This window comes from Nyctereutes procyonoides, unplaced genomic scaffold (assembly GCF_905146905.1).
Source record: "Nyctereutes procyonoides isolate TBG_1078 unplaced genomic scaffold, NYPRO_anot_genome, whole genome shotgun sequence".
Lineage (NCBI taxonomy): Eukaryota > Metazoa > Chordata > Mammalia > Carnivora > Canidae > Nyctereutes > Nyctereutes procyonoides.
Window position 1 is genome coordinate 70211900 of NW_026575049.1, and position 130500 is coordinate 70342399.

A 130500-nucleotide genomic window follows, 5' to 3' on the forward strand; every position below is an offset into this window, starting at 1 on the left:
AAAAATGACTCCCCCTTTTTATTTATTTTTTTAAAGATTTTATTTATTTATTCACAAGAGACACACAGAGAGAGAGAGAGGCAGAGACAGAGGCAGAAGGAGAAGCAGGCTCCATGCAGGGAGCCCGACGTGGGACTCGATCCCAGGACCCCGGGGTCACACCCTGGGCCAAAGGCAGGCGCTAAACTGCTGAGCCCCCCAGGGATCCCCTGACTCCCCCTTTTAACCCCAACATTGCGCAACCCGAGGCTGCGCAGTCCCCTCCAACTTGCTTCTTCAGCTTTATCAACAGGGCTCTCTTTCTGAGTATTTTGATTCTGCCCTTTTTCAGCAAGTAATGAGATAGCTGCTCTCAGCCACATTGCTACGCTTTTAGTTTATTTTCCCATCGTACTACGTATAAACTTCTGTCCCCGACGTAAGCTCTCCAGCCGGCCCTTCACCTGGGTCAGTCTCCCTAACTGGAACCTTAAGCTTCCTTTCCTCCTGCTGCTCCCTAAAGATGTCCCTGCTCCCTGCAACTGCAGCTTTCATCCAGGCCCCTTAGGGTGAATATCTGCCCCGCCTCGTCTCTACTGGGATCATCCCCCGGAAATGCATGGTATTGCCTCTCCTTCATTCACGCCAGCATCCACTTATCCAGCCACGGACCTAGCAAGTGCTCCCCGTGTGCCAAGCTCTACGTCTAGATGTTGGGAGTTCCGCCTTGAACACAACAGCCCTGTCCCCGCCCAGAAGCGGAGGGCAATTCTCTCTGCATGATTCTTGGCATCCCACCTGTCTTCTTGCAAGGAAAATAAAGTGTACCTATGATTAAGCCTAAAGTAACAACAACAAAAAAAAAACCTTGTCATTAAAATGGTATAAAATATGACATTTCCCCAAAATACTGATTTTTGAAGCACAATACAGAGGTACAGGGGCTCCTGGGTGACTCACTCAGTTGAGTGTCCGACTCTTCGATTAGCTCAGCTCATAATCTCATGGGTCATGGGATCAAGCCCCGTGTTAGTCTCTGTGCTCAGTGGAGAGTCTTCTAGAAGATTCTCTTCTTCTGCCCCTCCACTCATTTGCTGGTTCTCTCAAATAAACAAAAAAATAAAAATAAACGCAGCACAGAGATATAGGTCCACGCTTTCATTCCCCGCAACAAACCTGTTTCTCTGATATATCTGCCTCTCAACTACATGAGAACTCTATGCTCACAGAGCCCCCTTCTCTGGGTGGGGTGGTAGAGAAGGAGGGCCACGTGTCTAGGACCCAGGGCAGTCGTCCTCGACCCCTGGGACACATTGTTAAAATGCCAGTTTCATGCCCCCGAAATTCTGACACTTGCTGTCAGTTGGGGCTCAGGCATCCGCATCTTTCATGAGTCTTGAGTGAGTCCTACATACAGTCAAGGTTGAAAACCATCGATCCAGTGGAAAAACCTGAGTCTTGGCAGGGAATCCCGGCTCTCCCATACACTGGTTGGGTAGACGAATTATTTAGAGGAATGTATGTCGCCTGTGTAAGTTCAAGTGACATGAAATAACTTTATAGGGAAACACCTTAGCGCTGCATAAAAAGAGTTGCTCCGGGGTGGCCCTGGGGGCTCAGTGGTCTAGCACTGCCTTCAGCCCAGGGTGTGCTCCTGGAGTCCCGGGATCGAGTCCCACGTCGGGCTCCCTGCATGGAGCCTCCTTCTCCCTCTGCCTGTGTCTCTGCCTCTCCCTCTCTCTCTCTCTCTCATGAATAAATAAATAAAATCTTAAAAAAAGAGTTGCTCTGTCTAGATGATTGGTGAATGAAAATGTCTGGCAGCGCTTGTCTTGAGTTAATGATCTTGAACGAGAAAGGGAAGAAAGGGGCGAGCCATCTTGTGGCCCAAAAACCCAAACCTCAAGACCCCATAGCTTAACTGCTCTAGGCCTGCAAGCGTGTATTCGTGGGGCCTTGAAAGAGTAACCTACTGCCCTGTCAGTCACTCAAGTAAAACACAAACACATTCACAGAGAATCAAGAACACACCCGAAACCTTCCTCGCCAAAGTCACCCGGCAGGTGTTCATTGCATGCCTTCCGTGTGCAGGCCTGCGCCGGGTGGTGCGCGGTAAGTACTGGGCTGACGAGAAGAACGTGGAGCGCTCAGGGGATGTGACGGAGAAGACCTCGTCTGTGGGGATTAGAGAAGGCTTCCCTGGAAAGTGATACTTGAGCTGAAATCTGAAGGAAAAGTAGGAAGAAGTAGGCCGAGAAAGAGGCATCCCCGCAAGGGCACCCCCGAGGGAGGGTGGTAACTGCAAGAAAGACCGAAGGTCTGAGCCTGCAACGAAGGGAGGCTACGGCCTGGTGTTTCAGAACAAATGTCTCAAGTACCAGGTCTCCAGAGACAGACCAGCCACGTTCGAACCTGAGCGACCCCCTTCAATGTGTGACCCGGGCAAGTCACTTAACCTCTCTGTGCTGCAGCCGCCTCACCTGTACACTGGGCATGACAGTGGCATCTGCCTCAGGGGGTTTTGATGGAGATTCAGTGAGTTCGTGCAAAAGCAAGTGAAAAGTAAGCACTTAATACATGTTATTACTATAATCATTATTCATAACAACAATACTCCTGCTTCTACACACGCAGGGGTGGGGGCACTCGTGTACCTAGTAACGTATTGATTATGTTGGACCCTTTCCATCAGGAGTAGGATAATAAATTGGTCCAGCGTGTGAGAATATTTTTGTCCACATCAATACTGCCATAGAGCCCCCAAAGGAAGACACTGTCAATAACCATAAACTAAATGACCCTGGGGTGTAAGAGAGTCAGCCTCTTTGCCCAGCCTCTTCTGTGATTACTCCATGGATCCATGTTCAAAGTATGTAGTTGTCTGTGCATGAGCTCAACAGCTTGGACTTCTCCTCACCAATGCTGTCGCTGCTGCATACCCAACCTTCCAGCACAGCAGCTAACTCTGAACCCTCAAAATGGTTGTCTTTCCCTGAGGGATCAGAGTGCTACCCAATAGCAGGCGGACCGCCATGGAGGGGGCAGTGCTCTGTCTTCACAGCCAAAGAAACTTATTTTGCATTTAGGTTTGTTCTCACTGATTGCCATGCTTCTGCCTGCAACACCGTCTATAGCCCCTTATTGAATGCCATGACATCCCGTCCAACGTAGTCCTTCTAAGGAACTCCCTTTAGAGTCAAAGAAGAAAGGCGATGGGCTGGTGCCCTGAGATTCCCTAGATTTGTCATGTAGTCCATCCCCCAGAAATAGCTGGCCTTCTAGAACAGTGGACTTGAGGGCTCCAGAGTCTGCTGTGGTGCCAACCAGGACACATGCCTTGAAACACCGGGAGCTGCTCTGCGGCATGTGGCATCTGCTTTAAAATAGGGCTGTTTCTCCCTGCCCTCCCCAAATACAGGGACCTAGGGTATTTATACCAGGGAGCAAGGTCGGTAGTATCGCTCACATTGACATATAAGGATGCACCCTCAGTGGTCTTGCTCCACTTCTGAAAGTCTGGATCTGCTGACTTACAGGATCCACAAGAGCAATATTTCCACCAGAGAACACAACAATGATTCTCCTGAATTAGGAGCTGAGATTGCTATCAGGCTCTTTCAAACATTTCATGCCACTGGAAAAACAGGTTTAAAAAGAAATAAGTAAATTCCCAATAATTTCTTTTAAAAAAACAAATTCCCAATAATTTCTTTAAAAAAATAAATAAATTCCCAATGATTTCTTTTATGCTTCCCAATAAATTTCTTTTATGCTTAAGTTATGCCAATATCTCAGACTGGGTTTTCCAAAAGCAGACACTGAGATGGAGTTTGGTGTCTAGGATTTTTCAGGAAGGACCAATATCTGTGGAAGGGAGTAGGAGGAGACAGGATTGGGCAGAGAGATAAGTGGAACTGTTGAACTTTAGTACTTCTGTCAGCCCCATGAGGAGCTCTGGAGCATAAATGACCTGCCAGACTTGTCCTGTGTTAGGTTAAAATGTCCATGCCTGATTGACCCTGCCTTAATCATTTGTTGGGTGTAAGCCACCCAGGGAAGGACATGCCCTTGGGTGAGGGTATCTCTGTAACTGAGGCTCCCTGAAAGGAGTTGATGGCTGGACACCATCTGCTGACTGAGCAGCCCCCAACAGTTCAGGCAACAAGTTCTTCTTTGAAGGGGGATCTTGGAACTAAATCTCCATGTCTACCATGTAGGGATGGTTGATCCTGATAATCAAGGGAAGAAGATTCACTGACACACAAATGGGATGTGGTAGGTATCCTCCAAGACGGTCCCCAATGATCTCTGCTTCCTGGTATTCATGTCCTTGTGATCTTGAGAGAAGGACCCTCCTCCACCAGTTGTGTCTTCGGATGAGACCACAACTGTAGCCAACAGCCTGAATGCAACCTCATGAGAGACACTGAGTCAGAGGAGCCCAGCTAAGCCTCACCTGGATTCCTGGCCCACAGACATTGAGGTAATTTAGGTCTGTTGTTAAAGCCACTGAGTTTGCAGGTAACTTGTTAGGCAGCAATAGATGAGTAGTGCAGCAATTATGAGTAGAACTGAAGCAATAGCTACTCTGGGGTATCTTCTAGTTCAACCTGTAAAGTTTGGAATTCTTAATGAACAGGAGGATGACCAAATCTTTTTTTAATTTTATGTTTTTTTATTTTATTTTTAAGTAATCTGCACACCCAACTCACACACCCAAGGTCAAGAGTTGCATGCTCTACCAAGTGAGCCAGCAAGGTGCCCCGTCTGTTTGTTTGTTTTAATTTAATATAATTTTTCCTTCATTTTCCTCTCACTTAGCATTGGATGCAACCCAGATGGGGTCATGACAGAACAAAGAGGACAACCCATCACTCAGTGATGCTGGCCGCGGGGCTGGCTGCCGAGGTACCTCGGCAGTACCTTGGGGCTGTCTACTCTTAGAAAGACGCATCTGGAAAGCATGGAGCTGCCCAAGGTCGGGTGATAGCAGCTTGGGGAAGTGTCAGGATAAGGAAAGGGGTGTATATGGGTGTCGGGCTGTGAAGATACTTGGCTCCCTGTCCAGGATATCAGTTCCTTTCTTAATAACGAGAAATCTCAGTATCAGTGAGATTGGACCACAGCTCTGAGTCCAAAGACCAAAAGAGTTGGACATTTCATTTTCCCAGCTCCCTGGCAGCTGAACCTCGGGCACATTACCCAGACTCGGGCAATCAGATGCCCCCCGTCTGCACGACTCAGACAACAATGTGCTGCCTCAGAGATATCTGAGAGTCTCCAAGGGACACCTTGGGAGTCCTCTCTGATGTCTTCCTTTCCTTGATCCTGCCCCATTTCCCAAGCCTTCACATGGAGGCTGAGAACAAGTGGTTACCTTCCCAATAAATTTCTTTTGTGCTTAAATTATGCAGACATGGGCCTGTTGTTTCCATCAAGAACCCTAACTGATATACCCACGGGGTATCTCCTTTCCTATTGATCCAGTTTTCCCACAGGGTGTTAAATGGAACACTAGCCCAGAAGTATGCTCCGAATGGGCTCAAAAGTTAAATAAGTTTGGTAAACAGTCCATCCTGTATGCCCTTCTTGAAGATTGATGGCAACTGTGGTTATATTAAAGGTCCTGAGAAGTCCTGTGTTGAGCAAATCTGTTTCACGTTGTTTATAACAGGTTTCCATTACTACTTTTTCTTTCATGCTTAATGGATGACACTTCTCACTCTGAGAATCAGTGTCCTGACACCAAAAAAAAGAGGAATATTCAGAGAGAGAGACTGCAGTTCCCTCAGATTTCTAAGTTCCAGTTTGTTTGCTGTGGGAGGTCTTGCCACTTCCCCAGTTGAATCACACGAGGAATCATCACCCTCTTCCTAGGAGGCCACGCTACCCACAGAACATCAGCCCCTTCTGTTGAGCAATAGGTACCTTCCCCATTAATTTCACTTACGTTCTTTGACGTGGTTTTCTTCTCAGTCTGTTAAAGGCCTCTCTTCTGTTCTGTTGACCTCAGAATTATTTTAATCTTACCAAATTAATAATTGCTTTACCAAACATCTTAAAATATGGCAGATCCTCCCTCTTAACCATTTGTTAAATTAAAATTTTCTTAGCCATTCTTTTTTTTTTTTTTTTTTTAAATTTTTTTTTATTTATGATAGTCACAGAGAGAGAGAGAGAGAGGCAGAGACACAGGCAGAGGGAGAAGCAGGCTCCATGCACCGGAGCCCGACGTGGGATTCGATCCCGGTCTCCAGGATCGCGCCCTGGGCCAAAGGCAGGCGCCAAACCGCTGCGCCACCCAGGATCCCTTTCTTAGCCATTCTTAACTTGTTCTTTCGAGTTACCTTTTGGCAAGTTACAACAAAATCCTACTGCAACCTTACGTAAAGGTTAATCTTAGTGAATTTAGTAAGTTTTAGTAAAGCGATAAAATAATTTAGGAAGATCTGACATCCTTAGAAGAGTCTTTACATCTAGATCCACGTGATGTCTATTTCTGTTTCATCTGTCAGTCCACATTTTTTAGTGTCCTTCATGCAGGTCCCAACCTTTTTCTTGTCAAAGGAAGAAGACAAGGCTATTGTTATTTGCAGATGGTATGATTTTTTTTAACCTATGAAATCTGAAAGAACCATCTGGAAGAGTTATTTAAATTGATGAGAGTTCAATAATCATATGGACAAAGCAACCCACATGAATAACTTTCCTGTGTACACAAAACCCATGAAAACTATGAATATATGGAGACTTTGGGACGATTCCAGATATATTAAGGATCAGAATTAACAGGAGCTGGTCACCGGTTCTCCAGAAAGAACCATGTCGGGTTGTACAATCTCATTTCAGGTTTAGAGTCCAGATTTTCATGTCTAAAGGACACTTTTCAAAACTTCGGCATTCCTGGCTGTAGCACGGCCGGTGAGGTCTTTGCTACGTTTATTCCTTTTGTTCTTTTCATTCCAGCCAGGTGGAAGCGGCTTGGTTAGCTGGTCAGATCCCACCCCACCATTTTTCTCAGAAATCTGTCTGGAAGCTTCTCTGTGTCTATTTCCCTCTTGTTCCTTCCTGATTGTTTGATGAAGCAGGAGAGAAAGATCTGCTGGAGTGGTGCCAGGAAACCGAAGAGCGCCGATTTAGAATAGAAGCAGCAAGAGTGGGGGATGCCTGGGTGGCTCAGCGGTTTGGTGTCTGCCTTTGGCCCAGGGCGTGATCCCAGAGTCCTGGGATCGAGTCCCGCATCGGGCTCCCTGCATGGAGCCCTCTTCTACCTCTGCCTGTGTCTCTGCCTCTCTCTCTCTCTCTCTCTGTGTGTCCCTCATGAATAAATAAATAAAATCTTTAAAAAAGAAGAGAAGAAAAAGAAGAAGAAGAAGAAGAAGAAGAAGAAGAAGAAGAAGAAGAAGAAGAAGAAGAAGAAGAAGAAGAAGAAGAGGAGAATAGGAGAGAGGAAACTCCCCCGGGCTAGGAAACGCCAGGCGACCCTGAGGCCACACACTCCCAGCGGCCCTGTCATTCAGAGTGGCCCTGCCCATTTCAAACGTTCTCAGACCCTTTGAAAAAGCAATAATCTACCGTGCTTGGAGGTTGGCAAGGGACATGCCAAAGCCTCTTTTCTGGACTAACTCGAAATCTTGCAAGTTATACATTCGGGGAAAAAAATATATCAATGTAAATATTGTTATCAGGGCATTGAAATATTGAGTGACATCCAATTGGAATTGTGGACTTTCAAGAATCAAAGGGCACATTTCACAGCACATAACCATCTCTGCCATCCAGACATCCTAAGAGATTCCTTTGTTATGTGAAAACAGAATAGGATTTTACCCTTTCAATGAGTCTTCCCACTGGCAAGAGAGTAAAACTGATGCGTGTTGTGGATTTTCTCTATACACCTCTTCATCAGAACTCACTTTAAATAGGCCCATTTCCCTATAGTTTTGTGGGAGGGGATATTTTCTCCTACAGTTTCTAAGATCTTTTTCATGAGCATCATGCTCAAGGGTAAACCTGCTCTCAAGATTAAGTCCTTTAGTCCAGGAGAAGAGTCCTGAGAAACTTGTTTTTTAATTTATTTATTTATTCCTGAGAGATACAGAGAGAGGAAGAGACCCAGGCAGAGGGAGGAGCAGGCTCCATGCAGGGAGCCCGATGCAGGACTTGATCCCAGGACCCTGGGATCACACCCTGAGCTGAAGGCAGACGTTCAACAGCTGAGCCACCCAGGTGCCCCGAAGAAACTTTAATATGGAAAAAAGGTAAAAGAGAATTCAAAACAAATGGAATATGCGGTAGTATGCTCAGACTTTAACAACTGGCTCTCTCCTTCTAGAAGGGAAACCCTGATTTGTATTACGTGCCCATTGTCACTGTGTAAATATTTCCACAATGGCCATTAAGGAACCAACATAATGTCACTGAAAGCAGAGTTGAGGACAGAAGCACACGATAGGCCTACGAGGCTGTAGGGGCCGGTCCTGGCACACCACTAAGGGCAGGTGGCCCCATCTGTCCAGGTATGTGGTGGTTTCCCGACCTTCCACGCTAGGAAGGAGAGGAGGTGATGCAGCTGTAGGGCTGCGAGACAGGACAGGACAGGGATACTGGTAAGTGCCATCAGGGAGACCCAGAGAGGGGAAAAGAGGCAAAAGAGCGTAAAATAGAAGGAATGAGTGCCCATCCCTCCTGGGATCCTCCATTCTGAGCATTTATTTGTCCACTTCCCCCCACAACGTGCTTTTGCTTGCTTTAAGTTGTCTCTGTAAATCCTAGAATGAACTGTTCCTCTTCCCTGGCCACAAGAGGCCTGGCTGCTCCCCGTGACCACAACTCTCTGATGTGGGCTTGGCTCCCTTTCCGGGGTGTGGCCTGTAGTCACCTTCTTGGGACTGGGCAACTCGACCAGGGAATCCCCTGGTTTCTGGGTACTTTCCCTGGAGTGAGAACCAGAAGGGACACAAAGGCCCAGTGTGTAGCCACCAGGGAAACGGATGCGAGAAAGGGTACGTGTCTACAAAGAACAGAAACACTTTGCGTGGACACAGTAGCTCCAGGCACCTGAGGGCATTTCCCAGGTATGGGAAGAAATGAGATCGTACCGGGGCTAGGCGTCCCGGGCTCCCTTGCTTCAAGGATCCTCATTGCCCTGGAAAGAGAATTAAAAATCTACCATCTTTGGGGTCCCTGGGTGGCTCAGCGGTTGAGCGTCTGCCTTCGGCTCCGGGCGTGATCCCCAGGTCCTCGTCCCCGCAGGGAGCCTGCTTCTCCCTCCGCCTGTGTCTCTGCCTCTCTCTCTGTGTGTGTCTTTCATGAATATATAAATAAAATCTTTAAAAAAAAAAACCAAATAAACAAGAGGCGGGACACCTGGCTGGCCAGGTGTTGGTAGAATGTGCAAGTCTTCATCTCAGGACCGTGGGTTCGAGCCCCACCTTGGGCACAGGGCCTACTAAAACAGAAATAACAAAGAGACAAAGAAAGAAACAAAGAAAGAAGCCAGGAAGCCACACCCAGAAGGCTTTGTCACAGAGGCCTCTGACAGGACTAAGAGGAAGCCCCACAAAGCAGAAAGACTGTTTCCTGCCAGCCCCGGCACTCAGTGGGTATCCCGGGGCCCAGGACGCGCCACACACCTGGATTCCAGCCACACTCACCGGGGCGGGGAGGAAGGGTGTCGCTGAGACGCCGGCCTCCTCTAGTGGCGGCCCTGAAGCCATCTGTCCCTGGGCTTGACGGAGCTCAAAACTGAGGTGGTTGAATGAAGACGTGTGCTTCTGGCCAAGATGGACTGACGGGAAGAAGACAACGCTCAGGAAACAAGGCCGTTAAGTCACCGCACGTGCGATGGCGCCCTGCAGCTCGAGCTCCGCCGCACCCGGAGCCTCGGGGCCCAGCGCGGCCCACTCGCCGCCGACACGGAGGCCTCGGGGCCCGGGTAGCTCAGCGCACCGGACGGAGCAACCGGGGGGCCGCACAGGGGCTCAGGCCGGGAGCTGCAGCGGGTCCCCTCGGGTCCCCACCGGGTCACGGTCCGGCCCACGCCTCCCTAATCAGCGGGAGCTCCGTTCCCAACTACCGGCCTCTGGCTTTGTCCCCCACTGACCCCCAGGCTTTGTCCTCGGGCCCGCAGGTGGCGCCCCTACCCTTGGGGGGACACCGTTCCTCCGCCACTCCGGGGAGAAACGCTTCCACAGCTGCGTGAGTCTGGTGCTCCTGAAGATGCTGGGGACCTCAAGATAGTGAGAATCCCGGCCTTCCAGGGGCCGCAGGCAAGGGCAGCGAGCGCTACGAGGAATCCCCCCAACCCTCACTGCCGGCCGGAGGCTGCAGGAAGTGGATCGAGGGGCCCGATGGTTTGAGCAGAGACGCGGTGATGTCTTTATGGAGAACACAGCTGCGGCCGAGCGGCAACGCGGACGCTCAGTCTTGGTCTTCAGGAGCAGGCGGACCGGAGCTGGGGCCAGCCTCCCCCTGGCTGGGACTGTGAAACGCAGCAAGAGTCCTGATGGAGTCAGTCCCAGGAGACCAGAACACTTAGAACTGCCAGGGTTCCTATCGTGAGGGGACCCCTTGCAAACAGCAGGCGGGTGGCCCGGGGACGCCGCACGCCTGCTCCGCCAAAGCCGTGGTTGCCAAGGGCAGGAAGGCCTCCACCAGGGAAGAAAGACACCTGGGCAGCCAGTACCACCCCCGAGGTTCTAGTGTCCAAAACAGGAAGGGAAAAAAAAGGAAAATCAACCCAGAATCTGATAAGGCCTCTAACCCTAACTGCAGGGAACAGAGCAACATGGTTAGAGACACGGGGGGGGGGGGGGGGAGGAAATCCAGAGCCAACAACTGTAAGGATATATGGTCTGGTTTTCACACGCACCTGCCTTACAGAGCTTAAAGCCCAAAAGAGTGTGTCAGACACACACGAGGTATATACGGAGTTTGGACACTGACGAGTAAGCCACCCACCCGTACACGACACGTGACAGGATACAGAAGGTGGAGAAAACGACCAGAGGTTTGGCAATGTAAGAGTTCCTAGTGACTTACAGGTGTGACTATTGTGGTTTTCTGAAGAGTTCTTCCTCTTTTTTTTTTAAAGATGTTATTTATTTATTCATAGAGACACAGAGAGAGAGGCAGAGACACAGGCAGAGGGAGAAGCAGGCCCCATGCAGGGAGCCCGACGTGGGACTCGATCCCGGGTCTCCAGGATCACGCCCTGGGCTGCAGGCGGCGCTAAACCGCTGCGCCACCGGGGCTGCCCTCTTCCTCTTTTTTGAGAGTTCTTACTTCTCAGGTACTCACAGTAAAAATGATAGAATATCTGGGATTTGCTTTAAGACAAGTTGGGGGAGAACAACAGGGATGTGGATCAAATAGTGCTGAAGCTGGACGACGGGTATATGGCGATCATCAGACTAGCCTCGCGCTTGCTTCAAAACGCACACTAACAAGCTGAGAGAGACAGAGACAGAGACACAGAGACACAGAGAGAGACAGAGACAGAGAGAGACAGAGACAGAGAGACAGATAGACAGAGACAGAGAGAGACAGAGACAGAGAGACAGAGAAAGAGAGAGAGACAGAGAGACAGACAGAAAGACAGAGAGACAGAGACACAGAGACAGAGAGAGACAGAGACAGAGACACAGAGAGACAGAGACAGAGAGACAGAGAAAGACAGAGACAGAGAGACAGAGAGAGAGAGCTCCTTGGCAAAGCGCATGGGGCGACCACAGTCCACTGATCAGAGCTGAGATTAGGGACCAGGCTTCTCTGCTCAACTCTGGGCAGGAGCGTGCTAATCCCAGACAGAGGCCGTGACTCGGGAAAGAACCACGGCCCCTTCTCAGAGGGGTGAAGCCTGGTCCCTAGAACCTGGCTGTTTTTACGGAATGCTTCTTGCTTGCTTGCTTTCCTTCTTTACGTGTATGTGTGTGTCTCTGTGTGTGTCCTTCTGTTGTTATTGTTCTCCCTCAATCTTTGATAAAATTCTTTTAGAAAAATTTCAGCTTCCTTCAGATGTATTTAGAGGGACCGAGGGTCTCCCCACTGGGTCACCTGCCCAGCCCTCCTCTCCCACTCGCCCCAACCCGCTAGCAACCTGGCCTTTCCCTCCAAGCAGGGGACTAGGAGAAGCTTCTCCGGGGCGTCTGACCAGCCCAGGAGACGCATCTTCAGGCCCGTGAAATCGATAGAGGCCTGGCCAGAGCATCCTCCCTCAGGGACCTCCAACTACCAGCCCCATCAGAGGCCATACCTCTAGGGCAAACGACAGGGTTCCAAAGTAAGCATTGGTTGGCCTACGTGCAGTTTGGAGTGAGCTACATCTCCGTGTTATCCTGTTTTTATACTTAAGGAGCCTGGGCTGTGCTGTTTGCCTCCTCTCCTGGATGCCCAGCCTGGCGCAGGAGCGGCTGTGAGGCAAGACTGTAGCTCTTGGCGTCCAGAAGACAGGGGCCGCTTTGGGCCTGGGACTCGATCCCGGGACTCCAGGATCACGGCCTGAGCGGAGCGCAGACACTCAACGCTCAGCCACCCGGGCGTCCCTCCGTTTCCGTTTCTATTAGGTTTCTATAATAATAATAAAGTTTTCTTTCCTTGTCAAAACTGAAACACAGCTTTGTGAATCTTTTGTTCGGAACACTTCTGCATATTTAATTTTCTCTTTCTAGGACTCCTGTAATATGGATCCTGGCACTTACCCTTCTACTGTCATACCTCTTAACTTTTGTTCTCAATTTCCTAATTATTTATTCTTCACGTCTTCCTTCTGTGAGATATTTGATCTTCCAACTCACTGTTTATTAAGTGTGCCCATTCTATTATTTATCCCATCTGTTGTGTTCTTTATTTCAAATATTATATTGGTCACATTTAATATTTCCTCTCACTTCTTTTTATGATTCTTTGTTCTTGTGTTTATATTATTAACACGTTCCCTGTCTCCTTAAGTATATTTATTGAATATATTCTAAATTATTGGTCCATCTATGCTAATACTTCCAAAGATAAACATTGTCTCATTTGTTACTTTCTTTTGAGATACTTGTTCTCAGATGTCTAGTTATTTTAGCTTATGGGGTCATATTCCCAACAAAATTCCAACCATTCTTAAAATGGGTATGTTCTCTTGCAATATGCTGTCATTTGTGTAAAGAGGGTGGCACACATGGGTGTGTGCACGTACTTGTATATGTGCAGGACATCCTGGAAGGTCACAAAAGAAACTAACACTAGGGGCCCCTGGGGGCTCAGGGGTTGAGCATCTGCCTTCGGCTCAGGGCGTGACCCCGGGGTCCTGGGATCGAGTCCCGCATCGGGCTCCCCACATGGAGCCTGCTTCTCCCTCTGCCTGTGTCTCTGCCTCTCTCTGTGTGTCTCTCAGGAATAAATAAATAAAATCTTTAAAAAAAAAAGAAAAAGAAAGGAACACCATTGAAGGCCTCTGAGAACGGTACCTGAGTGACTAGAGCCTGGGGTAGGGAATTTGAGCTGTTAGGCCTCCTCATCTCAGGAGGATCCATCTTCCCCAGCACACTGGGCGTTGTCTGCTTCACCTCTTCGGTCAGATAACGACTGTCCTCTTGCTGCAGGTGGCAGACGCGGCTAAAAACTGTCGCCCTGGGGTCTTGAACGATCCAATCTCCTGCAACCTGAGGAGATACGGGATTGACGCTCAGGAAAGAGGCAGCGCGGCCTGCAACAAGGCAGACACGACGGCACATGCAGAAGGGCCCCCAACCTCTCCTTCCAGGCCCTCTGCACAGGGACCTTCGCCCGGCGGGCTCCTATGGAGTCTCCCCTGCTTGCCCCTAGGCGACCTCCTGGTGACCCTGACTTCCCTGGTACTGGCTCCACCCTCACACTCACAGCCCCTGCACGCTGATATCCGCTGCACCCTGGTATCCGCTGCACCCACACCCACAGCCCCTGCCCCCTGGTCCCGGCTGCACCCACACCCACAGCCCCTGCCCCCCTGTCCCGGCTGCACCCACACCCACAGCCCCTGACCCCCCTGTCCCCGGCTGCACCCACACCCACAGCCCTGCCCCCTGTCCCCGCTGCACCCACACCCACAGCCCTGCCCCCTGTCCCACCTGCACCCACACCCACAGCCCCTGCCCCCTGTTCCGGCTGCACCCACACCCACAGCCCCTGCCCCCTGTCCCGGCTGCACCCACACCCACAGCCCTGCCCCCCTGTCCCGGCTGCACCCACACCCACAGCCCCTGCCCCCTGTCCCCGCTGCACCCACACCCACAGCCCCTGTCCCCTGTCCCGGCTGCACCCACACCCACAGCCCCTGCCCCTGTCCCGGCTGCACCCACACCCACAGCCCCTGCCCCCTGTCCCCGCTGCACCCACACCCACAGCCCTGCCCCCTGTCCCCGCTGCACCCACACCCACAGCCCTGCCCCCTGTCCCAGCTGCACCCACACCCACAGCCCCTGCCCCTGTCCTGGCTGCACCCACAGCCCACAGCCCCTGACCCCCTGTCCCGGCTGCACCCACACCCACAGCCCCTGCCCCCCTGTCCCGGCTGCACCCACACCCACAGCCCTGCCCCCTGTCCCCGCTGCACCCACACCCACAGCCCCTGCCCCCCTGTCCCGGCTGCACCCACACCCACAGCCCTGCCCCCTGTCCCCGCTGCACCCACACCCACAGCCCTGTCCCCTCTCCCGGCTGCACCCACACCCCGGCGCTGCTCCTGCTGCCGCCCTGTGCCCTCTGCCCCTCGGCCCGGCGGGACACGGAGGCAGGAGTCCGGGATGTCGAGCCCCAGGCACTGCGCTGGGTCCCACGGGCGCCGCTGCCATCGCCCGGGGCTGGATCTCCGCAAGGCCTCCAGGGCCCCAGGCGGGACCCCCCGGACCCCCCGCCCCCTACCGGGGGGGGACCGGTCACGGAGCCCGGCCGCTACCGCACGGACCGAGACCCGAGACCCGAGACCCGAGACCCGCCCCGCGCTGCAGCCGGGCCTCCGCGGGAGACGCTCCGCCCACCGCCTCCCGGCCGCGTCCGCGCGAGGCAGGAGCAGCCGCGGCGCATGCGCAGCTTCCTCGGCGGCGGCTCGGCCCCGCGGGCGCTCGAGCTCGCGACCAGCAGGGGGCGACTCGAGCCCGCTTCCCCTCCCCGCTCGCCCGGAGCCGCGTCCGCAGGCGGGAGGGGGGGGAGGGAGAGAGGGAGGGAGGGGAGAGAGAGGGAGGGAGAAACAGAGGGGAGGAGGGGAGGAGGGGAGGAGGGAGAGACGGAGGGGAGAGGCGGGGGAGGTGGGAGGGAGAGATGGAGGGACGGAGGGGAGGAGGGAGGGAGAGATGGAGGGACGGAGGGGAGGAGGGAGGGAGGAAGAGGGGAGAGACGGGGGAGGAGGGAGGGTGAGTTGTAGGGAGGGAGGAGGGAGGGAAGGAGGGAGGGCCGGCACCCGACCCAGCAGAAATGAGGGCGGGAGGGACGGAGGAGAAGCGCCAGGCTCCGGGAGAAAGCAGCGCAGACACGGCCCCTGCGCGACTCCGGCCGCCCCCCGCCCCCCCACCCCCTCCTGCCCCCACCCTGGCCCCAGGGCTTCCGCGGGTGGAGGGAGCAGCGCTGGGCTGTGTGACCCCGGGCGGGGTCCCGGCCGGTCTGCGCCCCAGCCCCTCCCCCCCCCGCCCCCCGCGTATTAACGGGGCCGCAGCCCCCCGCGGTCGCCGGGTCGCTCGCAGCTCACCCGCGGGCGCCCAAGGAAGGTGCGCCCCGCCGGCCCCCCTATTACCGGACGGACCCCGCCCCCCAGGCCGGCCCGCGCCCCCCGGGACAGAAGGCAGCCGGGTGCTGGGAAGAGCCGGGGCCCAGCTGCGGGGATCCCGAGATGCCGAGGGCCCCCTCCCCCCGGGTCCCCGGAGCCCTGCTCAGCCCTCAGGACCCCCCAGCACCCCAAGCGCTCCGCCCCTCGGAGCCCCAGTCCCTCGGCCCCTGGGTGTGTGGGGCGCGAGTGCCGAGCCCCCAGCCAGCCTGCGCCTCCGGCTCTGCGGCCTCGGCCGGGCCTGCTGCTGAGGCTGCAGATCCCGAAGGGAGAAGAGGGGAGGCCGCCTCCGGGTTCTCCTGCCCCGACGGGTGGACCTTGGCCCCTACCATCAGCCCCTCAGCTCTCTCCCCAGGAGCTCCCCGGAGGCGCAGCACCGACCTCCACCTGCAGCCTGCGGAAATCCTGCGCTTCTATTCACAGCACAGCCCCTGGGGCTCAGCCCAAAGGGACGCGGAGTGGGGTCTTCCCAGAAGGCCTGCGCCGCCCTCTCTGAGGGATCCCGGGGAGGAGGGGGCGGCTGCTGAGAGGTCCTGGGGACCCCCCACGGCACGGTTTCCCTCCTGCGCCTGAGGCCAGGGAGCCCTGGGCACTGTCTTCTCCCCTGTGGCCCAAAGGCAAGTCCGCCTCTAGCCCACGCAGCGCCCTTGTGAGAATTAGCTCAGGCTGGGTTTCAGTCCCCATTGGCCTTCAGGGCCAGGGGGCCTGGTATAGGGCACAACCTGCCCAAACTGCATCCTGCTAGTCCCCATGGAGAGTAGAAACTCAGACTGTCTCTGATCAGTCAGACGTCCGCTCGTCCACCTCTACACTCCAGGACAGCAACTGTCCCTACAAGAACATAACGCTTCTTACTCCATCAGGCGACCCACAACTCCTGTGCCTCCCTCTAAAGCCTCTGGCCCTGCAACTGATGGAGTGTACAGGGCAGCTTCAGAAAGCCGGTGGCCCTTCCCCCACTGTCTGGCACGTCCCCGCCAGGATGGTTGACCTCCCTGTGTTCAGCTCCTGGGGACAGTCCTCACTGCCTACTACGCCTGCAATGCTCTTTTTATATCTCTAAAACCAGGAGCAGCTCTCCAGGATGCCTTCTTTCTTCCCAAACTCTTGCCTCTGGCTGAGCCCCTGGTCTTCATGACCTTTGACTTGCCAGTGGTTTCTTAGATATAATACTGAAAGTACAAGCAACCACAAAAATTAGGTAAGTTGGACTTCATCAAAAGTAAATATTTTTGTGCTTCAAAGAACACTATCAGGAAAGTGACAAGACAACCCACAGAATGGGACAATATATTTGCAGATCATGTATCTGAACATTTCAAAAAATATTTATTTATTTATTTATTTATTTATTTATTTATTTATTTAAGAGAGAGCGAGCACCAGTGGGAAGGAGGGGCAGAGGGAGAGGGAGAAGCAGACTCCCCACTAAGCAAGGAGCCCAAGACGTGGGAGTCACATTGATCCCAGGACCCCAGGATCATGATCTGAGCTGAAGGCAGACACTTAACTGACTGAGCCACCCAGGTGCCCCACAAATCATATATCTGATAAGGGACTTGTATCTAGAATATACAAATAACCCTTACAACTCAATAATATGAAGACAAGTAACCCAATTAAAAATGGGCAAAGGATCCGAACAGGCATTTCTCCAAAGATATACAAATAGCCAATAGACACATGAAAAGATAGCCAACATCACTAATCAGAGAAATGCAAGTCAAAACCATAGTAAGATACCACTTCTCACCTCCTAGGATGGCTATAATCAAAAAGACAGGGATCCCTGGGTGGCGCAGCGGTTTGGCGCCTGCCTTTGGCCCAGGGCTCCATCCTGGAGACCCGGGATCGAATCCCACGTCGGGCTCCCGGTGCGTGGAGCCTGCTTCTCCCTCTGCCTGTGTCTCTGCCCCTCTCTCTCTCTCTCTCTGTGACTATCATAATTAAATAAAAATTTTAAAAAAGACAGATAATGACAAGTGGCAACAAAAATGTAGGAGAAACTGGAATCCTTACTGCTGATAAGAACATAAAATGGTGCAGCCGCCTGGGAAAACAGTGTCGCAGTTTCTCAGAAAATTAAACACAAAGTTAACTCTTTTTTTTTTAATTTTTTTAATTTTTTTTTTAAAGTTAACTCTTCAACCCAGTAATTTCCCTCCTAGGTATGTACCCAAGAGAAAGGAAAACATAAAACCACACAAAAACCTTTACAAGAACATTCACAACAGCGTTATTAATAATAGTAAAAAAGTGGAAACAACCCAAACGTCCATCAACTGATGAATGGGGATACAAAATGTGGTACGTCCATACAATGGAACATGCTCTGGCATTAGTGTGGAATGAAGGCCTGCTACATGCTCCAAGGTGGATGAATCTTGAAAACATCATGCTAAGTGAGAAAAGCCAGTCACAAAAGGCTGCGTGTTGTACAATTCCACTTACATGAAATGTCCAGGATAGGCAGAGCTATAGACACAGAAAGTGGATTAATAATTGTCCAGGGTCTTGAGGCTTCGGAGGATTGAGAGCAGAATAGCTAAAGGCTTCTCTCTGGAGTGATGAGAGTGTTCTGAGACTGATTGGAGGGGAGGTTACACAACTCTGTGAACATACTAAAAACCATTTAATTGTATGGTTAGATAGACTTCAACTTAAATAGGTGAATTTAAATTGGCATGTGAATCTCAACAAAGCTGTCACAAAAAAAAAAAAGGATTCAGAGGCCAGCTGAAGGCAGTTCCACTGACTACATTTGGGATAATTTGCAAATTAAGTAATAATAATAGTAATGTGTTATAACCCATTGAGTAAAATATGAATCTGTTGCACTTAATGATATAAGAAGGCAGAAAAAATTTGATGAGTAGCAGGATATATACGTAGTCTCACAGCTCCTCCCTGAAAAATATTTATTACTTACAAAGGGAAAAATATTCACTTTACAGAAAGAAACTTAGCAGACATCACCTCACTCAAATGATCAAAGTTAACGTCACCAATAATGGGATGAATAAAAATCATGCCCCATCCCAGCAGGATGCAATAAGAGAATTGAGCACCCTCCGTGGTGTTCCTGCCAAAGGTGCATAATCTGAATTGAACCAGGAGAAAATAACAGACAAACCCATACTGACGGACATCATACATAGTAACTGGCCATGGAAGTCAAGAAAAGCCTGGAACTGCTATGGATTGAAGAGGAATAAGGAGACAATGCGGCATGTGATCTTGGCTGAGTCTTTGTGTTACAGAGATATCGTCAGGACAGCTGGCAAACATCAATGAGATCTGAGTAGTCCGTGGTGATAATGTTGATTTTATTATTTTGACGATTGCATTATGATTGTGGGGAGATTGTCCTTGTTTGTTGGAAATACAAAATAAAGCATATGTCAGGAATTTATACTCAAATGGGTCCAGGATAGGTGAGTTCTTTATATCTGACCACTTTTCTGTAAGTTTCTGATTGCTTAAAAGAAAGCAAGAAACCATAATGCGTATAAAATATCTGGCCCATACTTTTCAAAAAATGTCTATATTACAAAAACATAAAAGAAATCGAACTGTTTCCAGCTAATGGAAACTGATAACTCAAAAACTAAATGCAACAAGTGATACTGAATTAGATCCTGGACCAGAAAAATATAATAAAGAACATTTTGGGGGCACCTGGATGGCTCAGTGGTTGAGCATCTGCCTTCATCCTAGGTCTTGACCCCAGGGTCCTGAGTTCAAGCCCACTTTGGGCTCCCTGCATGGAGCCTGCTCCTCCCTCTGCCTGTGTGTCTGCCTCTCTCTGTGTCTCTGATGAATAAATAAACTCTTTTTACAAATTAATAAAGGACATTATTGGCACAAGTGGCAAATTTTGAATAAGGTCTGAAGAGTATATGATAGCATGTTAAACGTCCTGATTTTCATCATTGCACTGTGCTCAGGTAGGAAAGGACTTCCTTCTTCGGAAATATAAGGGGGCATGGTATCTGCCATTTACTCTGTAATACTTCAATAACAATAATTTTAAAAATATATAGGGGAAGAGAAAGATAAAGCAAATGCAGCTTTATTGGAGTTTACTGGAGTTCTTTGTACTATTCTTGTAACTTTTAAAATTATTTGAAACTAAAGCTTTTAAAATAATGTTTAAAAATAAGATGAGGGGATCCCTGGGTGGCTCAGAGGTTTAGCACCTGCCTTTGTCCCAGGGCACAATCCTGGAGACCCGGGATCAAGTCCCACATCAGGCTCCCTGCACGGAGCCTGCTTCTCCCTCTGCCTGTGTCTCTGCCTCTCTCCGTGTCTCTCATGAATAAATAAATAAAATCTTTTTTAAAAAAGATGAAATATAAAACCGATGCATAAGAATGAAAAGCACACGCACAAAAAACAATGTGTATTCTGTGAGGAAGTGTAACAACAGAAACACACACACCACACACAATTCAATGGTTCCTTATTGAGTAGGGGGTGGTGCGGGGAGGGAAATGGGAGTGCGTCCGCTCAAGAGAACAAATAAAAGTCTTTTAAAGACTGGAGGTGGGGGATCCCTGGGTGGCGCAGCGGTTTGGCGCCTGCCTTTGGCCCAGGGCGCGATCCTGGAAACCAGGGATCGAATCCCACGTCGGGCTCCCGGTGCATGGAGCCTGCTTCTCCTTCTGCCTGTGTCTCTGCCTCTCTCTCTCTCTGTGACTATCATAAATAAATAAAAAATTAAAAAAAAATAAAATAAAGACTGGAGGCGGGGTGTCCAGAGGGACAAAAGCCAAATTTCTGACCTCAAACTTCTGAGGAATAAGGCGGAATAAGAGGGGAGGCAAGCATGAAGAAGGGAATCATACAAACACACACTGTTTTGTGTTTTATCTTTATGTTTAGGGATTGTTTGAATTGTTTTGTGATACAAAATACGTTCATCTATTATTTATATAATCTTCGATATAGAGGAAAGATGGAACATCCACATAATGTGATCTAGGTAGCTGTTAAAAGTGAGATAAAGGGGTGCCTGGGTAGCTCAGTCTGTTAAGTGGCTGCCTTCTGCTGGGGTCAGGATGGGGTCCTAGGAGCAGCCCCTCCTGAGGCTCCTGGCCCCGCCAGGAGTCTGCTTCTCCCTTTCCCTCATTCCCGTGCACCTACTCTCTCTCTCAAATAAATTTTAAAGATATTTTTAAAAAACTGAGATAGAGTTACATCCACTGATATATAAGAATGTCATGAAAAAAAAAAGAATGTCATGGCCTATTCTTAGTTTTTTTTTTCTTTCAATGGGAACGAACTTGCACAGTGGCATCAATAGTATAAAATGTTGATGAGGGATCCCTGGGTGGCGCAGCAGTTTGGCGCCTGCCTTTGGCCCAGGGCGCGATCCTGGAGACCCGGGATCGAATCCCACGTCGGGCTCCCGGTGCATGGAGCCTGCTTCTCCCTCTGCCTGTGTCTCTGCCTCTCTCTCTCTCTCTCTCTCTCTCTGTGACTATCATAAATAAATAAAAATTAAAAAAATAAAATAAAATGTTGATGAAAAACACACAGTTTGCACACGCACCGTTGTACCTATCAGCTGTGCGACTTGTGGAAGGAGGATTAAGGAGGAGGACTCAGAGACGTTTCAGCCTGGTTATTTTACAATGAGTTTCTGTTAACAAAAATGTTAACCACGTAATGCATGAATATAGTCTCATTATGGGAAAAAATCAAGTAATATATGTATGGTTTTAAGATACATATCACTGTAGCTGAGGTAAGGAATTGTTTCTTAAAGGACAACTGATTTTTTAAAAGGAAATGTAAGTTCCTTTTTAACCAAACACTACTTAAAACACTAACGATTATGTAGTCAAGTCCTTATTAATCCTGCAACAGCTTAAAATAGTGCTTCTGCTCAAAGAGGAGGTCGTGGTTTTCAACTCCGTTAAATGGAAGGTAAGAGTCTCACCTGCCCGGACTTTCCCACCGACTGCCCCTCCAAACCCCCAAAGCCCTCCAGCTACCCGGCCTGTGAACCCGAAGGTCCCTGTGTCCTCCCTTAGCTTCTACCTGACAAACTCCTGCCTGAGGCTGTCAGGGCATCACGTCCCCTGGAAAGTCTTACCTTTCTCCAGGCAGGAAAAGGAACCTTCAGTCCTTTTCTGCCCCAGCCTCACCACTCTACCCCACCATCCCCACACCCTCTCCACCCTCCCCACGTTTCCCCAGTCTCATCTCCCTTCTACCTAAAGGGCTCAGCACTTTGCGGAGTAGCTGCTCTGGGGCCCGCTCCGCAGAGGCTTGTGGTATGGGGAAAAGCTTCAAGGCGGTGCGGCGTTGTATTCAGAGCAGTGAAACCGTCCCTACCCTGCTGGCCTATAAGGATCCTAAGGAAATAATCCCCCTAAAGGAGAAAAGTATCTATTTGAGGGTTTTGGTTTGAGCATCACTTTGATGCTCAACAGCTGGACACACCAGAATATTTAACAGTTGAATGGTTAAAGTAAAATGCAGAGTCACAGAATATCTCTCGGCCCTGAGGACCCTAGCACGTGGCAGGTATTCAGGTGAGACCTCAAGTAGAAAATGCAAAATACAGGACGTCTGGTGGCTCAGTGGTTGGGCTCAGGCGGTGATCCAGGGGTCCCGGATCAAGTCCGCATCGGGCTCCCCGCAGGGAGCCTGCTGCTCCCTCTGCCGTTCTCTGCCTCTCTCTCTGGGTCTCTCATGAATAAATAAAAAAAGATGCAAGAAAGAAGGTGATGGATTCTAGGATTGGGCACTAGGATTTTTCTCCCCCCCCCCCTTTTAATTCTATTAGTGTTGTTCTAACTGACTAGTGTGCAGAGGCTGGAAGCGGCGTTTAAAGGAGGCTCAACATTGGCCATTCGATTTAAAAACAGGTATTTCCAGCCAGAGGCCAGCCTTTCAGTCCTGAGATGCAGCGACTGCGGCCGAGAGCGGCCAGCGGGGGCGGCACCGGGGTTCCAGGGTCTTTTGTTGGGGAGCCGGGACCTCCGAGTGCACCTGGACGGGAGCGCAGGCCAGGACCCCTCGCCACGTCCCCGGAGACTACCTCCCGCCCGCGACGCGCACGTCCGCGCGAGCCCAGGAGGCGAGAACCCGGAGGGTGGTCCCGGCCGGACCCGCGGCGCCCCGGCCCGCGCGCAGCCTCCCCGCTCCCCGCCCTCCCGGCGGCCTCCCTCCTCCTCCCTCCCGCTCCACGGCCCGGTCGGCCACCGCCCCCCACGCGCACACGGACGCCCACACGCGGACACGCACACACGGGCGTGCACACGGACACACAGATGCGCGCACACGCACACCACAGATGCACACAGATGCGCACAGGGACACAGATGCGCACACACACAGAAGCACTCTCACACGGACGCACACACAGATGCACACACAGAGGCTCACACACACTCACAGATGCACACACACAGATGCACTCTCACACGGACGCACACACAGATGCACACACAGAGGCTCACACACACTCACAGATGCGCACACACACAGGCGCACGCACATAGATGCACACACACAGAGACGCGCACACTCACACCTCTCCCCCAGCGGGACCCCCAGCACTGCCTTCCCAACCACCATTTCCCAAAGGATTCGCAATTATTGCAATTTTTGCCCCAGAGGAGCGACCCTAAAGGAGGAGCCTCCTCCGGAAAATCAGTAGGACCCAACCCGGGCCCGGCTTTCGTGGAGGTGGAGGTGGGGACGTCGGCCCGAGCATCTCCCGCTCAGCATCTCCGCTCCATCGCCCCAGACGGCGCGGGCCTCGCGGAAAGGAGGGGCAGGTCCCTGGAGAAGGAATGATGCAACGTGAGGCCACTAGAGATGGCGAGGAGGGTGGCGCCACCTGCACTTAGTGACGCGGAGCGCTATCCTTCGTCTGTCCGTCTGTTTCCTGGGGTTTGGGGATCATCTGCCAAGACCAGGATTCCAAATTTTTAAAAAGATTCATTTATTTATTCATGAAAGACCCAGAGAGAGAGAGAGAGAGAGAGAGGCAGAGACGCAGGCAGAGGGAGAAGCAGGCTCCACGCAGGGAGCCCGACGGGGGACTCGATCCCAGGACCCCGGGGTCACGCCCTGGGCCCAAGGCAGGCGATCGACCGCCGAGCCCCCGGGGCGCCCCAGGACTTCGGGGTGGAGAGCCCACTTGGCATCCCTCGCTACCCCCAGGAGTATCGGGGGAGGCGAGGAAAGGGGCTCAAGTGGCAGATCCACGCGCCTTCTCCCCAGGCCGCAGGTCGGGGGCTCCGGGAGGGCGCGCGCTGCGCCAACACCGCTGCCCTGGGGAAGCGCTGGCTCCGGGCCGCCCTCCCGGCTCTCCCCCCGCGCGCCCAGGCTCCGAGAGCGCGCGGCGCGGGTCGTGATTAGTTTTGCACCAACGGTGCGACGGTCCCGCCGCGGAGGCCGCAGGTGTGTGCCTCGGGGAAGGACAGACTGGAGCTCTCGGCACGAAGGTGCGGCCCGTGGAGCTGTGCGCTCGCCCGAGAGCTCTCCTACCTGGCCGGACGGGAAAGTCGTTACAGATAAAAGGACCCGAGATGGAAACCCAGAAGTCGGTTCCCCAGACACGCCTGCGCCCGCGCGCACCTGCAGCCCCGGCGCGTTTTGCGGGGCGCTCGCGGACGGTGCACCGGACCCCTCGGGGCTCCCCGGCCGCCCCCTCGTTTCCAGGCCGAGGCGGGAAGCCGAGCGCATCCCCGCGCTCTGCAGAGGCCGGGTCCAGCCCCCGAGGCCGCAAGGTCCCCGCTGCAGCCCCGCGCCCGGCCCGCGGTACCGAGGCCCTGACCTCGCCGGACCTCGTCGCCCCCTTGAGCTCCCCTGACCTGCCGTTGAACCCGCTAATCCGCCGAACCTCGCCCCGCGGGCTCCTCGGGCGGCCGCGCGCTAATTCCCACTGACCCCGCGCCCCCGCACCCCCACCCCCACCCCCACCCCTGCGCTGCGGCCTCCAGGCCCGCCCGGTGCCGCCCACCTGTGCGCCCGGCCCGCGCTGCCCTCCCCCTCCTTTCCCCTGGACTTGATTCGTTTGAGAATCCCCTCTGTGTCTCATGAATAAATACATAAAATATTTTTTTAAAAAAAGAATCCTGGGCAGCCCGGGTGGCTCAGTGGTTTAGTGCCACCTTCCGCCCAGGGCATGCTCCTGGGGCCCCTTGATCAAGTCCCGCGTCAGGCTCCTGCATGGAGCCTGCTCCTCCCTCTGCCTGGGTCTCTGCCTCTCTCTCTGTGTCTCTTATGAATAAATAAATAAAATCTTAAAAAAAAAAGAATCCTATCACACTCACAGAGATCCGAATTTTAGGTGACACACTGGCGTGGTGAGGCTGTGGGGAAGCGGACTCTCCGGGTCACCCGGGGCGCAGGCGGGCGAGGGCAGCAGGGAGGGCAGAGGACAGGTGGCTTCGGTCCTGCTTTTCCATGCCGTTGGGGATGTGCGAGATGGGGCAAGAATTCGGGGCTTCCAGGATGGGGCTGAGGCTCTGGAGAGACACCTGCTTGTCATTTTATAACCCTTTGTGCCAGTTAGAGGGTTTTGTTTTTTTTCCTCAGACAAATGTTGTCCTTCTTTTTAAAAAAAACTGTTTAAAAGTTAATGAAATTGGTGCACAACAAACATACGTGAACAAAATCCCCACCCTGGATGCCCAAGGCATGGGACTGCATGTCTGTTTGGGAGCTTTTGTTTGTATGTTTGTTTTATTTTGTTTTGTCTTAGCCAACTCAACAAGAGAAATATGTGTTCCCCTTCTGGGATTTTCCTTTATTACAGAACCACTGAGGCTGCAGGAGAGCACCTCTTCAACAGGAGTTATTTTCAGAGGCCAGTTTCTAGTCCCCAAAACACACCTGGGCTTAGTCACTGACTGGTCTGTGCATCTCTGCAAACTGCTGAGCAGGTGGGCGGGACCTTCTAGATCAACTTCGGAGCCGTCCTGCCATGACTCCCCTTTGAACTTCACTATCCAAGGGAAGGTTAGCTGTCTCCAATAAAATAGGCTTCCTGACTGTGGGGATTTAGGTCTGTTTGGCTCAAAAATGTCCCGTAGTGTCCGGCCTCCTGTCCAGAAATAGTAATAGCTCAATAAACATTTGTCAGAGGAGGGATAGTCCAAAGAGTGTGCAGCAGCTTCTAGAGTATGGTTCCCAGTGGATATAAATTCTTAGCAACATTTGGGCAGGCGTGGGTAATAGGACAGGTGCCCTAAGGGACTATCTGGAGGGGGCCTTGGCTAGTGGTCAGGGCGTTCCCAAGATTGCAACAAAGGCCCAGCAGTCGCCCAACATAGGCTGCAATGCAGCTCCTTGCCCTTCCACTTCTTTTTTTTTTTTTTTAAAGATTTTATTTATCCAATCATGAGACACACACAGAGAGAGAGGCAGAGACACAGGCAGAGGGAGAAGCAGGCTCCATGCAGGGAGCCGGATGTGGGACTCAGTCCTGGGACTCCAGGATCACGGCCTGAGTCAGAGGCAGGCACCAAAACGCTGCGCCACCCAGGCGTCCCTGCCCTTCCACTTCTGAAGTCAGGAGCTGGAGAATACTTCCAGGGCCACCTGATGCTCATCCCCAGTTAACTCCCTTTTTGCGTGGCAGCCGGTGCCAGGCCATGCTGGTGGAGGGACCTGCCTGACCCAGAGAGCAAGGAAGCTTGGGAGGGGGGTGGGCGGAGAGGTAGAGTAGTCCCCAGAGCCAGGGAACTGCTGAAAGGGTGCCACACATCATGCCTCTGCAGCTTCCCTTTCCCCAACTTAGCTGTGATGCTGATGGCAAATGATCCTTCTTGGGACAAGGTCCAAGACGAGTGGGTTCCCGTGCTGGGGACTTGGGACCGACCCGGATGGTTGGTGACCGTGAATGTGCAGTGCGGCAGCAGGCACAGCAGAGACAAAAAGAACCGTGTCTCTGGGGCAAGTCACTGCAGGCAAGCTCTCAGGCACAAAGTAGGGGAGGGACAAAGGAGCAGCTGTCCTTGATGGAGACGTCAAAACAAACTCCTAGGGGACCTGGGTGGCTGAGACGGTTGGGTCTCTGGCTTCAGCTCAGGTCAGGATCCCAGGATCTGGGATCCAGCCCCAAGTCGGGCTCTCTGCTTGGCGAGGAGCCTGCTTCTCCTTCTGCCTGCGGACCCCCCTGCTTGCCTCTCTCTCTTTCTCTCTCTCCTCCCCCACCCCCGTCAAATTAAAAAACAAAACAAAACAACATGCCTCTTCAAACCTGTTCTAGCAACATTTTTAAAAAATTGTTTCACTAGATTGATTTGAATTGAACCCCACACATCCAAAGGTGTAAAATGATATAAAAGCCACCATTGGTGGCCTCCAGGCTGCTCCGCAAAGAGCCCAAGGAGCCACTCCTGGTCTGTCCGCACCAGGCCTGGTGGGAAATGCGGGAAGGGTGGGGGGGGCAGGACACTGCCTGTGGGGACCCCCCCTGCCTCTAGGCTGCAGGACTCAAAACCCATCTGGGGCTCCCTTTGCTTCCTTCCTTCCTGGGCTGAGCCACCGGAGCTGGCTGGGGTTCTCCACCAGGGAAGGGGAGAATCTAGTTTGATGGCAGAGGCAAGGGTAGCACTTTCAACACCAAGAGCTCAGCAGTGCTGCGGCTGGATAACTGAAAGCAGGGTTCTGGTCGGGGGCCACACCGCCCACGGTCTTCTCTGAGCTCAATGTTTGCTTTTGAGAAACGTGAGGTTGGCTGAAAACCACAGCTTTGCTATCCAGGGGCCCTGGCAGCGAGACAGTTTCTCGGGCACCCCCATCCTGACTCCACCTAGGCGGCTGGGGCTGAAGACCTGGAATCTGGGCTCCCTGCCCCCAGGTCAGACCACCTCCCCCTCCCTTTAGGCACAGGCTAACCTCTTTGTTCGTTTACCCATCCGGGCGGGAGGAAGAGAAAGCGGGTCCAACTTGTGCTCCTGTGAGCTCTGGCTCTACGCCCTAAATGATGAAAGCTTACATTTGTCTTCCTCCGGCATCGGCACCCGCTGAGTGCCAGGTACCAGATCAAGTGCTCTACACAGATTAACTCACCCTCAGAACAACTCCAGGAGTTCGGCAGTAACATGATCCCTATTTAATGGATGAGGACGCTGAGGGACAGAAGTTAAACTGTCAGCAACTAGGTAGCGGTAGAACCAGGATTCCAGGGACGCCTGGGTGGCTCAGCGGTTGAGCTTCTGCCTTTGGCTCAGGTCGTGATCCTGGGGTCCTGCTTCTCCCTCTCCCTACGTCTCTGCTTCTCCCTGTGTGTCTCTTATGAATAAATAAATAAAATCTTAAAAAAAAAAAAAGAACCAGGATTCTAACCCAATCTAGTCAAGAGTCAAGGCTCTGAATCTTTACTCCAGAGCCTAGAATTCCTACAAGTCTCTCAGTCCAGCTGTCCCCTCTCACTGGGCAGGAGTGAAAGGAGGCTTGGAAGGTGACCCATCAGCCAGTGTATGGCCCATCGTGAGCCTCGCCGTGCGCCTCCAGCTGCTCTTCTGAGCTGCCAGTGGAACACCCCCAGCTAGGGGGGGGACCCACACTCTCACAGGCAAGGTGGGAACCATCCAAATGTCTACCAATAATGAGTGGGTGAGCACATGTAGGATAGCCATACAGGGGGATGTTACTCAGCCGTAAAAGGAGTAAAGCACTCATACATGCTACAGCGTGAATGAACCTTGAAACATTATGCTAAGTGAAAGAAGCCAGATATCAGTTATTATATGATTCCACTTATATGAAAAATCTAGAATAGGCAAATGCATATTTGGTGGCTGCTTAGGGCTGGGAGGGGGCGGTGTGGGCAGCTGGAGTGACGGCTAAAGGGGACAGGTTTCCTTCTGAGGCAATGAAAATGACCTAACATTGACGGTGGTGACAGCTGCACTGGACATCTGGACATACACTGCGCACGTGAGTATTATCTGTGAAAATACTAAAAACTATTGAAGCGCAGTGTGAGAGTGTGTGAGTCGGTACGTAGGCCTATCTCAGGGAAGCCCACACCCGAACAGGAACAAAGCCGCACACGGTAAAGCCAGCCGCAGGCGACTCAGCTTCTGCTCCTCGGAGTCTGACACCCCGGGACTCTTTTGGTCTCCGGAGAGGCCACAGCCGCCCTGGAAGGGGCCCACCGGCTGCCGTGCTGGGAGCCGCCACGTAGTGCCTGCCTGAGTCCCGCGACAGTCTGGGGGAGCCCCGTTCTCAGAGCGAAGTGAGAGACAAAGGAAGGGTTTTTTGCCGCGGCAGTGCCCTCATCCCGCACCTGGGTTGAAGCCACACAACCTAGGGTTGTGACCTCGGTCTGGTCCATTTCCTTCTCTGCAGAAGGGAGAAACCCAGTCCCACCCTAAGGGGTGTCGTGTCCCATCGATGACAGTGTCCGCGTTGCACAGTGTGGGGCACTTTGCCCTGTATCTCTTGCTAGATTGATTTAGAGAATGATCCAGATAAAATCAGAGTGTGGCAGGAGTGAGTGAATTTTGTTTATTAAGAAAGAATGAAATTTTTCAGAAGATTCTCTCAAGTCTCAAGTGTTTTCACGCGTTTAAATTCCTCACCCAGCTGGGATGGTAATTTCCTAAGAAACACAAGTAAACGTGGGTGCTTCTGCCCCTGCGAGGAGAGGGCTGATGGAAAGTGGGGAATTTGGGAGCCACGAAGGGGAAGAGGAGGGAGAGGGGAGGGAGAGAAACGCCGGGAAGGGAGGAAGACTAGAGAACCGGAAGGAGAAAGGAAGCAGGAGGATGAAGTAGCAAACCATCAGAGAACGGGCAAGGAAGGAAATTCAGAGTATCCCAGGGAAGAGGAACAGGACGCCAAGGAAGCTTCGGGGTGATCTGTCTAGAGAAAGCAGATGAGAAGATCAGCAACCAGGAGTCCCCCACCCCGCCAAGCCCCTGCCCCAGACCCTGGGGACACCCACTCTGCTCCACTGGCTGAGTCTACGTCCAGTGGCTGGCCGGCCAGTCGCCTCCGCTCTTGCCCTTAGGTGGCCTCTCAACAGAGTCCTGTGGGTGGGGGAGCTTTCCAGATCAGATTGGACACCTGCGTGTTGGGCCCAGTTGTTCACCCTCTGATCCTCCTACCCCCAGACTGCCCCTACCTCCCAGACCTCTGCTGACTTCCCTCCTCCCCCACCCACCCGAAGTCCTGACTGAAATAACCCTTTCTCATGCCCAGGATTACTGCACACTGACCACCGAGACCTTGGCTCCTGGCTTTCATCCAGCAATGCCTGCTTCCCCCGCCCTAGCCCAATGCAAGGGTTCCCAGCCAGGTTTCCCCTGGAAGCCCTTGAAATATCAGGAACCCACTGGGGACCTGATCTGAAGTCACTGGACCTGAATTGAAGCCATTTGGTCAGCAGCCCAGCACTAGTGATTTTTTTCCTAAGTGACTTAATACATGGGAAGTCGAGAAATCCTTGGCCTCCTCCCTTTAAGCTTTCCTGGTGCTGGTCCAACGCCAGAGTCCAGGCAGGAGTTGCCTCCTGGTAGCCACTGGGTGGTAAGTACCGGGAGAGGTTATCAACCCTGCCATTGTCACTCCAGTGTGGTCCTCTTTACAAACTGGCCTAGACCCACAGCCTCCCCCGGGCAGCTCTCCCCATGGGCCTCAGGACCCACCCCCAGGATCAGGAAAGGCACCAGCGGGTGTACCAGACCTGGCATCGGCAGATCTTGACAGCCCTAGAGCTGTCCCACCGCCTCCCTGGGATTCCTGCCTACACGGAAGAGGGGACAAAGCAAAGCAGGGGGGTGTTGCCTTGAGAGGCAAAGAAATGAGAAATTGGGCAGTAGCTGGCCCTTCCCCACCTCACCCTGCACCAGCCCACCCCAGCACAGCTAACTTGGGTTCCCTGCTTCCCAGCCCCCCTCCATCCCCCCTCCACCTTGGCACATATAGGGTATAGGGCCCGGAGGGTCTGCTCCCTGTCACTGACTGAGCCCTGTCTGAGCCTGCAGGCGGCTGGCTATCGAGAGGAGCCTCACTCTGCCCCCAGCACCTGTCCCACCAACCCAGGAACACGGCGTCTCATCAGTAGAGCAGCCCTCCTTGGGCTGCAGCACTGCTACTCTTCTCAGAAATGAACACATTTTATTGTTTTTTACAAAAATAACAATGTCCATTGTAAAAAAAAAAAAAAACTCCAGCAGCACCCCATCTACTTAATTTTTTTTTGACAGGGGAGGGAGCGCACAAGCAGGGGAAGCGGCAGGCAGAGGCAGAGGGAGAAGTAGGCTTCCCCCGAGCAGGGAGCCTGATGGCGCTCCATCCATCCCAGGACCCCGGGATCATGACCTGAGCCCAAGGCAGATGCTTAACCCACGGAGTTACCCAGGCGCCCCAGCACCTCATCTACTTTTAAAATGTCAATCCCTTCCTACCAGAGAGTGGGGCCAGGGTCCCTCTCTGATGTTCCAGTATGGAGGTCTGGCTCCCAGGCATGTAGGGTGGGGTATAGGCAGGGTCAGGGAAGGAAGAGAAGCCGGATTTTTTTTTCTGCCCCCTGGGTCTTGTGCTCCCCAGCTGAATCTGCAAGGAGTGGTCTTCCCTATTCACTCAAACCCCGAGGTCCTTGTCCCAGCAGGAATAGCTGGGGGCCAGAAGAATGCCACCCAGGATCTCCCAGGGACCTCTGTATGGGGCCCCAAAACCCGTAAGAAGAAAGATGGACAGGAGTCCCAGACAAAAAGGGGATGAGACAGGACAGAGATACCTAGACCTCCCAAGCCTCTAGGCCTCAGGGAAAGGACCAAGGAGAAGCACTGGCCCAGAGAGGGAAGCAGGGAGGTAAAGAGGCTGAGGAATGCAGGGAGGAAGCCAGCTGGGGAAGGCACCGGAAGGGGCTGCAGGCTTGGCCCAGGCACCAGACGGAGCCGGGCTGAGCTGGGTCGGGGGTCCAGGCCTGGAGAGCTGGCCTGACGTGCTTGTCAGAGCACCCTAGGGATACAGAAGGACGAGGAACCAGACACAGGATGACGCTTCTGACTTTCCAGGATCTGAGCAGCAAAGGGGATGCTGAAGGTTCCAGCCAGAGCCGCAGGACCACTGTTTGCGGAGGACTCACCTGCTTGGGTGCGAAATACAGGGAGCTTCTGGGAGAACCTGGACTCCAACTCCCGCCCAAACACATGCCCATCTTGGCTCCCCTAGAACCCAGGACAGGTGACACACTTCTGATGCTAGAGGGCCTGCTGCCCAGCAGGGTAGGCATGGGGCGGGGGTGCCCAGCTGTCAGAAGGACAGAGGCTCAGGACATCTCACTAGTCTCACGTCTCACTCGTTACGTCACCCTGCTAGAAGGCCTGGTGAAGGTGGATGGGGAGGGCCTAAAGGGTCCCTGGAAAAAGACTGGATCAAGCCCACACCGGGAGAAAAATCAGCAAGAATTGGAGATGGCAGTTAAGCAAGGCGGGAAACAAGGTGAGACTGGAGGGAGGACTTTCCCCAACTCAGGCTGTTTTGGAGAAATCTTCTGGAGACCGAATCCTAAGGAGCATCTGAAGGGAGCTGGGTTGCTGGAGCCCTTTGCTGCCTGGCTGCCTCTCCATTCCTACAGCCGAGGGAGGACCACCCCCACCACCATGGCCAGGGAGCTCCTTGTGGCAGAGGTCGCCACAGGACACACAGGACACAGGGAGCCAGCCCAGGACGCAGCAGTTCAATGTAACCAGAGCAGCTCATCCTGCGAAGCAGAAGCCCACTGACCCGGTGGGACCAGCAGAGGCCAGGACAGAGCTGGTAACAGGAACGGATCCTGGCTGTGAGCTGTGGAGGCTCGGTGGGACCCAGAAAGGGCCAGAGCAACACCTAGAGTCTGCGGCCCTGGCAGCCTGGCAGGGTCAGAGCCTCTGGGCAAGCAGTTTGGGCCATGGCCCCGCCCCTGCGCGCTGGGACTCCCTCTGCTCTCCCCCACCCGCGTGCCTCCCACTAAGGCCCCTGAATTGCTTTACAGAAAGGGAGTGGGTGTGTAGAGAGACAGGATTTTTCAGATCGTTAGGATCTCAACCCAGCTGAGATGACTGGGAGACCGCCAGTGTAGACTGGCAGTGAGAGCCTAAGACACTGGCCACATAGGCCACCTGTCCCGCTGCAGAGGCAGGAACCCCAGATCTCAGAGAATTCGCGCCAGGCGGGTCAACACCAGCGCTCTGCCCACTGCCCACCCTGGCAGGAGGGCCTCCTGGAACCCACGGGCACCCCAACAAATGAGTGTGTGCAGTCAGCAAGGCCAACCCCGCACGGCCCTACCGGGGGCCCCTGCCCGGTACAGACTCCCCAGCTTTCCGCACCCCGCAAGCTCAGGAGCCAGGCGGCAGGTCAGGGCCTCCAGAGAGGACAGGGTGTGGGTGGGAGCCCGCTGGCCCCACACAGCCCACCTCCTGGGCCAGGCACGGGCTCAGGCTCCGCAGGGCCCGCGGGCACCCTGGCTGGGCTGCAGCCGCTGAGGGAGGAGATCCAGCAGATCCAGCAGATCCAGCACGGCCCCCACATCCACACCCACACCCACACGCGTGCACAACGCACACTCTCCACCTCTGTGTGCAGAAGCCCTGAGCTCCCCCGCTGGCCCCGAAGGGTGCAATCCCAGGGTGGGGGCCCCACCTCCAGGCCCGGGAGCCCAGAGAGCCTGATGCCCTCCGGAAGCCAAATCCCACCCCGAAAAGAGGCGGCGGGAGGGAAAGGAAAAATCGAGGGCGGGAGACAGCGGAAGCACGGGACCTCCCAAGAACTAGCCCTCCTCCCTGCTCCGGGCGGGTCCTGGCCCCTGGGGTTCGCCTCTCCCGCAGGCCCGCCTGGGTCCCCAGGGGTGTGGGTGCCCGTGCGCCCATCGTGGACCTCGGGACAGTTTGCCCCATGGAGACCGGAGTTGTTGGCCCTGAGAGACAGTGTTTGTGGGACGAAAATGTAAAGGGTGAAAACAAACAAAACCCGGCAGGGCTCAGCCGGGGCTGTTCCGTTTTTCTCTGAATTGAAATTCAGCCGCTGCGCCCGAGAAAAGCCAGGGCTTGCCTCCCCCCCACACCACCCAAGGTTGGAGCCGGAGTATTTACTTTCTGCTTCTTGCTTGAATAATAAAGATAAGTCAGCTTGAGAGAGTTGGCGCGGAGAAAGACCGAAGTGCAGAGCGAAGGGGACAGGCTGGATCAGGCGACTGGCCTCCGGGAGTCCAGGCCCCTGTGGGGGTCACCGCGGAGCCTGGGCCCTGCAGACGGGCCACTTGGGTCCTTCCCGCCAGCTCGGTCCTGCAGGGTCGGGTCCCACTGCCCAGGTCCTCCAGCGGCTACAAGCTTCCCTCCTCCCAGGTCCCCAGGTGCCACCAGCTGTCATCTCTCCTGTGCGCGCTGCCCGAGCACCGGACAGCCTGGGGCTCCCTGGCCCGAGAAAGTTTCTTTCTTTACTATCCTCCCCCCACTTTCTATCAGAACGGAGCAGCCGTCCTCCTCCCCTGCACCCTTTTCCCTCCCCTCTTCCCACATCTCAAACCTTTCACCGAGGCACTGTTTGTCACCCAATTAAGTAATTGGGGCGTCCAGCCCACCTCGCCTTCTGCCGCGGGCATCTGAGCTCGGACACAAACACGGGCACCCTGGGCACGCGCTAAGGCACCGGCTGGCCCGTCCGCGCGCTCCCCGGGTCACCGGGCTGCAGGGGCCACGGGCGCGGCCCCCAGCGCACCCCAACAGCCACTGGCGCCCACACTCTCGGCCCGACATCCCGGAGCCGGGGAGGGGAGCGAAGTCGGCGGTCCCGGTGCTTTGGGAAGGGGGGGTCCGGCCTCGGTGCGGGCGCGCCCGGGGCACCGGCCTCCCGGGCCCAGCGTCTCCTCCAGCCCCTCCCGGGGTCGCGCGGAGGGAACGCGGGGCCGGGCCCGTCCTGGGGCCGTCGGAGGAGACGCTGGGCCCGGGGCGCAGGCCCCTCTGAGCGCGGGAGGCCGAGCGCTCGCCCCGGGGCCCGCCCCCCGCTTCTCTGCGCCCCGCGGGGGCCGTTCCGGGGCCGGGGCTGGGCCGGGGCTGGGCCGGGGCGCGGCGCACGGGGTCACCCACCTGCTGCCCGTCGGGATCGGGATCGGGGCGCCGGGCGCTCTCCGCGGAGCAAGGGGCCTGCCTGCGGCCAGCGGCCCGGGAGCGGGCGTTGGGGTCTGGGGGCGGCGGAGCGCGGAGGCCCGACCCCGCCGGCCGAGGCCCAGCGCTTTCTGCTGCTTTCGGCAGGGTCTCGGGGTCGCCTTCCCGGAGCCCCGGGGCTGCTGGCCCGGCTGAGAGCGCGGGAGCGCGGGGCCTGCCCTCCCCGGGCCGACGGGGCGGGGGGCGAGGGCGCGGGGAGGGGGCGGGGGGCGAGGCGGAGGGGGTGGGGGGCGAGGGCCAGGGGCGCGGGGAGGGGTGAGGCTGGCGAACTTGAGCGCAGGGCGCGCAGCGAGCACAGCCCCAGGGCCGCCCCGGCCTCCCTCCTCCAGGCCGGACCCGGGCTGGAGCGGGGGGTGGTGGAGGGGGGAAGGGGGCGCCTCGCCCCGCCCCGCCCCGTCCCGCCTCCCCCTCCGCCCCCTCCGCCCGCCCCGCCCCCTCGCAGCTCCGCGACTCGAGGACCCGGCCCCGGCCCGGTGGGCAGCGAGGGGTGGAGCCGCGGGCGGGGCGGGGCGGGGCGGGGCGCGCGGAGGGGGAGGCGCGGCGCGGCGGGGCGGGGGCGCGGGCGGCGGGCATGGGCGCTGGGGCGCCGAGCGCGGCTGCGGACCCGCCCGCGGGGAGCCGGGCGGCGGGGCCGAGGCGCGGCGGAGCACGCAGGCGCCGGTGCGGGCCGCCGCGGCCCGAGGGCGATGGCCGGGACCTCGGCTCCCAGCCCCGCGGGCCCCCGGGGCGGCGACGGCGACGGGCCTCCGGGGCTCGGGGAGCCGGGCCACTGCCGCCGCATCCTGGTGCGAGGTAAGCGGCCGCGTCCCGGGGCGCAGCGCGGGCAGCCGGCGTCCGCCATCGGTGCGCGCGCCCTTCCCCGCGGCGGGTGGGCCCCTGCGCGCCGGGCGCAGAGCGGGGCGCGGCCGACAAAGCGGCGGCCCGGGCAGGAGGCTTCCCGCGCGCGGCCGCGGGCCTGGGGCTCCGCTCGGGCTCCCCTCGGGCTCCGCTCGGGCGCTCGGGCCCGCGCCCTAGGCCGCTCCCAGCCGGCGGCGGCGCAGATGCGGGCGCGGAGCCGGGGAGCCTCCCCGCGGCGGAGCGCACACCGCGTCCCGGGCGCTCGGCTGCGTCGGGGCCGGGAAGGGTCGGCGCCGGCGCCGGGGCGCTGCGCTCGGGCCCGCCCGCCCGCCCGCCCGCCTCGGCGCCCGCCTCGGCGCCCCTCGCGCCCCACCCCGCCCCCCCCGCCCCGCCTCGGCGCCCTCGCGCCCCACCCCGCGCCCCCCCGCGCCCCGCGCCCGCCCCGGCCTCCCCTCCCCGGCCTCGGCCCCCAGCGTTCGCCGGACCCGGGCTCGGCCGGAGCGACGGGAGGGGCGCGGGGACCCCGGGGTCCTGCCCTCCCTGCCCAGGCCGCAGCCCGAGCCCAGGTCGGCGGCCCCAGGCGGCGGCGGCTGCCGGCCTCCCCCCAGCTCCCGGCCCGGCCTCCCCCAGCTCCCCGCCCGGCCTCCCCCAGCTCCCCGACCGGCCTCCCCCAGCTCCCCGCCCGGCCTCCCCCCAGCCCCCCGACCGGCCTCCCCCCAGCTCCCGGCCCGGCCTCCCCCAGCCCCCCGCCCGGCCTCCCCCAGTTCCCCGACCGGCCTCCCCCAGCTCCCGGCCCGGCCTCCCCCAGCTCCCCGCCCGGCCTCCCCCAGCTCCAGGCCCGGCCTCCCCCCAGCCCCCCCAGCCCCCCGCCCGGCCTCCCCCAGCTCCCCGCCCGGCCTCCCCCAGCTCCAGGCCCGGCCTCCCCCCAGCCCCCCCCCCAGCCCCCCGCCCGGCCTCCCCCAGCTCCCCGCCCGGCCTCCCCCAGCTCCCCGCCCGGCCTCCCCCAGCTCCCCGCCCGGCCTCCCCCCAGCCACCCCCCAGCCCCCCGCCCGGCCTCCCCCAGCTCCCCGCTCGGCCTCCCCAGCCCAGCCCGCCTCCCCCCAGCCCCCCCAGCCCCCGCCGGCCTCCCCAGCCCCCGCCGGCCTCCCGCTCTGCCCTTCCTCCGCTTCTCCTTCGCCGGCCGCGAGGCCTCGGAGTCCCCGGGCCAGAGCCGGCGCCCGGCCACCGCGGCCTGGACAGGGCCACCAGCCCCACGCGGGCCGCAGGACGCCGGGCGCCGGGACCCCGCCTCTGTCCGTCCGACCTGGGCCTCCCGCACACAGACCGGGGCACCTGGGCTGCTGCGCAGAGCGTCCCCGCGGCCCCTGGGCTCGGCGGCCCGGAATGGGGGCAGGGCCAGTGTGCAGCCTGGAGGCAGCCCGGTGGGAAGGGTCCGTCTTGGACACAGACCCAAGGACCCCGGTCTTCTGGGAGCATTCCCGGTGTCAGGTGTGTCCTAGAGGTGAGGCAGTAAGCGATGTGCGGAGGGCAGGCTTGGGATGGGACGGTTATGGGACTGAATGGGACGGCAGTCCCCACCTCGCAGCAATTCCAGCAGGTGTGTGGACCTGTTGGGCACCAGAGATTAGATTAGATCCCTTCTCATCGTGTGTGTGTGTGTGTGTGTGTGTGTGTGTGTGTGTCCCAAATACAAGATGTCAACAGCTAGCTTGGGGTTTCATTGAGAAAACGTGCAAGGCTTTCAGAAATGGAGAAATCAGCCCCTTAAACCCACACTCCCAAAGACCCTCAAGTCCCTGCCCGTGACACTCACCACCTCATACCCACTCACCTGTGGGTATTGGTGAGTTCTGGACAATTGTGAGTTTTATGCCCACGTACCATCACTTCTGCTGTACAGATGGCCAGTTGCATGACTCCCAGGTGTAGACTCATAGAAGGAAGAGTCAAAAGTGACTAGGAGCAATCCACAGCTGGACAGAGAAGGACACCCCCCCCCCACACACACACACACGCACTGTATGTGGGGCAGCTTGTACGCACTGTCAGGAGATGCACGCTTATGAATGCAAGTATGCATATAGAACAAGGCCACTATATTTGTACAATATGGGAATATAGCATAGCGGGTGCATTTACACACCTAAAAAAAAAAAGTACACGAGGCCCTCTTAAGTCCCTCTGCCATTTCTCATTTAATGGAAAGGAGGTTATTTAAGGCCCAAGATACCAGGCGCATCATTTAGCTCTAATCCCTCCTAGCCAGGGTCACCTGTGTCACTCCTGGCCCCACAGTGGGTAGAGGCTCCGACAGCTGAAAGGCCTGGCACTGCTGAGGGGAAGTCTGCAGCGCCTTGTCTGGGGATGAATGCCTCTCCAGTGTGCTTTAGCCAAGGTGCATGCTGCCCTTGACCTCCCAGGGCACATCTTCCCAAAGCACTTTCAGAGGAAGCAATAAAAAGGTGGAAGGGAGGTGTTTGCCATCACAGCCCATTAGATTGGTGATGGGGTGAGAATTCTGGGAAAGAATCCCACTTTCTCTGCACTCCTGTCTCTTTTGCGCGCTGAACTTGCTACCTGAGGGCCCCACCCCAGGGTAGCAGATCTGTTGTGTGTGTGGGGGGGGTAGTTTTGAGAGACAGGGGAATAAAAGGAAACCATATGTACTGGAATTAAATGAAGTTGCTTTGGAATACTGGTCTTAGAGCCGTTTAAATTTGAGCCAGTGTCTTTGCCTCTCTGTGCCTCAGTTTCCTTATACATAGAAACTCATAGCTGTCACCTTGAGAGTCAGTGGTGATGTCTATAACATCGCAAACACCCAGGAGGATCTCCATAAATATTCTCTTGAATGAAAGGGGGCTGCTCTGAGGTGACCCACAAACCACTCGGGGCATGGGCCTACTTCCTCAGAAGCCTCCCCCAGCTCATCCCCCTGTAGGGGACTTGCTGTCCTTTGGCCTTGGCAAAACTGCTGCGCCTGCGTTGGGAGGTGAGTAGCCAAGGGGTTGAGAAGTGGCTGATGAAAGGAGGATTAGTGCCACCTTACAGACCACGAGGTGTGGCCTTCCCCAATCCCCTTCGAGGAACACTCACTCCACCAATCGTTCAAGTTTCCGGCTGCCTCTGCGAAATGCGGGTCAGGGAGCCAGGAGGCCGAACTTGCTGCATCCCCACCTCAAAATGGAGGCCGCCCCAAGCCACACACGGGGGCACAAACAAGGCCACAAGGGTGACAGGCCTGGATGCACACCAGGCACGCCAGCACCCGCAGCCGGGCTTCTGCGGCCAGCGAGCCACATAGGCCACTGCGCACCTCTGCGTGCACAGCCCGTAGGCCCCTGAGGAGTGTGGAGGGGGGGGTCCTTTTGTTTTACATTTGGAAGGGGCGCGCCTGCCCCGGGCAGGAAGCGCCCGAGCAGACCCCTCCCGGCCGTGGCTCTAACGCTCTGCCGGACGTGCAAAGGCCTCTTCGGTGGAGCCGGGACGGGCACTTAGAAGAGGCGGACCAGCTTTCACCCAGAACTTGCAGCAACCTCCCCATCTGCGCTCGCTCGCACCGCGCACTAGAGGCGCCCGCGGGATTCCCAGGTTAATCCGGATGCAGAGTCAACAACCCTCTGGATAGAGCCGGGACGCCAGAGCCGCCTGCTAGCGTCACCGACTTTGAGGAACGACGCTCAGCGCAGCCACCGCTCACCCGGATTGGTCTCTCTGGGGACGGCGGACGGGTGTCAGAACCCCATTCGGGCTCCATCCTCTGGCCCCAACGCGCCGCCGCCGCCACCACCGCCACGCCACCGTGTAGCCACCTTGGCCCCCAGAGCGCTCCCCTGCTTTGAGGCCTGGGGAGCGCCCCTCCTCACGTCCACACTTCTCTCTCTGGGAGCAGGAGGGCAGGAATGCTGAGGGATCCCTTGACTTCGCGAACAGCTGGCTCCACACCACCCCCACTAGCTGATATGCTTTCACTTGGGAGCTTGAGGGATGCACGAGTGGCTAAACCCAGGAAGACCAGGGCCTCCGACTCCTGCGGGCAGTTCTCCCCGGGAAGGCAGACATTGAATTTAGGCCCGACCCCACCCCCAATCTGGGGGCAGTGCAGGTGTGGCCCAGAACCAGCACCTCTGAACGCTTACAGACTGCACAATCCTGTCACCAGGCAGGACGCTGCCTGCCAGACTCATGGAAGACGCTGGGCAAGGGGCCAAGGCATAGGGTCTTGCGCTGAGAGCGGCTTGGGGGTGCAGATTCCCCGCCCCCTCCAGCAGCCAGATCTGGGCTCAGGTTCACTCCGAATCTGCTCGCTTTCTACTTGGAGTTACAGAAACCACTGGACCTACGGCGGCTCAGCCCTGACCTCACAGACCTCACCCTACAAGTCACAGCTGCTCCGCAGGGGCACATCTGCCTTCTTGTCCAGCATTTTGGCAACAGGGAGGGTGGGGCAGACGGGTCTACCTAACTGAGCACGGGGTTCTGCGTCTCAGCTCCTGGACCTGGGGACCTCGGACCGTGGCTTCTATACTAGTCTGTTACTAGATGCGATTACCCAGGACCAGGCCCCAGGCAGCAGTGGGAAGGTTTGAATCCTTCATGCAGAGGACTGCACGTTGCAATTTTGTGTTTATTTTAATTTTTAGTTTGGGGGCTTTTGGGGGAGGTGTATTAGGTTTCTCTTTTTTATTTCCCTGGGATTGTTTTGCTTTGTAATGTTTTTCCTTTTGCTTTGTTTTGGCAGAAAGACCCACGTTCTCAACAAGGGTCTAGGCTGGGTGCTACCACGTTGGTTCTTTATTTTCCCTTTATCTACTTGCACCACCCCCACCCCCACCCCCACCCCACCCAACGCTTGCACAGAAGCTGCCCAGCAACCAAATGTGTCTTCCTGTTGATGTGTCTTGTGTGCACTGTTTTCATTTCGGGGAACTGTGCAAGGCTCCTGTGTTCTCATGCTATTTGTGTTGTTCTGGGTGGTGGCTTGGAGTCCGTGCCCATGAACCTGCTACCACATCTTCGTGTGGGCGCCCATGGCCATGTGCAAACACGCACATACACACACCTGCAGGGTCAGAACGTCTGGGTGTCCCCCTACCCCCTCCATCTCCACCTGCACCTCTACCCCCTTCATCCTACAGGGCAAGGAGTCTGTGTTCCAAGGCTGGGACAGTGAGTGAGCACTTGCAGGGCAGGGAGGGGACCCCGGGGTGTGTGTCCTCGGACTGATATAGGTGGATGGATGGCATCAGTTTGGGGCGTTGGCCCATTGTGCACCAGGGAGAGAGAGCCTCCAAGGGTTCTGTTGGCTCTAAGCCATTTCCTCAATTACCCTGATGGAGCCTGGGGCCATAGGGGCCCTGAGCTCCCGCCCTATATCTCTTTGATTTGTATTTGGTGTGGGGGTGGGGGGTATTAACATGTTAATTTTGCTTCTATTTCCTGTTTGCTTAATATGAAATAAAACTTGGCCTGGGGCGCCTGGTGAGGAAGTTGGTTAAGCATCCCCCCCTTAGTTTCTGCTCAGGTCCTGATCTGATCTTAGGGTCATGAGATTGAGCCCCACTTTGGGCTCTGGCTCACAGCAAAGTCTACTTGAAACTCTGTGTCCCTCTTCTCCTCTCCCCACTGCACTCTCTCAATAAATAATTTATTTAAAAAAGAGAGAGAGAAAAAGAAAAAGGATTGGCCTTACACCTTGTAAAGCAGGTAGCCAGTTAGGGAGCAGTGTATCCTGCTGAGTTCCCTACCCTCGTTGGAGGACCTCGATAGAGAACACCGAGGCACACCGAGGCGGAGTGGGCCTACCCAGGAATCCCTGGGAGCTGGGTGCCCTGAGCTCCTGGTTGTCTGCCGCCCCATCCAGGCGGGCAGGAGGCTGGAGCAGCTGAGGGTGCCAGGGTGGCATCAAACAATGCAGAAGGAAGTGGCGCCGCCAGGACCGCATCTGGGCCACAGAGCAGGGGAGTGAGGGCTGTGGAAGCCGGGGCAGGGAGCGCCGGGATGGGGGTGGAGTGGGGTCGGGTGCTTAGGTGCTGGCTCCTGGGGCCGCTGCGGTGTCGGAACCATCCCTCTCTCCCCGCTGCTCCCTCCGTCTCGCCCTTCACTTGTGGGTTCTTTCCACACACTCAGTGAATGTGTGCCCGCCCGGCTGTCGGGGGCTGCTGGTGCTCAGCTTCCCAGCCAGGACCCCCTCTGAACCCCGGGAAGTGCAGGGCTCCCGACCCGCCCGTGGTGGCCCCCCCCCCCCCCGTGGGGCCGGTGGGAGGCAGGGCCGGAGCCCAGTTCCTTTGTCGCGGCACCGGGAGCGGGAAGAGGTCACCGCGCCCGGAGTCCGGATCTCCGCAGCCCTCTAAGGCATCTGTCCCCGCGCAGGGTACACGGTAGAGCCGCGACAGATGGAAGGAGGCAAAACTGCCAGCGTCGAAGACTCCCCGGAACAAGGCCGCGCTGAGAGGAGAGGGTCCTCGTTTTCTGACCTTACAGTATTTTTCCTTCCATGACCCGGTGATGGTGCCACAAGGATAATTGTTAAAATATAAAATCGCCAGCGCCGGCCGTGCTTTTGGAATCTTGTGCAGCCCTCGACTTTGGGAATCACCGAAATGAAAAACTTGGAAAACCTCAAATATGTTTCTTTGACTCGTAGCTGGGTCCCCAGGGCCGGGCAGCGGCCTAATGCCATCCAGCCGGGACAGGGGGTCCTGCGGGGTCTCGGGGGTCCCTGAGGTCAGGGGGTCCTGCGGGGTTTCGGGGGTCCCCACTGGGGCAGGGGGTCCTGCGAGGCGCAGGGCGGCAGGATGGGTAATGGTGAGATGGAAACCGCTGGGCAAGTCGACCCCCCTCCCGTGCCCCCCACCCCAGCCCAGTGGCCTCCAGCCCCAGGGCTCGGGTGTGCTCGCCGTTTTGCTCCTGCTGCGACCGCGTCCACTCCCGCTCGTGGGGCTCGGGGACCCAGGCCCTCGGAGCCGGGCTCGCGTGGTAGACAGGGCGGTGGGAGGACTGACTTCCAAAGGCGAGACGCGTGCATCGACAGAGAACAAAACCAAGCCCAACCGAGCGGCAGGGGGCTGCGGGGGGGACGCGGTGCCCAGTCTCAGGTGCGTGCCCGGGGGACGCAGTCCCCAGTGTCAGGTGCATGCTCCAGGACGTGGTCCCCAGCCTCAGGTGTGTGCCTGGGGACGCAGTCCCCAGTGTCAGGTGCGTGCTCCAGGGCGCGGTCCCCAGCCTCAGGTGTGTGCTCCAGGAGCTTTCCCCACTCTCACACACATTAGCAAAAGCGGGATCCTATTAGTACGTGAGCTGTTTTGCAACTTACCTTATAAACAAATTCAGTCCGCAGGGGTCATCTTTGGGGTCAGCCGTTTCTGCTGTTCTGGGACTGATCTTTCGGTTGGGGAAAGCCGAATTCTCCAGCCTCTGGGGAGACGGTCCAGGTGTTTTATCCTCAATATAACACTGGGGATAAATTCCCGAGGCGTGGGCCTTTGCGCCCTTGAGGGTTTCCACGAGATGATTCCCCTCAGTGCCTCAAAAGTTTTACACGCACTACAACATTTAAAAACAGGTTTTGTTGGATTCGAAAACAGTAATTAGCTCCTATGATTCGAGCATCAAGACGTTGTGTTGCTATTTTACGTATACAGTGAAAAATCTCCCATCCCTGCCGGCGGTCTTCCAGTTCCCACCGGGCTCTAAGGCACCGCTTTTTACTTTCTAATTTGTCCTTACAAAACCGGTTCCTGCTTCTGCAAGTCAGGGCTGCTATATTACTTTTTCTTGCTGTTATTTTGCTTTACTCCTATGGTGACATCTCTATATTTTTCTGCACCTTGCTATTTTCACTTCCCAATATATTTTGGGGATGTAAGGAATTTCTTGTTTGGTTTTTCACGGATGCATAGTATTCCATTTACACTGGACCATGATGTTTGTTGTGTAACCCACGTCCCATTGGTGGACATTTAGCCTTTTCCTAAGATGTTGCTATTATATACAATGATGCAATAAATAAACTCCTTCTTGGTCATTTCCACATGTGCCAGAGAAGTTCTTGAAGGCAGGTCACTGGGTATGTTTGTAATTTAGAAGATAATGCCAAATTGCCTTCTGGATGGTACACCTCCCTACTCCCACCCACCCCGACCCCTACCCTAGTCCCAGCAGCAATGCCTGAAAGTGCTTGTACCTCCAGATCTTGCCATCACAGCTTATACTTTCTATCTTGATAGATACCATCAAATTATTCTTTGGAGGGAAAAGTTTGCTACTTTTACCTTCACCCTTTCCCTTTGCCCATATTGGGCATTACATATCTTTATTACCTTTGTTAAATCATGGTAAGTACCAATTTGTGTCACTTATACTTATCAATAGGTGATAAGGGGTACATCATTGGCATTCTAATTTTTATTTCATTGATTATTAGTGAAGTTGATGATCTTTCCGTATTTATTGGCCAGTGTGTTTCTTCTGGTGTTACTAACTCATTTCCTTGATCACTTCCAATTTTTAAATATTCCTTTATTTATTGATTTGTAGAAGTTCTGTTAAGGATAGTAGCTTAGTGCTTTCCATATGTGTTGCAGTTTTTTTTTTAATTTTTTTTTAATTTTTATTTATTTATGATAGTCACAGAGAGAGAGAGAGAGAGAGAGAGGCAGAGACATAGGCAGAGGGAGAAGCAGGCTCCATGCACAGGGAGCCCGATGTGGGATTCGATCCTGGGTCTCCAGGATCGCGCCCTGGGCCAAAGGCAGGCGCCAGACCGCTGCGCCACCCAGGGATCCCTGTCTTTTATTTTCTGACCTATAAAATAACTTTCTAATTACAGAACCAACCATGCTGTTCTGCTATATCATGTATAAATTAAAACATCTTCATCCCCCCCCCCATAAAGCATGTACACTCCCAGGATGTAACTTCCCAAACTTTCTCCAGTAATTGAAAAGTATAAATATGTAAGTTCTATATTACAAAAGTGGGAATTCTTTTGCAAACTTTTTTTCATTTAATAAACATTTGTAGAAAGATTGCTGTCTAGCATGCCTTGTTCTTTGTAACAACTGCATGATATTCTGTTCTGCAGATAAAATTAATTTAACCAGTCCCCCCCAAAATAAATAAATAAATAATAATTTAACCAGTCCCCTATTGCTGGGTACTTAGGTTGTTCTACTTTTTCACTACTGCAAACAGTGCATCAGTGAACATCTTTATATCCTAATTTGGACAGATGGTTTCTAAAAGTCTCCTTTATAAATAAATAAATAAATAAATAAATAAATAAATAAATAAAGTCTCATTTATGAGACAATCTGAAAAAATGTGTAAACAAGTAGGACTTTTTATATTAAGGAATGATTGTCAATGTTTTTGGTTGTGACAGTATTGTGGTTGTTTTTTAAAGGAAGTTTTTTTTTTAGAGATACATATAGAAATATTTCTGGGTGAGATGATATGATATCTTAAAATTATGAGGCTAGAGAGAAACAGGATTGTTCCTGAATTTATAGTTGCTGAAGTTAGGGAATAGGTATATCAGAGCTCATTACACTATTCTCATTTTGTATATGTATGAAATTTCTCATAATAAAATGTTTAAAATAATAAGCATTATTTCACATATATTTTTTTCTTAGCTGTTTTTAAAATTTGTATGTAAATTCAACTTGCCAACATATAGTATAACACCCAGGGCTCATCCCATCAAGTGCCCTCCTCAGTGCCCCATCCCCCGCCCACCTTCCCTCTACAACCCTTTGTTTCCCAGATCAGGAGTCTCTTGTGGTTTGTCTTCCTCTCTAATTTTTCCCACTTGGTTCCCCCCTTCCCTTATGGTCCCTTTCACTATTTCTTATATTCCACGTATGAGTGAGACCATAAGATGTTTGTCCTTCTCCCACTGACTTAACGTCACTCAGCATCATACCCTCCAGTTCCATCCACGTCGAAGCAAATGGTGGGTGTTCATCCTTTCTGATGGCTGAGTTCACATATATCATATTAAAGTTATGATAGATATTTCATGCCCAAAAATCTGGCAATTGTGTATAAATGTGCCATTTCCCTCATCCTTCCAACCCAGAGTATGCTGAATCTTTTAGAGTGAGATCTTTCCAAGTGAAAAAAATTATTTTTGTTAGCATTTTTAATTACTAATGAGGTTAAGCATATATTCGTGTACTTATTGATTTTACTTTCTTCTGGAATTTTTTATTCATGTGTTTAGCTATTTCTCTGTTGGTTTATTGTTTCCTTATAGCTGTGATTGCTCTTTTTATACTAAAGAAATAATCCTTTTTTCTGTGACACGTGTTGCAAATATGCCTAAATCATTTTATTTTTTAAAACTTTGCTGTAAGTTTTTTTTCTGAATTTAAATTTAAATTGTAATCATATCTAATGGCCATTTCTTTTGGGGCTTTTAGTTCTTTGTTAGAAAGCTCTTCACAGGCTTTGCAACAAACCAAACAAAAATGTACACAGGTACATTTTTCCACTGATAAACATTCAATTTTTCCCTATATTTTTCTAAAAAAAAATTAAGTATATCAAAGTGTATCAATATTTCTCTGGAGTAGAAACCTCCATAAAATTTCTAGGACAATGAAATTATGCAGTGTTTAATTTGGCTAGGTGTTGTGAAATTGTCCCCTATAAGTATTCTTAACAATGGTACTTGAGAGAACCCATATTTTCCCTCATCTTTGCCAGCACATTTTCCACAGTCTGATAGGCAAAATATGGCATCTGGAAAAAGAAAAAACTATCTCATTTGCTGTTCTAACTCATTTTTCCTGGATTCCCTCTGAGCTTGAGTACTTTTTCATAGTTATTAGACACTTGCATTTCTTCTTCTCTGAATAACCCTTTCATATAATTTGCTTAGTTTCCCAGTGCTTGACTTTACTCATCAGTCTCTAGAGACTTTTGTGAGTACCAGACTTTAGGACTCCGCTCTGCATGTAATTTGAATATTTTCTCCTAATCTATCATTTGTCTTTTAACTTTCTCTTATCCTGCATAAATAAGCTTTTATTACTAGGGCCTCAAATCTGTCATTTATTTTCCTTTTAAAATTTTGTCTGGTTTTCTTCAATTTTTAGAGCTTTTTAAAAAAGATTTTATTTATTTATTTATTTGAGAGAGAGAGCAAGAGAAAGAGATGGATCACAAGCAGGGAGGGGGAGAGGGCAGAGGGAGAAGCAGACTCCCCGCTGAGCAGCAAGCCTGACATGGGGGCTCCATCCCAGGACCCTGGGATCCTGGCCTAAGGTGGAAGGCAGAGGCTTAACGAACTGAGCCACCCAGGTACCCTAGAGCTTATTTTTATGTGAAAAATGCTCATGTATCTTTTTTTTTAAAGATTTTATTTATTTATTCATGAGATACACAGACTGAGAGAGAGAGAGGCAGAGACACAGGCAGAGGGAGAAGCAGGCTCCATCCATGCAGGGAGCCCGATGTGGGACTCGATCCCAGGACTCCAGGATCACGCCCTGGGCGGAAGGCAGGCACCAAACCGCTGAGCCACCCAGGGATCCCCAGTGCTCATGTATCTTATGTTTGTTTTTGCATGCAGTGAGAGATAAGTTACTTTATTCCAAATAATGAGCAAATTGTCCAAAAGCCAGGTCTTTAACAATCCTTTCTTCCTGCTAATTTGAAATGTCTTCTTTATAGAAATTCTCATGTATGCATGGATTGCTTCCAGACTCTTGTGCTAGCATCATACCATTTTAGTTGCTGTAAATTTCTAATATGTTCTGCTGGGTGTAATGCAAGCATTTTCTCTTCATTTTTTCACCTTGTTTCTTCACTATTCTTCCATTTTCAATTTTTCCCAATAAACTTGATGAATCTTCCATAAGGAATTTTTTAAAATATTTTATTTATTTATTCATGATAGACATAGAGAGAGAGAGAAGCAGAGACACAGGCAGAGGGAGAAGCAGGCTCCACACCAGGAGCCCAAAGCAGGACTCGATCCCAGGACCCCAGGATCACGCCCTGGGCCGAAGGCAGGCGCTAAACCACTGAGCCACCCAGGGATCCCCCATAAGGAATTTTTATAATAATCACATTATAGATTAAGGCAGGAAGGACCTTGTCACACTTAAAAATCAGTATATTACCAGCTTGTTGTGTAAAGGAACTCCCCAGGAGCTAGGAGATGAAATCAGGTAGGGCTTTGTGGGTGTCTCCTAGGAGAAGGACCAGGAGGGGATAATATTTGGTTCTAGAGGTCAGGGGCATTGGCTCACTATTATCAGACAGAGATGACCACCACGCTCAAGCCAAAGGCTCCTCGGACAGAATCACCCTCTCCCCTTCTTCTAGGACTCACTCTTCTTTGAGGAGACCAGAAAGGCAACAAGACTCAGGCAGGAGACATTCCCTTTAGACGCATGCATTTTCACGCTAACAACTGTGCCCACAAAGAGGCCCTGCAATTAAAGCTGTCCCTCCTTCTTGGGATCCCTGGGTGGCGCAGCGGTTTGGCGCCTGCCTTTGGCCCGGGGCGCGATCCTGGAGACCCGGGGTCGAATCCCACGTCAGGCTCCCTGCGTGGAGCCTGCTTCTCCCTCTGCGTGTGTCTCTGCCTCTCTGTCTCTCTCTGTGTGACTATCATGAATAAATAAATAGAATCTTTAAAAAAAAAAAAAAGGTGTCCCTCCTTCTTGATGCTTCCTCCCTCAAACTCCACCCAGAAAAGGAACAATTTGGGTAAGGAGGCTGTGTCAACAAGGATGAGCTACAGACAACCCTAAATCTTAGAGTTTTAATAAAGCACACGTGTACCTCTCACTCACATGATAAGGGCATCACCCGTGGGCACAGGCTCACCTTGGTACTCAGAAATCCAGGCTGATGATGCTCCATCCTGACTCCTGCTTCCAGGACCATGACAATGAGAGGAAAGAGGTGTGGCAAATTATGAACCGGTTCTTAAAGGTTCATCTGAAGGTGAACTCTTCTTTTTGGCTAAAGTAAGTCATATGGTCATATCTAATTTCAAAGGGGAGAAAATTACTGCAACCCTACCATGGGCTTTGGGTGGAGTTGGAAACACTGGTGAACAGCATTCATGATTTCTCCACTAAACTTTGATGAGTGGCCTTCTCTGACCATTATAGCTAGAATAGCCCCCCCACACACACACACACTGTAGTGGTTGGTTTCAGTTATTTGGAGAAGGTCAGTAATATCCTCTTACCTTGTTTTATTGTCTTCCCAGCAGTTGTCATTACATACACATTCATTTTTTAAATTTATTGTTTTTCTCTGTCCGCAGTACAAGGTCAATGGAAGCAAGGACCTTGCTTATTTTGCTCATTTCTCTATCCCTAGACCCTGGAATAGTATTTAGCACTTAGTAGGTGCTCATTAAATATATGTTGAATGGTTGAATATGTATAGTTGTTTAATTTACAACTAGTAGGATAGGATTTTACTGCATATATTATTCTATCACTTTCTTTCACTTAATGTAAGTTCCTATAGACACTTGGTCATTCTTTTAAATTGCTGCACTCTGTTTTGTAGTATGAATTACCATAATTTGTTGAGCCGTTTCCTTTGTGGGAACCTTGAGGTTGCTTTCAGATTTTCAATATTTTGAACACCGCTGCAGCAAATGTCCTTATATATACTTTGGAGCACATGAGCGTGTGCTTTTCTGGATAAGTACCTACTAAAATAAAATTGCTAGGGCAAAAGTTATGTGCATCTTTAATCTTGACAAATACAGGCTTAAAAGGTGGTGACAACTTACAGTCCTACCAACACTGAGTGCGAGTGTGGAATCCCCTACAGTTAATTATTGATTTATTAACCATTCACTAATGTCTTTCCAGTCCTATAGGAGATGAATGATTTTTCATTGTTGTGTGAGTTGGTATCATCCTAATTTCTGTGGAGCTGTGCTCATTTTTCATGTTTATTGGTCATTTGGCATTTTTTTCTGTAAACAGGCCAGATAAATTATTTGACCATTCTTTTCTACTGGACTATTTCCCTTTTAAAAAATATTTATCATTGCATTGTATAATTTCTTTTTACCATTTAAAGAAGTTTTCTCTTCAATTTTTTTTTAATTACCTTGGTCTTGGTGCTTTTATCATACAAAAGGGGTTGGCTTTAATATAGTATGGTTGTAATATAGTTGTTTGTCTTTCCTTTGCAGATCTAGTTTTATATCTTGCTCTTCCCAAGTTTAGGATTATAAAAATAGTATCCTACATTTCCTTTTAGTGCTTTTATCATTTTATAGTCTATGATTTTCTCTGTAATCCATTTGAAAATGATTGTCTCTTATGATGAAAGACAGGAATTTAACTTTTATTTCAAATAGATAAGTTATGGTCACCAATCTGCTTAATTCCATTTATCGACTAGACTGACCTTTTTCCATTGAGAATGCTCCCATTATCACAAACTATCAATATATATGTGTGGGGGGATCCCTGGGTGGCTCAGTGGCTTAGCGCCTGCCTTGGGCCCAGGGCATGATCCTGGAGTCCCGGGATCGAGTCCCACATCAGGCTCCCTGCATGGAGCCTGCTTCTTCCTCTGCCTGTGTCTCTGCCTCTCTCTCCGTGTCTCTCATGAATAAATAAATAAAATCTTAAAATATATATATATATGTGTGTGTATATATATATGCATGGGTCCAATTGTGCACCTCGATTCCATTGTTCTCTTTCAGTCATTTGAATATCATCTTCACCATTTCTGTTATATATATGTCCCATTTATTTACTTAATATTTTAGCATAATACATTTTAAGATTACCTACTTCTGCCTCATTCTAAGCACATAAAATCATAGGGTTAAATTTGTTCCTAGTAAACATTAAGTGCATAACTTTTGATTGGATAAATGTTTATTTATGTACCATTTTAAGTCACCTTGAAAATTACAGGAGGCACTTTGGAGAAGCTCTTTTTTTTTTTTAAGATTTTATTTATTTATTCATGAGAGACACAGAGATCCCAAAGTAGGGCTAGATCCCAGGACCCCGGGATCACGACCTGAGCTGAAGGCAGATGCTCAACCACTGAGCCACCAGGCATGCAGGGAAACTCTATTATATTTTTCCCACAGATGGATTTGTCCATCTCTGGAACAACCTCATTGTAGCTTCATGTTTTGTTCTTGTTGTTAAATGTCTCATTCTGAAATAATTTTGGACTCACAAGAAGTTGTAAAAATAGTAGAGAGAGGTCCTGACAGAGAAGCCCTGTGTATCCATGACCTGCCTTGTCCCAAAAGTGACATTTTACATATCCATAAAACATTATCAAAAGCAAGAAATTGACATCAATATGATGTAATTGACTAGACCACAGATCTTTGGATTTCACCCGTCTGTACACGCACTCATCTTTTAGCCTTTATATATAGTTCTGTGACGCTTTACCTTTATAGATCGGCATATCCACCGCCACGAATCAAGAGCTGGTCTGTCACCATCAAGGACCTTCCTCATGCTACTCCTTGATGGTTGTACCTCCCTTACCTCACCTGCCTCTGTTCTCTTCCTCTATGGCTCCGACCTCGCGGTAGCGTCGTGCACATGGGCTCATGCAGTATGTGATCTTGGGAACCAACTCTGGTTTTCTTCACTCAGTAGAATTTCCTGGAGATTCGTCCAGTTTGTTATGTCTGTCAGGAGTCATTCCTTTTATTGCTGAGTAATATCCCATGTGTTGCCGGACCCAGTTTGCTTAACCGCTCGCCTCCTAGAGGACACTTGGCCTGTTTCCACGGGGGCCTGTTATAAATACAGCAGCAGCTACGAACATTCACGCACAGGTTTGGGTGTGAACCCAAGATTTGCTCCTCTAGGACAAATGCCCGGGAGTATGGGCACCGAGGGCCATGCTAAGTGTAGGCTTCAGTCTTTCAGGAACTGCCAGGTCATTTTCTGGAGCGGCCGCACCTCCGCATTCCCACCGGCGGTGGATGAGGCCTCGTTTCTCGCATCCTCATCAGCCTTTGACACTCACAGTATTTTTTTGTTTTTAGCTGTGCTAATAGGTGTCCCTCCTGGTTTAGATTTGCCTTTCCCTAATGGCTAGCGATGTTGGATATCTTTTCCTGTGCTTACTTTTATGGCGTGTCTTGCTATCTGGTCGGCAGGCTGCCTTCCTGACCCCTGGGGAGAGCTGCGCTCGCCTGCTCCCTGAGTCTTAGCTCTTCTACAGGAGGAGAGGGCAGGGGCCACGTATGACGTGACCTCAGCGGTCAGGAACCCCGGCTCGGAGCTTGGTGGGTTCGAGGAGGCCCCCTGAGAGAGTGAAGCCGAGCGGAGCAGTGGGCACCACCAGGACGCCCACACCTCCCTCCACTCTGCGCCTCCGACACACTTTTCACAAAGCAATGCCTCGGAGCCGTGGGTGTCGTGCGAAGTCCTGAGACTGTGTCACGATTGGAAATAATAGGGCCTGAGGAGAGGACACCCAGTCAGTGGGGTCGCAAACACTCCCCCACCTCTCCGGCACGTAGGAAGTGTCAGACAGGGAAGGCCTGGGTCGCCCCTAAGGCCTGTGGTCCCACCTGCACTTCAGGAGCAGGCCCGCCGGTCTCAAGCTCTGCCCTGTGTGGGGGGACCAGCTCTGAGCACCGCTGCGTCCCTGACCCAGACCCACCTTCTCCCCAGGGTCCACCCAGCACGAAGGTGCCGGAAGGAGCTGCGAGACCCCGGAGGAGCAGAGGTTAGCCGGCTCTGGTAGGAGCCGGGCAGAACCAAGCTCATCAATCACGTGGAGGAGGCTTTGGAGGGAGAGGCGTCAGGCTCACCCTCTAGAGCAGGAATTCTAATTTAAAAATTTTTTTTTACTTTTTGCATTTTTTAATTTAAATTCAATTTGCCAACGTCTAGCACAAGACCCCGAGCTCACCCCGTCAAGTGCCCTCCTCAGTGCCTGTCACCCTAGAGCAGGGATTCCAAAGTAGAGTCTCCAGCGGTGAGGCTCCCCGGAGCCCCCGGATGGACAGCCCTTCCCAGAGGCAGGTCCTGCTGTGTCTTCCAGGGCCCTGACGGACCTGTCCAGAAGATTCCATTTCTTTACCCGTGCCCAGAGTTTCTCTTCATCATAGCCTAAGCACTGAATCATTAAGTATTACTACAAGAGGGTTTCAATAAAGTAAAGCGAGGGTGTTTACACGGATGATGGAGCACGGTCAGTGTGACCTCGGGTAAGTTACTTAACATGCCTTCCTCTGTTTCCCTACCTGCAGAATGGGCTTCATAATCGTTCCGGCTTCACTGAGACTTTGAGAGGGTTCAAGCACATAAAACAGTGCCTGGCCCGGGGCAAACACGTCTAAAACATAGCAGCCTCGCCTTGCATTTCTGGCCACACTGCCAGCTCCAATTGTGCACGCGTCCCGGGGAGGGTTCGAACCCCTGCGACTTGCTCTGTTACCTGTGCGTGCCCAGCACCACCTGTGTTGATCAGGGTTGCCTTGAGCAGGCGGGTTTTCCAGAGACACTAGTCTTTCTCTGTAATGTCAGTTCAGCTGCATTCAGCAATGTCGTAAGCTGGGAATGGTTTAGTAAATTCTACAGAATGTGATGCTGCACATTTCCACCTCCCAATTTTTGACACAGACTTTCCTAATAACTGGATTTCTAGCTATCAGAGTGTGTGTTTGAATCTCACTTTTGCCAAACGTTTTATTGTTACTTCTCAGTTTTTTTTGAGTGGGAATATCTGGTGAGTGTAGGCTGCAAGATTTTAAGCTCTCTTAAGTAGCCTTCAAAATATTGGTTATGCATGGATGGCAGTGGTTTAGGACCCAAGAGGGTGGTCCTATTGTTCAGAACTAAATACGTGGGAAGTGGCAGTCTCCCCCCTAGGAGGCACCCCAGCACGTGGGGTCCGTGGCAGTGGTCTTTGGGCTCTTTCCGGGGAATCCCAGCTCCCCAGGCTGCAATCCACCCCTAACGGGCCGGCCTCTTCACGGACCCCAGGAGGGTCTGTGGACTGAGTGCTCACCCCTGTGTGCACACCCATACACAGGGCTCAGGACCTGGCTCTGGGCACCTCCAGTAAGCCTCATCAGACCAATTCTAACCCATCCTATCCTTTACACTTGAGGATTTGGTATATCTCTTTCTGTTTGTCCTTTCACTCTGCTGAGGGAACAGAATCCTGGCCGGGTCAGAGTGAATCCTTTCTTCCCAGGCTCTGGTAGTGGACTTGAAATTTGTAACGAGGCCCATTCACATACAGAGGCCCAATAGGTACAACCTACTGCATTGGATGATTAAGGAAGCTAGGCCCAGAGACGGTACGCAACTTGTCAGAGGTCACAGAGCCAGCCGCAGGCCCAAAGAGCTCCAGTTAGATCACACTGGCTCTTGTGAAGATGATTGTTGGTGGTTTGGCTACTTATTTTATTTTTTTTTATAAGCATACAGATTTTTTTAAATTTTTTTTATTTATTTATATTAGTCACACAGAGAGAGAGAGAGAGAGAGAGAGAGAGAGAGAGGCAGGCTCCATGCACCGGGAGCCCAACGTGGGATTCAACCCTGGGTCTCCAGGATCATGCCCTGGGCCAAAGGCAGGCGCTAAACCGCTGCGCCACCCGGGGATCCCTGGTCTGGCTACTTAACTAGTGAACTAAACAGCCTCTTTTCATGGCCCCTGCAGATGCCAAAGGGACCATCCGGGAAATTGTCCTGCCTAAGGGCTTGGACCTGGACAGACCCAAGCGGACCCGCACGTCCTTCACAGCTGAGCAGCTATACCGCCTGGAAATGGAGTTCCAGCGCTGCCAGTACGTGGTGGGCCGTGAGCGCACTGAGCTGGCCCGCCAGCTGAACCTCTCCGAGACCCAGGTAAGAGGGCAGGGCTAGGCCCCTCCACCCTTGCCCTGCAGCCCGGGAACTTTGTGGGGTACGAGGCCTGTGGGCTGCTACAGGCAGACCCAGCTTTGGAGTTCACACGTGCATCAGGGAAAAGCTTAGAGTTATAGGTAAATCAGAGCAGTAAATATAGCGCGGACAAGAGAGAGCTGGCGTATGCCAACAGAGGGCCTTCTGAATGCATCAGGCCCTTTGGGTGGAATATGGGGAAAGGCCAGAGAAATAGGAAGGAGGGGCATCCAGGATGCAGGCAGTGACTCGGGGGGGGGGGTGTTGGCACATGAGGGACCCTGCAGGAGAGGGTGGTGAAGTGTTGGCTCCAGTAGGGAGCAGAGATTCCAGAGAAGAGAAGAAACATTCCAAAATTGGGTTGGGTATTTCTCATTTCCCCATTCTGGGCGTCTCCCCATCCTCCATACGTACCCTTTATCCCACTGTACCTCAGAAGTTCTTGCTGGAGAGAAGGGGTCCGAATACCTCCTCCACCCAGGAAGGGCTTAGGATTTTAACGTAATAAGCTTAGCCCAAAGGAAAAACTTTTGTGAAGTGAGCACCCACTCTGTGTGAATGGAGGTGTTTGAGTCTGGTACCAGAGATACAAGAAAACAATAATGATAGTAATGCTGCTGGGTGCCCACTGTGCCCCGGAGCAGCTCCAAGTGCCCTGCATACGGGATTTCACCGAGGCCTCCCCACAACCCCACAACCCGACAGCCCGACAGCCCGACAGCCCGACGGTGCAGTTACCAGAGCTAGGATTTGGGCAGGCAGTCTGGCATCTTTATGCTATCTCTAAAGTGGCGGCCATCCTAGAGCTTGTAAAGAATGATCCTGAGACCCTTACTGAGCAACAGCTCTAGAAAATCCCTTCTCCTTTCCTAGGCCGGGGGCTGGCAGAGACTATAAGGCACAGCTAACGGTTACTGAGACCTTCCTCTGTCCCAGGCTCTGGTACTCGACGTGTCCCAACTCATTTAGTCCTCGCTGTGACGGTGTGGGGAGAGCGTGAGGTTTCTCTTCAGACAACACTCCTGACACCAGCTGTGTGGGGTGTTTTCCAACACCAAGAGCAACCAGACCGCCCATTCCCTAGCCCCAAGCGAGTGTCCAGCTACTCGATTCAATTCTGCCCCGGACTCCTGGGGTGAGCACAGATGATGCAGGCTAAGGCTCAGTCTCACCAGGCATCTACATCAGATGCCACGTGCAAGGCCCCGGGGCCACCGGTACCTCTCTGACAGAGGAACTATAAAGTTGGGGGTTCCCACCTCTCCCTCCTCAGGTTTGGCAATTTGTTGGAATGGCTTGCAGAGCTCAGGAAAGCACTTTACTTTCATTTACGGGCTTATGGTAAAGGATACAATTCAGAAATAGCCACATTTGGTGGAAGGGGGAGATAGAGCCAAATGGAAGAGATGCATAGAGCAAGATGTTGGGGTGAGGTGTTCAGGGAGCTTCTATACCATTTCTGGGTGCCACCCACCAGCACCGCCACATGATCCCCAACCCAGAAGCTCTCTGAATCTTACTGTTCAAGAGTTTTTGTAACCCAGCCTCTCCCCACTCTCCAGAGGGCAAGTGTGGGGGGCCCAACCCCCTAATCACAGGTGCAGTCTCTGGGACCACTGCTGCACCCTGAACCCAGGCAGAGCCCACCCTGAGTCACCTTGTTAGCATGAACTCAGGTGCGGTTTGTTTATTTTTAAAAAAATAATTTACTTATTTATTCATGAGAGACACAGAGAGAGGCAGAGACGCGGGCAGAGGGAGAAGCAGGCTCCTTGCAGGGAGCCCGATGTGGGACTCGATCCCGGGTTTCCAGGATCAGGCCCTGGGCTGAAGGCGGCGCTAAACCGCTGAGCCACCCGGGCTGCCCTCACCTGGTCTTTATAAAAAGATGGCTTTATGGGTAATATTATCTCCATTTCGGGGAACTGAGAGAGGCAAGTAACTTGTCCTAGGTTCTAGAGCTAAGATTCTGTGGAATCTTCCTTATATACACCCATAGCTTTGTTAAAAATATTGCTGAATACCTCCTGTGTACCAGGCCCTGTTCTAGGCACCGGAGACGTAGCAGAGAACAACGCAGACCAGGCACCGTGCAGCGTACGCCCTGAGTGAGAAAGATGGCATTTACAGGAGTTAGTGGGTGCTAGGAAGCAGATAAAACCTGGTATGCTGGGGCCTGGAAATCTTTCCCTGGGGTGGTCAGGGGAGGCCTCTTTGAGGAGGTGAATGACAGTGGCCGGGGTGTGAATGACAGGGAAGAGGCAGAGGAAGAGCTAGGAGAGGAGGAGTCAAGACTCAGGGTAACTGTGAAGTCCTGGAAGTGAGAACTAGCCCAGAATGTTCTGAAGTGTCCGAAGGCCAGTGTGGCTGGAGTCGGAGTGTAATAGGGAAGGCAGGTGGGACACAGCAGGTGGTGTTTAGAGACCATGGTGAGGTGTTGAGGGGAGAGTGACACGAGGGGACTGGCATTACAGAGGCCACTCTGTCACCTGGAGAAGGGGGACGAGAGGCCGAGGTGGGGCTCTGAGCGCCGGTGGAGGAGTGAACTGGTCTAATCCAAATCTCTAATTTGGAGGTGGCATCTGTTAGGACTTGCTCATCAGGAATTATGTGAACGGGGCAAAGGAAAAAGAAGTGGTTTGGGGGGGTACGGGCGAATGATGGGAACTGGCCAACGAGCCCATGGAACGGGTTGAGAAAGCTGGGGAGGAGCAGGACACTGGAGAGCAATCTAGCGTTTTGTTTGGGATCGGTTCAGTTTGAGATCCAGGTGGAGACGTCGGGAAGACATGTCAGATTTTTCTCAGGGGGCTGCTGTTTCTCTGATTTACCTGCAGCTCTTTTAGGGGAAACGATAAGAGACTCCTTCACCTCTGCTCAAATAACAGATGGACCCCCGAGGGATGAACCAGGAGGCACAATCTTGTGTCAGCCCAGGAACAGGAAGCATGCTGTAGCCACGCCTGGTAGGGAACGGAAGCTGAGGTTCATTTGGGGCCTGGGGGCTTCAACGCCTCGTGCCGCCTCCCCCCCCACCCCGGGGTTCCCCGGAGTCCGCCCGCACCTGCTCTCAAGGGGTTGCCGCTGTCCACGGCTCCTCCTCCTGCCAACCAGCATCTTTACCCCCTTCCTGGGTAGCAGGAGGGCCCTAATTTAGGTGGAGAAAATGTGGGCTGACTCAGGACCCCCTTCTCGTTCCCTCTCTCTGTCTTAGCTTCTATGTGCCCGGTTACATCGTGGGCACCCCTGGTGAGAATCCCCCTTGCGGGACCTGGGGTGACCGTGAAGCCTTCCCTCCCCACTGCCTGCAGCGCTCTCAGAGGAGGCCCGTGAGCCCCTGGCCCACCCGGAGCGCACGTGCCCTTCTCCACGTCGGAGAACTGGGATGGGCCCCTTGGTACAGTTGTCCCGGTGTTTAGGAACTCCCGACACACTTGGTCGCCTTGCCTTGTTTCAAGGAGAGTGTGGTGCTCGGTTAAGCCAGGGCTTCTCAAAGTGTGGTCCGCAGACCACCTTACGAGGAACCCCTGAGATTCTCATTAAAATACAGATTCCTGGCTCAGGTCCCGCGTGCAGCCCACAGGTTCCGAGTCAGAATTTCTGGGGAGGACCTGACGACCTCTCTGTTTTTCAGCTGATGTGGGACCACATTGCTTGACAGACTTCAGTGTCCGCCAGACGCTTTACTAAATCCGCTATTACTAGCTCATTGAGTTGTCATGCAAACCTATGAGGAAGCATTGGTACAATCCCGTTTTACAGATAAGGAAACTGAGGCACAGAAAGGTCAAGTAACTTGCCCCATGCCATTCTAAGGAATTAAGGAGAGAACCAGAACTGAATCCTGTCTGACCTCAGGATCTGCTTCACTGTCTTGCTTGCTACTCCCGCCGAAGCAGTTACCGTCTTGTAACACCCGCGGGCCTGTCCACTTCCCCCCGCTGGGGTCTGAGAGCTCAGTGGGTGCCGATAGAGTCCTGCGGATTCCTGTGTTCTCAGCACCTGACAATGCTGACGTGGATTGTTGTATGAATGAATGATAGAGTCAGAGCAGGAAACGAGAAAAGAGGACATGGCTATGGAGGGAGACAAGGTGGGAGGCTGCCCCAGAACCCCCGGTGCTCGGCTGCCTGTATTTTTGGGATTCTTTGACACTTGGTGGTACTGCATTCTTGCCAGGCATACCTCCTGTTTGAGTAGGAAGGAGCCTTGTAAGATCCTTCACAGGCAGTGCATGTGAAGCATGCTTTGCTGCTATGAAAAAGAACATCAGAAAGTATATATCATGTTATTTTATATTTTTGCTTTTGGTGTAGAGTGAAGCAATTTCTATCAAAATCTAGCCAGAGCCCTTCACTGCCATGATAGCTGGGGCTTTACCAGTCTGTCTACTGTGATGATTTGTAGACTTCTGGTTGTATTTCTATATTTATTTTTAAATATATTATGTGGGATATTTAGTGGTTTATGTCTCTTTAAGTTTGAATTAGCGTTTCTAAAATGGTGGTTACTTTGAATGTTACAAACGGATCAAGGCATTAAAATGTATGAGATTTATCTTTCCTCAGAAACAAGTACTGATGCTATTGTAAAACAAGTGTGTATAGTGCCTAAAAATTGTAATGAAAATCCTTTTAACCATTTCAATCCAAATGTTTAACAAATCTAATCTCTTATTCTAATAAATATACTATCAAGTTAAAAAAAAAAAAAAAAAAAAGACCCGGGGGACTTTTTCCAGGTCAGGGCCCCAGGCTCTAGGCTAAGGCCAAACTGCCAAGTCCCAATCCTGACGCGCAACATCACTTAGCTTGGATAAGAGCAGCTCCGGCTCTCTGACAACTATCTTCAGCCCCATACCTGGGGCTCTGCCTCCATGACTTCTTCCAGAACAGCAGAATAGCTGGTACCTTCCAGGTCACAAAAACCAGGGCCATCCCAGATCCACAAGTACCGGTCATGGGAATGTGCCCAGTCACGGGAAGTAGCCCCTTAAAGATTAAGGCCATTTCCAAATAGATCATGAGGCTTGGGATTGAGCACCGCCAGGAGCCTCGAGAGGGTGACAGATGATCTCCCAGAAAATACCTCCGGGGCCCTGGCAGGCAGCTGGGAATCACGGCCCTCCCCTGTGTGCAGCGGCTCACAGTGCGGTCCAGCGGAGGATGCGGGTGGGGAGGGTGGAGAGGGTGGGGGGGGTGGAGAGGGTGGGGAGGGGGAAGTGAAGGCACCCAGGGTGTTGGTGGGGGGGAGCGGGAGGGGGAGGAGGCGAGATGCGGCCTGCAGGGAGACCGCAGCAGGGCAGCCAGAAGGCAAGGGGGAGCCCAGCGCCTCAGGAAGTATGCTTCTGCACAGGAACCAGGCCTCCCCGAAGACCCGTACCCAGATATAACCCTGAGAGAGGGGGTCCCCTGCGGCGGAACTGAAGGCTTCCTGGAGGAAGGAGGGACGAGCCCAGAGGCTCTGAACCTGCCTCTCACTCAGTTTGGCCCTTGTTTGCTGAGCCTTACGAGTCAGCCCTTTGGGGACCATGGGACTGCTGGTAGGAAGTAGTCAGGCGGGGCGCCTCTCCCCCACCTTTGCAGCTCCAGCTCCTTCTACCTCAGTTCACAGGCTAGATTCACACACAGAAAAAAAATTTTTTTAAGATTTTATTTATTTATTCATGAGAGACACAGAGAGGCAGAGGGAGAAGCAGGCTCCATGCAGGGAGCCCGATGCGGGACTCGATCCCAGGACCCCAGGATCACACGCCCTGGGCTGGAGGCAGATGCTCAACCACTGAGCCACCCAGGCGTCCCACACACAGAAATTTTTCTGAAAATATGGATGCGTGAGCCCCACCGGGTGTGGGCATCAGGATTTAGAAGAAAATGACTCCGGGGAATCTCAAAGTGCAGCCCAGACTGACAACCGCCGACGTGGCCCATAAGGGCCCAAGAAATGGACATGCCAGCCCCCAGCCCCGGCCTCCTCTCCTCCCCTCCCCTCCCCAGGGACTCCCCAACCCGGGGAGCCCACGCCTCTCTCTTCCTGCTGCCCCAGAGCTGCAGGACAGGACGCCCGTAAAACCTTGGTCATTCCTTAGGGCTCACCCCCCTTGTTAGTGCCACCCCCTTTGTTGCTGGGAGTGGGTCGGTGCCACCCTCCCCCTAGACCCTCAGCTTCTCCAGGACAGGAATCCTGACTTCTGAGTCTGTCCTCTCCCGCTGGTTCGGTGCTAGGATAGGCCAGGCACCATGTGAAGTCCTCTGCGTGGACGTCTGTATCTGATCCCTGCAACAGCCCACGTATTTTTGTCCCGGTTTCTGAGATGAGAAGCTGAGGCTGGGACAGTCTTGGGGTGGTATCTAGGTCCTAAAAGGGTGCCTGCTTAGCAAGGCAGAAGCCAGGAGGCTTCCCAGCAGGGGAGAGGAAGGCAGAGACCCACAGAGCCGCTTCCCCAGGTGTCTGACTGGATCCTTTCCTGGAGCAATCGAGATCCCAGGAGTGACAAACTAACATTTTCTTCTTTCCAGTCGCTTCCTTCAGCCACATTTGGTCGAATGTCCCTTGGCCTTCCCTGACTGATATCCCCTTCATATGTCAACTCTTGGGCGCCCGTGAGGCTCGGTTAAGCATCTGCCTTCAGCTCGGGTCATGATCTTGGGATCCGGGGGTCGAGCCCCCCATCGGGCTCTTTGCTCCGTGGGGAGCCTGCTTCTCCCTCTCTCTACCTGCCACTCCCCCTACATGTGCTCTTTCTGTCAAAGAAGTAAATAAAATCTTAAAAAAATAAAAAATAAATGTCACCTCTTCAGAGAGGCTGTGTTTGCCACCCAGTAGTAAGCCAGCCCTTCCCCCTTAATCCTTCAGCCTTTTCCCAAAGCAGCGCCTCTCAAAGTGCGGCTCTGGGGCGGGTGTCCCCCTCAAACTGTTACCTGCCCAGGAAGGTTAGGTGCAGAAACGGAGAGTAAGTGCAATTCATTTTAATTGTATTTGACAAAATCATTGGTTCACAACACACTGGAAACTATAAAGTGGTTCCTTAGCATGAATAATTCGAGAGACCCTGCTCCAGGCACTGAGCGCCCCGACAGTCGCTGCCGTTCTCTCTGCCGTTCTTCATCCGTGTCCCCTCCACACGGAGGGTTTGCTCTGCTCTCATCACTGCCGATGCCCTGAGTCCGGGGCGGCGCCTGGCAGGTAGAGGGCACCCAGTGCACCTCTGCAGGATGAATGATTGAGGGAATGAATGATGCGTCCAATCACAAGTGGATCCCGCAACCTTCCAGTTAATTTCCATCATTGAAACTCAGTCCAAACCCATTTATTTACTTATTTTTTATTTTTTAAAGATTTTATTTATCTATTCATGAGAGACACGGAGAGAGAGAGGCAGAGACACAGGCAGAGGGAGAAGCAGGCTCCATGCAGGGAGCCCGACGCGGGACTCGATCCCGGGACCCCGGGGTCATGCCCTGGGCCGAAGGCAGAGGCTCCACTGCTGAGCCCCCCGGGCCTCCCAAGTCCAGTCCCATTCAAAACACCAAACCCACACCTGTTTCAGATCTCGTCCTCCCCTTCCCCACTCGGAACAGGTTGACTCACTGTTGGCGCCCGGGGCGTGGTGGCTCCTAGGAGGTGGTGTCGTGAGGCCTTGCCCCAGGAGGCTTCTCCCGGCCTTCATCCGCACCCAGGCAGCCCTCCCACTCTGGCCTCCGCCTCCTCCCGGCCTCTGGGCTCCTTCACCGGAGCCATAGGAGTTGCCGGCCCCCCTTATGCTCTCCCAAAGCTGGAGGCCACTAGCAAGGCCTCCCCACCCTTTCCTGGGCAAGCCCTCCACCCTGTGCCCCCATTTGTCCTGCTGGCACACCCTGCCCCAGCCAGCTGCCAGCCTCCTCGAACCTCCCGGACGAGTCTGTGCTCCCAGGACACCAGTGTGGGTGCAGGGGGGGGATTGGGGGGGGTGGGCCTACAGATGCTGTGCAAGTGCTCCAGCTGGGCCACGAGCGTCAGACTCTCTCTCCGCCCGCACCTCTAGGGCCTATGTAAGATTCTTCTGGAGCCTGCTCCTTGCCTTCCGTGAGGGGTTGCCCTCGCCTTCTCCCAGGGGGAGGGGATCCCAGCACCATGGGGGCTGACCACTGAGCTTCCCTCCCAGCCTATGGTTTCTTCCATACACGAGGAGGACAGGCCTTGGAGCCCCGGGTGCTGGGCAGTGGGGGCGGCTGGATCGGCCTCCTCTCATAGACCTTGACAAAGGGCCCCCCTACCCTGTTGTTGGTGGAGGACTTGGCACCTGGTTGTCCCCAAGCTTGCGTCTCTAGGTTTGGCCTTTGCCAGTGGCCTTCAACCTCCTGCCACACTGGGTGTCCTGTTGAGGAGCCTGGCCTCTGCAGCTGAAGGGCTCACGCAGATTGGGACGGAGAGCTCACCTGGGAGGGGGTGTGGGGGTCCCAGGACAGCCGAGGTGGGCCGGTCCCCAGGCCGGCAGCCCACCCCCGCCCACTTTGGGCCTCCCTACCAGTGAGCGCTCTGCAAGGCTGAGGGACGTCGCCACCAGGAGTCTGTGCCCACCTTCTAGATCACACCCTGCGGCCAGGATCTGGGGCCAGGGTCCCTTACTGGCTGGCGCAGAGCGGCCGAGCAGGGAAGACCTAACGACACTCTGAATGCTCTTCTTCCCCCTTTCACTCCACCCTTGCTGCCCTGCTCCCCCCTCCCTGGCCCTCCACGACCTCCTCTCCTTTGTTCCTCCCACCTGCCACACTTTGCCTGTCTCCTGTCCCTTCCTGACACCCCTCCCCACCCTCCGCCCCAAGGTCAAGGTCTGGTTCCAGAATCGCCGCACCAAGCAGAAGAAAGACCAGAGCAGGGACCTGGAGAAGCGGACGTCCTCCTCGGCCTCCGAGGCCTTTGCCACCTCCAACATCCTGCGGCTGCTGGAGCAGGGCCGGCTGCTGTCCGTGCCCAGGGCGCCCGGCCTCGTGGCGCTGAGCCCTGGCCCTCTGGGCCTGCCTGCCGGCCACCAGGGCACCTCGCCGGGAGACCCCAGGAAGTCCTCCCCGTGCCTCAACCCCCTGACCTCGGCCTCCGCGTCCCCGCCGCTGCCACCGCCTCCGCCAGCCCTCTGCTTCTCCTCTGCCCCCCTCCTGGACCTCCCTGCCTGCTGTGAACTCGGTTCCTCGGCCTTCGAGCCCTACAGCCGGCTAGAACGGAGAGTGGGCAGCCCTGGTGGTGGCAAAAAAGCCAACGTTTAGGCCTCCACCGCCCCCCGTGGCCCCGAGTCCCCGAGCACGGCACTGCCCCTGACTCCCCTGCCCCATGGACTGCCCTGAGCAGGCACCAGACGGGGGCAGCCACACACCTGGCCCTGCCCCCCCAGACTGTGGACCAGGAGGCCTGGGTCCCGCGGCTCGTGTGTGTGACTGCAGTGTGCGTGCGTGTGCCTCTCACTGAAATAAAGGAAAACAATGACAAGAAGGGAAACAGAGTCCCCGCAGCACCACCCCTGCCCCTCAGTCCCCCCTCTCCTTCTCCTCACTGGGGAGGAAAATGGGCTGAGCCAGGGGAGCTCGAGGGGAGGGGCAGAGCCAAAGCCCTGTTCACGGTTCGGGGGCGGGGGTACCCCGTGTGGCTGACGGGCACCCCTCTCCGGCTCCCAACTAGAGCCCCCCCTCGGGCACCGCAAAGCCGTGGTGGCATCGCCAACGCTTTTGTTGGTTAAACATTGCTCTGTGCCAGCAAGCTCCTCTTTGAAACGAGGACCCTTGAGAGGTAGGAATGGGAAATCCTTGGAGGGGGGACAGCGAAGGTGAGAGCCAGAGCCGCGGTCGGTGCAGAGCTCCCCGAGCCTGGGCGAGCAGGCCGTCACCCTCGCCAGGCCCCGAAGCACTTCTCAAAGGTGTTCTGTTGTTGTTGTTGTTGTTGTTCAAGTAAGACACTTGCATTTAACTGTTTGCGAGGACTGTGGATCCAGGAGGTTGCAAAGATGCCTCAGAGAATTCCTCCTACCCTCCACGCAGTTCCCCCAGGGGCTGCTTTCTCCATAACCCAGGTTGACGGCAGGACTGGTGCTGCGTGCGTAGCTCCCCGTGAGGTGTGTGGGGCCCCGCACTGCAGCCGGGGTGCGGCACTGCCATGAGCGCAGGGCCCCCGCCTTCCCAAACCCCCCACCCACGAGCCGTCTTCCAAAGAATGGGAATCATGAGAGAGGGACAAGGGACCAGAAATGGGTTCTCAGGCCAGAGGATGGAGGTGAGAGTTCAACCCGGGGGGGCGGGTGTACAAAGACGAGCAGGGTCTGTTCCAGGCTGCTCTGGGACACACATCCTTGGTTTCAGATCGGCTGTCCTGGGTCACCCAGCCGACCAGGCCCTGGCGACCGTGCTTCCTCCCTTCCCTCTGCGCGGGCGTACGGTTTGGGCAGGTGCTTCGACGTCCCTGGACGCCCTGAGTCTGGAACGAAACAGGGGGGTGCCCGGGGCAGGCCTTGGGCTCAGGGGGCCGAGCTACCACCTAGTGTCCACCTTGCCTGTCCAGCCGCCCGTGCCACGGACTGCGTCAGCCACTTGACACCAGGAGGGCTCCTCCATTTGTCCTTTCTGCTCTGAGCTGAGGAGTGTCAGGGCAGCCCTCCTGCATGAGCCCCGGGGAGGGGGGGGCGTATGGAAAGGTGAGGCAGGGTCCTGTGATAGGGTGGAGGGACACCTTCCCTGTTCCTGCAAAGTTCTCAATACTATGAGACAGAAAGGCTTAAAGAGACCCAAGTCTGACGGAGGAGACATAAGCTCAGCTCTTTGGGGGCCCAGAGTCTAGGGCAGCGACAAGAGAGAATTGTCCAAAGGGCGCGACCAAGGAAAGACACCAGCTGTGTGCTGGGCCCAGAGTGCTGGAGGAGGCAGGGAGGGCTTCCTGCGGGAGGCGGCCCTGGAGCTGGCACAAGAATGATCCTCTAGATGTTCCAAAAAAGATGCCAGTGGAATTGTGCGGGGGGAGAAGTGCCCAGGTACTTCTGTACCCGGTAAGGGCAGGGGGTGCAGGGTGAGGACCGGCGGAGACGCTGAGGCAGACACGCGAGGGAGAGCAGCCTGCCAGAAAGGGCCGTGGTGGGGAGCCTGGAAGGGGCCCTCAGGTCCCACGGGGAGGAGCCGCGGGGGGGCCAGAGCCGCCAGCCCTGCCCCTCCCCACCACCTGCTGAGGTGGTTAGGGCACCGCCCCACCTGGAGGAGCTCGGCAGGGGGCAGGGCAGCGGGCGGGGGCGGGGGCAGGGGAGGGGCGGCAGCGGCTGGTCACCCTCTCCAGCTCCAGCCCGGTGCAGGCTCGGGTACTCCGCTCCCGCCTGCCGCCTCGCCATGGCCTTGAAGGTAGACAGTAGGCCCGGGGGGCTCCCCGGCAGTGGCTGTGACCTGGGCCCCGCCCGAGAACACATGCAGGCCGTCACCCGGAACTACATCACCCACCCCCGAGTCAGTGAGTACAGCCCCCGCGGTGGGTGGGGGTGGGTGGGCTGCTGGTGGCTCTGCTTCTCAGGCTCAGGGCACCAGACGATCTGAGACAGAGGAAGATCTGGGGGGGGGGGGGTGTCTCCATCCAGCAGGTGACTCGATGGACCTCCTGGACAAGGGGCCCCTCTGTAGATGGAGGGATGGGGTCCCCACCCAGGCTAGCCCGCGTTCTCAGGATGGGGAAGCACATGCCACTGCGAGTGCCGTCAACGGGTCCGTGTCATCTGGGCCTTCTCGGGGCAGGTGTCTGTGTATAAGCCATGTGCCTGCGTCTGCTCGCGCTCCCACCCTCACCTGGGTGAGGATATGTGTAAATCTGTGTGGCAGCTTGCATGTGTGTATGACCAGAGTGAGGAAATGTGTGACAGTACCTGTGCACGCTTTTACACTCAGGGTGAGTGTGTGTGTCCACGCATGAGCGTGTGGCTCACGGGGAGAACGTGGGTACGTGGCCAGGGGATGTCGTGTGTCTGTGTCTGTACAGCTGGGCGACGGAGAGTGTGTGCCGTGGCCTTGGGTGCCGAGGGCTCGGAGGGGGCGATCCCGAGGTGCGCCGGTATCAAGGGCCCAGACACCAGTAGGGCTCTGAGGGCCGAGGGAGCACCCCCTCCTCTCTCCTTGCCAAGGTCACTCTCCAGTTCTCAGGCAGCCCAGCTCACTGGAGTAAACCGGCCTGTCCAGCCCCAGCCAGGCAGGGCCTGAGGCTCCTGACAGGGTGTGTGTGGGGAGAAGCTGGCCTAGCACCCCCCGCCCCCCCCCAGTTACCCAGGCCATAGGGGGAGGGGCCACCTGCCAGGGCAGCCCGAGAGCTGGGTCTGCATTGAATGGGGCTGGCATCCACCCAGAAGGGACCAAGTGCCCAGTGGGCAGGCCCGGGGTGTGGAGGCACCTCCGGAGGCTGGAGGCAGGCACCGGGTGGGGCACATTCCAGCAGAGAAGAAACTGAATGGGACCAGATCTACCCTGGAGGCCCTGCAGGCCCTGCAGGCCCTGCCCTGTGTAGGAATGGGGGAAGAGGGAAGCCCAGATCCTCCCCCTGGGGCCAAGCAGAGGTCAAGGCGGCCCAGAAATACCCAGCGACTGCCCCCCCCCTTGGGTCCCGAGCCCAGGCCCAGTGGGGACCTGAGCCCAGTTGTCCAGCCCAGCCCTGCAGGCTCCCCCCATCACCCCTGCAGCGTGCTGTCTGGGAGCCCTGCGGGGTGCAACCTCACCCCAGGGCCTCCTCCAAGCCAGTTCTCTCCAGCTGGCACCTTGTTTAGAGTCAACAAGCCCAGGTACAGGGAAACATCCAGGAGTCCTGACCCAGGCTGGGTCCCAGGGGTGGCAGCGTCCCTGTGTTTGCTTGTGTGTCACTTCACGTGGCCCCCACCCAGGCGAATGCGTCACAGCCCACAGCTGACCCACAGTCAAGCTGCGTGTGGGGGAGCCCCTGCACCCCGACTCTGCTCCCCACCTGCAGAAACATAAAACATTAAAGATGTTTCTGCACTGACGAAGGCTCCCGCCTCTGCTTGGGCTGCATACCAGGGTCCCCGCAGGGAACCGGCGCCCCAACCCCATGGAGAGCCTCCCCCCACCCAGGAGCTGACCCGATTCCTCAGGGTGCTTGGGCCCCTACAGCTTTCTCCGCTTCCCGCCCCCTTCCTCCTCTGGGGCCTGAGGGGTTTTGTCTGTGAGGGGTGAGGATGGGGGTGCAAACCCTAGCCGGCTGCCCTGTTTGCTAGAGGCAGGACCCCTGTAGCTCTCCCAGCTGCCTCCTACCCCAGGACTCTGGGGACACTACCTGCTTGTGAGCAGGAGAACTTTATGTAGAGACAGAAAGAGCGTAGGGCGAGAGCTGGGGGTCCAGAGGGACAGGGATGGGGCAGCTGGCTCCCAGCCCCAGAGCGATTCCAGCAGAAGGCCTCCTGGAGGAGGTGCCCTCAACAGGCCTGAGACCTTAAGGGTGATTTCACTGCAGAGGCAGAGGGAATGGGCCAGAAAGGAGGGAGCAGGGTACGGGGGAGGGAGGGGACGGGACTGAATCCCAGCAACATCCTCCCGAAAAGGAGGGACCCGTCTGCCACCCTCAGAGCTAGAGCTCTTTTCCCAGGGGAGGGGGTGGCATGGAGCTTTACGTGTTGTGTGGGGCAGAAGGTGCCAGGCTGGGGCAGGGGCAGGGGCAGCGGGGAGGGGACAGGGCCCAGGGCGAGCAAAGGTCGGGCCCACAGGCTGTCAGCCCAGCTAGAGAGGTAGAGCCGGTCAGGTCACCCAGAGGCTGGGGTGCCAAACCTCGGTTTCCCCCGCTGAGAGGCCGAGGAGGTCACACCTGGCAGGTCTTTGGCTGCTTCTCAGAAGCCTGGGCTTCCAGCCCCTGCCCTCCCTCCCCTAATCCCTCAGAGGGGATCGGGGAGGAGGTGCGGGACCTGCTGCCCCGGGCTTGCCCCCACCCGGCCTCCTCACGCCTGGGCGCCCGGCTGAGCCCTCTCCGGACGTTGCAGGTGTGGCCGGGCAGGCCCTAATTAGTGGGCTGCTGGAGCCCCCGCTGGGCCTTTGACGGGAAGCCGAGGGGAGTGGGGGCAGGGGGGGTCCACCTTCGGCCCCAAGTGCAACCCGAAATGTCAGCGAGGACAAAGGAGCAGGGGAGGGGCGGAGCGGAGGGAGGGAGGGTCTGGGAGTCTCCGGAAGGCAGAAGGCCTACGGACTACTGACCATCCGAGAGCCCCTCCAGGTCTTCGGGGCCAGCCCCCCCCCCCAGCGCTGTCCCGGCCTTGCACCTCACCAGGGTGGAAGGGCCGGGCTGAGGCTGCTGGGTGAGCTGGGGGCTTGCAGACCACACTGGGCACCCAGCCCAAGGGCCCTGGTGCCCTCCCGCCCCCCTCACCACGGCTCCCCCCACCTCAGGGGTCCTCCCCAAGGTAGTGCTGTGACGGTGAAATGGGGGGAGCCAGCTGTGAAGGAAGGGAGGAAGTTGAAAGATTGGACTCTGAGGCAGAATTAGAAAGAGTCCCCCAGGGCTTTGTGGACCTTGGGCCCTACCCACCCCCAGCTCCCTCTCCCCCGCGCCCCAGCCCACCGGCTCTGTGTCTTGCTTCTGCCTTCACAGCCCACGGCTGGCCTGGTATTTTCTCTATAGGGCCACCAGAGGCCAGCTCTTCCCAGGGCTGGATCTGCTGTGCCTGGTCCCTTGGGGTGGCCTAGAGAGACGCCCGCTTGGAGAGCTCAAGGAGAAGGTGGAAGGTGGGCAAAGGAAGTGAGCAATCAGCCCTACTTGCCAGAAGTTGGGCTGCAAAGGGCAGCAGCCGTGCAAGGACTGGGGCCCAGGGAGTGGTTTTTAAGATGGGAGATACCAGGGGCATCTGGGGGGCTCAGGAATGAGCACCTCCCCTTGGCTCTGGTCCCGCGGGTCCTGGGATGGAGGCACTGAGTAGCTCAGCAGGGGAGCCTGTTTCTCCCTCTCCTCCACCCCTGCTCTCTCTCTCAAATAAATAAAATCTTTTTTTTTTTTTAAAGAAACATAATGGAAAATACCAGAGCTTGCTTAGTGGGAGGGCCACCAGAGAGGGGGGGCGCTGGGCCATTGCCCTCAGGAGCAGCCATCTCTGGGGCCGGGCCCCGGGGCCAGGGAAGGTTGGCTGCGTCCCCCATGGAACCCGAGGAAGCTGAAGGAGTTCCTCTGCTCCGGGTGCAAGCCCCATAGAGCGGGTCTTCTTGTGCCCTCGTTCTTGAGTTTTCCCAGCAGTCCTAAGCTCAGAAGAGCCTTGCAAACATCCCCACGAGGATCACCCTGCCAGTTGGTCTTTCTAGCCCAAGTCCCAGTGAAAGGAGCGTAGATCAGACAAAAATGAGGAGTTTGAGCACGAAGGCCCAGACTGGGGAAGACGTGAGCAGGCGCGTTTAGTTTCTCTTGGAGAGGGGTGACTGGGCACCAGGCTTGCATGAGAGCAAGTGGCTGGGAGCCTCTGTGTCTGATGGGAAGGAAGCACAGGGCGGGAACCCAGCCCCAGCTCTGCCTCAAGCGCACTGGGGGACCCTGCGCTAGGTTTTTCACCTCCATTCTCCTCTCCTTTTGAAAAGAGGGTTAGACCACCCTCCCCTCTGATGACCTTCAATCTGTGAGTGACCCAGTGATCCTCAGGCGCTCTGGTCCTCCTGCCTCGTCAGGGTCCCTCATCCCAGCTGTCCTACTGGTGCTTCACAGGGACCGCAGGGAAGAGCTTTGTATTCCAGGGTCGTGGGGGGGCGGGGGGAGTCCCAGGGTCTCCCAGCTAGGCCCTAGCAGAACCAAGATAGGCTTCCTGTCGGCCAGTCAGTCCATGGCTTTCCTATTGGGGTCCCTAACACTGGGGTTCAGGGCTCCTCAACACTGAGCTTAGAGGCTCCCTGTAAGCTGAGCTCATTTCCCCATTTGTGGATCTCTCCAGCCACAGGGACTGGCACATTCTTCTTCCCCCTTCCTTGTCATTCTTTCCTTTCCAGGACCCTCCCTGGCAAGGCCTCAGGGCGAAGCAGGGACCCTGGCTGGTTTTCCTCACAGGTGTCTGCACCACCCACCACCTGGTGTGCACTCACATGCACACAGGTACATAGGCACCCGTGCACACAGGCCCACAGGTGCATGCATGCACCCAGGTGCACAACACACAGGCACACAGGCATACAGGTGCACACACACAGGTGCACAGGCGCACACACAGGCACACACACACACAGTTGTACACACACAGGCGCACACACAGGCACACAGGTGTACACACACACACAGGTGCACGCACGCACACAGGCAGTGCCCAGTCAGTGCCGGATGCTCCCAGACAGACACAGAGGGTAGTTCTCTTCTCATCTCTATCTGGGGGCCAGAAGCTTTTGGAAAATGTTGTGGGTCAGAGAGGAAGGAGTGGGTAAGATGGGGGCTGAGGCCAGAGGGGAAGCCGGCTCAAGATAAGAAAGACCTCTGCTGGCTGAGGGGGAGGAGAGGACTCCGAGGGGCCTCTGCCCTTGCCCTGGCCCTCCCCCCAGCCTCCTGCAGGTGTCCAAGCCAGCGGGGGGCCCTGCGGGCAGGGGCATGACCCTTACAGCAATGGTGGCTGGCCCTGTCACAGCTAATGACCCTGACAGCCCAGATTGGGAAAAGGGTGGGGGTGGTGCATCCAGGGACAGAAAGCAGAGGATGCCTGTGTGTGTGTGTGTGTGTGTGTGTGTGTGTGTGTGTGTGTGTGTGTTTCTGGGTGTCTGGGTATGACACCCTCACCGGCCTGCACTCCTCTCCAGCCTACAGGACTGTGTGCAGCGTCAATGGGCCCCTGGTGGTGCTGGACCAGGTCAAGGTAAGACTCTTCCACCTCTTGCCAGGCCCCAAGGCCAAATCCCAGGACTCTCTAGCCGGCCCTGTAGGATTTCTTCTAAATTGCCCTGTCCCTGGCTGTCCCCCATGGGCCCACCTGTCCCTTCTAATTCCCTGTCACCCCTCCCCACCCTCTTCCCCCCTAGCTGTCTCCTCAGCCACCCCCTTCCCCTTCCCGCCTTTTCAGTGTCCACCTCGCCCCCTCTGGGCCTTCAGGGACCCACACCTACTGCCCAGGATTGGGGGATTTGGGCGATTGTGCCTCTTTCCTCATCAGTAGAATGGTTGTATTGAGCTTGTTCACAAGCTGGACTCCTCCATCTGCTTCTTTTAAGAGGAAGAGAAGGCCGAAGAACAATGCCACCTAGCTCTTCTCCCCAGCTCAAGGTTCTCAGAGGCTTTCGGAGTATCTCAGCCTGGGAGCCAGCAGCGTGGGTGGTTCACAGAAAGAAGTGGGAAGTGGGCTCCCGTGTGTCCCCCGGGGAACTGCAGGGCCCCGGCACAGACTGGTAGCATTTTCAGTTTGGGGTTGGGGATTCTTAAGGCATAAGGGGCCCTGCAAAGGTACTAGATCACTCTGCTGTCCCTCTTCCACCAAACAGTTCCACCCGTCAGGCTCCCACCCCACACAGGAAAACTGGTGCTACCTTTGAGTCATCCCTTCCTGGCCCCAGTCTATTAGTGCCAACGATCCATCTGTCAGCAGTCGCCCACCCCACTGCTCCCTGATTATGGCCATGGCCTCTAGGCCCCCCGCCGGGCGCCCCCTGCAACCTGACCCGTTCACTTCCCTGCTTCAGACTCACCCAGTACGCCCAGCGTCTTCACTCAGGCTCTACATCCCACAGGTTCCTGCCTACCTTCCCATTCTCCCCTCCCTCCTTGGAAGTCCACCCTGTCCCTGCATGGAGCTGCCATTTGCTGTCTTTGCTCCTATTTTCCCTCTGCCTCTCCTACTACCTTTCCCCCATGCCTTCCTCTGACTCATCCCCAGGGCTAGCTGAGAGGTCACTTCTAGAAGTTTCACCCAGGCCCCTGGGCCATGAGCCTGTCCCTCCTCTCCCTCTTCTGTGCTGCCCCGTTGGCAGCTCCTTTAAGCCATTTGGCCACATGTCCCCTCGCTGTAATATCCCTCCTATTACTCACTGCTCCTGAGTACTCATACCGCACAGCCCCACACCGCACTTTAACTGAACACCCAGTCCATTGTGGGTACTCAGTTAGTCAAAGGAAGGGTGAGTAAATGAATGAGATGCATGAATGAATAAATGTCAGAATGACTAAATCTGACCCTCTCATTCCTGGAAACCAGATCCTGAGTTCATCCCATTTGACCCACTAGCGTTGGGGGGACCCTGGGAGGAAGTGTGATGGAGTGTTTACGCGGGTATGCACAGGTGTCACGCACGCAGCCTGACTCCGACTCCTCCACCCCATAGTTCCTACCAGCTACCCGTCAGTTGGAGATGGGCTGCGTCAGTGCTGCCTGAGAACTTGTTACAGATACAGATCCAGGGGCTCCCACCCAAGACCAACAGAATCAGAAACTTTGGGGGGGGGGATGCAGAGAAGCCAGTCTTTATTTTTTTTCTTCTATTTTATTTTTTTTTGTAAATTTATTTTTTATTGGTGTTCAATTTGCCAACACACAGAATAACACCCAGTGCTCATCCCATCAAGTGCCCCCCTCAGTGCCCGTCACCCAATCACCCCCACCCCCCGCCCTCCTCCCCTTCCACCACCCCTAGTTCGTTTCCCAGAGTTAGGAGTCTCTCATGTCCTGTCTCCCTTTCTGATATTTCCCACTCATGTTTTCTCCTTTCCCCTTTATTCCCTTTCACTATTTTTTATATTCCCCAAATGAATGAGACCATATAATGTTTGTCCTTCTCTGATTGAGAAGTCAGTCTTTACAAGCCCTCCAGGTGACGTGATGCTCCCTGAAGTTTGAGAAGCATCAATCCAGGCGTGCAAATCCGAGTGTCCTCATCTAGTAAATGACAGGAGCGTTGTGGTGAGGATCAAATCAGATAAATGTATTTTTATTTTTCCTCCTTGAGAACAGCTAGCACTAGCTCTGCCTGGAATGCAGAAGTGCTAACGTGCCTGAGGGAACAGTTGCTGCCACCTGCTGCCCCGGCTGGGGTTTGGAGGCTCAGTACCTTTCCAGACATCCACTCTCCCAACTATTAAATGGGGCTAGACGACGAGGAAACAAGCCAGACCCCCAGACCTACGGAGCCGCCGTGCTTAGTGCTTAGTAGTAGATGCGTCTGTCACTTTCTAAGAGCGGGAAGAATGACAGGGTGTTGGAGAACCCCAGAGAACCCTGGACTTGCAGAAGGAAGGAAAAGCAGCAGTGGTGTGTAGTCTCCTAAGTTCAGGAGGTGGAGAAGACAGACCCGTCCGGCCCCACAACCCCTGCCCTCCTCCTGGGTTACTTGGGCAAGATGCCACAGTTCCCCTTCTCCAGCGCCACCTCCTGCCCAAATCGAATCACACCCGCAATTATGCTTCCGGCTTCCCTCCTCCTCAAATGGAAAAATTTGGGGGGGAAGAATTTTATGTTGATTGAAAGTCCTTAGCCCGGGGAATAAGGGCCTCGAAATTGTAGCAAACCTCTGATACTGTGTATCCATGTTCCTGCTCTTTTTTCTAGAGGTAATTTCCATGGTTTCCTCTGATTTTTGGAGATCTGGGTGTAGACTGTAAAAGGCTAAACCCCTGAGTGTAGACTGTAAAAATGACCCCTCGAGACTATTAAACTTCCACACTCTCAGCCCTGATCTCACAGTCACACCCAGTTTGTGCAAGCATTACAGAGGAGTCCCGTTAGCTGGCAGCCACCTGCCTGGGGTGCTTAGGGGCTCACTAGGGCAGTGGTGTTTGAACTTGAGCACGCGGGAGGATCCCCCGAAGGATTCTTGGGTCCCCACCCAAAGTTCTGATTCAGGACAAGTTCCCAGGTGCTGCGGCTGCGCTGGGGACCACATCTGCCAACTGCTGTAGTCTGAGGTAGACCGGTCCTTGCTGAGGCTTGGAGAAAGCGCTTGGTTCCCAGCGTCTGTGGCTGCTTCCAAACTTTTAAAGGAAAAAAGCTTCAGCCCTGAAGACGATTTCCAAAGAGGGGTTCCCAAACCGCCCTGGGCATCGTCAGGAGGGGAGGACTCGGAGGGGAGGCCGGCGCTTCCTCCAACCAGCCCTGCGGGGCTTGCAGAGAAGTCCCAGCCGTCGGAGCGCGGTGTGGGCTGCAGCTCCCGTCTGCCTGACCCCAGGCTGGCTGCGGACTCGGCTGGCCCCCAGCAGAGGCGGTGGGTGGCACAACCCCCCCCCCCCGCAGTCCTCCTAGAGCCCAAGGGTGGGCGTTGGGAGAACCAGGCTCCGAACGGGCTCCTCGACGTCAGGCGCAGGGCCGCGGCCTGGGATTCCAGCCTCCGTCCCTCTGCACTGCGCGTTCCGGCGTGAGCGCCCCCGCCCCATAACCCGGGTACCCGGGTGCACACGCGCAGGGCAGGGCCGGGTACTGTCCTCCGAGGGGCCCCAATACCGCTCCACGGGGGGGGGGCAGGCCTCACAGCCCCCCCCCCCCCGCACCTGGCTGAAAGCTGCGCCGCGCACTCGCCTTCCTCCCGCCGCGGCCGCCTCCGCTCCCTCCCCTCCTCCGCCCTCTGTCCTGCGCGGCTGTCGCGGCCTTCTGCCACCCGGTCCTCGCCGGCCCCCGCCGCCCGCCTTCTGTGGGGCCCCCGCCGCCCGCCTTCTGCGGGGCCCCCTCTGCCCGCCCGCCTTCTGCAGGGCCGCAGCCCGCCTTCTGCAGGGCCGCAGCCCGCCTTCTGTGGGGCCCCTCCGCCGCCCCGCCTTCTGCGGGGCCCCTCTGCCTGCCGCCCGCCTTCTGCAGGGCCGCAGCCCGCCTTCTGCAGGGCCGCAGCCCGCCTTCTGTGGGGCCCCTCCGCCGCCCGCCTTCTGCTGGGCCGCAGCCCGCCTTCTGCAGAGCTGCCGCCGCCTTCTGCGGGCCCCGCCCCGGCCTGCGCTCCGCCGCGCGCTTCCCGGGTTCCCGGCGCCCAGGCCCCGAGGCCAGGCTCCTGAGGCCGCGCAGCCCTCGCTCCCGGGCGCCCTCTCGTGGTCGGCGAGCCCCGCCGCGCGGTCCGCACCCCTGGCCGAGCCCTGCGCCCCAGGCGACCCCGCTGCGGGGGGGCGGGGGGTGCGGGGAGCGAGGAGGTGCGCTCCTGGCGTCCTCGGCGCGGGGCGTCCCCGTGGGCCCTGCAGGGTGCCCGGGGTGCCGGGGTGCGCCCCGCCCCGCCCCGCCCCGCCCCGCCGGGAGCTCGAGCCGCCCCCGCCGCCCAGGCCTCTAAGGTCACTCTTAGGCAGAGGCGGGATTTGATGGAGAACTTGGACATCCCACGTTTTTATTACGTTTTAATCACCAAAAAATTAAAAGCTTGCTCCTTGGAACGAGTGAAACAAGAAAAGGCGCGCGCGTGAGCGTCCCTGACGTCCTTGTCCCCGGCCTCGCGCCCAGCCAGGGGCTGCGGCCTCCTGGAGCCTGGGGGCCTGCGTGTCCCTCGGGGCTCACGATGCACGGACGCTCCGCGGGCTTCCAGGCTTTGCTAAAATACCCCTTTGCGGCTGGGCCCCTCGCTGCGGGAAGGTGGATCCCCCGAATGAAGTTGCAGGTTCAAAACCTGCAGCCTGGAAGAGGCACTGAGGTGGGCCCAGCCCGGCAGCCCGCGGCAGCCTGCGTGGGGACCACGACCCAGCACCCCCGCGGGCCTGAGCATCTCTCCCGGTGATGAAAACTGTCCTGCCCCCGCTTCTCCTTATATTTCCGTACCTTCTTATCGGTTTGGATTTCACTTTCTGCAGCGTGACATCTTCCTACACCTTGAGGTGCACACTTTGAGCTGTGGGAGCTCTTTTTTTTTAATTTTTATTTATTTATCCATGATGGTCACACACAGAGAGAGAGAGAGGCAGAGACACAGGCGGAGGGAGAAGCAGGCTCCATGCACCGGGAGCCCGACGTGGGATTCGATCCCGGGTCTCCAGGATCGCGCCTTGGGCCAAAGGCAGGCGCCAAACCGCTGCGCCACCCAGGGATCCCTGTGGGAGCTCTTTGTTCATTGTTCACATTTGCTTACGGGCTCTGCCATACAGAAATGTCCAACGTTTATACAATCAAACCTCTCTGTTTTTTCCTTGATGGCTTCTGGATTTCTTTTCTTTTTTTCTTTTTGGCTTCTGGATTCCTCATCTTACTTAAGACATCTCTCTTCTCCAGCTTTTCTAGAAAAGCGGAGGAAACGAAACAAGAAAAGCTCTTCTAGTATTTTTATAAAACCTTTATATTTAAAGGTCGTAAATGCCTGGACCGTGTTTGTGTTTACGATGGGGTATCTTCTACCTAGATAGCTGGATAGGTTAGCACCATTTATTCAATAAGTTCTATTTTTCCCCCGTGAAGTAATTTGCCACATTTGTTCTACAACAGTCTCCTAAAATCTGATCTGTCTCTGGACTCCGGCCTGCCCCACGGATCCATTTGTCTGCTACGCACCATCACTTAACCATTTGACTTCAGCAGCTTTAGAGCACATTTCAATGTCTGATAAGGCAGGTCCTCCACTCCGATCTTTTCCATAACTATTTCTGGATATTGTCAGACACTTAATATGAATTTTAAGATGATTTTGTTAAGTTCCAGAAGAAACAATAATCCAATGGGAAGGCATTTAATTTATATGCTTTCAAAAAGGATTTATTTACATTTTTATGACAGTAGGTTGTTCTGGCTTGGAAAATAGTATTGTTCTGCATCTGCTCAGGGCTTGTTTTATGTCCTTCAGTAAGGTTTTATTATTTTCTTGCACCTCTCTTGTCAAAATTATTTCCAGATATTGTATGAGTTTGGGCCCTATTATAAATAGAACATTTTTCTCCATTTCCTTGTCTATTTATGGCTGGAATAGAAAAAAAGAGATTCTTTTTTAGTTTTTTTTTTCATTTTATTTTTACTAAACTATGGTTGACACACAGTGATGCAAGAGATTGATTTTTACATATTTACCTTGTATACAGTTGCCAATCTCTTTTACTAATTCTGTTTTTTTTTTTAACTAGAGCCTCTTGAGTTTTTCTATATATACATTATCATCTGCAAACAAAGGGACTTCTGTCTCTTTTTACATCAGCACACTTTAATTTTACTTGTTATTTTGAAACAATTTCAAATTTATGAAAAATTGTAAAAATAAAAATAGTACTAGGAACATCCATACACCTAGTGTTAACATTTTACCCCATTTGTTTTATCTTTTGCTTTGCATGTGTAGGCGTATGTGTGCATATCTTTTTCCTAGATCTTTCAAGGGTAAGTTATCCCCCAAAACTTGTATTAATTTTCAAAGAATAAGGATATTCTCTTACATAACAACAGTAGTTACCAACTTCTGAAATTTACACTGATATGCTCATCTGGGACCATCCATATTCCAGTTTACCAACTGCCCTAATAAAGTCTTTTTTTTTTATTTTAAATTTAAATTTTTATTTTTATTTTTTTATATTTTTTATTGGAGTTCAATTTGCCAACATATAGCATAATACCCAGGGTTCATCCCATCAAGTGCCCCCCTCAGTGCCCATCACCCATCACCCCAACCCCCCTTCCACTACCCCTTGTTCGTTTCCCAGAGTAAGGAGTCTCTCATGTCCTACTAAAGTCTTTTATAGCATTTTCTCCCTCCAACAGAGGGTCCAGCCTGGAGTCAGGTTCAGCCTCTAGTCGTCGTCATGTCCCTGTAGCCTCCTGTAATCTGGAACATTTCCACATCCTTTCTCTGACATTTCTGAAGAACACAGTCTCCTCTCACTATGTTATATATATATTTTTTTACAAAATAAAAAAGATTCTCCATTTACATTTATTAGTATACTTTTAAATTTCTTTTTTTTTGGTCTTATTGTATAAACTATAATTTCCAAAACAATATTAAGTAACAATACCAATACGGGCATCTCTGTGTTACTGATTTTATTAGAAATAAAAATGGATTTGGCATTTCACCATTTAGAAGCTTGTTGATGTTGGTTTGGTAAATGGTCTAGTTAGTGTTCAAGGAGTTGCCTTCCTTTCCCGTTTTACATAGGATTTTATTAGAAACACTGCCGAGTTTTAGCAAAAGCCTTTTGGGTTTCTCTTTACATAATCCTGTGGGGTTTCTCTTTTAATCTGTGTTTACAAAAAAAATTCCCTATTATTACAAATTATATTGTCAAATGTTCACAAATTTCCAGAGGTTGATTGATCTAGGCTTATGTTCTTTTAATGAACCCTGTTTAGTCATGCCTGTTTATTTGGTACACTGTTTGATTTGACCGTCTAACAGATTATAATTTCTTTTTTTTTATTTTTTTTAATTTTTTTCATTATTATTTTTTTATTTAGGATAGTCACACACAGAGAGAGAGAGAGGCAGAGACATAGGCAGAGGGAGAAGCAGGCTCCATGCACTGGGAGCCCGATGTGGGATTCGATCCCGGGTCTCCAGGATCGCGCCCTGGGCCAAAGGCAGGCGCCAAACCGCTGCGCCACCCAGGGATCCCCAGATTATAATTTCTGCATCTATATTTATAAGCGAAATTGATCTACTTTTTTTGAGAGAGTTCCATCTTTACTATATTTGGGGTTTAGGAGGCTTTCTTTTTTATAATTTCATGTCCTCCTAGTGTTTCTTTTCTGTTCATCATATTACATTGGCTGGTTCTTCCAATGTAATGCTGAATAGAATGATGGATAGCAGGCCTTGTTTTGTTCCTAATTTTAAAGGGACTGTTTTATACGTTATATCAGTATGATGTTTTCTGTACTTTGTGAGACTGCTTTTTGGAGTTAAGGAATTTCCCTTTTATTCTCTGTTTTCAAAGGGTAGTTTTGTTTTTTATGATTATGGATATCATGATTCTTTAATCTCAAAGTTTTTGTTTTTAATCGGGGATAGTTTTGGGGTTTTGTTCTTACTTTTTCTGGAATGTTTTCAGATGATCACAGGTTTTTTTAATCCTATAATCCATTAATAAGGTAAAGTACATTATCAGATTTCTAATATTAGATTAACTGAAATTCCTGGAATAATTCCAACTTGGCCTTTTTAATTTGTATTTGTGTGTATTTGTTTTGTCTTTATTTTTTCTTTTTTTAAAAGATTTTATTTATTTATTCATGAGAGACATAGAGAGGCAGAGATACAGGCAGAGGGAGAAGCAAGCTCCCTCCCCACTGGGATCCCGTACAACCTGAGCAGACACTCAACCACTGAGCCACCCAGATGCCCCCTCATGTTTTCTTTTATCATTTGGTTTGTAATTTGATCTTTTTAATACTTTGCTGATTTTGGTTTGTTAGTATCTCATGTAGAACTTTTTTTTTTCCTGTAGAACTTTTGCATCTATATTCATAAGTGGGATTGCCTATAATTTTCCCTTAATTATCTTATTTTGTATCAAGGTATTCCTTGCCTCATAAAATCAGTTCAAGACCATTCCTTTTCCATTAGTCTTTTGAAGAGCTCAAGAAAGTTTCAAATTATTTGCTCTTTGTCAGAACTTGTAAAACTATCTGGGACTGATGTTTTCTTTGTGGAAAGATTTTACACTATATGTACCATCTTAAAGATTGTAGGACTCCTCCAGCTTTCTTTTTTTTTTATTTTTATTTATTTATTTATTTATTCATGATAGTCACACACACAGAGAGAGAGAGAGAGAGGCAGAGACACAGGCAGAGGGAGAAGCAGGCTCCATGCAGGGAGCCCGACATGGGACTCGATCCCGGGTCTCCAGGATCACGCCCCAGGCCAAAGGCAGGCGCCAAACCACTGCGCCACCCAGGGATCCCCTATTCCAGCTTTCTATTTGGTTTTTAATCAGTTTTGAGTTGTTTTCTTCTAGAACTTTAGTCATTTCACCTAAGGTCTGAACTATATTGCATACAGTTGCTCATAATTCCTTTCTATTACTTTTTAATATTGTTAGTATAGCTTTTGTATAGTTATTAGTACTATTAGTATATTAGTATAGTATCACAGTACTATTAATATAGTTTTGACTATTTTACCCTAATAATTATTTATGTCTTTGTTCTTTTCTTTTTTTTTTATTTATTTATGATAGTCACAGAGAGAGAGAGAGAGAGAGGCAGAGACACAGGCAGAGGGAGAAACAGGCTCCATGCACCGGGAGCCCGATGTGGGATTCGATCCCGGATCCCCAGGATCGCGCCCTGGGCCAAAGGCAGGCGCCAAACCGCTGCGCCACCCAGGGATCCCCTCTTTGTTCTTTTCTTAATGTTTATTTTATCAGTCTATTTTATTCGGCTTTTCAAAGAACCTATTTGGCTTTTAATCATCTTTGTTATATTTTCTCTGTGTTCATGATTTCTGCCCTTTATTATTTCTTCTACTTTATTTTTTTTTTAATAAGTTTTTCTTTTAAATCCAGTTAACATACAGTGTAACATTACTTCAGATGTACAATATAGTGATTCAACACTTCCATGTGTCACCTGGGGCTCATCATGACAGGCTCACTCCTTAATCTTCATCACATATTTCATCCATCCCCCTCCCCTACTTTACTGGGGGTTTTAATGCCATCATTTTCTTTAACTTTTCATGTTGCATACTCTTAAACTTCCTTAATTTTTTTCTAACATAAGCATTTAAAGCTTAAATGTGGGGCACCTGGATGGTGCAGTTGGTTAAGGATCTATCTTGGTTTCAGCTCAAGTCATGATCTCAGGGTTCAGAGATCCAGCCCTGTGTTGGGGTCTGGAGTCTGCTTGAGATTTTATCCCTCTCCCTCTCCCCATCCCCCTTGCTTGCTCTCCCTCCCAAATAAATGATCCTTAAAAATTAAGATAAAGTGTAAATGCATCACATATAAGTTGATATGTAGTTTTCATTATTATTTAGTGCTAAATATTTTCTAACTCTACATTCTTCTACATTGGTTTTTAAATTGCCAAATATATGAATGTTTTTATTTCCTTTTTTTTTTTAAAAAAAGATTTTACTTATTTGAGAGAGAGATCAACAGAGCACAAGCAGGGAAACAGGGGGGATCAGCAGAGGGAGAAGGAGAAATGGGCTCCCCACTGAGCAGGGTGTTTGATGCGGGGCTCCATCCCAGGACCCTGGGAATTATGACCCTAGCCCAAGGCAGATGCTTAACCAAATGAAGCACTCAGGCACCCCTTGTTTTTGATTTCTAACTTGTTTTGATTATGGTCAAAAAGCACGGTAGAGCCGACTTATTCTATGTAGGTCATGGTGCAAGGAGAGGTCCTTTCTTATTCTTTTCCGTTTCATTTATCATTTCAGTTCTGATTTCTTCTAATGTCCAAGGAGTAACTTAGAGGAGCACTTTAACTTCTTAGGATTTGAGGAACACTGTGGGGAGGGATGTCATCTTTTTACCATTTATTTTTATTAGATTCTGATTATGACTTATTCCCTGAAGTAACAATCCCCCCGGGAAGCAAGGTGAGGGAGCCTGAAGGTAGCTACCCGTCGTCTCCAGTACCTCCCCTGGAAGAAGGCACAGGTGCAGGGCTTAGGTCTCTTGGGGGTGACAAGAGCTGAAGCCACTGTCAGTGGGGAGGGTCTGCTCTCCCAGCCCAGCTTCCCCGGTCCAGCTCGTAGCCTCTTCTGATGTGGGGAAAGGCCCTGGTTCCGGAGCGTGTGTAGAGCGTAGAGCTGGGGGATTCCCTTGGGGCAGACCTCCTCCTGCCCAACCTACCTGTGGTCCTAGTGGGACACCTAGTTGGTTTTTTTAAATTGAATTATAATTCACATATCATAAACTTCATTCTGTTAAAGCACAGTTCAGTGGTTTTTAGTATTTACACAGAGCTGTGCAACTACACTATCTGATTCCAGAACACTTTCATCACCTCCAAAAGAACCCTGTACCTATTAGTTGTCACCCTCAAGCCTCCCTCCTTCCAGACCCCAGCAACCTCTAACCTTCCTGTCTTATGGATCTCTTTCAGATACTTCATATCAGTGGAATCGTAGAATGCGTAACCTGTTCTGTCTGGCTTCTTTCGCTACTTAGCATGTTTCTAAGGTTCATCCTTGTAGCATGGATCAGTATTTCATTCCTTTTTAAGGCTGATAATATTCCATGGTGTAGATACATCATCTTTATCCATTCATCACCTGTGCACATTTGGGTTGTTTTCACTTTAGGGCTGTTACGAACACTGATGCTACTTGCATAGGAACATTTATATACATTCATACACAAGTTTTTGTGTGGTCACATGTTTTCATTTCTCTTGGGCTTATACCTGGCAGTGGAATTGCTGGGTCATGTGCTATCTCTATGTTTAACCCTTTGAGGAAGGGCCAGAGTTTTCCAAAGTGGCCACACCGTTTTACATTCCCACCAGTAGTGTGTGACGGTGCTGAGTTCTCCACCACCCTCAACCACACTTGTCATTATCTGTCCTCTCACTACAGCCTTATTCATGAGTGTGACGTTGTGTCTTCTTGTGGTTTTGATCTGCATTTCTTTGCTGGTGAATGATGCTGAGTTTCTTACATGCTTATTGGTCATTTGTATTCTTCTTTGGAGAATATCTTTTTATTCCTGAAACCTATGAGGATGACATGTGAATCAGTCCTAGCCCTATGGCTAGGGAAAGACTGCACTGGTACAGGGGGACACCTGACAGCCCAGGAGGGCACTGTGGTCTGTGGAGGCAGAAACAACGGTGCTGTTCATGGGACCTAAACAGCCATTGTAATTACTACGTCGTATTGAGCTGTTACAGGTCGTGGGCACCAGCTAATGACTTCACATATGTCACTTTCTCACCACAGAAGCCCTACACAATAGGTATTATTTATTATCCTCATTTGAAAGACAGGGAAAGTAACACTCAGAAACATTAAGTAATTTCCATAACATCACATAATTTCTAAGCGTCAGAGCTTCAATTCTCACCCTAAAGTCTTCCAACCCTAAAGTCAGTGCTCCTACCTGTCCAGGTGCACTGCGTCCCAAACAGAATTCAAACACCCCACTTCCAGCCCCTCGAGTTCACTTCTAATAGTGCCTGGTCACAAAAGGGGACATAGAAGCTTGAGACTGGGTCCAGGAGGGATGGTGGGGGAATAGGGACTTCACCTTTGGTCTCATGGTTGCTCTGGCTGCTCTCCCCTCCTGCCAGTTTGCACAGTATGCTGAGATCGTCAACTTCACCCTCCCTGACGGGACTCAGAGAAGTGGACAGGTGCTTGAGGTGTCTGGGACCAAGGCAATTGTTCAGGTAAGCGGTGTCAACGTGATGTTGGCTGGTTGGATGAATGAACAAACCCACAAAGTTCCTATCTTATAAACCCTCATGGCAGGAAACATCCTATTTTCCCCAAGAGCATCTTGCCCAGAGCTGTGACAAAGGGAGCCTAGAATGGAGGGCCCCATTCTCCCCAGCAAGACCCTTATTAGAGTAACTAACCTCTTGTCCCACAGGTGTTTGAAGGAACCTCTGGGATCGATGCCCAGAAGACCACCTGTGAATTCACAGGGGACATCCTACGGACTCCAGTGTCAGAAGACATGCTGGGTGAGCGGGTGGTGCTCCTCTGTCCTACCAGCCCAGCTTCCCCGACCACACACCTGGCACACTGCCTTGTCCTTGCCTCTTTGCCTGTCTGCCTCTGCTGTGAGTTCTTGGAGGTCAGAAGTTGTGTCTTCTCTCTTTGACCCCTGGCTCCAGCTCAGAGCCGGACGTATAGCTGATGTTCTGTAAACAAGGAAGACTGGTTCGATGAGCTAGGGGCACAGTAGGTGGTCATCTATTTGGGGTTAGGCTGAAACAGAATGCACGTCCCCTAACTGTCTCCCAAGATCTGCCATACCTGGCCTTCTTTTCAGCCTTAAAACCCTTCATTAGAGTCATTTCATGGGCCAATGCCTCACCTGTAGGATTTCCAGGAGAGGAGGGAAGCTCCTCAGGGAGACAGTCACTGTAGCCAGCTCTCTGGGGGTAACTGAGGGCCGAGGAGAGAGGGACATGTGAGGGGTGGTGAGAGCCGGTGGTGGTGTGGAGGGTGGACAGGAGCGAGGGAGACCCAGGGCTGGCCCTGAGCATCCCCCAACAGCCACCTTCACCCTCAGGTCGGGTCTTCAATGGTTCCGGCAAGCCCATTGACAAGGGGCCAGTGGTCATGGCAGAGGACTTCCTGGATATCAATGGTGAGTGGCCAGCGAGAGGCTCTGGACAGCTTTCGGGACCCAGTCACCCTCCCCACCCCCAGCCGGCCTCTGCCGCCTTGCCCTTGCCCTTGGAACTTCTGCCCCAGGGGCAATCAGCCAGGGCTCAGCCACAGGTCGGTCAGACCGCCAGGCAGACTGGGTACATGAGGAGAATTGCAGAGCCTCTCTCTGCCCCCCAATCTGCCTCAGAGCCTGAAATGCTGGCACCAGACTTCCTTCCTGCTCCTCAGTGCCACCATCAGGTGCAAAGTTCCAAGGGTGCCCCAAGACCATCACTCTCCTGCCTTCCAATTCCCTGTCCCTGCCTCTCAGAGCCACCTGGGTGGCTTGCGGAGCAGATACAGCCAGTCCCTGTGGGAGGCCATCCTGAGTCCTCCAGCCCTGTTAGTTCTGAGGACCAGAGGGGCCCACAGAGGTCGTGGCTGGCCTCAAACCACTCGGGAAGTCAGAGGCAGAGCACAGAATACACATCCACTCAGACAGGAGCTCTCCAGGGCACCCTCAGTTCCTCTGAGCCCCGGACAACACCTGCTCAGCCTCGGGGGCCTCAGCCGGAGCTGCCCCCTGCCTGCTGCTTCTAATGTGCCAGGCAGCACTGTCCAAGGGAGCACTGGACCGTGGCTGTTTGAGTACAAATTAATTCAAACGGAATGTACTTTCATTTCAAAACCACATTTCACATGCTCAGCAGCCACACGTGGCTCGGGTTTCTGTACTGGGTTGTGTAGTTAGAGCACATTTCCATCATCACTGAAAATTCTGTTAAATAGCGCTGCTTTGGAGTCTGGGGCAGGGCTGGGGGAGGACAGGGATGGACCTGAACTCTTGATCATGGATCCACGCTCGCCGCCTGCCAGGCCAGCCCATCAATCCCCATGACCGCATCTACCCGGAGGAGATGATTCAGACGGGCATCTCTCCCATCGACGTCATGAACAGCATTGCCCGTGGTCAGAAGATCCCCATCTTCTCAGCAGCTGGGCTCCCCCACAACGAGGTGAGGCCTGCAGGTCCTGCACACAGGACCAAGAGGGAGGGACGGGGCAGAGGCCAGGGCTGGTGAGCCAGTGAGGAGGGCCTCCTGAGTCCAACAGGCAAGGACCGGCCACGCAGGGGTCATTGCCGTCCAGACTGGCAGCTGTCCTTTGGCAGCGCATGGACTCAGGGCTGCATAAGAGCTCCTAGTGTCCCCAAGTGTCCTCCACCGCGAGGAAAGCAGTAGGATCTGGGGCAGCCCTTTCATCTTTCTGGCCTTGGATCCTTCCCACAAAGGCCTTGGCAGGAGGATGGACTGGAAATTACTCTACCCATCATCCTCAGTGGTGCTCAGTGGTCTGGGCCCTGGGCTCTGGTTCTCATGCCCTTCCCTCCAATCCACTCCACCCCAGATTGCTGCCCAAATCTGCCGCCAGGCTGGGCTGGTGAAGAAGTCCAAGGCTGTGCTGGACTATCATGATGACAACTTTGCCATTGTCTTTGCGGCCATGGGGGTAAGAGGAGCTGGGCAGATTGGCAAGTTCTGAAAGCTGTGGGCAGGCAGCCTTGTCTCTCTTGGATCCTGGCTCTGTCTGATATGATGAGGGAGGCATCATCCTTCTCCTTGAGCAGCTGTCAGAGTCCAGGCCTATCTGGTGGGAGAGGCAAGAAGAGCATGACTGAAGTGGAGGGCGGGGGGTGGGGTGGCACTCAGTATAGGACGGTGTGTCCCTCAACGCATTCCAAAGGGCACGGCAGCTATATAGGATGAGCCCAGGGTGGCCTGGAGGACGGGAAAGCCAAGGGAGCAGGTACTGTGGGGCCCTCAGAGGGCCCAAGGAAGGGTTAGCAGAGAAGCAGCTGCCTAGGTGAGGGGTCGGGATGGCACTGAGCAGAGCTCAACCTGAAGAAATGTGAACTTCTCTTTGGGGGCCTGATGGGCTCCCACCCAGGACTGGGCAGCAAACCCAGCCCCTGCCTTCTCAGGTGCTGGGTCATCCCAGGGACTGTTAGCCAGTCAGTCAATAGGCTTTACTGAGAAGAGATGGGAGGGGCCAGGGCCCCAGCCCTCAGGCTCCAGCCCTCCCTGCTGTGTGTCCAGGTGAACATGGAGACCGCCAGGTTCTTCAAGTCTGACTTCGAGCAGAACGGTACCATGGGGAATGTCTGCCTCTTCCTGAACTTGGCCAACGACCCCACGTGAGCCAGCCCCTGGTACCCAGACTGCCTTCAGGCAGCAGACCCCATCCCCTCTCAAAATCCAGCGCGCCAGAGCTCACGAGTCTCCCAGAACCACAGCCATGGGCCTGGGTTGGGAAAACGACCCTTTTCTGTGCACGGGGAATCCGAGGCTTGGTAAGGGCTAGGGTTAGCCCTCGGAGAGACAGAGGGAACTGGACCTCAACCCCACCTGCCACCTGCAGCCCCTCTGTTCTTCCCAGTATCTGCGTCCAGCCACTGTCCCCAGTCAGGACTCCTTATCCTTGAGTCACTTCCACAAAGTCACCACTAAAGAGATATTTCCTTAATCCATTTGTTTACAAAAACTGCTGGTTTTCGTTTTAATGTTCTTATATGGCTACAGTTGACACAATGTCACATTAGTTTCAGGCCTACAACATAGTGATTCAATTTCTCTGTAGGTTATGCTGTGCTCACCACAAGTGTACCTGCCACCTGTCACCAAGCAGCATTATGATAATACCATGGACTGTATTCTCTGTGTAACTAGAAGCCTGTAACTCCTGCTCCTTCACCCATTTTGCCCATCTCCCAGCTCCTCCCTCTGCCAACCATCAGTTTATTCTCTGTATGTATAGGTCTGATTCTGCCTTTTGTTCGTTTATTCATTTGGAAAGACTATTTGTAAAGTTCAGAAAATAAGAGTTTACATCCGTGGGTCAGGTGGATGAAAAAAAAAATGCTAATAAACTGTGCCAGGTACTGAAGGTGCTCCAAACACTAAAGTAACAGAATTCTGGAGGCCCAGGCGACATGACCAGGGAAAAGACCCACAGGCACAGAGCTTGAGGACTGAGAGAGCCTGCAGCCAGAGGAAGGGACTCGGGAGAGCTCAGAGTGGAAAGGGGCTGCCAAGCGGGCAGAGCAAGCAGAGAGACTCTCACACTAAGTGGCTCTGGAGTATGAGAGGAGCCTCACAGAGAGAATCCAGACAGTGCTCCAGCTGAGCCAGGCCGGGAGGGAGCCTGGGGAAGAGACAGCTACAGCCGGAGCCCTGCCCCTGCCTGGCGCTGAAGGCCAGAGCCCCTCACCTTCAGGCCCCCCTGGGACAGGGTGCTGTCATCCTCTCCACACTCTGGGCCCTGCTTGTCCTACTCTCACCCAACTCCCTGCCTGTCCCAGGCTCCCTACCCTTTCCTCCCGTGGACGGTGGAAGGGAGGAATGCCAGATTTGGTGAACTGTCCACCCCCAGGAAGCAGAGCCCTGACTAGGTGCCTGGGAGATGGGGCTCATCCTTCCTACCCACTCCTCTGCTGCTGTGCACTGTGAGATTTCCACTCAGCACTTGCGGCTCGATGGCACACAGGCCTAGGCCTCCGGGCTCTCTAAACACTGGCTGTACCTCCAGGATCGAGCGGATCATCACCCCACGCCTGGCACTGACCACTGCTGAATTCCTCGCCTACCAGTGTGAGAAGCACGTGCTGGTCATACTGACCGACATGAGCTCCTATGCAGAGGCTTTGCGGGAGGTAAGGCTGGTGCAGGGTGTCAGGGCCGTGCCTGCCTCTCCCTGGTCCCTACACCGCGAAACTTGCCCATCCAAGCGTGCCCCCACTGCATTTCTCACAGTTGCTGAACCTCCCACTCAGCCTCTTGCCCCCCTTCTTACCCAGCAACGCTGATATTGCAGGTCTCAGCTGCAAGGGAGGAGGTGCCTGGGCGCCGAGGCTTCCCGGGATACATGTACACAGACCTGGCCACCATCTATGAGCGGGCAGGCCGCGTGGAGGGCCGCGGAGGGTCCATCACCCAGATCCCCATCCTCACCATGCCCAATGATGGTGAGTCTCTACTGCAGCCCCTGCCCTCCCTTCCCACTGGGATGCTTCAAAGGCCCGTGGTTTTTTGCATAGATGCGCAGTAGCTCTGTTCCTTCCTCAAGATGTGCACTGTCTTTTCATTGCCTCCACATACCCCGTCACTCCCATGAGAGGAAGAGAACCCACTCGACCTGGGTGGCTGGAGACGTGGGCCCCATCTACAGAGACTGGTGCGTTTCCTTGCAGATATCACCCACCCAATCCCAGACCTGACGGGCTTCATCACAGAGGGACAGATCTACGTGGACAGGCAGCTTCATAACAGACAAGTACGGTCCCCTCCTGACCCACTCAGTGCTGTCCTCACCACCTCCGGGGACACTAACAGGTGTCGCACCACCAGCTGCGCTTCGTTTCTCTGTGAATTAGGAGGGGCCAGGCAAGGCTGACTCCAAAGAGGAGTTGACCCAGGGAGACTGTGGTTCACAGACACAAGAATCCAGCCTACCAGACTGGGGCATCTCATCCCTCTGATGCTAGGATTCCTCCTCTATAAAATGGAAATAATGGCATTTATCACTCGGTGGAGTGCACTGTGGAGGATCAAGTCAGTTGGCATATGGAAAGCATCCCGCACATAGTAGATACTCAGTAAATACCACTTGTCGTTCCTTCCCAGTGATTTGCTTTGGTGAACAAAACAAGGAGTAAGTGACACAAGCAGATGGTGAATAACGTGCCAGCTGCTTAGACAATGTGTCCCCGGCCAAGGTCGAAGGCAACCCCTGTGACTTTTCCCTCTTTGCTTAGTAGTTTCCTTCTTTGCAGCTATTAAGCTTCCACCTGGTTTTTGTCCAAATTATCAAAGGTCTTGAAATACTGACTTTCATTACCTAAGTCAGGTCATGTCCACCGTCCACCTCCTGTCCAGGAGCACACGAGCCGACAGTGAACACCTAAGCCCTAGAATCTGTGGTGACAGGGGCGCAGGGCATGACCTGCCCAGCTGTGCGGGAGGAGCGAGGGGCGGGCCCTCGAGAAGCCCAGGGGCCCAGGGACAGGAGACACAAGCAGGGGTAGGAAGGGAAGGGAAGGGAAGTCTGGACCGCCTTCTGCTCCCCCAGATCTACCCTCCGGTCAACGTGCTCCCTTCCCTGTCGCGGCTAATGAAGTCGGCCATCGGGGAGGGCATGACCAGGAAGGACCACGGAGACGTCTCCAACCAGCTGGTAAGGGGGACACAGCATGGGGTACGCTGGCTTCAGAGGAGGCCGGAGCTTTCCGGGGTGGCCTCAGCCCACCTGGGCTCGCCGGGCTCGCGCCCCTGGCCCAGGGGCTTCCATGAGAATCTCGGAAGTTCCTTGGGCCTTGCCCAGGGACCTAGGACTGCCCAGGCTTCAAGCTGTTCCCTTACAGGCCTGGACTCCACCTTGCTGTCTTGGTCAGGGTCCCCAAACCTGAGCTGCCTGCCCTTTTCCTGTCAGGGGTCTGCATGGTCCAGTCTGGGGTGGAGAAGGCTGACGCTGTGGGGGCCTGGCTCAGGGCAGGTGTAGGAGCTGGGGCACCCCAGTGCCACCCCCACCCAGGTGGTACCAACCTGGTTGGGGAGGGGCAGCCTTGAGTCCTGTGCTTGGTCCGTGATCCTGAGGTCTAGGCAGGACTTGCAGGGCCGCCATTCCCCCCTGCTCCTCATCCCCCACCCCGTGCCTGTGCCTGCTTTGCAACCCCTTTGCTTGGGCCATGGTGTCTCTGCATTGCCTGCCTCTTTGCCTTTACCTCTTTTTTTCCTCCACCCCAGCACATGTGGGTTCTTGGCCCCCAGGCTGTGAGCTCCTTGGGGGCAGGCCCTCAATAAATGTGAAGTGCTGCGCCCCCCCCCACCAAAAAAAAAATTCCACCACATTCCCTCAAGTCACTCAATAAGGAAAGACTCGGCTCTGACAACCAAACCAGGCGGCAGTTCTGGGAGAAAGTGGTAGATTCCAACATGGTACCAAAGCAGGACACAAAACCAAGGTGGTCTCGTCTCACCACTAGGGAGGAAGGGAGGAAAGGAGATTGCAAAAATCACATTTGTTGGAAAGTATAAACCATACTCGCCCCGGCCCCCCCCTCCCCAGTACGCCTGCTACGCCATCGGGAAGGACGTGCAGGCCATGAAGGCCGTGGTGGGGGAGGAGGCGCTCACCTCCGAGGACCTGCTCTACCTGGAGTTTCTGCACAAGTTCGAGAGGAGCTTCATCAACCAGGGTGAGGCGGCTGGGGGCGCCCTGGGCCGGGGGTGGGGGTAGCACGGCCCTGACCCCGCTCCTCCCTAGGCCCCTACGAGAACCGCTCCGTGTTCGAGTCCTTGGACCTGGGCTGGAAGCTGCTGCGCATCTTCCCCAAGGAGATGCTGAAGCGCATCCCGCAGAGCGTGCTCGAGGACTTCTACTCCCGCGAGGCGCCGCAGCAGGCCCCCTCGTCCGACACCGCGCTCTAGCCGCGCCCCAGCCCGGGCCCAGCCCTCTCCCTGCACTCCCCGCCCGGAGGGAGAGAACAAGCCCCTGATTGCGCGCGCGCAGGGAACCACCTAGAGAGCTTCCCGAGGCCCAGGCCCCAAACCAGAGCAGTTAACCTGAATCTGTCTGCGCATTGGTGTTTTTTCCTCCAGGTGCGGCCAGAGTTGGAACCACTAGTATAGAGACTGCAGGGTAACCCAGGTAAAGATAGTGAGGGAGAGCTTGAAGAGGTCCCGGGACACACTCTCCAACCCCACATATACGTAGGATTTTGTTGCCATTCTTAGGATCCTAATAACCTCAGAAGCAACAGCCCACAGAATCTCCCAACTGCCAGGAAATCCTCAAGCTTTGTGCCTGCAAAGCATTGTCACTGTATCTTAATTTGGAGCCAGGTGTTAAGGTTTCACCTGGGGCAGATGCCCAGTAGAATTTGCTAGGAATGCTCAGGAGGGGTGCAGACTCCTCAGACCCCTGGGGTTGGGAGGCGACTGGGCTACCAGAGGAAGTTTCCCTGGAATGAGGGAGAGCTGCTTCAGGTGAGCAATCTGCATTTTTGTCCCTCCCTGTAGGTCACTATGGTCTTGGGAGATCCTCCTCTCTCCTTCTTGGATTTCTCTGGGGGAAATACCAGGACTGATGGGACAAAGAGGGGAGAAGGTAGTTAGAAGTGGGGGGTGTAGTCTGGTATAGCTAGAGTTGACCCCTGGGGCCTCAGTAAACCTCTCATGAGCTTCGGATCCCTAAGAAGGGATGGAACGTGGATAGTCCAGTGACACTCAACATTGATTGCTTGACTACTATATACTGTAAAAACTTAAAAGGGGAACTGAGGAAAACACCAACAACAAATATATAAAGGGTTACTGTGTTAATAAGTCTTACAAATCCAATAAGAAATACTCTTTAAATCCTCAGAGAACAATGTGAAGAAACAGATGATTTCCAGAAGAGAAAAACACCGATAATTGTTTGACTTTTGGTAGTCCTCAAATTAGAACATTTCCACTACCAAATTAGCAAATGTTTTAAAAAATCAGGTTTTCGGGCTGGTGGTAATGCTCCAAGTAGTTCCTTTTTTAATAACAGCAAATTCATAGATGGCTGACTCTGTCTCACTGCTTGAACCCCCTCCCTCCTTGTGAAGTAGGTAGTATTACTCCCATTTTGCTGACGCAGAAACTAAGACATAGAGGTCCAACAAGTCACCCAAAGTTACGTGGTTGATGTGCAGGGTACCTGCTGCTTCAGTGCAGGCAGAAGTGTAAAGGAATATAAAACCTTGTTGATGGGCAGCTTGCAAACACTAACAACTTTAAAAATGTTCATTTCCTTTCACCTAGTAATTCTACTTCCAGGAAATCCATCCCAAGAAAATGGCCAAGATGAATCATTTTGTTTTCTGCCGCACAAGTGAAATGATGGCACATCCATTAGGATGTTGGCCCATGGTGGCGTCATAATGTAGTCTCGGGTGCGCCATGACAACGGCTGCTAGTTCACGATGAAACGCTAGACGGAAGCGAAGTACAAGAAGAGTCTGCACGACACGCGCATATCGTCATAGACCATGACGGCTGGGGGTGGTGGGGCTGCGATTTTAAGAATTTCCTCACCGTCCTTTTCTCTGTTTCTACAATCAGCACTTACTAATTTTATAATCAGAAACAAAACCTAAGCGTCTTCTGGTGTGTGTGCGCGGCGGAGGCTGTGCAGGAGGCCCCTGCGGCTGGAGCCGCGCACCCCGCCCCTCCCCCCTCCCCCCCTTGCCCCTCATCCCTCCCTCTCTCCCCCTCCTCCCTCCTCCCTCCCCGCCCTCCCCGTCCTCCCCCTACCCCTCCTCCCCCTCCTCCCTCCCCCTCCTCCCTCCTCCCCCTCCGCCCTCCCCGTCCCCCCGCCCCTCCTCCCCCTCCTCCCTTCCTCCCCCTCCCCCCTCCCCCCCCCACAAGGGGCAGTTGGTTACTCCCCCAGGTAGCAGCGCAGGCCCAGGCCCGAGGAGCCGCCCTGCCTACTGAGTTCCCCCGGGCAAGGGCGGGGCAGGGGCGGGGCGTGGGGAGGGTGGGGAGCAGCCCCCCCCCACACACACACACACACACACACGCACAAGCGTGGCCATGCAGGCAGCGGAGAAGGTCGCCTCCAGAGTCCCCCTGAGTGACTCAGCGTCCAAGCAGCCCAGGTGGGCCGGGATGAGGTGGCCGGGCTGCGGGGCCTCCCTGGAGCGGGTGGGGGCCCTTGGGCGTGCGAGGAGCCCGGAGAACTGGGCTGGGTGCCCGGGTGCCTGGCTCCCTCATTGCCCTGCGGACCAGGGAGCCCTGACCTGGCCCCCAGAGCCGCCCTGGGGCTCCATGCCAGCCCTCACCCTCACGCAAGCCCCTTTGCAGGGCGGGGCGCCCAGACCCCGACGCTGCTTGCCGGCCTGCCTCCCCACTCCCCACCCTCCACTCCTGCGCCCTCACTCGCCCCAACGACGCGTGGGACCAGAGTGCCATTGGGGGCTGCTATGAGTTGTTTGCCGCCGCACTGGGCAACCTGGAATGGTTGCACTTCTGTCTGAGTCGGGACCGTGAGGAAATTCCAGCCGATGACAAGGCAAGGCTTAGGTGCTTGGGGGCAAGCACTGAAGTCCTCTGCATCCACAGAAAGTTCCTCACGTAGTGGTTCCCTGGCCAAGGTGTGCCTGTGTGGCATCCATAGATAGCCTTTCTCCTTTAGATAGTCCTAATTTGCCTTGCTCCTGTAGGAGGGCCACTGAGGGGCAGCCAGCAAGGGTGAGCACATGTGAGAGTGGGAAAGGAGGGTGGGCGATTCTTGGGGTACAGGAAAGAGGGACAGGAACCCTAAGAAATTGCTCTGTAGGTTTGGTTGTGGACCCCGGGGGGCCCCCAATCCTGCTCAGTCTCCTCCTCCCCTCCTCTGGCCCCCACAGGGCTTCACTGCCATCCACTTTGCAGCCCAGAGTGGCAAGCTTGCGTGCCTGCAGGTCTTGGTAGAGGAGTACAATTTTCCTGTGGACCTGCCCACCAACAATGGCCAGACACCCCTGCACCTGGTCATCCACGGGGACAACAAGACCATGACCCTCCCCTGCATTCACTATCTGCTTAAGCAAGGGGCGGCCCTCAACACGTGAGTCCAGCCTGTGTCCAAAAAGTGTTTTGGAGCCTAGGCAGATAGGGACCCCACTTCCAGGACAGGCAGAGGGCTGTGGGGTGACAAGGACTGGGCCCCACATAACACAGCGAGCCCACGTGGTGCAGTAAGGAGATGAGGAGAGGACAGACATCGTTCACATCCCAGCTTTGCATCGGCTAGCAAATAGCAAGACCTTGGGCAAGTCACTTAACCCTTAGCCTCAGTACACTGGAGTCCCTGTAGAGCTTCAGAAATACCGAAGTACCAGTGCCTGTGATCCAATCAAAGGTTGAAATTGGTACGGGGGTGCGGTCTCAGCTTTGGAAGGCCTAAAAGATCCCTAAGGTGTTTCTAATTTGCAGCAAAGTTTGGGTACTCTTTCCTGAGGGTCTTCAACTGAAATGTGGGAAGATGACATGAGACTATTGTGATAACTGAGGAAACGCATGGAAAGTGCACAGATGGCATAGGGGAGACTGCACTTGCCCTATGTGCTCAGCGCCAAGCCTGAGTTGAGGACCCTGCCCTCATGAAGCTGATATCCTGGTGCAGGAGCAGACAGTGAAGTAGCAAACTAATAACTGAACAAAATGACACCGTAGTAAGCAGTGACACAGGAAATAACAGGGTAATGAGGTGATGAGTAAAAGTGATAGGGTAGAGGATCTATTTTGGAAGGGGAAGTCTCCTCTAAGGAAGGGACATTTAAATTGCAGTCTGAAAACCGAGCAAGCCAGCCATGCAAGAAACCAGGGAAAAGAGTCCCAGGCAGAGGGAACAACACATGCTAAGATCATACATTGGGAAAGAGTGGGGCAAGGTCAGAAGATGAGGGTGAGGAGGATGCAGCAGGGCCCAGGTCACACAGGCTTTGTGAGCCATGGCTCACACATGGCCAGGCGGCGGGGGGGGGGGGGGGGGCAGGAGAGCAAGAGTAAGGTTTAGTGCCCTCTGAGCTCTAGCCAACCCGGCAGATCTGAACTGTTGCGTATCCATATAACCAGGCTTCCACCATTCATTTAGTCCAGACCGTCCTACAGTTGAGGAGATTGAAGCTCAGAGAGACGGGACATGCGTCACCCAGTGGGCCGGTGGCAGAGCAGGCCTGGAAGCCGGTTTGCCCACCTCTTTGATAGGCACATGGCCTTTGTCCTTCCTTTCCTCTTCCCGGCTGGTGTGGCCCTCTACAGTCAGACATGCAATGGCTCTACTCCCCTCCACATGGCAGCCTTCCGAGGCCTGCTGAGCTGTGTGAAGGTGCTGGTGCAAAATGGTGCCGATGTCCATGCCCGAGATGCCACGGGCTGCAAGCCCATCGACTACTGCAAAATATGGAACCACCGTGACTGTGCCCGGTGAGGGTGTGAGAACCACCCACAGCCTGCCACCCCTTCCCTCTTCTTAGCCCTTCCCCTGGGGCCCTCACCTAAGGCTGAGCCTCTACCAGGAGGGGCTGGGCTGGGCTGGGCAATAAGTGTGCGGAGGAGACCCCTGCCCAGGATATTATTCCCAAGGCTTTCCCCAGGGCCTCACTCCTTTGGGTTTAGCCCTGCCGTACCTTGCCCCGAGGCCTTGGATCCCCAGCAGGGTGGTGGTGATCCCACTGTCAGACACGTTCCTTTCTCAGCTCACAGGATAGTAGTTAGAGGGGCCTTGCAAAATGGGAAATGGTGTCTCTGGTGGCTCCTCCCACCCTCATCCAGGCTCTCAGCAGCAGCCAGTCTTCCTAGCCCAGGTTGTCACTGGGGGATGACATACCCCCACCCTGGCACCAGGTTCTTGAAGGATGCGATGTGGAGACGGGACAAAAAGGACTTTGCTTGTGAGACGAAGAAACTGAAGAGGCTCAAGGACCAGCTGATCTTCATGGAACAGGACTACCTGACTGAATATCAGGTAAGGGGGGGGGGCTGGGAAGGGGCACTGGGCAGCCACTGCTATCCAAGCAGCTGAGCACCAGAGGCCATGACTCATGTGCAGATAGAAGAGTGGCTGGTAGCAGTCCCATCCAGAAAAAGCCTCCTTCTCTCCATCTTCTGAAACTCCACCCTTAAAAGCCACTCCTTTAGGTCAAAAACCTTGTTTTGTATTAGAAAGCAAAAGCAGCTTAAGTAAGCAAGAACTATGGCACCCCTCCTAGTGCGTTGCCTCCTTCTGGATTAGGAGGAAAATCGCTGGTGAGACCCATGACCTCCCTACATTGGGACTCACACTGGTTAAACAGATCCAACCTTTGGGGCATTTGGCTGGCTCAATCAGTGGAGCAGGTGACTCTGGATCAAGGTTGGGAGTTCAAGCCCCATGTTGGATGTAGAGATTACTTAAAAATAAAGTCTTTTAAAAAAATCCATCCTTTCCAACAGAAACAGAGCACTTACGGTCTGCTAGGCACCTGCTGGACCCTGAGGCTCCAGAGACAAATGAGATGTAGTCCCCTCACTCAAGGAGCTTAGGGTCTAGAATGGGAGATTGGTTATATTCCCACAGAGGAGGAAGGGCCATATGAAGAAGGGAACGGCTGACCAGGCACAAGGACCAGACAGCCCTGTGGAGGCATCGAAGTGCACGAGGGCGTGGTATCTGCAGAGGACAAAGTCAGTACAGCTAGGGGAATAGACGTGAGTTGGAGATTGGAGATGGACAGATTTGGCAGGGGCTCACACCTCTGATGGACCTGTGCTGGGGATGTATGGGGGCGTGCCTAAAGGATTTTAAGCAGGTATACTTCTATAGGATGCAAGAGCCAGAAACCCCAGAGAAAAGATGCTGGGAATCCTACGTGGATCCAGAAGTGGGGAGGGCTTCAGGGCTGGCAAAATCCAGTACTCCAGCTTGGTTCCAGCTGTGTTTCTCTCCAGTTTTCTCAGCCCCACCCTCCTGTATTATGTCACCCAGTCCTCAGAGTCCCTTGCATCCAGAGGAGGCAAAGCTCATCCATTCCCGTGGCTCTGAACTTTCCCAGAAGCCCCTTGCAGATCTCCCCTTATCTCTTATTGGCCTCAATTGGATCGTATGTCCATTCTTGTTCCAATCCCTAGAGCTAAAAAAGCCACGTACTGACTGACCTGGGTCTGGGGCAAGGCTGATGGAAGTATTATGATGGGCTTAGCCTAATCAGAGCCTACCTCCCGAGCTGGGTCAATCTCCATACCACCTGATGGCTTAGCGACAGTCTGGGGAGCGAGGCACTGAAACAAGGGGGTGGAAAAGGGGCAGTTCTGTGACAAGCTGAAGGTTCAATTCTAGTGGAGGCAAAACAGGTAGATGGAGTCACGACCACCCAGCCGAGAGTCGGCCAGCTGTATCCCTGAACATACATGGTGCCCCACTTCCAGAAGCCTACCCAGACTGGCCTCCTCTGGTTCCAGGCCTTTCAAACCTTTCTGCTTGCTTCTTCCAGAGTCAAGGATTTGTCTCTCCTCCCCCATCAAACCAGAGATTCTCTCAGGGAAGGGCAGATCTCCACTATCCGAACGGGGACTTCTTTGGGGTGGAGGCTTGTCTTCCCCATGAGACTTGAGGTTTTCCATAGGGTGGAGGTCGTATCAGGTTGGAGGTCTCCCCGATGGGAGAGGTTCTATCTGCCGCATCAGCCCAAGGGCTCCCTTCAGGCAACAGTTATCTCCCTGTCAGAATGACGGCTCCCATAAGGCGGGAGTTTTCTCTCATCGGACTGGGGCCTTCAGGGGCGAGACTGTATCTGGCCTGCGACACCTGAGGTTTCCAAGGGCTACAGCCACAGAGCCCCCTTCCACAGGAGCAGGGAGGAGGGGCAGCCGCCCCTGTCTTGTACCCTCTGATGTTGCAGAAAGAGCACCAAATTCTGAGAGAAGCCGATTTCAAGGAGTGGCTCCGTTGCAAGCAGCTGCTCCGAGGCCAGTCCCTGACCCGCAAAGCCAAGCCAGCGCCTGGTGCCCCACCCCAGGCGATCACCGTGTCCAAGACCCCCAAGCACAAGGGGCCCCCCAAGAGCTTCTACCCCTCCCCGGAGGCACGCCTGCGGCAGACACCAGTGCTGCAGCTGCAGCCCGTGGGGACACCCACACCCACGTACACGAAGCCCACGGTCAGGCGGCCCAAGTCGTGGAATGTGAGCAACAACCCAGCCAGATCACCCGCCGCCCAGACTGGCTACCCACAGGGCATCCGCCTGGGCGTGCACCCAGACCCCAGCCCGGATCACGACTTCCGCAGCTTCCTCGAGGTGAGGCCCGATGGGCACGGTGGGGCACAACTGTGCACGGTGGCCGGCAGCCGGGTGGCACCTGTGCCCCAGCTGCCCTTCGAGGTGATGGTGCACGAGCTGTACCCTTCAGCGCGGCCGCACAGGATGAGAGCGCCCCAGGGCTTTCACTCCGTCAGCGTGAGGGACGTGCCCCAGAAGCGGCACTTGGGTGACAACTTCTGGACCGACACTCTGGCCATGAACCTGCGCGAGACATTTGATGAAGCCTTCCTGGCAGCTGTGCGAGCCCATCAAGGGCTCCCCACTCTGCCCTCCCTCAAGAGCCCCCCATAAACTTACTTTGGTAGGCTCTCAACCTGGGGCAGCCCAAAGACGGCTGAGGTGTGGTGATTCGTGTTGTGAGTGGACGAGCGGGAGAGAAGTTCTCACAGGCTTTCCACTTCTCACTCCCAAGCTCCAAGATCAGAGCCCCTTCTCTCTTAACAAAAGCCTAGATCCCAGGTCTCCCTTCTCCACAAAGACATTTATTGGGCTCCCCAGGTTTAAGTTAGGGTAGAGGCCTGACAGTGGGCATCAGTCTCTATCCTGGGCCCGAGCATTGTAAAAGTGACACTTTGGTGTCCCCACCACCTCTCCTCCCCCCCCAGCCCACCGGGCACAAGCCTTCCAGGATGAGGGACCCCTGGAAAATTCTGCCTCTTGTTCAGATTAAGTCCTTTGAGGTTTCTGTCGTTGAGGGAGGCACAAGCAGCACACCTCGGGGGCAGGGAGGGAGGACCTGTGGCTCCAATCTGAGACTAAAAAAGCACTTGCACTTCCTCCAGGAAGCTACCCTGGATCCCCTGCTTTCCCCGGCACGCACCACTACGCATCATTCATTAAACAAACATTTATTGAGTGCTTTCTATGTACCAGGCACCAAGCCAGGCATTGTTGATACAAAAACTGAAGGACAGTCCCTGCCCTCAAGGAGCTTACAGTCTAGTGGGGAGATAGACCAGGAAGCAGGGAAGTAAGCCTAGAGCGATCTGTGTGGTGTGCTGCAGGGAGAGGGGACAGAGCTCAGAGGAAGTGAAACTTTAAGTAGAGAAGTGACAGAGAAGGTCCCGAGGTGAGCGGAAGAAAGGGGAATCAAAGTGGCATCGTGGAATACAGGAGGCTGGGACACGGGGTGCAAGGTGGCAAGTGATGAGGCCAGAGAGGCGAGCGGGAACCAGACATCACAAGTCTCGCAAGCCATGCTAAGGGGTCTGGACTTTATCCTGCGGGCAGTAGGGAGCCATGGAAGGTTGTAGGCCAGGAAGCGACTTGATCAACTATACATTTTAGACAAGTCTGGCTGTGGAACAGAGGAGAAGGAGGCTGTCACGATAATCCAGGTGTAAATTGATGACTAGTGGGTGTGGCTTGAATCAAGAGATGTTAGGAAGGTAAACTTAAGGGTTTTGAGAGATCGGATGGCCGGGGGAGGGGCAGAAAGAGAAAGCAGGGCTAGAAAGCAGGTTTCTGGTCTGGCTCCCAAAGGGTCTTGGGGCCACGGCAGGTACCCAAAAGAGGCAGGTTTGCAGAGGACAGCGACAAGTGTCCTCTGGGCCATGGGAGCTGTCTGTGCATCCAAAGGCAGCAGAGCTATGGTTCAGAAGATCAGGAGGGATGCTGGGGCTGGAGGTGAACTCAATTCCGCTGCAAAGAGTGAGTCCCTGAAGCCATCAGCATGGATGGGCTCCTCCAGGGAGCCCACAGCAGAACCCTGAGAAACCCCACTGTGCATGGGGCAAATGGGGAAGCCTGCTTCACAGGAAACTGAAGGGAAGAGCAGAGGTAGGAGGAAGGCCAGCCACAGGAGCGCCAGGAAAGCACAATTCCGGAAGCTGGGGGTGATGAGCCCTGTTAGATGCTGCAAAGGTCCAGCAGCAGATAGGAAAGGGTCCGCTGGATTTAGCACGAGGAGGCCCCTGGCAACCCCTAGGAAAGAAGACCTAGCTTCGGGGTGAGGAACAAAGTAGACAGCAAGGGAGAGCAGAGCCAGCTGCTGACCCAGCAGTGAGGAGGACGTCGGCCTCCGGCGTCCTCTACCTTGTCTTCCCCTGTCGACACGGGATAAGGAGGCCTGGCCATCTCATTCCCACCAAGAAAAAAACCACAACGAGCTACTCCTCTCAGGGAAAGGGAAAGGCTGGTATTTTTAAGAGAACAGGAAACGCGCCAGTCAAGGAGATGAAGGGCTGTGGTGGGACTTGGGGCAGGAATATAGAGAATTTCAAGCACAGGGGCCTCCCCCAGCCTAAATGCACCCCACACCCCACGCGCACTGGCCATCTGCGCCCCTGCCAGCCCCACTCGGAGGTGCAGGACGTGGCTAGGACCGGCTCTCACGGGGGCTTCGCCCCAGTGTGTACTGCTGGGTACTTGCAAGGCACTGTAGTTGGGGTGCAAAGTCAGCAAGTGCTGGTCTGTGCCAGAATCTGGCCCGAGGGCAGCTCCCCAGGAGCCAAGAGCACACAGAAGGTAGGGCCAGCCCTGTGTGTGCTCAGAGGGACGAAGGACGAACCCTTTCTCCCCTCGATGAGGCTGTAACCCAGGCTGCCTGGAAGCCGATTTCTGTTTTGTTTCTCCTCGGGCCCAAGACAGAATTCAGCCAGAAAGCACTCCTTTTCCCCAGGGGAGGGCTTACAAATAGGCCACAGCAGATGCTCTGAAAAGCCAACCCAGTCCCAAGCTGTACCTCTCTGCCCCCGGTGTCACCGCCAGGGAGCCTTGGGGAAAGAAAAGATGGAAGGAAAGGGAAGGGCACAAGAAAGGCTGCCCCCGCCCCTAACTCCCCTGACGCGGCTCAGCCCTTGAGCTCTGTCCGCTCCCCATGAAGGGCCGTGAGAGTGGTCCCTCCGGGAGGGCAAGACCCAAACCCAGAACAGGAGCCCCTGGAGCCGAAGAGACAGTCTAGTCCAGGGCAGAAGGTCAACGGGAAGACAGGGAGATGAACTCTCAGGTATTAAGGCAAACAGTGCCACCTAGAATCTTTATTCAATGGCAGTCAGCACTAGGACAGAAATCACAGTTCAACAGCGAAAACTCTTTCTCTTGGAAGTGCCAAGCCACGGCCCCTCCCCACGGCCGTCTGCCCAGGAAACAGCCCTGTCTGCTCTCCAGCTTCACGGCCCCTGCCCTGCCTGCCCCGGCTGGGCCACAACCTCCCGGCCCACCGCGGAGGTGGGCAGGAGGGCCCTAGGGAGCTCAGCTTCCACATAACCAGGTGGACCCCGGCCTCCTGGCCAGGCAGGCTCTGGCATCCTCCCGGGGGCCTGTGGGGTCACAGCCTCTAGCAGCGTCAGATCTGAGCCAAGCTGAGCCCTTCGAGGAAGGCGGGGACGAGGGCTTCAGGGAGAGTCGAGGGAGCAAGGGCCGGGGCTGGGGGCAGGTGCCTTCCAGGCTCACGGCCCCGCCCAGCGCACAGGCCCAGGGCCCGACTCTCCTGTGGGGCTCCACATGCCCTCCCCAAGGGGTTCAGTATATCTTCTGACGACTGGGAAGAATAGCCTCTTTGATGAAGGAGAAGACAACCAGGATCCCTAAGCGTTTGCCCCGCTTGCCTTTGGTGAAGTAATTGGAGACCACGTCATCTGTGGAGACACAGGCAGGGAGATGAGCATGCGCGTCTGGCTGTGAACACGGCTCACCCACCCGGAGCCCAGGCGTGTCCCTCATAGGGCCCAGGCCTTGCCGATGTCGCCCCACCTGGGACCCCGACCATGCCTTCTCACCTCCTGGCTGCATGGTGGAGGGCAGGACGTTTTCCCCAGCCGACAGTGACACAAAGAACGCAAACGGGATGATCCACAGACAGAAAGTGAAATAGGCCAGGACCTGGCAACAAGAGACACTGAGAAGAGAGTGCCCCGGAGGTGCTGAGGGTGGGCCCCACGTGGTGGTCCTGCAGCTTACAGACGTGGTGGAGGATGCACAGACGGCCCCACACCTCATCTCTGAAGGAGCCCAGGCCCCCGGAAGCAGAGACAGGGCAACCTCAGACATGGAGACTGCTCAGTGGGGAAAGGTGGAGACTGAGGGTGACCCAGTGTGAGCACCATCCCCAAATCCCGTTCACTAGGACAAGAACTCATCTGAACTACAGGAAGTTGATGGAGGGCAAAACTAGGACCGACCCATATTCCTCCCAAAAGTGACCTTGTTCTTCCCGGGGCGGGGCGACCTGGAGCAGCAGGGTGTGGAGAGCCCCTGAGAGGAAAAAGGCTTGGCAGGCTGCTGGGAGGAGCTGGGGCTTCAGGGCTGCAACCTGCCCAGCCCCGTGAGGTCTGCGTCAGACGAGGCCACCCCAGTGCCCTCTCCTGACCTCAGGGTGTTAGGCTGCGGTCCTGGGACAGCCGAAGGACTCCCTGGGGGAGGGCAGTGTCCTCCCCACCGCGGACAAGGAGACCTCTGCTCCTTACCCACGCTGCTTTCTAAACTCCTCTATCTTCTCTAAATGTGCTACTCCTGAATAGACTATTTCAGATCCCAGCTAAGCTCACAAAGCAAATCATGCGAATCCCCTGGACTTCCTCCGTCCTTGCTGAGTTTGACATACCGAACGCTTCTTACCTCTGAGAAAGGATAATATTCCTCTGCAAAAAACTGAAATGCTAGGTAATGATTCACCACCACTAGCCCTGTTGAGGGAATGAAGAGTCAGTCAGTTTTGGGGGGGAATGACATAAAGCTGGACTTTTAACCTTCAGGAGGCCCCTGGGAGTTGGGAGCCCCGAGTCTTGGTCCTGATTTCACACCCAGCTGACAGTATGGCTACGAGCCGTGTACACTACCCTCCAGAATTCAGTTCTCCATCTGTGAAAATGGAGGATTGGCTCCTCCCTGCCCTCCGCAGAAGGCATTTGTGAGCAAAATTAGAAGGCAGGTAAGAAAACCCTGAGTGGTATCACAATGAGCCTTGTTATGTAACCCAAAGGATTGTGACAATTAACCTACTTTTAAGTGGATGTGAGTCCTGAGGGTGCCCTCCCACGGGCAGTGGGTACAGAAGTCATGGGTGTGCAGATGACGTACTCCCAAGAGAGTCCACTCTGCACGGGGCAGCTGGGAGAGGGCCTCAAATAAAGAGGCTCCCACTCCTCAGGAATGAAAAGGCGCAGTTTGCTAGAGGCTTTGGGGCGCAGTTTTAGGATTCCTCCAAATTCTGGGGGAGAAGGTCCTTCCTCATGCTGCCCCAGGGTAGGGCTCCTCACCAGTCTGAACTGGTGTCTCTGGACTGACGCCCACCTCCTTACAGCGCAGCCACATTTATGGAGGAGAGAGACAACTTGCAGATCCTGGGGCTGGGCTGCTCAGACTCGGGCATCCCTGCCTATTCCCACAGTGACGTGAGGGGCAGGCACCACAACAAAGCAGCCGCACATCCCCCTCCCAGCCCGATGCCACGTCTTGTTTCTCCTTCCTAGCACTAGGGGAAACTGGAAGATGCCCACAGATCTTCAGGAAAACTCTCTTAGGCATTTAAAGACTAGGCTGGGGGATGACAAAGGGAAGCCAGGAGGGCCTGCTACTGTGGGGTGGGGTGGCGAGGGTGCACCCCCTGGTAAGATGCAGAAGGGGTCTGAACTCCCACCTTTTCTCCCTTCTCAAACTCACCTCCCTGGGAAAGCCCTCCCTGTCTGGGTATTCCAACCCCACCACCCCGTCGCCCCAAATACCAGTCACCGGAGCCAAGGTAGACTCTGGGCCCCTCAAGTGTGAGAGCGCCGTATTTCCAATCAGCCTGGCCTCCTGGAGGACCTTACTGGTTTGCCTCTTTTCTGTGTATCCCCACAGTGCCCCGGACTAGCTGGGCACACGCACGCACTCCAGCTGCCTCCCCACGTGTGCCCCCTCTCACCACACGAAAGGATGAAGTTAGGCGAAGTCAGCATGATGAAAGGGAAGGTCTGGAGGAGGCCAAAGTAGACGAGGTTGGTGAAGAGGCCCACGCCAATCATGAAGGTGGGGAAGTGCTCAAAAACGTAGAGGCCAATCAGCACAGCTGTGGAGAACTGACACAACCAGAGGTACGGTACAGGGAGCCTCTTCCAGGGCGGCCTTCTCGGTCTCACTACACCCCAGCCCACTCTGGGCAACAGTGGGGTCATGCCTCAGTCTCTCCGGGTTTCACAGTCACCAGATCTCACCTCCCCAGCTTGTCTCTCCACTCCCACAGGGCAAGCAACGTCTTTCAACGCTCAGAAACTTTTGACAGCAACCCACGAGGCATTTTACAGACCCAAGCTCAAATTTCAATTCTACTCTTTTCTATTCTGGTTTTTTTGTTTTGTTTTGTTTTGTTTTGTTTTGTTTTTTTGAGAACGCTCATCATGACCCACTGCGCTGGTGGCACAACCCAGTAAGGACACCTGTACCTTGAACAAACACTGTTCTGAAGGACTGAGAGCTGTCGGCGCTTAACCAACGGCAGTCGGCAGAAGGAAGATCTAACTGCTCTAGCGAAACCCGCAGGCCAGGCCTCTGAACCGGAGCTGAGAGCTCTGGTCTGGCCGCCACTATACGCCTGTACCCCGAGCCGTGCCCAGTGGCTGCTGACACCAGGGACCTGAGAGGCACTGGACTTCTCCCATCCAGATGGTCTCATCGCCCCCTCTCCCTGCAGCTGCAGGGATCTAGCAGCTCCGACATCGGGGACAAGGGCTGCGCCTTCAGGAACAGAAGCCCCCCATGAGCCGAGGCCAGGGGAGGAGGCGCCGGGGCAGCGAGCACTCTCACCCAGCTACTCAGGACCGTCCTCGGTTCCGTAAATGCTCGGCGTGGAGCGAGGGCCAGAGGCCGTGGACCACAGCGCAAAGGCCAAGCCACGGTCCCGCCAACCCGAGCGCGGGCTCAGCGCTCAGCAGGTGCACAGCAGCCTAAGGAGCAGCCTAAGGAGCGAGGCCGGGTCTGGGCAGCCCTGCCCCTGGGGAAGCCGCGGCGGGGCCGCAGGTCTCCCCTCCGCCTCGCCCGAGGCAGGCGACTACGGGGCCGTGGGGGCCGTGGGGGTCCTGGGGGGCCCTGGGGGTCCTGGGGGGCCCTGGGGCCGCCGCTTACCCAGATCATGTACTTTATGATCCTGCTCGTGGCCACCGTGTACTCCTCTATCAGCTCCGCCAGGTAGTAGAGTCCGGCCGCTGAGGGTGGGGAGAGGCGAGCGGGAGGCGCTGGGGGCCGCCCTCCCCCTGCGGCGCGCCCCCCCGCCCCGTGACCGCCCTCCCCGGCCGCGACCCGCTCGCCCCACGTGGCGTCCCCCCGCCTGGGGAGCGGAGCTGGGTCAGGGCAGCGACGGGACCGGCGCTCTCCGCTCCCCGGCCCCGGGGAGGGGCGGGGGCGGCTGGGAGCGGGGCAGGGGCGCGGCGGGCGCGGCCCTCCCTGGCCCCGGGGCGGGGGGCGGGGGGCGGGGACCCCCGGTGGAGCGGAGGAGCGCGGGGCTCCGCGGGGACCTGAGCGCGCGGTGGCCGGGAGGGAGGGCAGGGACCCGGCGGCGGCTGGCGGCGCGCGGCGGGCGGGGCACCCGCGGGAGGCCCTCGGCGGCTCCGGCGCCCCCCGGTGCGACCCCCCGCCCGCCAGGTGCCGGCCCCCGCCCCGGGTCGCGCGCTCACCGACGGCCAGCGTGATGAAGGCCACCTGGACGAAGAGCGACAGCCAGCTCAGCACGTACGTGAACCACATGGCGCCCCCGCCCCGCCCCGCCCCGCCCCGCCGCCGGGACCGGCCTGCGCGCTCCGGCCCCGCCGACTCGGAGCCGCCGCCGCCGCCGCCGCCGCCGCGTCCCCGCCCCGCGCCCGCCCGGACCGCACGGACCGCACGGACCGCCCGGACCGCCGTGCGCCGCCGAGAGGGGCCCGGCTGCAGCCCCGCCCCGGCCCGGGCCCGACGAGCGCCGCCCGCAGGCCCGGAGGACCCGCCGCCAGGTGCGCCCGCGGGAGGACGTGCCCGGAGGACCCGCCGCCAGGTGCGCCCGCGGGAGGACGTGCCCGGGGGACCCGCCGCCAGGTGCGCCCGCGGGAGGACGTGCCCGGGGGACCCGCCCCGCCAGGTGCGCCCGCGGGAGGACGTGCCCGGGGGACCCGCCGCCAGGTGCGCCCGCGGGAGGACGTGCCCGGGGGACCCGCCGCCAGGTGCGCCCGCGGGAGGACGTGCCCGGGGGACCCGCCCCGCCTGCGCCCACGGGAGGACGTGCCCGGGGGACCCGCCCCGCCTGCGCCCGCGGGAGGACGTGCCCGGGGGACCCGCCCCGCCTGCGCCCGCGGGAGGACGTGCCCGGGGACCCGCCCCGCCTGCGCCCACGGGAGGACGTGCCCGGGGGACCCGCCCCGCCTGCGCCCGCGGGAGGACGTGCCCGGGGGACCCGCCGCCAGGTGCGCCCGCGGGAGGACGTGCCCGGGGGACCCGCCCCGCCTGCGCCCGCGGGAGGACGTGCCCGGGGGACCCGCCGCCAGGTGCGCCCGCGGGAGGACGTGCCCGGGGGACCCGCCCCGCCTGCCCCCGCGGGAGGACGTGCCCGGAGGACCCGCCGCCAGGTGCGCCCGCGGGAGGACGTGCCCGGGGGACCCGCCCCCGCCTGCGCCCACGGGGAGGACGTGCCCGGGGGACCCGCCCCGCCTGCGCCCGCGGGAGGGGTGTGCGCGGCGCCCCGAGACCCGCCCCGACACGGCTGCGCCCTAGGGCGGGCGGCTCCGGGGCTGGGGGCTGCGCCGCGCTCTGGCGACCGGGCCGCGGTCAGTCGTCGTAGGGCGGGGGCGCCACGACCCAGGAGCGCCCGGGCAGCGGCTGCGGGGGCGGGGGCGGGGGCGGGACCCGCGCGGGGAGCCCTTCCCGGGGCCGCGCCCGCGTGCGCAGGAGGGGCGCCTACGGGCCGCTCGCCGCGCCCCCGGGATCATCGTTACACGCGTGGAAGTGGACGCACGGTCCTCCAGACGGGACGGAGAGTCGCCGCGGGCGCCTCGGCCCCAGCCGGCTGCAGCCCGGAACCGAGCCGCGACAGGTGGCCTGGTGAGCGAAATGTGCTGACCCTGGACGCGGTGTTATCCAGCCTTAAAGACGCACGAAGTTGGGATCCCGGGGTGGCGCAGCGGTTTAGCGCCTGCCTTTGGCCCAGGGCGCGATCCTGGAGACCCGGGATCGAATCCCACGTCGGGCTCCCGGTGCATGGAGCCTGCTTCTCCCCCTGCCTGTGTCTCTGTCTCTCTCTCTCTCTCTCTCTCTCTCTTGACTGTCATAAATAAATAAATAAAATTTTAAAAAAAAAGACGCACGAAGTTACGGCGCACGGCACATCAGGATGAACATTGGCGACGTGGTAAGGGAGACAGGCCGGACACAAAAGGGCAGACATTGTCGGACTTCGCCTGTCTGGGGCGTCCAGAGCCCCCAAACTCCTAAGCGGGGAGTCCTGAGCCACAGGAGGGGAGCAGAGTCGTGGGGGTTACTCTTTTCACGGCATCAGAGTCCCAGTGAGGGAAGATGAGAGAGCCCCGGAGATGGACGGTGCTGATCACCGCCCACTACTGAACTGCACACTTAAAGCGGATAAAGCGGTCAATTTTATATTATATATATAAATATATATATATGTTTATGAATTATGTATATTTGCCACAATAAAAAAATGCATGAGATTACGACAAAGAGATGAGGCTGAAATACAGATACCAAAACATTTTTTTGAAAGCCAAATGTGTGACACAGCGATACGTTTCTTTATTAGTGCATAGCCTAACCAGATCTAATGGAAAATCTACTAACTTTCAGTGATGTCATGAGAAATATATAGGTTTGGCCTCTGCTCCTATTCCTGACAGGAAAAACCTTGTAATTTCCTGAGTAGTAGAGGTGATGGGAGCGTCTTTCGCAGGGCTCCTACGTCCCTTGGAATTTCCAGGGTGAAAGGAGCATCTTTGATCTAAGGAGGGGACTGTGGATGGGCTCCTGGATGGATCAGGATGGGGGCTGGTCACCAGAAAGACCAACCCATGATTAGAAGCTGGGAAATTTCAGTCCCATCCTCCATCCTCCACAGAAGGGAGAGGGACTGGAGATTGAGTTAATAATCAATCATGACCGTGTGATGAAATCTCCATAGAAATCCATAAACTCTAGGGTTCAGAGGTTGGGAATGCATCCACATGCTTGGAGGGTGGCACACCCCACCTCCACAGGGACAGAAGCTCCTGAGCTCGACGCACTTCCAGACCCCTCCCTTCTGTGCCTTTAAAACTGCACCTTTATGATATCCTTTGTAATAAACTGATAAGTGTAAGTATTTCCAAGTTTTGTCAGCCAATTCTTTTTGGGTTATTTCCAAGTTTTATCTAGCAAATTATCCAACCTGAGGAGCCTCCAACCTTGGGAACCTCCCACTTTGTAGGCAAGTGAGACGGAAGCATAGGCACCCTGGTGACCCATGACCGTAACAGCACCTGAAATGAGGGCAGTCTTGTGGAACTGAGCCCTTAAACCTGGGGAGTCTCACACTAACTCCAGGTAGTTAGTATCAAAATGGAATAAAATTACGGAACACCACACTGATGTACGGAGTGCTGGATAACTGGTTGATGTGAGGGGGAAAGCGCACAGGTTTCGTGTCAGAAGGATTGTGAGTAGAGAAACGTTTTCCTTTCCTACTACAATGGCAAATTATGAATGAGTGCAAATGATATTTCTTTTTTATTTTTATTTTTTTCCATTCTCACTTTCTTTTTGATATTTCTTTTTTAATTCATGAGAGACACAGAGAGAGGCAGAGACACAGGCAGGGGAGAAGCAGGCTCCCTGCAGGGAGCCCCATGCGGCATTGGATCCCAGGATCCCGGGATCACACCTTGAGCTAAAGGCAGATGCTCAACCACTGAACCACCCAGGTGTCCCAATATTTCAAAATACCATCAACCATGTGAGAGAGTCCCAGATATTGCTAACAAGTACTATCAGTTTGTTGCCTCTACTCACAGTGGAGGGAAATGCTCAGCTTCAGTTAGAGGTTTGGGTACATAAAGATGGAAAATATTTTTCCTTCTAGTTTTCCAGGATTCTGGAGTTTATCTCCCTGAATTCTATGTCTGCTGACTCCAAAGGGATCCTAAACCCCAGCTTAAGAATTCCTCAGGAATATGTGTAAGGAGCAGCGGGAGTTTCAAGGACTGAGTGCTTATCTACAAGCCCTTTCATTGCAAGCCCTGGGAGGCATTGAAAACAACCTAAACGTTTACTAATAGACTAATAGGAAACTCGATAAGTGCCTTTTGGTACATCATAGAGCGGGGCCGTAAAAACAAATGAGGACAGAATAAGTCGTGGGGATAAGAGGTACAGCACAGGGAATATAGTCAATGATACTGTAATAGCGTGTGGTGACAGATGGCAGCTACACTTGTGGTGAGCACAGCATAACATATAGACTGGCTGAATCACCATGTTGCACACCTAAAACTGATGTAGCATTGTGTCGACCCTACTTTATTTTTATTTTTTAAAAAAGATTTTATTAATTTATTCATTAGAGACAGACAGAGAGAGAGAGAGAGAGAGAGAGAGAGAGAGAGGCACAGACACAGGGGGAGGGAGAAGCAGGCTCCACGCAGGGAGCCCGACGCGGGACTCAATCCCGGGACTCCAGGATCACGCCCTGGGCCGAAGGCGGCACTAAACCGCTGAGCCACCTGGGCTGCCCAACGCTACTTTAATTTTTAAAAAGAATAAAAACAAAAACACAAAAGTGAGGATGTTCTTTATGTACCCCAAAGGATCCCTCTTTTGAAAAAAAAAAAGTAAAAGGCTGGGGAGAAAGAACTAGGTATTCTTTATAGAGGTATTTTTTATATAGAATATCTCCGGAAGGATACATTATAAAATGGTCACGTTGTTTGCTTCCTAGGAAGTGAGGGTGAGGTTCAAGAGTAAGAGACACCCTTTCCACTGTATGCCTTTTTATATTTATAACACATTGAACTATGTAAATATATGTAAACATATTACCCATTCATAAATTAAGTTTAAAATTAAAATGGTCGTAGTATGCTGGATTTGCTGGAATGGATCAAATTTCTTGTTATTACCTCATCCCTTTGTGAGAAAAGCCTCTGTGTAGGGCCTTACAGGTCAGTTGGCTAACCTCGGATCTTGCGACCTGGTCACCCAGGAGTTTGTATTCGAGACACAGATGCATCAGTGAATAGAGGCACAGGAAAATCTCAATTGTTCTTATTTTTTTCCTAAACATTGTCCTCCCAGGGAGGGAGAAGAATAGGAAAGTATTCCCCCATTCCTCCCAGAACTGTAGATAAGAGAAACTTGAAGGCCAAAAAGGTTAAGTGCATTGAGATGACCCGATGCAGGGTTACTGCTGCAGGGCTGGGCACTTTCACTTCCCTACTGTCTTAGGGCCAAAGCTGGCCCAGGGACCAAGGCCGAGCACTGGCATTTCCTCCCACAGCATGCAGGAGAAGCCATGGTTTCCTGAGAGCAACGGGAAGCAGGCCAGAGACACTGGCTCCCATCTGCTCCAGCTGACCCAACAGGGCTGGACAGGGCTCAGGGAAGCTCTTTGGGACCCGTGCTTAGGCAGGGCTGTCTCAGGAGAGAGCAAACCTAGCCTCCCTGGAAGGAGGGTTGGAGCGAGCAGGAGGGCTCTCCACCCTCAATCCAAGGGGCTCAAGAGCGAAAGGGCTTGTAGATTCAGAAGTTGGTTGGTTTACATATTGACAGTAAGTATATACACTTATTTCCACGTTATACGTAATCCTTTGACTTTTACTCATTCACAAACTCATGTGTTACCACATGATGCTGGCATGTGTGGGGCCCAATTCCTGTACATGTCATGAGGATGTTCTAGAAGCTAGCTCTTTCACCGTCATATGGATCTCTCCCTCAAGTGTTCTGAGTCTGTGCCAGATGCTGTTGTATGTGATTTGTACGTATAAACTCATAATGTTCGTACCTGGCACAGAAGACAGGGCCATTATTAGGCCCGCTTCACAGGTAAGAAATTGAGCCCTTGAAAAAGCCTGGGTTGATTCTGGGCAGTCTGGCTCCAGAGCCACGTGGTTTCTCCCGGTCTCTGAAAAGCCACCTGCCTTTGTAGTGAGAGGGGTTCTCCCCGGAAGCCTCTGGCTCTTCCTCTTCTCCCTCCACCTTTATGCTGATGGAGCTGAGGAACACACACCTAGGATTCAGGTCACCTCTGGTCCCCGCCTGCATTTGCACTAACTGCCCTTCTCACACTCTCACAGACTTACACCTTCACGAAGCCCGAGGCCAGGGACAGGAATTTAACGGGTTCTGTGGTCCCAGCAGCTGGGGCCTGCACACCCCCCGGGGTGGGAAGGGCAGAGGGCTGGGGAGTGCACGGGTCAACTCCTGGGGTGGGGGGGGGGGATGCTACACTGTAGTGGCACCCACGGCGCTGCAGAACACCAAAGCCACTCAAAGGCCTCTTGCAGGGGAGGCCAGGCCAGTGTGGGCGGGGAGGGCAGGTGGGAGAGCTGGGGGGGGGGCGAGGGGGCGTGCACACACACACTACAAACTTGGGGAGACTAAGTCCTTATGGTGGCGTCTGTCTGCTGCCCCCGGCTGGCTTGGCTATAAATAGAGATGGTTGTGTGAGAGATCTGGGGAAGTCAGAGACAGAGGCAGGCCCCAGACCCAGGTCCCTCCTCCCTCTTCATCCTCTCCCCCCCCCCCCCCGTGGAGCTCTTGCCTCTTTTGATGGCCTCCCCTGGCCCCAAAGAAGCACAGCTATGCCCCACCCCACTCTACCCTGACACATCTGATGTCACCACATGACCACCCCTCTGTAGGGCGCCCACATCCCAGTGAAATTTCTCCTACCATGATCCGTGTAGCCCGCAGCGTTATTGTTGGGCATCTCACCTCTCTGGTCTCGGCTTTGCTGCAGCTTAGCCAGAGCAAAATTTGGTAAAAGACAAACCACAGATAATGAAAAACAATGACCACTACTATGTTCACATCATCTATTTGTCCCCATAGCCTAGACCTCCTGACCTTGTTTCTCTGCTCTGCCTCTGCCTCCCACAGCCCAAGCGGCTGCCCCAGTGCTCCTGGCACCCCTGTCACATGCCTGGGGCCCCAACTCAAGTGGCTGAGTTAAAGAGCTTTCTAATGACAATTCCTCAAAGGACTCTATTAATTGCCTCGCATCAAGCTACTGGGTCTGTGAGGGCCACAAGGGGTGGAGGTGCGGGTGGATGGGGAGGAGGGAGAGGAGGTTGGGGAATAACAGGAACAAAGTGGGGGAAGGGTAGCAATCTGGGACTTTGCACACATCACATGAGACACTTGCTGACCTCGCTGTCTCTGTCTCTGTGGTCTCTGTGTGTCTCTCTCACACACACACGCACACAGCAGAGCCCCTGAGCAGGGTTGTGGGGAAGCAGCCTGCTAATGGAAGTCCAGCCAGGGCTGGGAGCTCCCTTCCAAGGAGAGGAGGCAGCCCCAGCAGCCAGGACACCCATTCATGTTTGCTTCTGGCTTTAGCATAACACAGATCATTAGATTCGTGGCTGGAATGTCTCTCTGTCTTTATTCAAGCAGCTCTGAGTTGTCTCCCGTGACAAGAATTGCTGATCAGACAAAAAGAGACTGCTCTCTCTGACAGACTAGTTCCCCTCCTGGGGGGCAATAGGGGGAAAAAGAGAAAGAGATTAATTTATCATCAGACTAAGATATTTCAGGACCAGGAGGTGGCTAGTTCTACCACCCACTTTGCAAAGCAGGGGAAATATTAGCCTCTGTCAATGCTGTTGAACATGTCTCTGTGCCAGGCACTGAGCTAGGTCCTTCACATGAACTCTCTTGTTTAACCCTCACAAAAATTCTATAAAGTAGGTATTATTTTTAGACCCATCTTACAGGGGAGGAAACTGAGGCACAGAAAAATTAATTAATAAATTGATCAAGTTCACACTGCTGGTAAGCCGCGGGCTGTGTGACCGACCCTGCTCGTATACCCTGGACATGGGATTTTCAGTGCTAACCAGGAAAGTCCTGGGCAAACTGGGATGAGTTTGTAACCCCACTCCCTAGTCTTCCTGACTCTAGCCACCCACATGCTTAACCACTGGGATACTATCTGACAGAATACCATGTGCGGCTAACCAGTGCCAGGGGAGCACTCCTACCATGTGGGCGATATAGCCAAGATCATCACAATGCCAGCCACCAGGACCGGAAATCCAAATACTGCCCACTTCTCACTGCATCTTGGTGTTGGAATCACCAAGGAAAACACAATACAGTCAAGCTCTGGATAGAACAATGCTTTACTCCCATAAGAAGGGACAGAAGATCAGCTTCTGCAGTGGGCATCATCCCCTGGTGGCTGGCGGGGGCCAACAATGGGTGCAGCCAGCTGGGCATTTGGCCTCTGCGCACCGGTCTTGGACCGCAGCAGAAGGTCCCAACTGGACCATGGACTCTGGAATAGAGAAAGCTGAGGGTGTGCCTGAGGGCCAGCCATGTCCTGCTTGGGCAGAACAGAGGCAGTTCTGGAGCCCGAGCCTGGGAAAGACATTCCCACAGGGCTCCATAAGCCCAGCACAGCTGTGTGGGCTCTTGGGCTCTTGGTGAGGTCTGGGCCGGAGCACAGGAGAATGCCTCTTGGTGTTCTCAGGCCCACACAGGAGAACGCCTTTCCCAACAGATGCTTGGCCTCAGAATACCCGCTTTTCAGGTACTTCACACACACACACTCCCTGCACGACCTCTCCTTCCTGCTGGACTCACGTGGAACACTCTCTTCTGCTTTTATAAACTTTTCATCACCTCTCCTGTGCCCCTGCGGTAGTCTGATTTGGGTGCTATTAATAAAAAGCTGGTCATGTGTATGCCAGCTAAAGGACTGCTGGTGGACCTCCTACTACCACAACCTCTGTTTTGTTTAGGGCAGCAATGGTGTCCTGCTTTACAATCCCCCCACCCCACCCCAGCTCTCTGTTATCAGCCTCAGGAGTGGGTGGGGGCAGGGGAGGAGGAAGAGGTGAGATGCATATCAAATCCAGTAACAGCAAGAGTACTGCCCCTCCGGGTAGCCCTCCCTGACTCCTGGCTCACACAGGTGAGAGAGAGAGAGAGAAGAGAAGAGAGAGAAGAGAAGAGAAGAGAAGAGAGAGAGAGAGAGAAGGAAGAAGAGAATAGAAGAAGAGAAGAGAGAGAAGAGAAGAGAAGAGAAGAGATAGAGGTTCCTTCTCTTTCTGTGGTTTCTTGCCTCAGATGCCGACTCCAGCCTTGCCCATTATACCCTGCCCCACCTCTCCAACCTGCATTCTTCAAGATCCAGCTTAAATATTTCCTGAGAAGGCTGTGAGAATATCTCCAGCACCCGACGCGGGTCTAGCACAACGAGGGGCTTATGGTGGGGGAAAGCAGCCCACCTATGGCCATATTTCTGCTGGGTGATACTGCACCCCTTGGAGAGGTAGAGCCTTGACCCAAGCTAGCCAAACTGATTCTTTTTACCTAAGCTGGCCTCACACATTCTCTTTCCCAGAACTGGAAAGGTGCCTGAGAGAGAGCTGGACGAGCCTGTGTGTAGTATGTGGGCCTCGGCCATGAAGATGTCCCCTTGCAAGCCTACAGCATGCAGGTGACAGCAAAGGAAGTCGGGCTATGGTGAGAAGGCCCAGGCTTATGTGGGAGCAGGGTACAGTCAGTGGACTGTGGCCTAGGCCTCTTCCCAACCCCAGTTCCAGGCCCTTCCCTTCCCAGTTACCTTTCTCCCCTTGGGTTCTTTCTGCATGGCACCGCTGAGTTTCCTGCAACTCAAGAGTCCTAAGTGCTCCAGAGGAGGAGTGTCCCCCCCGTTTGGGCCCCTTCTGTCCCAGTTCCAGCTGCATTGGCCCTTCCCCCTTGCTGTCCAACACTGAGTCAAATGGTTCTTGGTCCTGGCCACACACTATAATGACTTCAGCCTGATGGAACCAGATTCAGGCAGGGACCTGGGTGGCAGCAGTTTTTCAAGTCTCCTATTTGCACAGGGTGCCCTCAGGGCAGCCAGGTTGGGAACTTCTGCTGTGGGGAAGGAAGAGCACAGGAGACCATGGGGTGGCTGGAGTCCTGAGTACTCATACCCACCTCCTCTTCTCAGCTAGAGCTGTCCTGCCCAGCCTGTCCTTCTTCCTCCTCCCCTTCCTTCCAGCTCCTACCCAGCAAAGTTCAGTCTCCTGGAGCGTTCCTGGTCCTCTCCCCCAACTCCCACACAAGACACTCCGAGCCATAGCTCTGGAACCCTGAAGAATCCTGCTCATCCTGGCCCCTGCCATGCACAGACTCCCCTACCCCTCCTCCTCCTTCACTCACAGTGCTCTTCCTGACCCTTCTCTCTGCCTATCCCCTCAGTTCCTATCAGGCTTTCAAGATGCAGGCAGCACCCCTCCTCCAGGAAGCCTTCCTGAGGGCTCCAGCCCATCCTAACCCCTTTCTTCTCTGATCTCCTATTTGTACTGAGTCCACGGTCCTCATCAGATTCATCTGCTGCTCCTTGTGACTCCTGGGCTTCCTTGAACTTTCCAGGAGCTTGTCTGTCCAGCCAGTCTGTGAGACCTATGTCTGCCCACCTGCAGCCTGGCCCAACCCTGAGCCTGGCACGTGGAGATGCTAAGAAGTGGTGCATTGGTTGCCCCTGGAGCCTCTTTCCCTCACCTCTCAGATTTTTAGGGAGGGGCCCACTCTTGGGAGAGTCCTAAGGGGCTTGGTCATATGGGTGCAGGCTCCCTCCCACATGGAGACACTACTGTGGCTGATAAAATGAATAAGTTGGGGGAGGAGATGACATTACCTCTTAATTTCCTCTCAATCTGAAATCTCTGAGCCCAACATACCAGATGAACTGCTGCCCCAGCCAGCCTGCCTGCCTTTCCTCGCCCCCAGCCTCCACCTCTTCCAGGGAGGCAGTGGCCAGGATGAGGGCCTGAAGCCACAGCCAGAGGTCAGTAAGAGGCCAGAATCAGCATGGGACTGGTTTTAGGGCCATTGGTCTGGCTAGCTGTGTAGCAGTAGGGGTGGGCGTGGGGTAGGTGGTGACACATGGATGAAGCAAGTGCAGATCTTTGCCAGCCAACAGCAGCAGCATCACATCTCCCAAGAACTGTGAGTCCCCCTGCCACCCTGTCTATGGCCTTGATGAGAGCAGAGCAGGCATCGTCTCCCCAGAGCCTCAGGGCCAGGCCAGGCTAAGGAACAGCGTGATACAGACCTCAGAGGCTGACAGGTGACAAACCTTAAGACAACTCACCCACTCATGCCCAGAAAGGCACATATGCAGAGAGGCGCCCACACAGCCGGCAACTGCAAGGGCCACAGGCAGACTTATAGGCACAGCGGCACGGGACTCACTCACAGACACGTGAACAATCAGGAAGGTACCAGTCTGACCTAGATATCAAACATAGTCATGTACAAGTAGACCCACAGATGCAGTTCTCATCCTCCGTCGACGTCATCCTGACACACCCAAGTCAGTCTTCCACACTGGAAGGAAGCCTTTGTCTGGTTTGTCAAGGCAATAATAGTGTGTTTCCCACCCACTTACCTCCCTTTTCCTTTCGCCTGCCCTCTCCTGGAGGCCTCCCGAGGGGCGTGCAGCTCAGCTTCCCTTCCCGAGCCAGTGAGGCACTCTGTCCCAGGGCTGTGAGGTTAAGGAAATGGAAAGCAAAGTCTGGAGCCGGATTTTGGCCTCTTTGCTGGAGGCTAGAGCCTGCCTTGTTTGTGGAGAGGGTTGGGCAAGGCAGCAAAGGCTGGGGAGGCTTCCAGTTTCCCCAGTTCCCAGTCCTGGTTTCTGTGCCATGCCAGGCCTCCTAAGGGAAAATCTGGGCTGGCGCAGCTGGGGCTGGATCCCCGGTGTCCCTCTCCAGCCTCTCAGCCATCGCTTCACGCCATCAACCAGCAGGTCTTATGGATCAGGGCATCCAAAGGCAGTCTTGCCTCTGGCCATTAGGATTCCATTTCGAGGCCAGTTTCAGGCTCTGGTTTCAGGGTTGAGTCTGGCTAGAAGAGCCTGTTCTCCCTTCCTGGGCAGTGGCCTCTCCTGTGGCTGGTACCATGTGGATACAATTGGGCTGGGAGAGCTGAGGGTGCCCCCTGCGTGTGGTCAGGACCTACGCAAGCAGAGAGGCCTCTGTGGGCTGGACCCAGAGACTGGATGTGGGGAAGGGTCAGAACTGCCCCTCAGGGCTGTGCCGGACAAGCAGATTCTTACTGAAGGTTGTCCCACTGCCTGGACCACCGGAGGTCTCCTCAGCTGTGGAATCCTCCTTTTCCTCCCGGCCACACCATACATACCAGCAGCATGTTTGCATCCCAATTCCTCTCCGCCTGGCCCTGCTCTCTGGCCTCCATCTGCAGCCCTCCTCCTCCTGACATGCAGCAGGCTGCCTCCTCGTCATTTAGGTCAAGGTCACCTCCACAGAGGAGCCCTCCCTGATTGTGTTCTAAGATAGCTCTCCCTCCCCATTTCCTATTTTACCTTTCCTCTGGCGCTGACCACTATGCTTCCGTGTGGATGTTTGTTTCTTTTCTGCCTCCGCCACTAGAATGGAAGCCCCACGAGGGCAGAGACCTGGCGTGTTTAGTCCCAGAATTTCCAAGCGCACACACAAAGTAGGCATGAAGTACACACACAGAGTATGCTAAGTGAGCGTGAGCAGGCACGCACACACCCAGGGACACACACGTCCTACCTCGTGAACGTGCACACAAGCACTCGCAGCATGCGCGTGGGCACGGGCCCAGGCGGAGGCAGGCATCCTCACGCATTGCACTTGGCCCAGCTCCCCAGAGCCCAGGGGGAGGTGTTATCACCCACGTTCCCCCATCCAGGCAGCCTCCAGCAGGACTCCACTCAGCCCTCCTGGTGTTAACTCGGCCTGACACGCCGGTTGCACGTGGGGCTTCCTGTGGAAGCTGTAGCCAGCCCACCGCCGTTGTGGGGGCTGCTAATTGGCTCTGTGTTGGGCCTTGGGTCACCGCTCGGTCAGCCATGGCTGATACCTTCTTCCCACTTGTCTCAGGAAAGGCACTGCCGTCCCCTCTGCTTAGACCTCAGCTGGCTACTGAACCGCACATGCCTGGCCACGTGGGACTGGCTGGGCCAGCGAACCCCTTGATGGGGGCCCCCACCCCACTCACTCCCGAAGCGGGAGCAGAGATAGCTCGGCAAACAGGGGCTGTGGTGTGATAAGGAGGGTATGAGGAAGACCCGGACCCAAATTATCTCTGTTATGGTGCCTGAAATGCCACCATCTGCAATTTGGTTCCTCTAGGTCACTCCTTGCTTTCCCACAGGACTTCTGTTAACACACACAGCCCCTAGTGTATGTGGGGGAAGTCCTGAAAGGTGGGAAGAGAAAACCCTCCTAACTCGAATATTGTAATCGATCCTGGCTTGTATCCATCTGTCAGGGCTCTAAGCTTGATGCTGTTATGCTCTGAACACCCCATTTCCAGGGATTTTCAGTGGGTTATTTTTAGAGTAGAAGCGGCTGCCTAGCTTAATGCCGCCACACCCCATATCTGAGGTACTGGGGTGTGGATGAAGGCGAAGTGGCTTTCCCTCAGCCATGTCTGGGATCCTCAGTGGGTGTTAGTTTCTCCGACTTTCTTCCCCAGTGGGGCTTGAGGGGGGAGAATGGGGCAGTGCCTGGGCCTTGAGAAAGCTCAAGACCTGGCTTCCCATATAGAGGTCCCCACCTTGCTCCCACGTTTCATTCTTCCAGAGCCTAACTCATATCCTTTCACAGGGCCCAAGATTTCTCCCAGTTTGGGACTAGAATATCTCTCACTCTGTAAGCCATCCGCAAGTGCTGCCTCTTCCAGGGAGTCCCCCTCTACTACGACTCTGGCCTGATTTGACAACCAGTGGCTATCTCCTTGCCCCATCTGCCCCACTCAGGGGATTACAGAGCTCAGGGACCATTTGGGCTATACCATGCCTCTCCTGCCTTTCTTCCCCCAGTGCCCCAGCAGAGGCTTCATGACTGCACAAAACCCCATCTGCTCAAGAGCTTCAGTGGCCTCCTGTGATATAATCCCTCACTCAGGGAGAGGCAGTGTGCTAGGGAACGCCCACAAGAGGCTTTGGGGCCTCCTGGGCCAGCTTGGACCCCTGCTCTGACCATGGGCAGGCCACGGTCTTCCCTGACCCAGAATCCAGAAGAGAATGCTGAGCTGCCCCAGGAAAGGAGGAGTGAGGGGTGCCAGCTCTGTCTTCCCACCCTACAGGGCATGGCCGGAGAAAGACCTGAGGCTTCTGGCCGTCCCAGCCCAGAGGGAAGCACAGCCCAAGCCTGAGGCCTTGGGGTGAAGCCCCTGGAACAGCTGAAAAGTCCAGCATTTAAAAGCCAGTGGAGGGATGCCTGGGTGGCTCAGTCAGTTCAGCGTCTGCCTGTGGCTCAGGTCATGATCTGGGAGTCCCTGAATAGAGCCACCCGTCGGGTTCCCTGCTCCGAGGGGAGCCTGCTTCTCCCTCTGCCACTCCCCCTGCTTGCGCACTCTCTCTGACAAAAAGGTAAATAAAATCTTTAAGAAAAGTAAAAAAAAAAAAAAAAAAAGCCAGTGGATTAGGGCACCTAGCTGGCTCTGTCAGTACAACATACGACTCTTGATCTCAGGGTTGTGGGGTCAAGTCCCACGTTGGGTATAGAGAGTAGTTAATAAAAATAAAATCCAGTAGATTATTAAAGCAAAAAAAAAAAAGAGGGAAATTTTGAATTGAACAAGAACGGAAATTGCACTTCCCGCAGGGTTATCCTTAATCTCTTCCCATGAGATTATTGAATTGGTACCAGCTCTCAGGAGCCATGAAGTGGGTGATTCTATAGATCTATGTTCTTTTCCAGGGGTTTCCATGGAATCACGAGAAAATCTGTGTGTTGGGTGAGAGAGTGTGCAGGCGAGTAAAGAGAATTCGCCCACTGTGCAAATAACCTTGTTTATTGAGCCATTAAACAGGATGAAGCAAGTTTTTCTCTCCCTTGGGGCTTTTTGGAGCTTTAATGTACTGATGGGCTGCAGGACTCTCTGAGGTAAGGGTGCAGCAGGTGGATGGATGGTAGAGGACTCGGTGTTCCCAAGTGTCACAGGAATTCTTTGTTCTGGATTTACCAGTTAACATCTCCTAAGGAAACAGCATTTGGGAAACAGTGCTGAACTGCTCTGTGGGTAATACTTCATGTGGGTTATTTACCATCACATGTAAGTCCTGCTTTCCTAAATTATTGGAAAACAGTTCTAAAGAACTAAAAACAGAACATTTCTCCTCCTAAGAAACACTTGAGTCATATAATCTATCATGGATCATTGGGATGACCTCCTCAGACTTGCTCTAGGACTGTCCTCTAGAAGGGATTTGTTTTTTAAGGGTGACCAACTCAACCCATTTTTACAACTGGAAGTCCCGCATCCCAGAAACTCCCTCAGTCCTGAGCAAACTAGGTCACCGGTCTCACCGCTTCTTCACAAGTATTTATTTCAACAGCAGGGGTTGAAAGGAGCTCAATGAGGAGCTCTCTGAGCCCCATAGAGCACCTTGTAAGGGGGGCGTTTCAATGGATTAGGCTACTGACCAGCCTTTCCCTTCCTTCTGGCTAGACTCCCACCCTGTGGGTCACACTACCTAGGCCTGCTGGGCCGGTGGAGAAGGGGAGGAAGGTTGCCTGACTCTCAAAAGACACTCTGAGCCATAGCTCTGGAACCCTGAAGAATCCTGCTCATCCTGGCCCCTGCCCGGCACAGGCTCCCCTACCCCTCCTCCTCCTTCACTCACAGTGCTCTTCCTGACCCTTCTCTCTGCCTATCCCCTCAGTTCCTATCAGGCTTTCAAGATGCAGGCAGTACCCCTCCTCCAGGAAGCCTTCCTGAGGGCTCCAGCCCATCCTAACCCCTTTCTTCTCTGATCTCCTATTTGTACTGAGTCCACGGTCCTCATCAGATTCATCTGCTGCTCCTTGTGACTCCTGGGCTTCCTTGAACTTTCCAGGAGCTTGTCTGTCCAGCCAGTCTGTGAGACCTATGTCTGCCCACCTGCAGCCTGGCCCAACCCTGAGCCCGGCATGTGGAGATGCTCAGAAGTGGTGCATTGGTTGCCCCTGGAGCCCCTTTCCCTCACCTCTGCACCTCAGATTTTTAGGGAGGGGCCCACTCTTGGGAGAGTCCTAAGGGGCTTGGTCATATGGGTGCAGGCTCCCTCCCACATGGAGACAACTCTGGCCTGGCCTACGGAAAGGATAATTGGGGAGGGGGTTGCAAACCCTCAGGATTCTGGGAGGAGGGAGCTTGAGCTGCACTGGGGTGGGGAGTGGACAAGTCTTTTGGGCACCTGGTACCAGTCTGGACAGCTGTCTGCCCTGGAGCAAGTTTCTCAGCCTCTGTTTTCCTCACTTTGCTCCGTCTACCTGACTCCAGGGAGCTTCCCTTCTCTCACATGGGCTCTTCCTGGAGGCTGTGACCCCGTCCAAGGCTTGGGCTGCTTACCATATGCCCAGTGCCTGCTAAGGAGGTCCTAGCCAGGTTCACTTCCAGAAGACAAAGCCCCAGAGGTATCTGTCCTGAACTCCCATCTCTTTCCAGGAGCCCTGCTGGCAGAGGCCTGTCTGAGCCTGTCAAAGGAAATGCGCTGTACTTAACTCTGAAACAAGTGTTCCTTGAATACAGTTTTCAACTACCCTCTCACATAAGGGAGTTTGAACCTATCTCAACAGTAGGTGTGGAAGTGCAGTGAAAATGTGATAGACTTAACTCTGAGAATCAAGCGATCCTTGACTGCACTGTCATAGATAAACAATCTGAAGGGCTGATGAGACAGACCAGTCCCAAGTTCAGCACCCCCCTGCACCGGAGCCGTGCACCTGAGCCTCATTCTAAGCCTTGCCCTCCACTCAGCCCTGCCGGGAGGTCTGCCCAATGCCTACAGATTGGAGTGTCTGAGCTCCTGGTCAGTAACCCTAACCCTAGATTGTGTTCTGTCCTGACCTAGGCCCCGAGCCTAGCTCCAAATTCCAAGGCATTGAGGACACATGAGTGACAGCAGAAAGCTCGCCCATGCACCCAGATGAAACTGTGCGATTTGGAATTCCGGCAGATGATTCCAGCTTGAAAAATCAGAAGGGCCTCTTAAGCCCAGTCAACACCGTCCATGGCCTCCTTTACATCGGCTATGAGCCCGAGCCTCATGCTGAGCCTTGCCCTCAACTCAGCGTCCTGGGAGGTCTCCACCCTGGTAGATAGGACCAACAGAGCTCCTAGGGCCCTAACCCTAACCCTAATTTGGGTTCCACACCGTCCTCACCTCGGGGCCTGGCTCCTACGAAGGGTGGGGGACTAGTGAGCCACATCATAAAGGTCACCTGATCACCCAGGTGGAAATTGTGCCATTTGGATGAGGGGCAGAGAGGAGGAGCCCGAGATCCACACCTGGAAGGGGGACGTCAAACTGTCTCTATTTGCTGAAGACGCGGTACCAGAAACAGGAAACCTGAGAGACTCCACCAAAAACTGTTAGAACTAATGAGTGAATTCAGTAAAGTCATGGGACGCAAAATGAACCTACAGAGATCAGTAGCCTTGCTGTGTCCTGACAATGAGCACTGAGGAAGGAAATTAAGGAAATGACTCCCTTCTCAAGAGCATCAAAAAGAACAAAATAATTAGACTAAACCAAGGAAGTGCAAGACTTGTGCACTGAGACCTACAAGAATTTGGGAGGCCGTCCTGGGCTCGTGGGGTGGGAGCCTCAGCTTGTGAAAATGTCCGCAGTTCCTGAAGCCACTCTCCAGTTTCAATGTCATTCCTATCAAAATCATGGTGGCAGATCTTAGAAATAGAAAAAAAAAAAAAAACCCATAACATCCGTCTGCCCCCACGAATGACCCCGGACAGCAAGTCAGTATTGGAGAAGCAGGACAGAGCGGGACGCAGCACTTTCCTATTGCAATCGATGTCACAGAGACGCAGGATGAACCAGTGCAGTTCTCGGCCCCGGCTGGCTCCGTCGGTGAAGCACCCGACTCCTGACCTCGCCCCCGGTCCTGATCTCGGGGTCGTGAGTTCTAGCCTTGGGCTGGGCCGTGGACGAGGCGAGGCGCCTACTTAAACAAAGCAGACCCACGGGGGGTGGTCCCGGCATCAGCTGAAGAGAATAGAGAGCCTGGAAGGAAATGTGCTCTGATACAGTCCACTGATTTTCTTAAAAATTTAATTTTAAATCCAATTAATTAATGTAAAGTGTATTATTAGTTTCAGAGGTGGAATTCAGGGATTCACCAGTTGGAGAGAACAGCAGTGCTCCTGACATCCCGCGCCCTCCTTCATGCCCTCCCCGTGACCCCGCCCCCCTCCCCTCCAGCGACCCTCAGTGTGTTTCCTCGGATTAAGAGTCTCTTTTTCCTCCGTCTGTTTCCATCTTATTTGTCTTTCCTTCCCTTCACAGATGTCCATCTGCTTTGCTTCTTTAATTCCACCTGTGAATGACACCACAGGGTCATTGTCTTTCCCGACTGACTTATTTCACTTAACACGATCCCTCTAGTTCTGTCCGCGTCACTGCAAACGGCGAGATGTCCTTCTCTTCCATAGCTGAGTGACACCCCGATCTCTCTCTCTCTCTCTCTCTCTCTCTCTCTCTCTCTCTCTCTCTCGCCACCATCCGTCTCCATCCTCTTTATCCATCCTCTGCCCCAGGGCACCGAGGCTCCGCCCTCCGCCCGGCGGCCGTGCACGTAGGGGCGCAGGTGTCCGGCGTCTCCCGCGTCTCTATCTCCCAGCGAGCTCCAGGCCGCGCACCTGCCGGGCGCAGGGCGGCTCTAGCGGGACCTCCCCGAGCAGCCTCCGCGCTGGCTCCAGGGCGGCCGCACCGGCCCGCGGCCCCGCCCGCAGCGGAGGGGGGTGCAGTGGGTTTTGCGGGACGTGGTGAGTTTGGTCCACATGTCACGTCGCGTCCCTGGGCTCCAGGTCACCGTCCGTCAGTATCCTGGGGAAGCCGGGGTTGGGCTCCGTGTCGGGGAGACGTTTCCGCCGCTCACAGGCCTCGGCTGGAGCCTGGAAGGAGACGGGGGCGGCCCTGGGCGCGGGGACACCGCCTCCCGCACGGCCTCCTGCAGCGCCTGCGCGTCCCGCAGGGGGCGCCCGAGCCCAGGCCGCGCCGGGGACGCATGCGCAGTAGCCTCGTCCGCCTGCTGACCGGAGCCCGCCTGCGCAGGGGCAGCTCGGGGAGGCCGTGGGGCCGCGTCCACGCTGACAGGGCCCGGCTCCTCAGGACCCGCGGGGAGGATGCGGGAGGACGTGAGCCGCGTCCACGCTGACAGGGCCCGGCTCCTCAGGACCCGCGGGGAGGATGCGGGAGGACGTGAGCCGCGTCCACGCTGACAGGGCCCGGCTCCTCAGGACCCGCGGGGAGGATGCGGGAGGACTGAGCCGCGTCCACGCTGACAGGACCCGGCTCCTCAGGACCCGCGGGGAGGATGCGGGAGGACTGAGCCGCGTCCACGCTGACAGGGCCCGGCTCCTCAGGACCCGCGGGGAGGATGCGGGAGGACGTGAGCCGCGTCCACGCTGACAGGGCCCGGCTCCTCAGGACCCGCGGGGAGGATGCGGGAGGACTGAGCCGCGTCCACGCTGACAGGACCCGGCTCCTCAGGACCCGCGGGGAGGATGCGGGAGGACTGAGCCGCGTCCACGCTGACAGGGACCCGGCTCCTCAGGACCCGCGGGGAGGATGCGGGAGGACGTGAGCCGCGTCCACGCTGACGGGGCCCGGCTCCTCAGGACCCGCGGGGAGGATGCGGGAGGACGTGAGCCGCGTCCACGCTGACAGGGCCCGGCTCCTCAGGACCCGCGGGGAGGCTCCGGGAGGCCGTGGGGCCGCGTCCACGCTGACAGGGCCCGGCTCCTCAGGACCCGCGGGGAGGATGCGGGAGGCCGTGGGGCCGCGTCCATGCTGACGGGGCCCGGCTCCTCAGGACCCGCGGGGAGGATGCGGGAGGACGTGAGCCGCGTCCACGCTGACAGGGCCCGGCTCCTCAGGACCCGCGGGGAGGATGCGGGAGGACGTGAGCCGCGTCCACGCTGACAGGGCCCGGCTCCTCAGGACCCGCGGGGAGGATGCGGGAGGACGTGAGCCGCGTCCACGCTGACAGGGCCCGGCTCCTCAGGACCCGCGGGGAGGATGCGGGAGGACTGAGCCGCGTCCACGCTGACAGGGCCCGGCTCCTCAGGACCCGCGGGGAGGATGCGGGAGGACTGAGCCGCGTCCACGCTGACAGGGCCCGGCTCCTCAGGACCCGCGGGGAGGATGCGGGAGGACGTGAGCCGCGTCCACGCTGACAGGGCCCGGCTCCTCAGGACCCGCGGGGAGGATGCGGGAGGACTGAGCCGCGTCCACGCTGACAGGGCCCGGCTCCTCAGGACCCGCGGGGAGGATGCGGGAGGACTGAGCCGCGTCCACGCTGACAGGGCCCGGCTCCTCAGGACCCGCGGGGAGGATGCGGGAGGACTGAGCTGCGTCCACGCTGACAGGGCCCGGCTCCTCAGGACCCGCGGGGAGGATGCGGGAGGACTGAGCCGCGTCCACGCTGACAGGGCCCGGATCCTCAGGACCCGCGGGGAGGATGCGGGAGGACTGAGCCGCGTCCACGCTGACAGGGCCCGGCTCCTCAGGACCCGCGGGGAGGATGCGGGAGGACGTGAGCCGGGTCCATGCTGACGGGGCCCGGCTCCTCAGGACCCGCGGGGAGGCTCCGGGAGGACGTGGGGCCGCGTCCACACTGACGGGGGCCCGGCCTACTTAGGACCCGCGGGAAGGCTTGAGGAAGACGTAGGGTCAGGGTTAGAGCTAGGGTTAGGGTTAGTGGTGGGGTTAGGGGTTAGGGTTAGGGATAGGATTATGGGTTAGGGTTAGTGGTTAGGGTTAGGATTAGGGGTTCCAGATTGGGTTAGGATTAGGGTGAGTTGGGTTAGGGGTTAGGGATAGGGTTAGGGTTAGGGTAGGGTTAGGGTAATGTTAGGGTTAGGTTACAGTTGATTTAGGGTGAGTTGGGTTAGGGTTAGGGATAGGGTTAGGGGTTAGGTGTGAGAGTTGGGATTAGGGGTTCGGGGTTAGGGTCAGGAGTTAGGGTTAGGGTTCGGGTCAGAGTTAGGGTCAGGGGTTAGGGGTTACGGTTAGGCGTTAGGGATAGGGGTTTGGGTTGGAGTGTTAGGGTTTACTTTACACTTATACTTGGAATCAGGGTTAGGTATATGGATTATGGACTAGGGGTTAGTGTTTGGTTTCGGTTACTGATGGGTCTGGTGTTAGGCTAGGTTAGGGTTAGGTTTAAGATTAGGGTTAGGGTTTTTGTCTGTGAACAGTACAGATTGGATCTGGGCATGTGCTTGGCACTGGGACTCCCAGGAGCTTCAGTGGGTTAGTTTTAAGTGTTCTAGCTATGTTTTGGGTTAGGGTATGTGCTTGGCATCCATCCATTCAGAAGCCTCTGCAGAGGATCAAACTCCAGGCCTCTGTTGAGGTGACAATAGCCACGGCAGGCATCTCCTGAGCTAAGGAGGGGATTTGCGGCTCTAAGTACTCTTTATTTGGATTTTCAATTTCCTTTCTGTTTTTTTTTAAATTTTTATTTATTTATGATTGTCACACAGAGAGAGAGAGAGAGGCAGAGACATAGGCAGAGGGAGAAGCTGGCTCCATGCACGGGAGCCCGATGTGGGACTCGATCCCGGGACTCCAGGATCACGCCCCGGGCCAAAGGCAGGCGCTAAACCGCTGCGCCACCCAGGGATCCCTCCTTTCTGTTTGCATCTCACTGTGCGCACCCACCCGTTCCATCAATACTAACAATTGTCATTTTAAAGTTTTAATTGAATTCCCGTTTGTTAACACGGTATAATATAGTTTCAGGTGTACCACGTAGTGATTCAACCATTGGCTACAACGCCTGGTACTCGTCACAGGTGCCCTCCGTCATCCCCATCCCCCATTTCCCTATCCACTGCCCCATTCCTCTGGCATCTATTACTTTATTCTCTACGGTTAAGAGTGTGTTTCTTGGTTGACTTCTCTCATCCCCCCCCCCCGTCCCCGCCCCCGCCCCTTTGCCAGTTTGATTGGTTTCTTAAAATCCACACGTTATGGTATTTGTCTTTCTCTGACTTAGTTCATTTAGCGTCAGTCCTTTCCGGTTCTTCCACATCGTTGTCAATGGCTTCATTCCATCCCTTCTGATGACCGAGTGACGTCGCAGTGACTGTATTTCCCCCATCGTCTGTGCCCACTCATCTGTCGGTGGACGCCTGGGCCGTGTCTCCTGTTCGGCTGCCGTTGACGCCGCCGCCACAGGCACTGGGCTGCGCGTCCCCCTTCGAAACTGTACTCCTGTATCCTTGGGGCAAGTACCTTGCTGCGCAATTCCGGCATCGTAGGATCGCTCTACGTTTCACTTCTTGAGGCCCCTCCACGCCGTTCTCCACAGTGGCCGCACCTGGTCCCAGGCATGCCCACCAGGAGTGTAAGGGGGCTCCCCCTTCTCCCCAGCCTCACCAACACCCGTTGTTTCTCGTGTTGTGAATTTTAGCCATTCTGACGGCTGTCAGGGGACGTCTCATCGTGGTTTGGGTCTGCATTTCCCTGGTGATGGGTGATGCTGAGTGACTTTCCGTGCGTCTGGTGGCCATCTGGATGTCCCGTCAGAGACAATGTCCATTCATGTTTTCTGCCCGTTTTCAGTTGGTAATTTGCGTTTAGGATGCTGAGATTTATATTTGCTTTATCTAGTTTGGACACTAACTCTTTATCAGATGTGTCGTTTACAAATATCTCCTCTCATTTTGTATGTTGCCTCTTAGCGACGGTTGTTTCCTCCACTGTGCGGAACCTTTTCAACTTGATGAAGTCCCAATAGTTTATTTTTGCTTTTGTTTCCCTCGCCTCAGAGGCATATCTAGAAAGAAGATCCAATGGCCAATGTCAAAGACATTGCTGCCTATCTTTTCTTCTTTTTATGGTTTTAGGTCTCACATTTAGGTCTTTAATCCATTTTGAATTTATTTTTAACCTACATGGTGTAAGAAAGTGGTCCTGTTTCATTCTTCTGCACTTGGCTGCCTGGTTTTCCCAACCCCGTTTGTTGAAGAGTCTGTCTTTTTGCCATCGGATATTCTTTCCTGCTTTGTTGAAGATTCATTGAAAATAGACTTACAGGTGTGCGTCTTGTTCCGGTTTTCCATTCTGTTCTATTGATCTAAGGCTCTCCTTCTTGTGCCCGCACCATACTCTGGATCACTAGAGCTCGGTGATAGAACTTGAAATCTGAAACCCCAGCTTTGGGTTTTTTTCAACACTGCTTTGGCTATTTTCAATCCTCCGTGGTTTGTTGTTGTTTGGTTAAAGATTTTATTTATTTATTCATGAGAATACACAGAGAAGGGAGAGAGAGAGAGAGAGAGAGAGAGAGAGAGAGAGAGAGGCAGAGACACAGACAGAGGGAGAAGCAGGCTCCATGCGGGGAGCCCGACATGGGACTTGATCCCGGGTCTCCAGGATCACGCCCTGGGCCGAAGGCGGCGCTAAACCGCTGAGCCCCCCGGGCAGCCCATCTTCTGCGGTTCTATATAAATTTTAGGATCATTTGTTCCAGTTCTGTGAAAAATACCATAGCTATGTTGATGGGGATCTCATGAAATGTGTAGATTGCTTTGAGCATAATTGGAGAAGAATGGATGTTAACTCTTCTTTAGATGTCTGGTGGAATTGACCCGGGAAGGCCCTCTGGTCCTGGAATTGTTGGGAGATTTTTGATTGCTGATTCAATTTCTTTGCTGGTTATCTGTCTGTCCCAGTTTCTTATTTCTTCCTTTTTCATTTTTGCTGTGTTATCTATTTCTTTGAGTAGTATATAGCCTTTTAAACAACAGGGCACCCCGGGTGGCTCAGCGGTTTAGCGCCGCCTTCGGCCCAGGGCCTGATCCTGGAGACCCAGGGTCAAGTCCCACGTCGGGCTCCCCGCATGGAGAGCTGCTTCTCCTTCTGCCTGTGTCTCTACCTCTCTGTTTCTCATGAATAAATAAATAAAATATTTAAAAAATATATAAACAATAGTTGTTCTTCCAATCCAGGAGCATGAAATGCCTTTCCATTGGTTTGTGTCATCTTCAGTTTCTTTCATCAGTGTTTCATAGTGCAGGGCATTCACCTCTTTGGTTAGGCTCAATCCTACGTATCTTAGTGTTTTTGGTGCTAGTCTACATGGAAGTGAATCCTCAATTTCTCTTCCTGCCGCCTCATTATTGGTGCATAGAAACGCAACAGATTTCTGCAAGTTCACTTTGTGTCTTTTACTGAATTTATCAGTTTTAGCAGCTTTTGATGGAGATTTTTGGGTTCCAGTTTCTTATTGCTTCCTTTTTCATTTCTGCTATGTTATCCATTGCTAGGAATTGATCTATTTCTTCCAGGTTCTAAGTTGTTGGCGTAGAATTTTTCATAATGTTCTCTTATAATCGTTGGTATTTCTGTTTTGTTTGTTGTTATTTCTCTTCTCTCGTTTGTGATTTCATTTGGGTCCTGTCTCATCTTTCCTTTTTTTAAAAGCAGATTTTATTTATTTTTTCATGAAAGACACACAGAGAGAGGCAGAGACACAGGCAGAGAGAAAATCAGGCTCCATGCAGGGAGCCTGATGTGGGACTCAATCCCCCAGGACCCCGGGATCCTGACTGGAGCCAAAGCAGATGCTCAACCACCGAGGCACCCAGGTGCCTTGCTGATTCAATGCCTTTGCTAGTTATGGGTCTGTTCACATTTTCTATTTCTTCCTATTTCAGTTTTGCTCGTTTGCACATTTCTAGGGATTTGTCCATTTCTTCCCGGTCTCCCAGTTTGTTAGTGTATAACCTTTCACAGTATTCCCTTATAATCGTCTTATTTTTCTGGTGTTGATTGTAATCTCTCCTCTCTCAT

The 130500-nt window shown here is 54.5% G+C and overlaps 4 protein-coding genes across 4 annotated transcripts; 3 read left to right on the forward strand and 1 right to left on the reverse strand.

Annotated features, from left to right (window-relative positions):
* Positions 1-32163: 32163 nt before the first annotated feature.
* VAX2 (ventral anterior homeobox 2) lies at positions 32164-63862 on the forward strand. Its single transcript, XM_055329460.1, has 5 exons — positions 32164-32191; positions 33160-33282; positions 35512-35685; positions 54397-54584; positions 63425-63862. Exons 1-5 carry the CDS (start codon positions 32164-32166, stop codon positions 63860-63862), a joined length of 951 nt encoding a protein of 316 aa, XP_055185435.1.
* Positions 63863-65892: 2030 nt separating this feature from the next.
* On the forward strand, positions 65893-92853 carry ATP6V1B1 (ATPase H+ transporting V1 subunit B1). The gene is made up of 14 exons (XM_055327829.1): positions 65893-66074; positions 71360-71415; positions 83662-83760; positions 83964-84057; positions 84612-84689; positions 85568-85707; positions 86099-86200; positions 86788-86885; positions 88277-88400; positions 88562-88712; positions 88938-89020; positions 89816-89920; positions 90812-90941; positions 91010-92853. The coding sequence occupies exons 1-14, from the start codon at positions 65957-65959 to the stop codon at positions 91171-91173; spliced, it is 1542 nt and encodes a 513-aa protein (XP_055183804.1). The 5' UTR covers positions 65893-65956; the 3' UTR covers positions 91174-92853.
* A 422-nt stretch (positions 92854-93275) lies between these two features.
* ANKRD53 (ankyrin repeat domain 53) lies at positions 93276-99392 on the forward strand. Its single transcript, XM_055328995.1, has 6 exons — positions 93276-93371; positions 93577-93784; positions 94122-94321; positions 95518-95682; positions 96103-96223; positions 98136-99392. Exons 1-6 carry the CDS (start codon positions 93307-93309, stop codon positions 98844-98846), a joined length of 1470 nt encoding a protein of 489 aa, XP_055184970.1. The 5' UTR covers positions 93276-93306; the 3' UTR covers positions 98847-99392.
* Positions 99393-101503: 2111 nt separating this feature from the next.
* Positions 101504-106270, reverse strand: TEX261 (testis expressed 261). The gene is made up of 6 exons (XM_055328994.1): positions 106145-106270; positions 105597-105676; positions 104401-104554; positions 103113-103180; positions 102275-102377; positions 101504-102133 (listed from the first exon to the last, which is right to left on the reverse strand). Exons 1-6 carry the CDS (start codon positions 106212-106214, stop codon positions 102018-102020), a joined length of 591 nt encoding a protein of 196 aa, XP_055184969.1. The 5' UTR covers positions 106215-106270; the 3' UTR covers positions 101504-102017.
* Positions 106271-130500: the final 24230 nt, after the last annotated feature.

Bases quoted from the DNA above. Each gene is read 5' to 3' on its own strand.
- VAX2 (XM_055329460.1), top strand. From the start codon at position 32,164: ATGGCAGTTAAGCAAGGCGGGAAACAAG. The intron at 32,192-33,159 runs GTGAGACTGGAG...CTCCTGGGCCAG, and splicing joins TAAGCAAGGCGGGAAACAAG to GCACGGGCTCAGGCTCCGCA. The intron at 35,686-54,396 runs GTAAGCGGCCGC...TGGCCCCTGCAG, and splicing joins CCGCCGCATCCTGGTGCGAG to ATGCCAAAGGGACCATCCGG.
- ATP6V1B1 (XM_055327829.1), top strand. From the start codon at position 65,957: ATGGCCTTGAAGGTAGACAGTAGGCCCGGGGGGCTCCCCGGCAGTGGC. The intron at 88,713-88,937 runs GTGAGTCTCTAC...GTTTCCTTGCAG, and splicing joins CCTCACCATGCCCAATGATG to ATATCACCCACCCAATCCCA. The intron at 89,921-90,811 runs GTAAGGGGGACA...CCCCCTCCCCAG, and splicing joins GAGACGTCTCCAACCAGCTG to TACGCCTGCTACGCCATCGG.
- ANKRD53 (XM_055328995.1), top strand. From the start codon at position 93,307: ATGCAGGCAGCGGAGAAGGTCGCCTCCAGAGTCCCCCTGAGTGACTCA. The intron at 93,372-93,576 runs GTGGGCCGGGAT...GCCCCTTTGCAG, and splicing joins TCAGCGTCCAAGCAGCCCAG to GGCGGGGCGCCCAGACCCCG. The intron at 94,322-95,517 runs GTGAGTCCAGCC...GGCCCTCTACAG, and splicing joins CAAGGGGCGGCCCTCAACAC to TCAGACATGCAATGGCTCTA.
- TEX261 (XM_055328994.1), bottom strand. From the start codon at position 106,214: ATGTGGTTCACGTACGTGCTGAGCTGGCTGTCGCTCTTCGTCCAGGTG. The intron at 103,181-104,400 runs GTGAGAGGGGGC...TTCCCTCAACAG, and splicing joins TAACTTCATCCTTTCGTGTG to GGCTAGTGGTGGTGAATCAT. The intron at 102,134-102,274 runs GTGAGAAGGCAT...GTGTCTCCACAG, and splicing joins CTCCACCATGCAGCCAGGAG to ATGACGTGGTCTCCAATTAC.